This window comes from Thermobia domestica, chromosome 3 (genome assembly GCF_964235325.1).
Source record: "Thermobia domestica chromosome 3, izTheDome1.hap1.1, whole genome shotgun sequence".
NCBI lineage: Eukaryota > Metazoa > Arthropoda > Insecta > Zygentoma > Lepismatidae > Thermobia > Thermobia domestica.
This window is the reverse complement of record NC_137456.1, coordinates 163,293,654-163,437,832: the sequence shown is the minus strand read 5'-3', so window position 1 is coordinate 163,437,832 and position 144,179 is coordinate 163,293,654. Positions and strand designations below refer to the sequence as shown.

At 34.8% G+C, this 144,179-nt stretch overlaps 2 protein-coding genes across 3 annotated transcripts in view; one reads left to right on the top strand and one right to left on the bottom strand.

Moving 5' to 3' along the window:
* The window catches only part of mRpL21 (mitochondrial ribosomal protein L21), a 36,440-nt gene extending 32,509 nt beyond the window's left edge, over window positions 1-3,931 (top strand). The window contains exon 5 of the mRNA XM_081751989.1: window positions 1,256-3,931. Within this exon, the coding sequence (XP_081608115.1) occupies window positions 1,256-1,359 (104 nt within the window). The 3' untranslated portion in view covers window positions 1,360-3,931. The remainder of the gene's footprint in view (window positions 1-1,255) is intronic.
* A 31,855-nt stretch (window positions 3,932-35,786) lies between these two features.
* LOC145680856 (uncharacterized) lies at window positions 35,787-119,224 on the bottom strand. 2 transcript variants are annotated; one of them, XM_081751987.1, is made up of 9 exons: window positions 119,067-119,224; window positions 100,806-101,244; window positions 93,531-93,675; window positions 89,182-89,280; window positions 82,950-83,288; window positions 74,194-74,461; window positions 56,457-56,648; window positions 51,727-53,007; window positions 35,787-37,064 (listed from the first exon to the last, which is right to left on the bottom strand). In XM_081751987.1, exons 1-8 carry the CDS (start codon window positions 119,098-119,100, stop codon window positions 51,764-51,766), a joined length of 2,760 nt encoding a protein of 919 aa, XP_081608113.1. In that variant the 5' UTR covers window positions 119,101-119,224; the 3' UTR covers window positions 35,787-37,064; window positions 51,727-51,763. The 2 variants fall into 2 exon arrangements, with proteins under 2 accessions (XP_081608113.1, XP_081608114.1); XM_081751988.1 differs by lacking the exon at window positions 119,067-119,224 and adding an exon at window positions 117,749-118,117.
* Between the last annotated feature and the right edge of the window lie 24,955 nt (window positions 119,225-144,179).

The window sequence follows — 144,179 nt, the reverse complement described above, 5'->3', positions numbered from 1 at the left end:
AAGTCGGAAATCCTCTGTCACACACATGATGCGCCTACTTGTGTGAAGTACTAAAGAATTAGTTTCTAGTATGAACATCTTTCCATATTGCTTTCTCTGTAAGAGTAAATATTAGACTCAGTGTTCAATACCAACTTTATGTGAGACGTGGACCTATTGTTTAACGTGGAATCTGAATCACATGAGCTCCCACCTGGAATCGAACATGGATCTCCCGCGTCGGAGTAAATGTAAGAGACAAGAGAGAAGGAGCTGATTTTGTTTATTAAATATATTCTAATGTATATATTAGTAGCTGTGATATATTTATAATTTCTTATATTCAAAGATGAATGTCCTTTGTCAGTGATTGCAATTTTTATTATTTAAAAAAAAAAAAAAAAAAAAAAAACTATATAGACAGAATTCGAACCCACGTTAAAATGAACATTGGTACACGAATCAATTGTTATCCACTAGACCAGAAACATATCAGTTAAATATTTACTTGGAGACAATGTCCAGATGGTCTATTTCTATTAGAGAATACGCATATTTTTCTGTAACAGAATGGAAGGAAAATAGATTTCCCTTGTTAAGTAAATCTGAAATGCATAAGGATCTAGGTTCAACTTTTTGGATTTAGACTTTGGAAGGCAGTCTCAGTTTTTGTGGCCCAAAGTGTACAATAGAAGTTACATAGAACATACGATGAAAAATTACGATCAACATATGAGTTACTACATGTAGAAATATTTGCAACCTTTAAATTAAACAATGTGGTGTTTCATATATTTTTTCAGTGTGTACGTATTTAAATTTTCATCTTTTTCAAATCGTTCTATGTGTAATAAAGTTATAAATCTGATCCTTGTGTTATTTAAAATAATAGTATTAATTTCCGAATCTCTACCCTTCTTTTCTCCTGTTTTTCTTTTTGGTTTTCTGTAATCTTCAGATGTGGACACACATAAATCACTATATTCAGTTTGTCTGTTGTAATTTAAATTTCTGTTGCCACTTTTACTGCTCTATCTTTGAACTTCAACATTTAATAAAAAAATTATGTTAATGTCCTGTCATTTTTAAATGAAGTAAACACGACATAAATTCTCCGAGTTGTTTAATAGCAATCACTGAAAGTTTATTTTTCCTTAGGCTGGAAACTTTTTAAAAGTTAATTTTATAAGGAATATATGATTTCGTCTGTTACATTTTTTAAAAAAAAATATTTTTATTGAACTTAATGCTCTTTTTTATTCTTTCTTTCATCCAGTTTTTCGAATACCATACACAATGGTGAGAATCAACAGCATACAAGTAATTGGAAAAGTCAATGAGAAGAAAGAAGTTGAAGGTGTAGAGGACAGAGTGTTTTGAAACAGAATTATTTGACAGAACTAGTCTCTGGGTGTATACTAGTGTTCAAGATCTCTTGTTAAAAATTGTATATAGATCGTAGTCAGGTACGATACAGAAAGCTCAAGGCATTGTCTTTCCTCAGGAGGTGAGAAACAATCGCCTTCTTATTTTTGCGTTTCTCTGTCCATTGTAAAAACTATTTTTAAAAGTGCACCCATTGTTTTTGTTTTGAGAAATAGTGATTAATACGAAAGTAATTAGTCTGTAAATATATTTTGTAAACTATTAAATATATAATTAAAACAATACAATGTTTTGTTTATAAGTGACTCACCAATGCTCCCTTGAGTGCGATAATTATTTTCAAAGAAATGAAAAGTAGTGTAATATGTGAAACATTTTTGAATAGATCAGCTTATTTGTGCTTGAAATTACGGTATCTACAGGTTTGGCCTATACGATTCAAATTATTACATTTGTGAAAGTTTTGTTTTACAAATACTTAAATTTAAAAAGAAAAAGAAAAACTGATTTTCGGTTATTGGACCTTAAAAAGTAAAAAAGGAAACAATGTAATATCAGCTGTTGAGATTGCACATATACGAGGTGTTTTTTGTAGGGGGAACACGGTTGGTGTACATTTGGCATTTGTCGATGGGACAAAAATGATAAGGTCTTGGTTATGGTGTTCTGATGGATTATATATAGATGTTTGGGGCGAATAGTGTTGTTCAATGATAGATGTGAAAATAAAGTATAAACGCAATAGCGCACTGAACATTGTTCATGTGTCAAGAACAGCGAATGTTCATCAAATTTGAGGTTGATGTGGAAGATATGTACTCAAATTCACAAAAGCTTATGTGAGTCCTAGCTTTACCATATCGCACCGTAGTCAGATAGACCAAAGCATTTAACAATGGTCGTGAATCAACCGCGAAAGAATAGTGGCGAGAATCCTCGCATGGAGACTCTCTGGATACACAATGTATATTACTTGAGAATAATCACCGATAGATATGTAATTGAATTAGTAGGTACCTTAACATTTCATCATCCATCTGTATACCAGATGGTAACTCAAGATTTCTGAGAAATAGGTACTGCATATACAGGGTGTTTCAAAACAACACTGACAACGGGGCCGCGGTGGCTCAGTGGTAGAGCGTTCACCTCTCGTGCTAGGGGTCTCGGGTTCAAACCCTGCTTCCGCCAAGTGAACTTTGTGGTGGACAAACCGTGTGCGTGGGTTTTCTCGGGGTTCTCCCGTTTCCTCCCACTTGCTTCATCTCATCATCACCGTCTCCTTTAACCTAACCGGCATAATCGTAGGACGTAAAACTCAAATTTCATTTCAACACTGACAACGTTTGGGAGGTGATTCCTGACACCAAGATAAGACAAAAAGTATAGACCAACCTGGGTGAACAAGTGCTTCCTTTCGGAGTTATAGGCTGCCGAAAACATGAAAAATGAACTTTAGAGATCCATAGCTCCAAAACTATGGCCTATCGTAGTCGGGTGAAAGCTTCATTTAGGAACTAGTATGTGTCCTATCTAAATATCACAATCATAGGGTACTCACGCAACAATTTTTATAGCGGGAATTTAGCTACGAGTATATAATTTGAAGTACTCACCAACTACCTCTATAAAAATTGTTGCGGAAGTACCACAGGATTCTGAAACATGGATATTTGGATAGGGCACATACTAGTTCCTAAGTGAAGTCTTGATCCGACTACGATAGGTTGCATAGTTTTGGAGCTATGGACCTTGCAAGTTTATTTTTTCATGTTTTCGGCAGCCTATAACTCCGAAATGAAGCACTTGTGCACCCAGGTTGGTCTATACTTTTTGTCTTATCTTGGTGTCATGGATCACCTCCCAAATGTTGTTGTTGGTGTTTTGAAACACCGTGTATATCCTAATGGATTCAGAAATGGTACAGATTGGAATGTTCATGCATTCACCATCAACATTGATAACTGCCAGGTAACGCATTTCTTTCTCGAATTATCGCAACTGAAGAGACGTGGGCCAAATTTTGTGAACAGAATTTCAAGCGGGTCAAATGAGTGGCATCGTGTCAATCCATTTGAAATCACTTAATTTCAGATTAAAAAAAACAGTTACTGACAAAATTTATATTTTGATTTCTGTACACAAAGTTGTTCTATGTTTAGAGTTATAATGCTGAGTTTTGTGTAGACGCGTAAACGTATTTTGTAATGTAAAAAAAAGTTTGAGATAACGTTGTAGCTCCTATTATTTTTAAAGATAGTGTTTTCAAACAAAACAAAAAATCGAAAAATAATTGAATGTACAACATTTTGGGCCTTATGCGAAGTCGTTCTGATGTATGATTAGTACTATACTAAAGAGTTCGACTAATATATGTTTCTTGCAGTACTCAGGCATTTAGTATAACGCTAATTATACGTCCGAACTACCCTGCATAAGTCCGTTTATGTCTAGTGCATATTAAATCCTGCTAGATCATAAATATATCTTAAAAATTATCGAAAGTTAAAGTTTGAAAAATGCAAATTGTCATTTTTGAAATTAAAAATTTTAAAGAACAAAATAAGTCTCATCATTATTATTTTTTCTAGATGGTAAGTTTCGTGGTATAGGGTAACTGTCCCAATAATTGACAGTATAAGAACAGTGTTTGACAAATTGCAAGTTTCTTCACCCTTTAAATGAGCCTGGCTTACTGATCTCTCGTAGAGGTACGAAGGTATCCTTCCTTCATCTATATAGACCATCATAAAAATAATATACTAATAACTATTATTTTTTACAATATGTATACGAAAAGTTGATCATTGTACCAGTAATTGACACCACGATTTGTGAGATTCACCAGTAATTGACACCTTGTGACCCAGTAATTGACATCTCCTAATATCTTATTCTAATGAACCATATAATTTTCTACCAACTTATCAAGCTGATTTATAAGTTTCCACCTGGATAAACATGTTTATTTCTTTCGCTAATTAGCTATTATAGTACTATTTTGCACTGTCCATCGATTTTCTGTTTTCTTTGGAGAACTACTACTTAGAGGCAAATATTAACAGTGGTGTGGGATTAACAACACTGCAAAGGAAGAAAAGGTGGCAGCATTTGCTTGTACCTAGTCCCGCAGTCTTGTAGCGTCGGAAAAAAGACGACAGTGTCAATTACTGGTACACTGTCAATTATTGGGACAGTTACCCTACTACTTCCTAAAGAAATTTTAACCTGCGAGTCGTATCCTTTTTTGTTATTGGTTCTCAAACATTACGATTCTTCGAAAATCGACGATGTTTAACTTGAAATATTTCAAATGAATCAAGTGAGACTCATTTGACTTAATAGATCTCAAATTTTCATAAAATAGTGGGTATTTGTGTAAGTGATTAAAATTTGATTACTGAGATTTGACAAGTTTTTGAGTTACGGTTTGTTTTTGATGTGGCGAAATCACGAAAAGTGGTGCGCTGTGCAATATGATAAAACTGTGTTGAAAATCGAAGTAATACATTAGTAACACTATCTTAGTATTTTTAAAAATATAGTTTATACTTTAAGCCAAAACACAAACATCGTTAATTATTTTTTACCTTCCTAAAATGTCATTACTGAAAAACGTTGACTGGTTTCTATACATAGCTTTCCGCGTATATTAAAGCTTGAATCTGCAGCAGTTGTGAACTCTTAAGTGCGATATTTTCCTTAGGACCTTACTAATTAGCACCCAGACTTTATCATATCTAAAGAGCTCTGAGGGCATGTGAATGAAAAAAATGAATGAAAAGATCGTTGGTGTTCTCAGTTTCCTCGAACTACCAGATTATTCCTCGGATACAGACATAAGTATCTTTCAACGATCAGGCTAGTTAACTGTGGTATTAGAGAGTCTTATATTGGATGTATGGAAATTGAACTTTCCAAGTAAGTTTCTGCTTAATGAAGCCAAAAGCATAATCACTGATTTCTTGTATATATGGCATCCTTACTTTTAAGTCTCAATTTATTCACTCTACTTGCACATTCATAGAGTGTGCCAGTAGTGTATTTGTCTGCGAATATATATAATCGGTAAAATATCCAAATTTTAAAAAAACTAATTGCAACAACGCGTCACCAAAACACAATGCACGTTTCGTTTATGGCTTGCCGGGAAACGTGCGGTCAACGGAGGGTGTCATAGCTTCAATACAAGGGCAGGCAGCTGGGGACCGTTTGGCCGCACCGACTTTAAAGAAGGCATTTTTATTGGTATTATTTCGTATTTTGCTTAAACAGTAAGCTTAATAAGAACTCATATTTGTAAAGTGGTCTCCACTTTTGATGTATTGCGTAAGCTCAAAAATTACATGAGAAAACAGCATAATTCACTTTTTAATAATTATTTCCTTCAAAACATGGTTAACAATTAGTTTATCCTAGTAAAATATTACAATAAACAACATGTACAATTAAATTGAACTATATGCTTAATACCTAACATGTGTAGTTTAGTTGTAGAATGAACTATCAGCTAATTGTACTTTAGTTGCTAATCTAATTTCGCTACCTAAAACAAAACCGCAACTCAAAAACTAGTCAAGTTTCAGTGATTAAATGTTTACTTATTACAACGCTCAAGATTGTTTGTCAAAGTTTTAGATTTTTCAAGTGTGTGTCCCTTTTAGGATATTTTAGATTGAACATAGCCAATTAAAGAAAGAAAAAAAAAATCATGGTGGTTGAAAATCCATAACGAAAAAAGACGAGATCCTCAGGAATCGAACTTTCCTGAAGAAAGTAGTATACCACGACATTATTATATTTAATAAAAATAACAGCTAGTAAATTGAATATCTGACAACAATGATCCAAAAATATTTGAATATCTTCTCTTCTTTTATTGACAATTTCTGAATCAGAAATACAAGAAAAATATTTTCAGTGTATTACGAAAAGAAATTTGTATAGCCATTGACTACATTGATTATGGCTGTTTTGAGCTGAAAGTTCTCTAAGTCCAACTTCGGGTAACTTCGGAAACAGCAAACCAAAAATGCCAGGTTCGAGTTTCAAGCCAACCTTCTCAACTGTGAAAACATTTGTGCAGATTTGTTTTTCTTCTTTTAAGTGCAATAAGACATGCTGAAATGTGATTAAAGGTAGAGAAAAAAAGTAACATTGATTGAAATACATAATGATACAGTATTTCGAAACTATGTATTCATGTGGGCACATGCTGGTTTTGTCATTTACACTTCCATACGTAAGAGAACATTCCCAATGAAAGGAAAGCCAACGAACATAGTTCTTATATCCATAGTAGAATGGAAAAGACAAAGGAGAAAAAATATAGAGCGAAGATGATTGTCATTGTCATGGAAATTCAATTGTATTTCTTCGGAAGGAATGTGGAACAGGTGTTCATTTTAGCTCAGTGGTAAAGCATAAGACTTCTAATCGTAAGGTCATGAGTTCGATTTCCATTTGGGACAAACTTTTTGGTATGTAATGATATGCACACACATGATTTCAATACATGAATAATTACATTAAAATAAACCAGTTATATATATATATGCATACAATCATTTCAGGACTTAATTTTTAGGTTCAAAATATAACATCTCAGAGTGGTGGTGTTGACAGAACATCGGTATATTATTATAATATGCGAATGTTAAATGCAATTAGATAAATCGTGTAATAGCAACAAATAAGTGTGAGTAGTGTATTTGTCTGCAACTATTTGTTATACGGAGGTTACTTTTCAATATTCTTATTATGGCTGGGTTAGTGTTCTTGAAATATAGTGTAAAAAATAATCCTATAATTCATAACATTGCACCATTACACCTAAACTAGTTCTATACTGTAACCGTTTTTTGGATTTCTTTCCTTACAGTTTTACCAGTGAGTACTTTTAGCAGTTTTGAACTTACCTGGTTAAGACATTAAAAAACATTTCCAAACAGGGATTACAGAATTTTTTTCGGATTACCTTCCGGTCTCAATAATGAGATGAGCATCAAGCACCGAGAGGTTTAGATGTTTTGTTTTAAAATTTTTGCGGTTGTTTAGATTTTCGCTCAGACCACAACGCACACAAAAATTATTCATAGATGTAACAAAAACACATTGAGTAAAATGACATTATGCTTATTTATTAACACTAGAAGGACGGAGCGGTCAATTTGACCGTTTTTTCTAACTTTTCTAGTGCTCTTCTCAAACCATTTCACTTAGATGTCTGAGAGTACCTGACTTTTTATCATTAGTAGGATAGACTGTGTGTAAACATTTTGGAGACTGTCGCATCGTTTGGGGGGGGGGGGCGCTATGCCGCAATACCCCCAGAAGGACGAAGCGGTCATCTTGACCGCTTGGTTATATTGACACTGAAAACAGATTTTATTTGCAATTAATGGTCCTTAATTTCGTAGCGATTGTGATGTGTGAATCATTGTTATTGAAATATTGGATAACTTTGCAGGCGCTGGGGCATACACACACACACATTATATATATATATATATAAGGTGTGTTTTGTACTTAGGGGAAAATACTATGTTTCCAGATATATTGAAAAAAATGCTCACTACAGGGAGTAGCTAAAATGTAAGTAGGAGAGTCAATTCAAAAAAAAAAAAAAATTAATTATAATACTGATTTAGTTAGTACTCTCAAGCCCAATCTAAAGGAAATCCCAAAAGATTTATCTCCTATAAGAATAAGGAATTATATAACACTGACATTTACAAAGACAGTTGCGATAACACAATTAGCAGTATATAAATGCAAGAGGAACAAGAATGTAGCTATTTTCAGTACTATGTATAAGACAGTTCGCCTGTTCCAAGATAAGAAGAAACCTGAGATTGTACTTGTATTACCAAAAAAAAAAAAAAGTGTCGATGGCGTTGGCCAGATGCTTCGAAAATGCTCTGTAAAATCAGCCAGCAGTAGGTGGCCAGTTCGTGTGTTTTATAATGTGATGGATGCCTCAATTCCTGGATCGTTTATAAGGAAGTAACGAAAATATATATAAGCAGAAGACAATTCCTCAGACAGATCTCGCAGATTATTTGGCTGAAGCTGAGCAGGTCTAGAGTGACAGTTTCTCGAATTATGATGAGCAACGAAGTGCAAGAAAAGAGAACAATGCCAAATTCTGCTATGAAATGGTAATAAACCACGGGTATGTGCAAGATATGTAAGAAGTGTGTCGGTAATATCAGGAAGCAAGTGTTTTGTAAGAAGTGTGTTTCTCATTGAGTGTTCAAATTGGAATAGAGACAGCAACAAACACTGACTGATTTACGTGTAAACTGTTTCCGTACAAAACATGAAAACTGATTTTCATCACTGCGCAACATATTCTGTGGATAATGAAAGTATTTGAAAATTATTTCAAATATATATATTTGCACTCTTTTAGTTATTTTTTTACATGTGACTATTATAATTTTGATGAAAATACAGAACATTGCAGCGGTAATCTAAAATATTTATCTCCAAATTTTTCTTTGCAAAATACCATTTTCATACGATATTTTAAAATTTAGTCTAAAAAAATACACAGCATTAACTTTAATTTAAACTTATGCTCCTCATTCTAAAAAATATAACATATCTGTAGGCCTATATAATACATGCTTATAACACTGTAGTAAAAGTAAATTCGACTATACTATGTAGGAAAATTGTATTTCTAGTTAGTTACTATGAAGTAACTAAACGACTAAAATGATTGGCGAATTGAAAATCGGATGCCATAAAATAATGCAACGAAAGATATCCAATAAATCGCCAATAAACCGCATCCACCTTAAAAAATAATGTAGCGGTCAAATTGACCGCTTTGTCCTTAGTAGGGGTAATATTTTCCAGTCCTTCTAGTGTTAAAACACTAATTAAAATATAGGAGAAGAAAGGATCATAGCACTCAACAGTAAACACATAACTATTTTACCAATAAAATTACCCTTAACTGTATTATAGCCCTTTTATTATGTATATATATAAGATTATGATTGGGGTTTTACTATAAACACTTTTCTCACACCATTAGTACACATGGGGGATTAGGTGGTCGTGTAACACTGGGGTAATCCCACGAAGTAGTTTTGTAGCTGCTGCAGAAATCCGCAGAAGTTGACTATGGTTTCCAGTAAATGAATGCAGACGTACTAAATAAAATTTGAATATTGGAGGGCTCGTTTTACAACATGCGCACTGGGTTTGCGAACCCGGGATTCACTAAATGGGGCTAGCCCTAATGTAAGTCCTTCCTTGGCTAATTAACGTATGCCCCTTTACATAATGTGCCAAATCCAACGAACGTGGTGGTTGCCTAAAGATGTGGAGTAAACTCCCCAAGCTGAGAGGTTCGAGGTCCGAGGCGGATTGACCAACTGGTCAATGTTGGCAGTTTATTTTAAAATTCAATCAGGTTAAATCACCTGTATGTATATGCAAATTGGATGTAAGAAGAATTGACGTTAATTTACAGTTCACTGGCCACGATGCACAAAACATTGCGATAACTTTGTGGGAATGTTTAGATAGAAACTGGCAAAACGATACAGTTGTCGCCGCTATGGCGGGGCTGCAGCTTGTCAGCTAATATTTCCATAAGTGATTGAAGAATGCACTTAATTTAGTTCTAAATAACTATAGAATTTAGTTTTTGCATATTAATGAGTAAGGAAGAAACACTGTGAACTTAAGAAAATACGTCTATCATATATGTAGTTCAGAAAATGAACGTGGTTTTTGTTACACACTAAATTATTTTAATCACAAAACAACGTTTCAGTGAACGATAAAAGACTCCTTTATTCTATTACATGGAAAAGAAGCAATTTCCACCGAAGAAAGAAATTATTGCGTTGCAGAAATAAAGTATAATTCGAAGAATAATTGCTGTCTTTTCGAAATATACAGAGCGTTCACAAAAATTATTTCTGTAACCTGGTGACGGTTATAGAATTGGCCTTCAAACAGGACCAACCTGTCAAGTGTACACGAAGCTCCTGGCCGTTTAGAGAGATTGGAATAAAGTTCGGTTTTTTAACCAAAAATTATGAGTAGTTAGTTGGCAACACTGGGTCATGGTGTGAGATTTACGTGCATAAATGTTTAATGGTTTTTCACCTAAGGGATATTTAAAAAACTTGTTGGTCACTCACTGCAACAAAACACTGAAGTTTTTGCGTGAACAGTATCTAATCCTGGTGTTCCAGAAAGTGATAAGATCCTTTTGAATGACTGGTGCAGTTGGATTTCTTTATTTTTGTTTTTTACTATTTTTGCAATTTTCCCTGAATTGTAATGTTATTTCGTTTATTACTGGGCACTAATTTATCTCCAGATCGTTGAAAAAATGAATTTTGGCGTGCACTTTGGTGTAAATAACCTTACAGGAAGACGAGATTCGTTCCAAAAAGCAGAACTGAACTTAGTAATATTTAGGTTTTAGTTTCAGCTGGCAGGGTACTGTAAGGGTAACGAACTGGACTTACGAGTAGTATAGGTTCAAAACATAGCTTCAAATTCTGTTCAAGCTATAGCTTATATTTTTCACGTGATGAATGTGAAAGCAAACACCTGTAGCAGGATGGAGACGATTTACGAATGTTGGTTGGGAGAGGGCAAATCATAACTGTGGGCTACTAGGACAATTCGAAACACTTAATTCATCTGTATTATCCACTTTTCATGTTATTTTTCTTGGAAAGGACCACTATACCATTTTTTAAATGTTTCGGGTAGAGTAAGTATTGGTGTATTGGTATTGTGCCAGAGTTCTAAACGGAAAATCTCGGTCAGAATCCCCATCAGGTAGTATATTTTTTCCCCATAAAATATTCGCTACCAACAGATTAATCCGCGATTGGAGAAGTTACAAGGCTAATCCAATTAAAGTGTGCGTGTTCGTCATACATTGTAATGATAATTTTCATATTTTTATTTGTCTCTTCAAGTTGACCATCAAGTTTGGTATTCATTTCGAAAGTGACTTAATGAATTTTTCAAGCATAATCTATGTATTCGAATAGTTCTGAAAAATATATATATATATAAAAAACAAACGTTATTTTTATATTACTGTTAGATTTATGGAATGTTAAGTTCTTTTCTTACTGTTTAAATCCAATATTCTTGTGCTCCCTTTTCTTTTTCTTTCTTCTGTCCCCTTTGTTCTCTCTCTGTCTCACTTCCGTACATCTAACAGATCTCTCTTGGTTTCAATTTTTCATTGAGATGTGTTTAAGTTTCCCCTACATCAACTTATGAATCTTCTCTCATTTTTGTTCTTTCGCTGTATTGATACTAATACATGTATATTTTGAAATTAGAGAGGGTGTTTTATTTTAGCAGCTGCACGACTTACCTGTCGCAGTTTTTTTAATGCAATGTGCGTAAGTTCAGTAATTCAACATGATTAGAACCAACCAGAAGGGATTTCGTAACGAAGAGATAACGACATGAAAATGTGAAATCTCTTTTAACAAACTGTCGAAATTTGAGAGTAGAATAATTTACACTTTCGGGTACCGATTACCTCGAAACCCCGGTAGCCAGAATTAGCCCGCAATATATTTTTTTTAAAAAAAGTGACAATTACAGCAAAATGCAGAAGTCTTTTAACCTGACTTTCTCATTTCTAAGTCTATTAGTCTTGAAGCTCTCAGGCTGTGTCAAAAGAATAGATAGAAATAAGGACAATGGATTATGATTATTTTGTAGAACATTCCACTTTATTATGACACAAATTTCATTTTCCAGTTTGCTTAGTTGTGAAAAATTATAGAGTATATTGCTCTACTATGTAAAATATGTGTATTGTTGTTAATTTGTGATGACGGTCAGAAAGAGAAATATAAGGTAAAGTACATTAATAGTTTTCTATTAAGAAGAAAGTATAACTATTTTTATTTTTCGAGTTCACCTCTTTACCCCTCAACATTGGGTACAGAAATGGAAGAGCATATTTAGATTTTAATTGTCGATTCCAGTATATTTCGAGCATTATTTCTCGGATTTAGACCTGTGCGATATGTCGATCTGCTAATATCGTCGATATCGATATTGACATATATTAACATTCTATATCGCAAATATATTGACATCGATACAACAACATTCTAAATTTTCGATATCGATATTCTTGGAGGGGCTAGGACTTGCTATGAATGAGGAAATAAAACTTAACTTTTACAATAATGTCTTTTTATGATATTTTCTTTATTACTAGAAGTTGCAACCTAAATAAATCCACTTGCAAATTCGCAATATTATATACTAATTTCTTAGCCGTAAATACTTTTGTTCTTGAAAAAAAAGAAACCAAAACCACCTGTAAAAAGCAAGTGCTTCGAACTTTAACGTAGAATTTATCATAAGAAAGTTTTCTGTTCCTCTCTCTCGGAGATTTTTTTTCTCTCTTTTAGCCTTTGGAACCGCTCATTGACAAAAACTGCACATATGACCGCTATATGCAGACATGCTCTTAGGCAGAGTCAAAGATTTTGAAAGGAAAACGAGTTCTTACTACTACTACTACTACTACTACTAACAATTATTGTTATAACAATTGAGTTTACAACTACGGTCCCATCTCTTCATCTTGCATAGGAGGCCGCAAGTCTTTCTTTCCGTTTCTTTTGAATGTTTTTTTATGCTGTTAGGCTTTTATATTAAAACTCTAGATTACGTAACTTTTTCTCTTTTTTTTACGAGATTTTCTTTGAAGGTGAGATACTACTTTCCTCTGACCCATTTATCTTGATTAAACTGCTCACGATAAGAAAACCGTCAGTTTTAACAAATTATTTTATTCTCTTCTTTGCAGTTTGCCGCATTGATATATTTGTAACGAAATTCAGGTTTGATTTAACGCCTTTCTAATTTTAACCACCCCAAGGACCCTGATTTTTGGTGTTGCCTGCTATTGCAGGAAAGGGAATATGGCTGGTGGTAATGCACTTTTGTAGTTGTTCATACGTGGAATGCGAAAAGCTAACAAAGGGGACGAGGGCTCGAGCCCGACAGGCCCCTAAAATACTCCACTGTTAGTAATAATAATAACAGCAAACAATAATAATTTAGCATTTTGTGCAGGTACATTATATAAATATTAGTATTTTAAAATGTGAAGGTAACTAGTTTGAGGAACAGGGTTCATAGTTAAACTTCGTACTTTTATTAACTATCCAGGCATCTTTCGGGAATTTGCCGAACCTGAGAAGATGCCAATTAATTGTATAAAGGCCCTAGGCGCCCATGGCCTGCAAATTACAAAGGAAAAGGAACCTGAGGAAGATACCATTAAGGTAAACAACCGTCGAAGCTTCTTTTTCATAGAGGGGTTTATTCCATGGCGCTGTTCCCCTTCCTTCTGTTGCCCCTAAGTAATCTTAACAGCCAAGTTACAAACTAGCATATTTACAGGAAATTCATGCTATACCCTGGCCGGTGAATGATGATTTCTGACAGGTCGTCCGTTCAGTCAAGTCCCTTTGGTTATCTTTTGTTTAGAACTTCGCTTTGGCGTGTTGTGTGAATATTGTGTGGGTGAGTTAATTTTTCTTTTTGATTCGTATAAACGTGGACCTTGAGAGAAAAAAATGGCAAGTGCAAACAGAAAGGAGAAACGTGTTGTTTTAAATAGTCAATCTCGGGGACTAGTGTATAATTTGCGGGAATATTTTGAGGCAGAAAGTGAAAATGGAGGACCATTACTTCCACTTTCTAAGGAGTGTCTGCAGCTTTGCATATTGGAACAGCCACAGTGACAAGGATTACTAAAGAAAAGTGCCCAGAAAATTGGAATGAGCCTTCAGGGGTGGGAACTCCAGTAAAAAAAATTTAAAAAGACCTTCAAGAGTGACAAATCTGGATGCATTTCAAAAAGATGCGATCCGGCGGCATCTTTATGATTACTATCAGCGAAAAGAATTTCCCACCCGGAGAAAACTACTTGTTTCATTTAAGGATAGTGGTTTGTTCGATGGGGGTAAAACTAGTTTATCGTTGGTATTGAAAGGTCTTGGGTTCAAGTGGAAGAAGTATTCAGGGCGAAAAGTTTTGTTGGAAAGAACAGATGTTGTTGCCAAAAGATGTCAGTTTTTGCGGGACATTTTACAAGAGCATCGAGAAAACATCGTGTGGATAGATGAAACATGGGTTAATGCAAATCATAGTAGGTCGCAGGGGTGGACGAATGATACCAATGCAGGCACAACAAAAACACCTCTTGGAAAGGGCAGTCGTCTCATTCTGTTACATGCAGGTTCAAATGAGGGTTTCATACCGAATGCCTTACTGCTGTTTCAGAAAAAAAAAGAAAAAAAATCCCTAATGACTATCATGAAGAGATGACAGGGGAAAAATTTTATGATTGGTTTGTCAATTCACTCCTTCCAAACATAAAACCCATGGGCACAAAGTAATTAGGATTCCTCCGTATCATTGTCATTTTAATGCTATTGAAATGATTTGGGACTAAGTGAAGGACTTTGTAGCAGAAAACAACAAGTTGTTCACGTTAACACCTGTGTGAAACCTCGTAGAAGAAGCTATAGAAAAAGTTTCACCCGAACAGTAATTGATCATACATGGGGTGATATAAAAAGAGCGTGGGAATCGGAAGGTATTCTGCAAGAAAGAGTAGGCAGACTTATAATAAACGTTGGAGATAGTGACAGCGATAGTGATTCTGAGGCTGAAACATCTGAAGAGGAAAGTGTTCCCTCGGGCGAGAATGAATTATTCGAAGATTGTGGTGTTTTCCCTAGAGGAGCAGTGACACTAAAAGGTATGTAGGAACATTTTTCATTATGTATAAAAAAAAGTGCTACATTGGTGTATATTATATTCAATGTTCGATGTAGGGTTTTTCACATTAAAATTTATTTTCTTTCTTACATACAGTGTAACTCTATCGTATTGCTGTTATCGTATATAAGCGACTAATACATAATTAATATTATACAATATATTGTGTTTTTCATTCGTTTTTCATTAACAATTAGTACGGAATGTTAAAAATCTCGCCGCCCGCATAGTTCGGTCGCCCTCAACGAGGAAGCAGACGATTCTTCCCTTGCGCGAGAAGCACATGGCAACACCGTACTCCTCAGTTGTACTCGCGAGCTGAGTTGTCAGACATTATCATTCACCGGCCAGGGTATAGTTCTCAAGTACTGTTCAGAGTATTCATTCCTAGTAAAGTTTCTAACCTCACCGACACTAGCAATAAAAATGGGGATAAGACTTACCTGATAAGTACAATATGTTTAACCACACGAATATGATAAACTAATTCTTAGCAACTGTTCACTTGTTGATTGTTTAACTATGAAGTAACAATGATATTAATGAGTAAATAAATATTTAAATAATAAAAAAAATCATTTTAATGTTCCTAATTTCAAATTTAAATAAAATTTGATTGTTAATGCAAACATAGTTTTAGTATGAAATCCAGGTTAAAGCTACCATACTTTCACAGCATGAAATCGTCTCTTTTTAAATTGCTTGGTGAGTCCAAAGTCTAAATTTTGTATACACGACTCCAAAAGTGCATTACCACCTGCAATTTTCCCTTTTCTGCGATAGTACGCAACCCAAAAAACAGGGACGTTGGGGTGCTTGGGAATTAGAAATGCGTTGGACCTAAATCAATTCTGCTACAAATATATCAGTGTGGCAAATTGCAAATAAGAGAATAAAATAAATTGTTAAGAATAACGATTTTATTATTGTAAGGGCAATGGATGACATAAAAGTTACAAAATGATCAGTTCAAACAAGAAGAATGGAAAGAAATAAATATCAAGGAAAGCATTTTTTTCTCTCCCCTCCAAAAAAGCTCGCAAAAATGAAAAGAGTTAAATAGTGTAAAGGTTTAATATAAAAGCCTAACAGCACAAAAACAAACATCCACACGAAACAGAAAGAACTACAAATACAGAATAAGGGATACCAGTGGCGTCCCATGCAAGATAGAAATGGGATCCTAGTTGTAAAATCAATTGTAATAATAATAATAATAATAATAATAATAATAATAATAATAATAATAATAATAATAATAATAATAATAATAATAATAATAATAAGTAGTAGTAGTAGTAGTAATAAGTCGTTTCCCTTTCAAAATATCTGACTCTGCCTAAAAGCATGTCGGCATATAGCGGTCATGCGTGCAGTTTTTGTCAATGAGCGGTTCCAAAGGCCAAAAGGTATGGAAATCTTCAAGAGAGATTAACAAAAAACTTTCTTATGATAAATTTTACGCCATGGTACTTTGCTTTGCTCTTTTCCCAGGTGCTTTTTTGATTCATTTTCGGAAACAAAAGGTTTTGCGACTAAGAAATTAGTATACTGGGTGTTAATGAACTAAACCGACAAATTGGAACAGGGGATTCATCACATCAAAATAAGAGAAAAAAGTTCATATGGACCTATGGCGGAAAGTGCGTAGTTTCAGAGCTATGGCTGTCCAAATTCGCGAAAAAGCCAAATTTCAACAGGCCCTTTTCGAATTCGAGAAACTATGGATGGTGATCCTTATCAGCGTAAAGGAAGCCACACATACACAATCCAAAAGTGCATATTTCGTCAATTTTCAATAGGTATACATAGTATTCCCTACAGGGTGTAATTCTCAGATATGCTCTCAATAGAGTTTTCAGATATACCCTGATTTCAAGGAGGGTAAAAAGTAGGCAGGAGGTAAGCCTTGACAACAATGGACATTGAATACTTCGGAGGGAAGTCGGAAGTGTTAGGAACCGGCAGCTCCATATTTTTCTGTGTATGGAATAATGTGTGATGCGATGTATTTCGTCAAGGTATACTCCAGTTTTCGTCACTTAAACGTGAAAGAAAACATTCCAGCATGTGTTTTCCCGAGTATGGGAAACCGTGCTGCTGACGATCCTTAACACCTCCGACATCACGCCAAAGGATTCTGTGTTCATTGCTTATCAAGACTTATAGTTTGCCTACTTTGGACCAATCATAAAGTCAGAACATATCTCAAAATTTGGTTGATGGCATGTCTGAGAATTTCACCCTGTATGGAATACTCTGTTTACCCACTGAAAATTAATGAAATATGCATTTTTGGATTGCGTATGCGTGGGTTCCTTTACGATGATAAGGATCACAATCCACAGTTTCTGGAATTCGAAATAGGACCTGTTGAAATTTGGCTTTTTCGAGCTTTCACAGCCCTAGCTCTGAAACTATGCACTTTTCCCCATAGGTCCATATAAAGTTTTTCTCTTACTTTGATGTGATGAATCACCTCATACAGTTTGTCGGTATAGTTCATTAACACCCTGTATAATATGCAAATTTGCAAGTGGATTTATTTACATTGCTACTTGTGCTAATAAAGAAATTGTCATTACAAGACATTATTGTACAAATTAAGTTTTATTTCTTCATCCATCGCAAGTCTTAGAGGACCCCTATACCTCGCCCCCAAAAATATCGATATCGAAAATTTAGAATGTAGATATATCGACGCCGATATATTTGCGATATCGAGTGTTGATATATGGCAATATCGATATATCGACATATCGCACAGGCCTAGATCCGAGAAATAATGCTTGGAATAAACTGGAATCAACAATCAAAATCTAAATATGTTCTTCCAAATCTAAATATGTACCGAAGTTTGAGGGGTAAGGAGGTGAACCCGAACAAAAATTTTAAGCAGAAAAAAAGTTATACTTTCCCCTTAAGAGTCTTCATCCCGGCGAAATTAAAATACAGCTAATTTTACAGTAATTACGTGATATCTTCAAATAGATAAAAGATAACTGAAATATGGAAGAGCGCCCTAGACAATATTATTTTGAGTGAGGTACCGTTATCACAAGTAACCTAGCGGCTTTCCGTTTTCAGCTATTTAGAAACGCGAAAATAAATGCCGATTTTCAAAATGGCTCGAAATCGAAAGCAGATAAGTGAGTCGTGATAACTGTTTCTCATGTAAAATAATATTGTCTAGGGTACTCTTGTTCCACATTTCGATTATCTTTTATCTATTTGAAGATATCACATAATTACTGTAAAATTAGCGGTATTTTAATTTCGCCGGGATGAAGACTCTTAATAGAAAACTATTACTGTAGGGAGAAGTGGGAGAGAATTCGCATGCCTATCCTGCGTCGGGGCTTGCTGCAATGGAAACTGCGATGCCGTGTGATAGTCCACAATGCTGTTTATCCAATAGAACATGATTGGTGATGGCGGCGTTGTATCTCTTACTGTGAATACCCGTCAAAAATAGTTGGATATAAACCTTCTGTATACTGACCACCATGACTACCTACTTAATCTTCATCTCACGCGACAGCAGCAATGCGGTTTGGCACGAAAGCAATGAGGCCTTGGTAGGTGGCTGCAGACATGGTGCACATACAACTCACTTAATTCCTGTAAATTTCGCGGGGAGGGTGGAAGATGAGCTCGGATCTTCATCCCAAATGTATTCAATTGGGTTAAGAATGAGTGAGTTTCGGGGTTATTGCAAGAATTAAAATTCATCACTGTGCTCCTCGAACCACTCAGCACAACGTCCGCCTTGTGACAAGGAGATCTATCCTGCTGAAAGATGCCATTCTCAGCTGGAAATATGAACATGAATAGGTGTATATGATCAGGAATGACCTGCCGATAGTTAGGAGCCGACATGGTATCCTCCACACGCACTACTGTCTCCATGGATGACCACGTAAAGGTTCTCGAAATCACAATGGCGCCACCACCAGCCTCTCGTCAACGTCGTCCTACTGTGCACGTCTCGAGTACCTATTCTCCTGGAAATCGATGATTCTGACCCAGCCATCGAGTCGATGAAGTTGGTATCGTGATTTATCGGACCATGCAACGTTGTGACATTGTTGACGATGGGTACGCCCCTATTCTAGTCTTAATCGACGATACCGTGCTCTTAACATTGGTACAACGTGTGGAACGTCGGCGACGGAGACCCATATGTAACAGTGTGTGGTGAATTGTGTGCTCAGAGACACTCGTGCCTTGTCCGCTGTTAAAAGTCTTTCAAGATCTGCTATTAATTGTGTCAGTTTGCGCCCTATTCTGTTGTCTTAAACTCGACAGTCAGCAACGTTCGATATTTTTAATGACGTATAGCCATCCCATATCTTATTGTGTGGTACTGGTTTCACCATAATTTTCCCACCTTTGCAAACACTAGCAACCGCACCTTGCGAACATTTGAAAAGTCACGTTGTTTCCGAGATTCTCATTTTCAAACGTATGATCATTTACTGCAATCTGGCCCCAATCAAACTCTGATACATATATCCGGCTTTCCCATTCTACCATCATATTGATCGAGTGAAACTCTGTCACCGTCTGGCGAGCGATTTGTTGAGCCCCGTGCATGCATGTATAGCGACAAAGTCCAAGGGGACACGAAAAAAATTCGAATTATCCAAAACTATCGTAGAAGAAAAAGTAATTAATTAGTATGCAATCAACTTTACCTTTAAGGCAGCGTATTGTAATATGACTAAAGCATTTTGGTGAAGGGCGATTAATATTTTATTGGTTTTTACTTCAATATTTTGTAAACCTTGTTATATTAACTGCAAATAAAAATCCAATTCCCAGTCTGGTGCTGTAGGTCATTCACACATGCAAAGAAATTAAGGAAGTCTCATAATAATTTAAACTATGTCTAGTTAAAACATTCTTCTAAATAGGAAATATAAAAATATGTTATGCAGCAATGTATCAAGGAAATAATAAGACTTCCTACTTCATGTTATGAAGTAACTCTAAAAATGTAATGGTAAGCGGAAGAAATGTCGCTACCAAAACGAGGAAGAAAAGGTAGGTGGACGAAAAGAGTAGGGAATTAGAGAGAGTTCTGAAGTGACCGTCTGACTGGAAGGATCAAAATCTAAAAATTTTACTCGTCAAAGTCTGGGTGAGTACAATGCTGGTTATTAATTGATATCACACTTTATTTATTCGACCTTGTCTCAAAATTCGTTTAATTCTTATCCTATCTTCAAAATTCATTATGACAGCTATTATAAATTTTAACGTAAGGCCTCAGCACCAGATTTGGGTAATATTCTGATCTGATATCTCTACTTTTATTTCTACAATCTAATTCATCCATCTTAACTAATATTTGCTCTACCTAAAATTTAATGGTTAAGTTTATTATAAGAAAACTCTTCAAATTGCCCCCATGCTAATATGGTTATTAATACATTGAGTTATGTGTGGATAAAATTGTATGTGTCAACGTCCGGATTTCGGTCCAATATGTTGGCATATGTTATGGTGGAATAAGCGCCGAATTTTGTGGCTAGCGCCCGTGTTAGAAACACGTTATAGAACAATTTTCCGTTTAAAATATAGATATCGATCCCGAAGCCACTCATATATGAGTAAGGAATTAAATCATGCAGAGAAAAATTACATGGGATATCAGATTTGTTATTATCCAGGATGGTGCTGATATATATGTTTGAATATGTGCATACCATTTCCTATAGAGAATTCTGTGGTAACTTACAACAAAGAAATATTACATATACATATAGATAAGTGTTACGTTTATGTTTGAGTTGTTTTTTTTTTTTTTTTTTCATATGTCAGGCATTCTTAGGATATCGTATTGCAGTGCATTGAAACAGGAAATGCTTATGTAGACATTAGCGTGTGCGAAGGTTATCTTGAAAAACGAAGTTAGTTTCAGTACAGAAATCACGTTCAAGAATAAATATTATTCTTATAAAAACTTATGAGCAGACGTAGGGTGAAATTAAGATCAGACATAGCGACCCCTCTATCTCCCTCCCATAATGTTTCTCAATCTAGTTCTCAGTCAGGAACACCCAACCAAAATTCACGACCTATTGTAAATGTGTATAGCAATGCTTTTCCTTTTCCTAAATATGATCCGAAAGAAATGACTATTCAGCAATTCTTTTCTGCATTTGACGATACTATAAAGCTAAACAAATTATCCCTGGATGAGGCTAAAGATTTAGTAATTACGTGTTTTTCAGGAAAAGATAAAGAAAGATTACGTGTTTTTATAAATAGAAAGCAGTTAAATTCTAAGTCATATGACACATTTAAGGAAGAAGTAAAAAAGTGTTTTAAAACACCGAAAGAGAATGTAGATATATTTGCCAAAATTCAAAACAGAGTTCAAAAGAAACATGAAAATGAAATCTTTAAGTTTTACGTCCCACGGTTATGCCGTTAGGCTAAAGGAGACGGTGATTATGAGAGATGAGTGAAATGGTGGAATGAAGAAAGTGGGAGGAAACGGAAGAACCCCGAGAAAACCCACGAGCACGGCGTTTGTCCACCACAAAGTTCACTTGGCGGGGGCTGGGATTGAACCCGGGACCCCAAGCACCAGAGGTGAACGCTCTACCATTGAGCCACCGCGCCCCCTCAAAAGAAACATGAGTCGGTACAGAGTTACATATACGATGCGTTAGGACTAATAGATAAAGGAGCACCTACATTAACGGAAGCTCAGATTATTTCTATTTTGACAAATGGTTTGAGGCCATACTTTTTAGAAAGAGTAGGTGTGCAGCAATTTAATTCGTTGGATGAGTTTATTCAAGCCTTGAATAATCTCGAAACGAATAGGTATAGGGTAAAAAATAGGAAGAAACACGAGCTTCATGCTAGACTAAATTCATCAATGAAAAAGGAGTTGCGTAAATTGGGAAAATTGCGTAAATATATGTCGTCGGATTCTGAAACATCATCAGAATCAAGTGAGGCCGAATTATCCGAGTCAGATGAAGATGAAGATAATATAGTTTTGCGTCAAAATAGGAGATCGCGTACTAATATAAGATCTAGTTCGCAGGTTGCGAAAGTGACTAAACAGGACGATAATAAATTTGAAACTAGTGGATCGGAACGGAATAACAAAGAGCATGACAAAATATCGCAGGCAATGGAGAATGTTCAGAAACAACTAGAACAATTAACGTTGAAAATGGAAAATTTTGAGGATACACAAAAACAATGTGAGGAAACTAATGTCCAGATAACACAGGGAAATAATTCTGCTAAACAAAATTTTAATCAGAACAACAGAGGTTTCCATAGAGGAAATTTTCGTGGAAATTTCAGAGGAAATTCGAGAAATTATAGACAAAATAATTATCAGTCACAAAATAGTGTTGGAACAGGTTCATATAGAGGCAAAGTTTTTAGGGGTAAAAATAATTTTAAAAGTAGAGATCGAAATAATTATTACCCACAACAGTCATTTGTACCCCAGATGTATCAAACTTGGCAATTACCAGTAGTTAATGACCCAAATTGTATGTCACAGGGAAATCTGTGCATTCCACAAATGGTACCAGTACAACAAAGCTTTCCCCAATATGTAGTTCCTACTTATCAAAATATGCAGGGTTCAAACGCAAATGCATCTCAAACGCAAGGTTTAAACTGAGTTCATCCGTGCATGACGGCGGTGCATGTTCGGAGAATAACAAAGTACAGCCTAATAATCAAAACCGTCAACAGAAAGATAATCTAGTCACATATAACGAATGGCGTAAAAATGCTAGGAAATCGAAAAAGGAATTCATTCAAGTCCCTTTAAATATAGAAAACGAAATAGCTAAGTTTCCTATAGACGTAAATTCTAAGACAGTTAATGCTATTGCTGATTCTGCTTCTACTATCAGCATCATAGAAAAATCATTGTTGCCCAGAAATGTAACACTTATTGAAACACAGACTAAAGTGTCGGGTGTATCTCAGAACCCCGTAATTATAAAATATATGGCAATTGTTAGATTTTGCATTAATGGAAGGACTTTTCACCACAAGTTTCGTGTCTTGGAACATTTTAAACCGAAAGTGTTAATAGGAAACGATTTCTTAATATTTCACCAAGCTAACTTGTGTCTAGGAAAGAATCTTTTAACGTTAACTAGGTATGGATTACCACCCAAGAATACAAAAATTGATGTAAATAAGGAGCATAATGTGTCGAATTTCGTATTCTTTTTGGTTGAGGAAGCTCTTGCACCTAAATTTGTTGTAAAGAAGAGATCTATGCTACCAGCGAGATCTAAGGTTATCGTTCCACTTACATTAAAACAATCTAGGTCACATAAAGAAATTATTCTTGAACCGAATCAAGAATTACCGGAAAGGTTAGGAATTTTAATTCCGAGAGCTCTTGTGTCAGATAAGTCTCCAGTTATTGAAATAATAAATCCATTAGCACATAAGGTAGTATTGAATACTAATCTTGTAGTTGGTAAGGCAGAAGATATATATATATTCAACCGACAGATGTTATTACCGCATTAGAAGATGACGATTACATAAACCATGAATTTTTGGAAGAAGGTCAAAGGTTATTTGATGCTTCAAAATTGAAAATAGGAGAAAAAGCTAGTCCGGAATATAAACGAAAAGTAATAGATCTATGTTGGGAATTTGCCGATATTCTTACCTGGAATCCAAATAAATTAGGCCGTGCGAGAGGATATCAATACAGGGTGCAACTAAAGTCAGAGTTACCTACCTCTCGTAAACAATATCAAATTCCGAAACCCTTGCAATCAGAAGTACGTGAATACATGAATACTTTAATTCAGCAACGTGTTGTGGAAAGGTCTAATTCTCCTTTTAATTCGCCAGTGTTATTTTTGAGAAAACCATCGGGAAAGTTGAGAAAAATAGCTGATATGCGAATGTTGAATTCAAAAGTGGTTCATCATTCCTTGGCTTTACCACCTATACATGATATAATTTCTTCCATGGCTGGACATGTTTGGTATGTAAATTTGGACGTATCTTCGGCATACTTTTATATAGAATTAACACCAGATTCTCGTCCATATTTTGCCTTTTCTCTACCGTCACTTGGGACATTTCAGTATTGTGTTACTCCCCAAGGATTTGTAAATAGTGGTGCTGTGTACAATAGATTCATGTCTATGGTGTTGGCCAACCTCCATCCAGAAAACATAGCCTGTTATGTAGACGATTTATACATTTTTGCCAACTCACAGGAGCAAATTATTGAGATTTTAAGAGATCTCTTTAAACGTCTTAGAAAATCAGGACTTAGAATTTCAGTAGAAAAATCTCAATTTTTATTTCAAGAAATTTTAGCGCTCGGACACAAAGTGTCGCGTTATGGCTACCAAATCTCAGATCGGCTGTTACAAGCAATTGAAACTTATCCTGTCCCAAAATCGACGAAGAACGTTAGATCGTTTCTCGGTTTGTGCAATTTTGTAAGGAAATTTTTACCTAATTACGCGGAAGTAGTACAAAATTTACAAAAGTTATTAAAGAAGGGCGTGAAATTTAGTTGGGACTCTACTCACCAACAGGCATTTGAGACGTTAAAGAAGAAACTTTTGGAAGCACCAATACTAGCTCCTTACCGGCCAGACAAACCTTTGTGTTTATGGACAGATGCATCCAAAATCGGAATTTCTGCAATGTGTACGCAGTGTACGGACGAAAAATTACAAGATTGGACTCCCATTGGTTATTATTCGAGGCTTTTGACACCAGCAGAGCAGAAACTTTCAACAATAGAACAGGAATTGCTAGCCGTATTAGCCGCAGTAAAGGCATTTAAATATTATTTAATAGGAAGGCATTTTTATTTGAAAATAGACAACCGAGCATTAGTCTACCTCAAGACAGCAGCTAATCTACCGCCCAAACTACTTCGTTGGAGTTTAATTTTGTCGGAGTATGATTTTACCCCTGTTCATGTTCGCAGTGAGAATAACCCTGTAGACTCGATGAGTCGCATTTCGGTTGTTCCTCCACAACCGGGAGACCTGTTATTAGAAGATTTGGACCAAGAGAGATGTTTAGTAAATTTCCAAGCACCCGAAAACATTGGAAAAATGCAGAAGACGGACCCTTATTTTGGACCCATATACAGATGCTTACAGGAAAATAAGCAAGGAGAAGACTACAGGCTCGAACGGCAAGCTAGAGCATTTCAATTAATTGATGGAAAGTTATACCGTGCACATAGATTTGGAAATATCACGAAGCATTTATTGTGTATTCCATTCAAAATGAGACATGAAATTTTTAACTTATTGCACGCTCATCCGTCAGCCGCAGCGCATGCAGGCCAGAATCGTACATATCAATTAGCGCTACAAAAGGTGTATTTTCCACACATGCGCAATTACTTTCGTCAGAAAATTAGACAATGTGTTTCTTATCAAGTGAATAAAAGAGGAAGCCAAGTAGCTACTATTAAACCTCAAATATTTCCAAAAGCGGCCCCTTTCCAACATCTTCTACATATCGTCACAAGTATATTTTAATTATGTGTGATGCGTGTACAAGATATGTCATAGCTGAAAGCATACCGGATTTAACGGAAGACACTATTGCGACTGCTATTTATAATAAACTCATCTTAAAGTACGGGGCACCATCATCTTTAATACTAGACCGTCTTCCATCTCACAAATCGAAGATCATGTCAGAGTTAGCGAAATTATTGGGAATAGAATTGAAATTCATTCCAGTTAATTCACATTATTCTCTCAATTTGGCTGAGAAAACAAGTGACACAATTCAAAGAGCGTTACGTCACTACATCAAATCAACTGGAAATAATTGGGACATTATCTTACCGCAAATTGTGTTTGGATTAAATAATTTGAAGAATCAAACTACTAAATATTCGAGTTTCTATTTGGTCTAGGAATTAATTCGTGCGGTTGGTACGCACACATTGAAGCTGTAGTACAAACACAAAATACATAAATACCTTAAGAAAAATATTGTCCATCGCTAGCCACCACTTTCGCCCATCTGTCAGGCAATGTACGGTTTCCGTGGCGAAAGAAGTCCTCATCCTTGGAAGCGATCCAGTCAGAGACCCATGTTTCGATATCTTCTGAAGAAGTAAACCGCTGTCCAATCAAATCGTTGTTCATGCAATCGAACAAGTAGTAGTCCGAAGGAGCAACGTCTGGTGAATACGGCGGGTGGGGTAAAACTTCCCATCCGACATTTTCTAAATAGGTTTTGACCGGTTTTGCGACATGTGGGCGAGCGTTATCATGTTGAACAATAAGTTTATCATGTCTGTTCTCCCATTCTGGTCGTGTTCTGGCCAGAGCTTGCTTCAAACGCATTAATTGTCGTCGATAACGTTCTCCATTCATAGTTTCACCCGGTTGCAGCAGCTCATAGTACACCACACCTTTCATATCCTACCATATGCACAGTGAATATCTCGTTTTGGTTGTGATGGACCTGGTTCACCTGGTTTCACCCAGGCCTTTTTTCGTGTAGGGTTCTCGTAATGGATCCACTTCTCATCACCCGTAATAATTCGATGCAGAAACCCCTTTCTGCTCTGTCGTTGAAGCAGCAATTCGCAAATGGTTTTTCGTCTTTCAACGTCTCTGTCTTTCAATTCATGTGGAACCCAATGTGACATCTTTTGAATCATTCCCATGGCTTTCAAGCATTTGGAGACTGTTGTTTGATCAACGCCTAATGCTGCTGCAAGTTGTTCTTGCGTTTGACACGAATCCTGCTCGAACAATGCTGTCAATTCTTCGTCTTGAAATTTTTTTGGCTGTCCAGCTCGCTCTTGGTCTGCCAAGCCGAAATCACCACTTCTAAACCGTGCAAACCACTTCTGACACGTTCGCTCAGCTAGAGCATGGTCACCATACACTTCCACCAAAATACGATGACTTTCAGTCGCACTTTTCTGTATGTTAAAGTAATGCAGCAGGACACCCCGCAAAAACACTTTATCAGGCACAAATTGCGCCATGTTCACTTAACTACAAACTGGTGTTGTTGACGCTTTAATCCACTGCCCTATACTACGAACGATACGCGATGACAGGGGTTTGCAACACATGTGTGGATACACGGAACTGTGGGACGCTCCGTTCGTTGCGCCATCTCTTGTCCACCCGCACGAATTAATTCCTAGACCAAATACTTGCTCCATGGATTTGAAGCAAAGATTGTTTTTTATCTCCAGTTTAATACTCCAATTCAAGAGGAAGAAAATATCGAACGGATGGAAACGATGCGTCTCGCGAGAGATGATGCCTATCAGAATATGTATAAAAGTTATCTCAAGCAATTGGAGAAATACGAAAACCTTCATGCGCAAACACAATTTCACCCAGGACAAAAGGTGCTCATTCAAAACGTGACAAGACATAAAGGAATACCAGCAGCATTTGATTTCCGTTATGACAAGCAAGGTGTGATACTATCACGTTTGCCTAGCTCAAACAAATATCTTGTTTCTTTTAAAAATGCAAAAGGAGCTGATGTCCAAGATGAGATAGAAGTACGTCGATTAAAGCCGCTGCAATCTTCAACAGCAAATGAAAATGCTAACAAAGGACAAGAAGAGACAAACGTCATCCTTGGAAATATGCAACCAGTGAAACACAGCATAATTGTGCAAGAAGAAGTCTATATCTAAATTATCAAAATAACTTAAATAACATAATTAGTGAAATTCATGAAAGAAAAGAGTAAGTTAAAATATTTTTATTTCATCCCCTTTTTCCCCTCTGTAAATACGGTTTAAGTTAGGTTATATGTTGGTGTGGTCTATTTGTACTAAATAGTATTCTTTGTGGGTGAGCGAGTATAAGGCGCTCTCCTAAAACTCAACCAAACCTTAAGCTAAAAGCTGCAAAATCGAGCTGCAGAAATGTAGTTCAAACCTTCATTTTTCAAACATTGAATACGATTTAGTACTTTTGTAACATTGTGTTGTCTCTTTCATCTATCTTTGGGGTAGAATAGGACGTCATTTCGATTTCGGAATCCCCTCCCATTCCCCCCCCCCAGAATAAAAATTTTCGTTAGAGACATTAGCTGAAACTAACATACATATATATATATATATATATATATATATATATATATATATATATTGCATTTTAGATTAATTAATGTTTTTTTTTTTTTTTTTTTTTGTATTAGTAAAGTACACAACCTATTATTTCGTTTTTCTCCTCATATGGATACTCTTTCGAATAAGTTGGAATCTTTAGCGCAGCAAATAGAAAATATAACTGTAAATGCCTACACTCCATCTTTACAAATTTCTAATGACCCAATGTCATTGCTATTAATAATATCTATTACAAGTGCTGTACTGTCACCTCTCATTATCATATTTTTATCTATAAAATTATTTAAAATTAATAGGGAGTTATCGAATATAAACACGAAATTACATTTACATAATGAAGAAACTTTAAATGATTTTAAGCACGTGCAAACGAATAGTGTATGAAAGGTTTCCTTATACGAAAAATATTATTGCAACATGATGATAGAAACCTAAGTTATATATTACTGAAGTAATCAAATAATAGTCATAACATGATTTGCAAAGCAAATCCAAAGACAGATTATTATTTTGAAAGAAAAATTCCAGTTTTGAATATCAATTTCTTGCAAAGCGAGACGAAGACATCAAACTGGACAAGAAAATAAATAAATAAATAAATAAAAAAGGTACACAAAAAGGTATTCGCAAAGCGAATTTTTGGAAGTGTGTATGCGCATATGAAACAAATATATATTGTGTCTTATGTAATTATAAATCTATTCATTAAACTCCCATACTAAAATTATATAGTATTTTCTTCTGTTTTCCTTTATAGGCAAATAATCAACATGAACTTCGCCATATTCTATATAATTATATTCACTGTCATTTCTATCTTAATTCTCCTTATGTTAGCCATTTTTATTTACTTTCAATGCAGAAAATCTTCAGAAAATGTAATTCAACAGCCACAGCAGAAAATTTGTTCTATTCAAATCCCATCTTTACCTCAACTAGACCCTATATATGATGATATCTACTACGTAAATGAACAAAATCAAAACATTCCTAATTTCTCTTCAGATGATATCTCTCTGCGCGTTCATGGTTTAAATTACATAGTTACTTATTCCAACTATACTTCAAATATTTCTTCTTAAGTCGAATTTGTGTCGTGTCAATCAAACCAGCATGCATGTACTCTAAGACATCACCACAGTTTTAAAATTACAAATCGCCAACCATTGACTTTAAAGAATATATTCAAGACGGCTATGTCGACATACCATATGCTAATAAATAATCATTCTTTACATTAAGACGATATTAAATACTAAATTCCATCAATATATTTTCCATGGACACTAAAAATTTCAACAAATACAACGGAAGAGGACACATTTGGATTCCTGCCATATCCACTGGAAATAGGATGAACCAGGAAATACTCGTCTGAACCCCCCTAGTGTGATTTCCCCTCCCCTCAAGTCTATATGTGTAAGTGAACAGTGCTAAGTGATTATGTGTGAAATAATGTGGTATCAATAGTGAAAATGTTATATATATATATAATTATGTAAATAGTGTGGTGATTTTAGTGCATATTTAATCTTTAGTAAAAAAAAAAGTGAGAGTGAATTCACGAATAATTTTGGTGATGGATATAATTATGATTATCTTCATGTTACTTATACACATATATACATATATTCACAATTATTTAGTGTAGTGCAGTTGCGAACATCAGTGAAAAATTCACATAATACACAATCAGTGTATATAAAAAAACGAGTGACTTTTGTTTTTATATAATGATAGAAATAATTACTTACCAATATATCAGCGAACAAATCTTAAAAACAAATACATTTCACTCCATCACAGAACACAAACAATGTAAAACTGACCTATATTCTGTTTTGCTGTGTGGAGATTTTTTTTTTCTACATGTGACATTGCAAGGACGCATGCATATTCTTGTGACTGTATTACTGACCTTGTAATATGCAAACGTAATCATAACATCTTCCTTTCTATGTTTGATATGATTATCTTGGACTAAGCAGTGCTTTAAAATTCATTCATTTCAGCTTGTCACAAACTGATTTTTATTTTAACAAAATGTTTGATACATATATTAAATTTATTTATGGTTTGGTGTTACCTTGATTTTAAATATTTATATCGACATCGGAGATGCCGAATATCCAAGCGGGGAGGAATGTAATATGACTAAAGCATTTTGGTGAAGGGCGATTAATATTTTATTGGTTTTTACTTCAATATTTTGTAAACCTTGTTATATTAACTGCAAATAAAAATCCAATTCCCAGTCTGGTGCTGTAGGTCATTCACACATGCAAAGAAATTAAGGAAGTCTCATAATAATTTAAACTATGTCTAGTTAAAACATTCTTCTAAATAGGAAATATAAAAATATGTTATGCAGCAATGTATCAAGGAAATAATAAGACTTCCTACTTCATGTTATGAAGTAACTCTAAAAATGTAATGGTAAGCGGAAGAAATGTCGCTACCAAAACGAGGAAGAAAAGGTAGGTGGACGAAAAGAGTAGGGAATTAGAGAGAGTTCTGAAGTGACCGTCTGACTGGAAGGATCAAAATCTAAAAATTTTACTCGTCAAAGTCTGGGTGAGTACAATGCTGGTTATTAATTGATATCACACTTTATTTATTCGACCTTGTCTCAAAATTCGTTTAATTCTTATCCTATCTTCAAAATTCATTATGACAGCTATTATAAATTTTAACGTAAGGCCTCAGCACCAGATTTGGGTAATATTCTGATCTGATATCTCTACTTTTATTTCTACAATCTAATTCATCCATCTTAACTAATATTTGCTCTACCTAAAATTTAATGGTTAAGTTTATTATAAGAAAACTCTTCAAATTGCCCCCATGCTAATATGGTTATTAATACATTGAGTTATGTGTGGATAAAATTGTATGTGTCAACGTCCGGATTTCGGTCCAATATGTTGGCATATGTTAGTATTATTTACAGGATCCAAGACCGCGAATAAACTCGACATTTACTTGTACATACATTAAGCTTCGGGTCCCGCTCAAGTATAGTATCAAATATCTTAAACTAACCCACACAAGTAAAAATCAGTAAGTTGTCACTTAAAGAAGCTCGTAATTTTCGTTTGCTTTGGTTTTGATTATTTTTACACGGTCAACAAAATCTTTAATTATATTTACACTGCGTGAAATATGTCATGAATAACATTAAATTGACACTTAATAAATCATCTTAAATTTTCAACCATTTCGAAAATTTTAAAGGAATCTGGCACTTGCTGTTTCTTCACTTAGTTGCCTACCTAATCTTCATCATCAAGAGATGGATTGTATTTTTGTGCCACTCTTCCCTATTGCTGCCTCTGTATAACTGAAAACTACTTGAAACTGCATTCTATTTACAATCTGACCAACACTAAAGATTAGTATACTTTATTACTTCGAATTATTCAAACAGAAAGTTTTACAACGGTATGTTGTATATTTCATTATTATGTTGTACTATTATCTATCTGTACTGATCTTAGGAATAAGATCAGAGGTGCAATAACGGAGCAGATTTTGTAAAGGAAGAAAAGGAAATTGTAATTTATTAATTATTATTCTTTTTTCTTAGTTATGGTATTGAATAAAATAAATAGAATGACGATAGGTAGAAGATTAGGAAGTCCTCAGAACAATTGATGTTAAAGGACTTAAAAGTTTGTATCCTGAACACTAACCGAAGGTAAAAATAAATAATATTTACGTTCTAATGTTCTTTTATATATATTGTGGCTCAAGTAATATTTATTAAGAACCACGGGAAAGGAACGAAATAATAGATTTTTGTTCCATATTTAAATGGTGCCTTCACACCGGGAATTAGTGTATCGTTCCGAAGTAGAGTAGCAACGAACACAATTGAGCCCAATATTTATGTTACCGTTCTAAGAAGAGGTAAACAAATAAACAGAGGTATGTCGGAAACTGAAGGTGTCCAAGATAGACTTTTGCAAAGGGATATTTCTGCTCCTGAAAGTATGACAGATCTCTTAAAGCAGATATCTTGTCAAATGAATCAACTTCAGCAGAAAATGGTAACACATCAGCAATTTGAGGAATTCCAACAGGTAACTCATCAGCAGTTTGAGGAATTCCAGCAGGTAACTCATCAGCAATTTGAGGAATTCCAGCAGAAAACGGTAACTCATCAGCAGTTTGAGGCATTCCAGCAGAAAATAGTAACTCATCAGCAGTTTGAGGAATTCCAACAAGCAACTCACCAACAATTTGAGGACGCAATAAAACAACTGCAACTTAAAATTGAGGAACGACTTGAAGATAAAATGGATCAGTTACAAGGCAAAATAGAAGGTCAATTGGAGGAGCAAATTTCTACGAAATTTACGCATTATGATCAAAAGATGGAACGAGTATCCCAAAATTATACTGAAATTATACTGAGAGGATGTGGTTAAAGTAATGGAATCTGTAATTAATGAACACACCTTTCACATCCGAGAACTTCGAGAGGATATGAATTGTTTTCAAGAGTGGTACAATTCTATTAAGGAAGAACACGACGGTGGACATAGACATCAGGCTTCAGAAACAGTAATTCACGATGGTGGATATAGAAATCAGTCTCTTTTTAAGGAACCAGAACCAGTAACACCTCATCGAGTTTTTGAGGATAGTGAGTCGTCGGGATATAGCGAAGGAAGTACCGAAGATGGAAGAGGAGAGAAACATTCATCTTGTAGAAATCCAAAATACTATGGTAAATATAAATATTTGAAATCCCATAATAATGACAGACCTTTGCGATTTAGCGAGGTAAAATCATTGACAAAATTTAGTGGTGGGCCCGATGATATTCCTGCACGCGTATTTATCGAAAAGTTTGAGGACGAATGTGAATTAATAGGAATAAAGGAGTCAAAATTCTTGAAGATCCTTCCGCACGTCTTACAGCCACCATGTTTAACGTGGTTCAAAGCAATCAGAGAAAATCTTCATGCTTATTCGGATTTTAAAGCTGCTTTATTATCCAATTATGAAAATGACTTTATGCTTGCCAATAGAGATGCTTTATTACGTACCAAGGTCTTTGATCCCCGAAGCCACAAGAATGTCACGGAATTTGTAGTATCGACGTATAATGAATTAAAAGCTCTAAATCCTAATCATCCTGAATCGCGTATAATTGCTTCTATTCGCATCTATTGCCGTTCCGATTGCAACAAATGTTAATGTCTGCACAATGCGTCAATTTTAGTCATATGGTCATGCTAGTGCAGAACTTTGAAAGTCAATATTTAATGCAGAAGAACAATAAAAATCCCAATAGAGGTCAGGGTAATGTTAGCCGCAATCCTATTAATTATGCCCATATCCGCAATCTAAGTGTACAGAATGGAAGTAGCTCCCACACACAAGGAAATGGCAATCGTCGTTTTAATGAACAAGCGAGTAATCTAAATAGTACCGGTAATTCAACTCAACCTAATGGTAGAAATAGTAATAGGAATTTCAGAAATAATCACCGAAATTATAATCGAAATAACAATTATCGTAATTTTGCACAAAATCGATTCATAGGTGGTAGTAATTATAATAACAGAAATCCAAATTCTGTGTCTACATACAATCGATCCGATTCTACTCAAGAATGCGGAGTACAATGTGATTTAATAGAACCATTTAATCATCAAGAAATTGGATGGACTTAGTCAAAATTTGTAGTTCCTCCTGAGATTATAAGTAAAGTTAATATAAATAATGTCTAAAAGAAGGAACTTAATCTTAAATGAGATAAACGCCGTATTTTATAGTAATACAACTTATTTATTGTATTTTACTTTATGTTATTTTATCTTTAACTATTTATCTAGTAAAGCAATTATTTCTTTCAATGTTAATGTATACTATATTGTTTCATTGCGTTCACAACACTATAATAACTCCATAATCACTTTATGTGTTCTATATGTATATTCGTGTAGTATGTTTATTCCGTGTTTACATCCTAATGATGTTAAAGGAATTAAAAAAAAAATGGACCAATTTTAATAGAGAATATGTTTATATTTAACTCTTTGTAATTATGCTCAATTTCATGAATTAAACTATATGCATTATATTATATATATCCTAATGAATGTGAAAATTAATTGTGAACCGTATTATTATTATTATTTTTCTGTTGATGCACCTTATCAATATTTTAACGTGAGGCTGAAGAATATGCTTAATTATGAGATTATTATATGTGATATTGATGTAAAATGTAATCTTAGATATATACAAGGGTCGTTCAAAATGTGTATTGTCTTACGGTCCAGGATTCTTTTCATTTATTGTTAATCAATAAATGAAGTCCATGTTCGTGACGCCATATACAACGGTATGTTGTATATTTCATTATTATGTTGTACTATTATCTATCTGTACTGATCTTAGGAATAAGATCAGAGGTGCAATAACGGAGCAGATTTTGTAAAGGAAGAAAAGGAAATTGTAATTTATTAATTATTATTCTTTTTCCTTAGTTACGGTATTGAATAAAATAAATAGAATGATGATAGGTAGAAGATTAATTGGTGTTAAAGGACTTAAAAGTTTGTATCTTGAACACCAACCGAAGGTAAAAATAAATAATATTTACGTTCCAATGTTCTTTTATATATATTGTGGCTCAAGTAATATTTATTAAGAACCACGGGGAAGGAACGAAATAATAGATTTTTGTTCCAGTTTGAAACTTCGATTTACCCACTTTTTTTTTTTTTTTTTTTTTTTTTTTTTTTTTTTAATACTATAGTCTTCAATACAATTTTCAAGAATACACTTTTGTTCGATTTAACGAAAATCCAATGTATCAATATTTTATATATATATAAACGGAGCATTGAACTCAGGGACAAGCAGGTCGGGGTGGTTCATATGTTCGCCTCAAACAGAGGAAGACGTCCACTGAACATCCTTAAACAAATCTTCAACTAATCACTCGCGAGTCCTGCACGAGTATTCACAAAACTCAGCGAGAGTAGGCATGGAACTATCCTCTCAACAAATAACTAATTTCATAGTAAGACTATTCATGGCTTTGGATTGATTATTTTAACAAAAGAGACACTGACCAAAGCTTAAAACCCACTTCATTTTAAATTATAATTTGTAACTGTTTCGGATATCTAGCATATCCTTCTTCAGACACTATCGAAAATCTGAAGTGTCTGAAGAAAGATATGCTAGATATCCGAAACAGTTACAAATTATAATTTAAAATAAAGTGGGTTTTAAGCTTTGGTCAATGTCTCTTTTGTTAAAATTAAACTAATTTCAATAAACAGCTGTACCAAATCGGCACTGTTAGCATTACTACGCTTCACCATGACGAGGCAGTGCCTTAAAGCCCAGTGCTTCAAAAGAATATACAAGATCTTAATAGGTGTTTTCTTTTAAAAAATAACTAATGCTGGTATTTTACAGATTATGTATATAAATCAATAGAAATGACATTCAATATGGTTTTAAAAACATTTATTTGTTATAGGATCCCTTTTAAGAACTCACCACCTTATATGTACAGGATTAATCTCTTATACAATATAGGGACTTAACAAGTCTTTTTCAGTCGGTCTGCAAATCAAAACTAGACGAACGCAGCTTTTACGCCAAATGGCTTCAGATTGCTTTTGATACATTAAAATTTCAATTAGGAGTTATTGTTGCTATATATCTATATAAAAACGCACTTCATAAAATTAGATGAAAGTAGTCGTACTTTTAATTAAGTGGAACTGAAAATATTAGCACAACCTTAAATATGATAGTTTTACTTCAGTTTCAACTATAGTAAAAGTGTTAGTTAAAACAAGTAGTTCATATTTAATATTATATACCATCTCCGCTACACACATACACCCATCTCATTTCTATAGCATACAGGTTGATATACTAAATAAAGCAAACATTAACTGATATGAGATCTTATGTAAGTATCTGAACAATAAATCACTAACAAAATTATTACCAAACACTGTTAATCAGTATCTTAACATTACATATATATATATATATTCCCTTACAAAAATACATTAACAATGTATCATCCATTCACTACGTTGCCATTTTCAATGAGCTAGCATTAGACAAGTCTTAGACTACACAAATTTTTTTGAGAATGCATTCAAAGTACATACCCGAAACATTAATATATATATAAATTACAAATATATTGTTTATATACATAGTTAATTTCTATGTAGAAACGGTCTAAAATCATGTAAGATGTTCATGTTTTCTATGTAAATTTTAAATTTTCGTACAAATATTTATAAAATATTTACGCAGAAAAACGCATAGTAATTACGCTTGAATAATCATTACTTTAGGGCCAAATGTGACCTTTTGAGATTAAGCAATTCAACAAGAACTCCTATATTCCTCCATAAAATTCTCTTATAAAATTCTGTTTTCATTTACTTACTTTCTGATACTATATAATCTTTATAATAGTTCTCTCATATTTATTTGTTCAATAAAGATTTTCTTTAAAATAAATATCTCGTCTGCATAAACAAATTTATATAATTATATCTTTTAGAAAAATATAGATATATAATATTATGGTCTTGTATTAGTGTAAAAATACTATTCCCTTTTCTCACATAATGACTAGCTTTGTAAATAAGGTGCAGTGCATAAGTTAGGATTCTTTTATTTTTCAGGAGTGCATTTCTATTATTAGTTTTCTGGAGGAGCACTTCAAGACTCACTGGTGAATACTACTGGATAGTTCCTGGTGGAAAAGAAGGAAAAATATCAATATAACGAACACGTAAAATGCCTTTTAACCTTATAATAAAGCTAAGCTATTTCTGACTCTGTTAGCTATGTAGCTCTACATATGAAAGGCAAATATAGTCAATTGGCCACGACTGTGGTCTCACATGCATATGCAAATTAGAGATAAAATCTAAGAAGTTAACCTTCCGACACCAAATACATGTCCAATCCACGAAACGCGACCCTGTATATTTCATTTCTCTTAACAAAGCCGATTGTCTTCCAGAATGATACAACACATGCCATTATTAAATATTTATTTGAACAAATCTATTTTGACTGACTCGTTATACGCCATCTTATACAAAAAGTAGCATTTATGAATAAAGTATAGGACACTTTCCATTTGGGACAAGCTATAGGAGGCTCAAGGACTGGATAAGACTTCACACTTTCTAGACTTCGGCACATACAGGAGATGATGTAATTACCCAACACATTCTAGTCTCTTTTACCACCATTTCACAGAGGCTGGGTGATCTACATTGGAACAAGAAATAATCTCGCCTTCCACCGGAGATCAAAAGCGGACTGCCCCGTTGGTAGGTAGACGTCTTTACTACGTTTCCGCAGCTCTAATATTTCTGAGTGTTCGGGACATTTTGCCCCAATTTTGACGTTCCGGGGGCTAGAACGTCAAAATTACAAAAGCATCTAATTTAACGTCCAAGAACTAACTGCGTGAATATCACTGGGCCGAATATACGTATCAGGTTTAAAGAAAGCTTCCTAAGAATAGCGAAGGAAGATAAATCAGATGCAGCATGCACCTATCTTCTATCTAGTCACAGTTGGAACCTACGACTCTAGTTTGCTGATTGACAAATGGGAAGATTCCCGCAGCTACAAGTATGACGTGAAGAAAGAAAGTGTAAAGACAGCTTTTCACTTTATTTTCATTAGTTGTTCCTCCAAGCCTTTGACTCACTGAATACTTTAGGTTAAAAGTGTCGTTTGGCTATTTTGAAATAATTAAATTGAAACAATGCAGTTTTTAAGTTGCAATTAAATCTGAAAATTGCCTGCACATTAGCATCAGCACATTGCCTGCACATTAGCAGGTAGAGACACCTACTAGAAGCGTTCCAACAGACGTTCTTGTATTATAATAAGTAGTTTTCCCAATAAAAGAAGTAGATAGAGACCGGAGGGGAGAGAATCCGATGTAGTAAAGTTCGGACAATAAAGCAGATAACTTAATTAGGGATTTTCTAATTTACTCCTCAAAGTTTTACTGCATAAATTCTTACAATGATATGAAAATGGGTGTTATCTTGGACAAAAACAACTTCATGTTAATTAATCAATGTTGGACACGTTCCTTGCGGTACAGAACAGGGGTGCCCATTATACAATAGGAACTCACTCGGGCTCATAGTCACTGGATCACGCTCCCTAATCTACGACTCGCTATCCTCAACAGTGCTCTCGCTCAGGCTATGATTCACTATCGACTTGTCTGCGCTTAGTTATTCAGCTCAAGATCGATAAGCCCGAGAGAGGAAGTTGGAGTGAATCATGGGCTATTTCTCTGATTTCTAAAGAAGGCAAATTAGTGACGTTATGTGGTGCGAGCGCGACGAAAGTAGCATGTGTGTTAAGTGTTACGAGGATCAATGTCCAAGGTAATGACGGCCTACAAAACCACATCGACAAAGAGGAACAGTAGTCGGAAGAAAACTCAGTAACAGGCTCCGACGAGCATTAAAACGTATTGTTACTAAGAATCGTCGTCCAAGTGACGAAGAAACTTAAGCAGTACCAACAGCCTGTCCACTACCGCCGTTCACCGCGAGTTACATGACATGGACATACGGGGTCAGGTGCAAATATTCGGGATTCGTGTCTCAAAACGGATTACAAATGTTCAATTACGTTCAGATCCGGGGATTAGGTGGGCAAGGGGGAATGTTAACATCATCTCGGAATTTGGTGTTATTGAACTGAAACATCTGATCCATATGATTCACATGGTCTCTAAAATGGCGCTATAATTACGAGCAGTGAAACAACTGGTAACCGTCAGGACAGAGTCCACTGAAAACCAGTATTCTGAGGCCCACAGCATCATAAAGCCGCCTCCATGTTTTACGATTGGGCGGAGATACTGTGAATCATGCACTTCTTTGAGTGTCCGCCACACACAAACACGGCCTGGTTTCCAGACATCAGCGGTCCATGTTGCATGTTCGTGACACCACTAGCGTTGCTAAAAGCGTTACAGACTTTTATCGTCGGTTTCACTCGTGCAACCTTACCACGAATGTCAGTGACATGTAACTCACAACCAACTATGATAGTCGATACAGGCTGTGGGATATCCTGCTTGAGTTCCTCTGCTATCTGCACGACGATTCTGAGTGACAATCCACTTTAATACTCGGCGGGACCTATCACTAAGGTGTTCTTCCAATTTCTCTCTCTCTCTCCGCCAATACGCTTTAGTCATGAGTTTTATAGGCTGCCACCACATCAAGACACTGTCCCTCGCGACATCAACATATTTACTACTTTCGCCACGCTCTGAATAACTATTGATGAAGTCGCAACCCATATGCAGATTAATGATGGTTCTGCATATATCATATCATACATAACAGACTCAACTTTCACAAAATCTGTGCGAGATGGGTTCCGAAAAAACTCGATGAAGAGCATAAGCGACGCCGTATGAGAAGCTGTTACCATCTACTGGACTGTTATGCTAACGAAGGTGAATCGTCACTAGAGATGAAACGTGGATTCATTACTTTGAATTCATGAGTCAAACTTCTGAAGGAAAAGAGATGCTCACAGTATTTTGGGGCTCACAGGGACCTATCCTGGAACATTACCTGGAAAAGGGGTCAACAATAAATAGTAAATGGTAAGTGATATACTGGTAAGCAAGTTGAAGCCTGCAATTTGTAATAAACGCAGAGGTTCCTGTCGAAAGGCGTTCTTGTGTTGCATGCTGCTGCCCACATGCTTCAACTCTTCAGATACTGCGTTTGGTGTTGGTGTATACACTTCCCGATCTCACGCTGTCGGATTACCATCTTTTTGGTCCACTTAAAGATGCTCTCAGAGGTCGCCGATTTTAGCTCCGATCAACACGTGAAGGAAGCATTGCATTCATAGCTTGCTGCGCAACCAAAAACCTTTTTTCGCAGATGGTACCGGAAAGCTTGTGCAACGGTGGACCAGGTGCATATAAAAGCAGGATGACTATGTTGAAAAAATGATATGAATAAAAAGATTGTACACTTGTGGTAATAAATAAAAATTGATTGCAGATACTTATTGACTTACCCTCGTATTATTTCCCTTACTCTTGGCATATTTTGAACCATTTTTCTGGCTCACTTTAAGTTTTCTGATTTCCCATGACCTTTGACTTTCTAGGTCAGTGTGAACCCAGTTCAGCAATTTCTTCATCTGAACTACATTTATTACATTAGTCAAGTTTCTGTCCGTTTAAGTTCATTGATTCGAGATCCGTTAAATCATGAGTTTACTGTATATATATATATATATATATATATATATATATATATATATATATATATATCCTATTAGAAGGACTTGCAAATAATTTAAAATATTGTATCGAGTAGAAACTTGAAAACTTTTGACGATGGTGGGTTTCCGACTCACTCTCCACACACATGTTACTCGATGTACTCGTTATTTAGCTCAGTTCTTTATTTTCAAGTGTGAAGCTGGGCACTTTCGTTAGTGTTATACACTGGTGGAAAATGCATACAAGAACACCCAGTATACATCGTCCAATTCAAACGAAATCCGCACTTTAGAATGTCTCTCTCTTGATCAATGGTTCCCAACCTTTTTACCCGATGACCCCTTGGTAAACTGTGCATACTTCAAAGCCCCACCCCACCCCTCCTTGCTGCGAATTCAGATGCAGCATTGGATTCTCAAATCGCCAATAAAATAATAATAATTCTGATCAATTTACATGTATTTCCAGCAAAACTTTCATATCATTGCTGTGCAGTACTATTTTTATTAGCTTTGATCTTAATGAAATACCAGTTCTTAACAGTTATCTGGTGTTTATACGGTATTTAAGGTCTCTCTGTTACAACATTCGTAATTTGTAATTACAAATTTAGTTTATTTCTGTCAGTAGTTTGTGCTCCCCAGGTTAGGAACCACTGCTATAGATGGTATCTTGTTAGTATTTTGAAGGTCGTGAGACAACACGACAAATGTAATTGTATATACGAATCTGATGTGTGTCTTCGTGAAACAATACGACACACGTAATTGTATATGCGAATCCGATGTGTGTCTGCAATGCCAGGACAATGTTACGAATGCCTTTTCTGCAGTTCAAGCATAACTGTGAGATGCCAGGTGTTTGTGACGTGTCAGTGGCCCATCAATATTGTGGGACGGGAGGTTACCAGAGCAACGTATCGGAGAGCGACTGGTGAGAAGCATCGTTCGAGATCCTCTAACAGCATGACGACCACCTGTGCACTTAGTCACAGTGGACCCCCATCGCGTCATCTTAGCACTGGGGATTTACGTGGAAGGTTCAGTATGCTCTGCTCCTGAAAGGAACCCCAGCAGGAAAACAAAATCACTGTTACTTTTCCCATAGTCCCCTGCAACATTAACACATTTTTCCAAGCGACCATTCAGTACTTCAACCTCAGCAGAAATTATATATATGTATGTATTTTGATTGGTCCTATCGCCGAGCATCCAGTGACCATAATCTCAAAAAGCACTGTGAAAATGTTGTCACGAGTGACCTTGAGAATACGAACAAATGGAAGTCACTGGTGGTAAGATCTGGGGAATGGGGGTAGGGATTCGAATCCTGATTCATGAATTGCAACCACCGCAACTTGGAAGGTGTGCGCAGATACATTATCGCAATAGAACAGAACATCACAGGTCAATATTCTACGGTGTTTATCTCTGAAGGGAGTACGTAATTTGGCAATTAGGATTGTATAATAAACATCTGTGATTGTCTTTCCTTGTTCGAGATAATCAATCAAAATTCTCTTTGCATGCCAAAAAGATGCCATGACTCTGCCTTTTGATGGCTGGATCTTGAATTTCTTGAGTGATGGAGAGTAGAACTGTTTCTATTGCATGATCCAAATGGTGAAGGTGAACGCACTTTTCATCTATGGTGATAAATCCGCATAAAAATTCATTTGTCAGTTTTGATTATCCATAACAGGTTCCGACAACGTGTAATCTTTTGATCGACCGTCAGCATTCTTGGGACCTGACTTCTTTTCATTAATAAATTTATTTCATTTCATTTTCCGCTTTAAGAATTCTGGGTTCATGGCTTCGTCAAGATATACATTATCAAATTATCATAAATGTTTATGAATAATTGAATGCACACTGCCAGTTAGATCCACATGTTTCTGCTATGTGATATACAGCCACTCGCCGGTTTACTAAAATGACGTTATGCAAATTTGTCATTATTTCTGGCGTGATGACAGTTGCCATGTCAGTTGACCACATTTAAATGGACGGCCCATCTATCCACTAGGTCATATGAGACGCTAGTCTCCAAAAGTTCCCATCATATCACCGCAGATTTATTTGGATATTACATGTTTCTTCATTAAGTATTTTGACAGTTTTTTTTTTAACTAGGCTACACATACTAATCAACAACTGTAAAAAAAAAAAGAAAAAAAAAGAACAATTCTAAATTTGTAGAACTTTGTGGACATCAGTCTAAAGACTGTATGATATTATGCCTAAAATTACAATTGTCTGCCGTAACTAGAAGGGCAAAGTATGCTCAACCACCTTCGTACACACAATGAATTCACATATGCAGCTACACATATTAGCAGCAATAATGTTAAAGTTTTCATATATATATCTTGTACGCATTTGTATGTTGGGGTGAACCGAAAAAACTTTTCGATTATGGGTAGTGAGGAAAAAGTGCCATTGGTGATCCTAAGTTAAGACAAAAAAAAATAATTTTTAGCACAACTCCTTGATTTGCTGAAAATGCCTTGAAGTTTTGCTAACACTATTTTTTTATCTTTTTTTTTCACTTATCTATCTATTAAAATGCTACAATAGCAGGAAAAGCGCCTGAGCTCCAACCTCTAATTTTTAATTTCAAGCCTTTGATTTACCGTTATTTTTGATTTCACGTTTAATAAGGTCAAATGTTTAATAAGGTATGCGTACTTTCAACAAATTATTTAAGTAGATCTTTTTTTATAAGGTTTATCTTCAGGGGTGTAGCCAAGGGGGGGGGCCCATCGGGGCCGGCCCCCCCCAAATGGTTTCCTGCCCCCCCCCCCAAATGACCAGCTTTTAAAACATCATAGTAAAATTATCTTGCTTCATTCATGTAAAAGTAATAAAGTTTATTGACAATTAATAATTTCAAGGAAAAATATTGTTTTTTTTTCCCATACCGATCGAAAAATAGTATAGTATCTATTCTTTATACCGATTGAAAAATAGGATACTTTTTTTGTGACACAATTTACTGCGATTTATATTTGACAGTTTGAAGACAAACGTTTTAACAAGGTACTACAAATACAGCCATAAAACAAAGGTATTAAACTTATTTGTAAGTACAGTATATTTTTATATGCTTTAACAAGTGTTTTAAAAGACATAGAGGATGGAAAATTTGGCGTGAAACAATGCTTTTATTCAATTTGGATTTCATTCCCTCTCTCTTTTATTTCTACTCAGTGTAATAAAATAATTATGTTTTTTAGTACGAATAATAAATATTTTTGTCAGGAAACCGTAAAGAAATTAAGTGAAATTTCAAAGAAAATCAATCTTGTGTAGATAGGTTCTGTATACAAGGTCTTAAATTTAAATATAAAGGCAACCAAGAAAAGTTTTGCTGCTTTTTCACACACTACCTTCGAACACTGATATGTCACCTAACCTGGAAGATCAAAAATAGTCCCCATCAACATCGAAGACCTTCTGAAAACGTTCTGGAAGGCCATGGAATCCATCGCAGTAGAACTTGGTGCGCCGTGAAACGAAGAAAGAAAGACATATTGGACTTTTACTAGGGATTTGAACTGGCATCCTCTAAGGTGACTGTTCAAAGAATGGAGCAGGTGCTAATCGGACGGTGCAAAACCCGGAGAATATAGTGGTTGCAATATTGTTTCCCATCCAAGGCGGAAAATGGTGTCCTGAGTCATCTTAGCCACGTGAGACTTAGCGTTGTCCCGTAAACGAGGACCCATTTGCAATTCAGAAGCGATGGCTCCAGAGTTTTGAGTTTTTGTTGAGCACAGCTCAACTGCTGACACTACACAGTTGCATTGATACTCTGACCAGCTGGTAGTAGTTCCCGATGCAAGATGCACCAAACACACAGAAGGACCTTATTCTGGCACAATGCTGGTTTCGGCTGTTATGAAATCGGTTCATGGGATGCTAACCAATGATGACGGCGCCGTGGAGCTTCGTATAGGACACACTTTTTATCACATATCAACGCCCTGTCCAGAAATGGCTCCGAAACAGTAAATAAACACAGACGACTGCCGCGTTGCCTTCTGGTTCGGAGTCAAAATATGTGAGACCCATTGACCCAACCTGTAGTGCTTCACAAGTTGATGGATGTGCTGCCGAATGGTTTCTCCACACACTGAATTGTAGTCCCAGTTCCTCTTTGTACATGTGTTGGTCTTCTGGCACGTGGTGTTTTCGGGTGTTTCGTCATCGTCCTTAAACTTGTTAAACCATCGCTACAATGTCCGCGTCGTCACGACACCCTCACCAAAGGCCTGGCATATCGTCTGTCCCGCTACAGCGGCGTTTGACCTCCATTTGAACTCGTCCAGCATACATGCTCTTATGACGCTCTGTGGATGTCCCATGTTCCCTCTGTCTTTACGCAAGTTCACGGTGTATCTGAATTGCCACAACCAGGTAGTTTGTTGGATATACCCACATCAACAACTGACGTTCGCCTTATATCAACTCACGGTGTGAGGTCCAATTGAACACAGACTTCCACGAAAAGGGACAGAACTTTCTTGGACACCTTTATAGTTGTGCACAAAAGTATAGCGTTTGGTCCCGGGCAGTAGTTCTTGTTTAAGCATAATAAAAACTATCTTGAATATAATTTATGGATAATAATAATAATAATAATAATAATAAGAAGAAGAAGAAGAAGAAGAAGAAGCTAAAATAGTGTTTTTAGTTTTCCAGAAGAAAACCAAAATTTTCCTTTCTTTCAGACCTCAAAAACACTAGCAGCAACACTTTTTTTTTGACTTTGTACATTGTAGCTGCCCCCCCCCCTCAAAAACGACGGGCCCCCCCTACACAAACCTGCTGGCTACACCCCTGTTTATCTTTTTAAATTATTGTTCAAAGCCTATGTATTTTAATAAGTCTTCTCCAAAATCAATACAAGTGAATTGTGCTGCCATCTTTGGAGTTCTTTTAAACTATACGTTTGTGGATGTTTATATGTTTGTGGTCAATCCTTTCGACAATGAGATCTCGGAAACTACGGGCTCTAGAAAGATGACGATTTCACTGATCAATTGCAAATTTTGCGTAGATTGTCCGGAAGAAACATGGCCATTATTTCTTTATTACATTTTTACTAGTACACTGGAAGTGTTGAAATAATAATAATAATAATAAAAAAAGCATCATATCCTACGAATTATACATTCCAACACCACATTGTTGCATACAGGGGTTGCATATCTCTCAGACGTTTATTTCATGCTCAAATTATAATGAAAAACAATGGATAACCATTTCTCCAATCTAAGTTGAATCTTTATTCTTTGGATTGTTTTGCCCAATTAACACCATGTATCACTGACATTATAATTAATTGTGTATGTAATGTAATTGCTTATTACATACTGCATGCAAGAAGAAAGAAAACACTTATCATACATTAATTTAAAACTCCAACCGGAAGTAGGTTCAAATCTTTAAATGGTGAAAGATATTAAAAAATAATCGAAAAAATCTCCCCCTTTACGTTATATCTTGCTGATTTTTATCAAGATGTCTTTCACTTGTGTCTGTAAAGCGACAAGAACTGGTGGAACTGGTTAAGAACTGGTGTCACTGGATCAACAAAGTGCCGATTCATATATTACCAGAAACACTCGGAAACATTCATATATTACATGTGCTCTATGCTGTCTCCATTTCATGCTCTCTCAGGAGCAGATTATACTGATAAGTTTGACATAAACAAAGCTGCTATGAATTGCAACCTAGTAAGTTTTTGAAAAGTTTTAGTACATCATCGTAGAAGGTACAATTGGACACTATCATGAAATCAGCTGAAAAATAATTTGTGCAGTTACTGAAGAAATGAACATCTTGTAAGATATTAGACGAGTTCAGACTCTGAAAATACATTCATGGTAAAAATGTTTGTGTTGAAGACCTGTACCTCCGACAAGTACCTGTGCTAAGAGACATATTCTTCGAGCTTTCTTTCATACATACTTGCAAATTCACTGTACAGGACATGAAAACCTTGACCCGGAAAAATATGGTTTTGAAGTTATTGATGGTTTCTTACGCCATCCAAATACATGGTTCAATTTTCAAATGATTTTGCTGGTGCATGTATATATTTAAAGTGCGCCACGTCGCTCTGTGTGTGTGAAATCTGAAATTTCGTGCTGTATGTACTGAAAAGGTCGAAGTGTAGATGTAGAAAAAGACTGCAGAAATCCCTACGATGAGTGATTAATAGAAATGTATTTTCTTTTTAAAAAATGTGATTGCTAAAAAAAAAAAAAAAAAAAAAAAAAAAAAAAAAAAAAAAAAAACCTAGTTATTTACGTTCACTTATACTAATTGCCAAGTAACACTTCAGTATGGAAGTCATGGCAGGGAACAGTGCCGTGCCGTGGGAGAAAGCAAGCGGGGCGACGGCCCCGGAGGCCTAAGTAAGGGGACGCAAAATTCAGGAGAAAAAAGAAAAATGTATAAAGTGGAAGGAAAAAGTAATAAAAATTGCTCAAAATCAAGGAAAAGCAGGGTATATTTTTGAATTTTTTTTACGCTTTGCGCCAACCATGGTGGCGCTTTGCGGCCTGTCTCTCGACTCACTCATATGGGTGCCGTAGTATACTCTCGCCCCTAGCGCTGATTTTCCACGGCACTGGCAGGGAACCAATCCTATTCTTATGCTATGTTTATTGAATTTATCAACATGAAAAACATACTCTTTGGACATCAATGTTGTTACTGTAGTCTTCTCATACTCGAGACGCAAGATGTATCATTCTGCATGCCATTTTCCAAAATGGCGGTGATTTTCGATTCTAATGTACCTTCAAAAAAATAACCTTGGTTCACGTGGCTAGGATACATAGAATTTTGGTAGATTTACTTCATTTTTAGGTCTCTAGGACGTTCCATTTGGATGCTTTAAGCCATATCAGGATTACCAGGTAGCCATTTTGAATGACGTCCTTCCTGAAAAAGTGGAGGGATGAGAAGTGTCCACCCAAGATTTTTATCCTTCTTATGCATCCAATTAACCAATCCAAAAATAATTTCCTCCCTGCAATGACTTGCATACAGTAGTGTTACTGGCTCCAGGACTATCAAGTATTCGCAGTAAACCATATCTGTGTTGATCACAGTAATCAGGGCTTGTTTACTGTATGAGTTCAAGTTGGGCACAAAAGGTGCGGAAGCAGCAAGAAAAATATGTGCAGCGTTTGGAGAAGGTACAATTAGTGAACGGGCAGTTCAAAAGTTGTTTCAGGCCTTTTCGACCGGCGACGAGACACTTGAAGACAAACCTCGATCGGGCAGACCAAAATCTCTCGTTTTGGGCCAACTCGAGGCAGCAATTGAAGAGGATTCAAACCAAACGTGTCAAGAACTCGCTCAATGATTTGGGGTAAGCGATGAAACCATTCGTGTGCACTTGTATGAGCTTGGAAAATCGTGGAAACTGAGTAAGTGGGTCCCTCACGTGCTGATTATTGCGAACCGTCTCCAACGACTGAACATTTGTTCTTTCTTGCTGACTAGAAACAACAACTCTGCAATTTTGGACTACAATTTGACGTGTGATGAAAAGTAAGTAATGTACGATAACAAAAAACGCTCGTACTATTGGCTATGGTCAAATGACTCCATGCCTTTAAGTGCAAAACTTGCTCTTCAACAGCGGAAGGTGATGTTGTGTGTATGGTGAACTACTACTGGGATTGTGCATTGTGAGTCTTGGAAAGTGGTAAAACCATAACCAAAGAGGTGTACTCAGCATAATTGCAAAGAGTAGTTGAACAGCTTGCAAAATAATAATAATAATAATAATAATAATAATAATAATAATAATAATAATAATAATAATAATAATAATAATAAAAACTGCACTAGTGAATAGGAAGGATGTTCTTGTCCCCTAAGATAACGCTAGACCTCATACAGCAAAGATGGTCCTGGAGGTGATTTCTTCTCTAGGCTAACTTCTGCCACATCCAGTGTATTCACCAGACATTACTCCATCAGACTACCATCTTTTTTTTTTCTATGGACAACCATATGCGCAATCGACAGTTCACAACTCGAGAAGTTGAAAACGCGGGGCGCAGTTTTTTGAGTCCCAACAAAGATTTCTTCAAAAATGGCATCTACATGCTTGTAAAACGATGGGAGAAGGTTGTAGAAGCGGATGGTGGATATTTTGCTTAATAAACATAAGGTAAACGCATTTATTTTTAAACTTTTCTTTTTTGTACTGAAACCACACGAACTTTCTTGGTTACCTGGTGTATATATATTTGTATGTGCGTGTATACTCATGTTGAATGTTCTAAATGCCTAAGTAAGCTCTGATTAAATATTGTATAGATGCCTTCTAAATTAGCTGATTTTTTTAGTCTCACTTAGTATAAATAGGCAAAATTTGTATGTTCTGATTCGATCTCCCGCCGGTTTCTTTCTTTGTCTTTATATTTCTTGCAATTACTTACTTCTTTTATTCTGTTGGATGCGTGAGTGTGCCGTATTTTTTGGGGACATCGTGTCGCACTCCTTGATTACAAGTTCGTAATTGGAGGAGTGTGTGGATGGGGTGGAGCTGCATTTCTGGATAAAATCTGTCAAGTTGGCTGCTTTTTCTGTGTTTAGTTAGACTGCAACATGTGCTCAGTGTGCACCGGAAAACTTTCTTCTCGTGCGATATAGTGCTTTTATGTATTGTTAAATGATAAACGTTCCATTACTTTGTTGTGACTTTGTTATTAAAACGATTTTGCGAATAGCTAGTACACAGATTCATTGCCGTGTGAAGACAGGCGGCAGTGTGAAAAGTAGCCTCTTTGATCAAGTCTCTACACTTTCAAGCTTTAATGTCGAAGAGAGAGGTTTTCGCATTTCGTACCAATTCTTTACGAGTTGTCTTCTGTTTTATGTCCGTATGCTTCAGTGATTTCTCCACTGGTCGAAACTTCTTGTAGTAATCCTTAATTCTTCCGTTAATAGTACGTTTGGAAACTATAAGTACGGATATCTTTATTCAGATTTCAACAACCTTTTTACCATCTTAACAAGATCATCCACTGCTTGAAGATAGATATGACGATTTTATCCATGTCATGTCGCAACTAGTAATAATAGTGCATGATGCCAGCATAAAGTTGACAATTGCAAGTCTTTCAGTTCACATGGTGCCCCAAACAGGCTACTTTTCGTACTACCGCATGTCTTTACTTGGCAATGTGTTTGCACTAACCATTCGTAAAATCATCTTAATAACGACACACAAAATACAGTAATGGTCCTTTAGTGTTTATCAATACATGACAGCACTGCACCGTACGAGAAAAGGTTTTCGCATACACACTAAACGAATGTCTGAGTGAAGGTTGGTTCCACACACACTTTTCCACTGTCGGACCTGCAATCAAGGCGTGCTGCGCAACGCCACCCAACACTATGGCACACTTACGCATCGGACAGAACAAACGAAATAAGTTATAGCAAGGAATAAAAAGAGAATAAACAAAGAAACCAGCGGGAGGTCGAAACAATTTATAACTTTTGCCTATTTATATGTGATGAGGCGATAAAAAATCAGCTAATGTAGAAGGCACATTGCACATAAATAACACTTAATCACAGCTTTATGTAGACATTTGGAACACTAAACACGGATATACACGTACATACAGCTAGAAATAAATGAATACAATAAAAATAATATATTGTGAAAAATAATTCAGAACTCAGCGTATTAGCGAAACTTCAAGCTATTATAGGCAACAAGGAGTTGTTCCAAAAATCTCATTCTTTTGCACGAACTTAGTGGCACAAATGACACCTTTTCCGCACTACTCATTATAGAAGAAAGAAAGAAAAAAAATCGACTATTGTATATTAATATATAATCAAGTGTAAATTATATTGATTTATCAATGTGTTGTGATTGACGCCTCTTCTTATTTTGGTATTCAATTCAGCTAATACCATCATCAAAGAAGTAAATCCGAAGAAAATTCCGAGCTGCTACGGTGATCACATGTCTATATTTTCCCCAAAATACGTTTCAATCCTGTGTTTGTGCTTCCGCAAGTACACTAGCAGGTTCTTTACCCTTTGTTATAATTTATGTCTGTAACATTCAGCAAACATAATAATGAAGAGAATAAATATTACGAAATTTAATTAAAAACACCACAATTTCCAAATTTCAATACTGTTATTGTGTTGTTAATCCCCGCCTATTTTTCCTACTTCCATTTTGTGATGTGTGAAAAATTCTCTACGTCGACTTAGAAATTGGCAACATTGAACCAGTATCGCTAATACTGGAACACACACTGAAGTTTGGAAATGACACTGTGTGTAATTAAATTTTATAATATTTATTATTTTTTCAACATTATGTTTGCTGAACTTTACAGCATAGGGTATAATAAAGAATAATTCTGTTAAAGTATCTATAGACGATTCGAACAAAGAACTGGAATGTAGTGTTGAGAAAATATAGGCATGTGATCATCGTAACAGCTCGGAATTTTCTTTAGATTTAAGGGTCAATCACAACGCATTAAAAAGTCAATATAATATTCATTTTGCTATACTAGCAGCATGCTTTCTACAGGTACACATTTTCTAATGCGAATTTAACCAAAGTTCACTAACCGTTATTCTCGCGCAAAGAACTTATATTATTCCGAGTCATATACAGAGCCTTAACTTTGCCACGTAAAATAAGTCATCAATAAATACATTATTCATAACGAAAGTCAACTAACGGTATTGAATTCAAAGTGAATTGAATAGGCTGCAGCCTATTATTTCGAAACCCATCCATATTACCAGCTGTGTAGAAGACAACCGCGGAGATGTCGAAACGATAAGCTGCAACTGTGATTTTGAAGAAATAAATAAAAAGTTAGGTGGCTTTCATTATGAAAGTTCTTTGTCTCTCTCTCTCTCGCTTTCCACTATAACGTACTACATTACATTTCTCGTAGATTTACACAGCAGTACATTATTATCACCTCAAATGTTCGAAATTTGGATTTTTTAAATGTACGAATGACCAAAAACAACATAAACATACGAATACACTGATGTAAGATATTGAAATAAACTACACTTACCTACAATGCAAAAGTAAATTGAAAAGCAACATCTTTCTTATAATTGAGTCGAAGACAATGTATTCACCAATTTCAGTGATGATGATGTACTTGTAATTGGTGTAGTAACCGATATTTCCTTCGGAGTAATGATGAGTTTCGGACTCATTATTGAAGGTTTGTGCCAAGAGTTATTATGGGGACTATCCTGTTTCCTCCGTTGATTAGCCTCTGCTACTACGTTATTTGATTCATTACTTGATGTCGATTCTTGAAGCTGTGGAGTGGCAACTGCACATGATCTTGGGAGAACATGGAAGACTGGAATATTCGTATGTTGAGGGAATAAATGCATCACATTATCTATTTTCACAGCTTTATATAGACTAGATGACAATAAATCAGATTGAGGAAGTACACCTGTTTTGGGTGCCTCATATTGCACATTGATTGGTGATTTTGGCAAAATTAAAGGTGAATTTGAATTTAATTCTTTGTGAGAAACAGCATTCTCCTCAGATATCAAATGTCCGATATTTACAACCTGTTGGGCATTTATGATCTTCCTTCCACTTAATATATCAATATTGGAAGAGGAAGCTATGGATGATTTTAAATCCAAATCTTTCAGACTACGAGTAACAATAATATTACCAGATGGTATTACTTTCACATTTGGAGGAATGGGTACTTGAAGTAAATTTCCATTGGATTTCACATGCGATAAGGGCGTGCTGGTAGTAGCTTTTTCATTCTCGTAACTCTGACTATGAGTTTGGATAACTGGTGCAACTGCTACAAATTGACATGTAGGGTTAATGCTGCTAGGAATTATTTTCTGATTTGATTTGTACGAACGCTGAATAATCTCGTTATTTTTTCGTTTCATTGACAAATCGTATGGCATATTTATATCTTCTTCGGAATTCTGCAATTGCTGATATCTGTCACTACTTGTATTACGATACAACGGATGCGTAATACAAGAATCTGAATGGCATCGCTGGAAATATTTCTTTTCAGAAGCACTAATGTTGTGCTCTTTTGTTGTATCTTCCGTTGGCGTTTGGTTTTGTATTGAATTTTGAGTGTTACTTTGGGATGAATTTTGAGTAGCTACAACCGATTCTACACAAAAGCCATCGAGTTTTTCTTCAGAGGATATTCTTTGCAGCTCCAACTCAGCGACATGGAGAATTTCGTGTAATGATCCATGACGCGACAGCACATTCTTACTTTTTGAACTTTGAGCTTCCAGAAGATTATCACTTCTTGTGCGGATCATTTTCCTGGACTGTGAACCTGTAAAGAGAAGAAAAAAATATATTTTCTGCTGTTTTGGGGGAAACTACAATAATTCAAACATATATCTATTTTCAAGTAAAATACTTTAAGGCTTGATTTAAAACATTCCAAGGATTTACAGTACGGCAAATAAACGGTACTTGTTGCCTATTTATTCTCTAAACAAAATTTTCTTCATCAAATCATCTGAGATTGATTTCATTTAAGAAAGAAAAGATTCAAGATTACACATTGAAATACTAAATTTCTCTCTTAAAAAAAATGAGATTTTCTATGCATGTGAAGCAGATTATAAATCCTAAAATATCTTGAAATGAAATGAAATCTTTAAATTTTACGTCCCACGGGTATACCGGTTAGGCTAAAGGAGACTGTGATGATGAGAGATGAGTGAAATGATGGAATGAAGAAAGTAGGAGAAAACAGGAGAACCCCGAGAAAACCCACGAGCACGGTGTTTGTCCACCACAAAGTCCACACGGCGCGAGCTGGGATCGAACCAGGGACCCCAAGCACCGGAGGTGAACGCTCTACCACTGAGCCACGGCAAGAATCTTCTCGCGAAAATTAACGTTTACAGAACGACATTATTTTGAAGCTATCTATCTCACTAACCACATATGGGTATTTTTAAAGCTCTATTCTTTCTCTAGAATTTCTTTTCTTAATCACTGCTCAAGGACCGGAACAATTACAGAAGTTCTCATTTAATAATAATAATTAGGGTCCGGAAGTTCAGGAAAAATCCTTTTACGAGTGCCCGAAGACGAGGCTTAACATAATATATATTACTTTTGGGTCATTGTATGCCAGAAAATAGTGGATTTTATTTTCCTCTTTTTTTCTTCTTCGTTTTTTTATTATTGTTTTATTTTTATTATTCTATCGTTTTTACCTTTTTCATAGGTCTTAACGTCTTTTTTTGCCCTTCATTTTTTGACAATAAATTTACTGGTCATTAACTCGAATCATCACCACCTATTAAACATCTTTTCTTTAGTAAAGAAAGTTCAAAAGATAAGACATTCTTCAACGATTGGACTCATAAGACCAGATCTGCAACAATCACAAGTCAGATAAGGAGACGTAACAGTGTCCTCCAGTAAGGGGGAGTGAGGGTGGGGAAGTTTTCTTATTTTAGTTTGTACTTCAGTTTGTGGAAGAAACGATAGACCGTTAACCTGCCAGAAGCTTGTATTTCTTGAGCATTATATCCATTAAATATGTAGTTATAATTAAATTGGGTCTTATTTTTACGTCCTTTTTTCCAGTTTTTAGGTCCTTTTTAGGCAATTTTTAGGTCTTCAACTTCCGAGCCCTAATAATGATAATAATAGCAATCCGGGATGAACCCAACTCAAGGACTTCCGATGTACAAAGTTCTGAAGCACAGCTACTGGTGCCGAGCCAAGCCTGTCTCTGGTCGAACTCGATCACCAAATGTAGCAACATTTATTCCCTAGACGATGGGCTACTATTTTTCCACCAAATTTCGCTCAGATCCGGCCAAAAGTTACCGAGAAATCAAGTTCCACATACAAGCCGAACCAAACCTGTTCCTGGATTAGCCCGGTCGCCAAATATTGCGATCGTTACTTCTTAGACGATAGCCTACTTGCCCATCAAATTTGGTTTAGCTCCGGCAAGTAGTTTTCGAGAAATAAAGTAACACACATGCTTAGAGTAGGCACCTGGAGTGAAACTCTAAGTTTCCGAATGCTTACGCCGGGAGCTATAACATCCGTACACACAAATCATTACACTTACAAGTAATGGAGAGAAGACAAGTTGCCGCAATAAATCAACTCTACGTAACTGATTTTAATATGTCTATACAGTCCTTTCTTTAAAAAAAGTGATGATCATTGAAGTTAAAATTTTCAAAATCCTGAGCGCGAATAACATGATAAAATAAAGCAAGAAAAAAGCACAACTGTATCACAAAATCACAATATACTGTATAACAATTTTATATACAATATGAACCATAGGACTTTGAGAAGTTGGGAAATTCCCTTCGAGTGAATTTTTCCTTAATTACAATAAATTAGGCAAATTATCTAAAAACAAAACATTATTTTGGTGTGAACGCATTTAGGCCATCACATATTTCTATCTTCGAATGCTAATATTTTCTGTGCTGATTTTTGAAATAATGGATTCTAAACCGAAAAAGTTGGATTCTACAGAACTTTCACACCTTTTTATTCACAAATATTATTACACCGCCATTACTTCTTAAGTGTGTGTGTGTGTAAATGTTTCAAGTTTAAACATTTCTACTGACGTGTATCACAATATCACCAATTTTGATGAGTGCTTCGCAGTTAAAAATTGTTATATGAATGCTAGTTCAAGATCGTAAAGTGAGTGCTTGTTATTTGTGATTTGAAGTACAAATACATAGCAAGGACTTTTCATTGCTCACGAATTAGGAAAAGAAGAAAATCTTACAATCGAACTACAAATTTATCAAACTACTTTTATTCAACATGATAGACAAGCAAAGAAATCCATACATCATGTGTTTTGAGTGAGATTCATCTTAATATTGTACTTCCATCTGCGCTCAGGCCTTCCTAATGGTCTTTTTCCGATTGACTTACAGTTTGAAAGTGTGCCTACTTTTTTCCATTCTGGTTACCTGACCTACTTACCTGAGCCTCCTAGACTTAATGATCCTAACAATGTTAAATAAACAGAATAAATTATACAACTCCTCGTTATGAAGTTTCAGCCACTTCTCATTTCCGTCCCTCTTAGGTTCGAATATCCGCCTCAGAATTTTATTTTCAAATTCTTTCGGTCTGTGTTCTTCCCTCAAAGTAAGCGACCATGTTTCGTAAGCGAACAGTACAACAGGTATTTATTGTTTAATATATTTTAAGCTTTAAATTCTTTGACAAAATTGGTGAACACAAAAGAGTTTGGATTATCGATATTTAGTTGCTTTGAGGATATACATGTTGGTACGTTAATGCTGATCCTAGATATTTGAAAGTGTCTACTTATTCGAAAATATTACTTGATATTTTAACATTATTTATGATTTGCGTATTACGGTTACAGTGAATTTCCATGTATTTAGTTTTCTCTGCATTTCTTTCTTTGTCCTCATATCATATCCTATCAGATTGACATCATCAGCATAAGCCATAGCCTGATGAGTGCCACTCAGCTCTAGGCCCTGCCTGCTATCTTTAAATCTTCTATTTTTTCCTGTTTCTTTACCTCTTCATGCTTGATGCTAACATGCTTCCCTCGTATTGCGACTTATAGAATCTTAAATATTGAGAATAACTACATTTCTACATTACTTTTTTCTGACTTTTCTGCATCTCGATGAAGATCCTCAGAGCGGGGTTGATTTTTTTTTAAAGTATTATGAACAGAGATAAAATCTTTAATCAGTGTAATTTTCATCGTATAAAAACAAATGAACTTACCGCATTCGTTTTCTTTTGATGCAAACTTTCTTTTATTTTTATTTAATTTGCTGAATACTTCTGGGGAGACATTTTCTTTTCTACTTATGACATGTAATCCTTCACTCTTGATTGCATTATTACTTCTTGGTGACTTATTAATTATCTTTCCAGTTAACAGCGAATGTCTAGTTGCGGGTAAGGTACTCACACCTATCAGAAAAAAAAAAAAAAAAATGAAATACACATATAAAACTTAAAAAGCTGCAAACAACAAACCACATTTCTTAAAACAAACTATCAGAGAGTATGATTATTCGACAATACAATAAGTATTCACAGAAAATAGCAAGAGCAAGTAGGTGGAAGATAGTAATTATACATAATGTTAAATTTTTAAGGGAAGTTCAATAAATTTGTCCTCCATTTCTCGATAGATTCAGAAACAGATTTCGAATCTGTTGCAAAAAAGTTAATATGAAAGGATGTAAGGTATTGGTACGTATAGTATTGGTTGCCTGAATAATTCAGAATGCAAATAAATTATCATTCGTTCAGGATAAATTAATTTTGATACGACAGTGTGTGATGGTTGAAGCAGTGAAGTCACATTCTAAGTATGTATCAACTCTAGAAGCCAACACTACTGAAAGTTGCCTTGAATAAATGTATATAATGCTTAATTCATAATTGCTTATAGAAACTAACTGACACACAATTGATCATGAATATTGGACTTATCTCGGAATTCGTCGTAATATTAAATTACGAACGATTTCGACAAGATCTATTTTCTTCAGCGGTTAAATCGAAACCTGACCTGTTAATTCACGTCACATTTCATAACACAGACTTTTAACTTCCTAAAATTCTACCGTTACCATTCAGATTTATCTTAAAGTACGAGGGCAGATCGAAAGTAACGTACAATATTTTTTTTCTCCCCAGGTGTTGCAGCTGCAATGGTGAAACTGCACGACGAGAGAGTTTGGAGTTCGCGCTACAGAGGGTATTTTGTTCTCCTGTGCAGCTCTAGCGAGAGAAGCCTCAACTACGAAACAAACATGGCGTGCATGTTACTGTCGTACACGTGTGAAGAGCAGCGGGGGCCAAAGGGCATACACCGAGTGAAATTCACAGGGACATGCGTGGAGTGTTTGAGGACGATTGTATGGACCGTAGCAATGTTCTCCAGGTGGTGTGCATTCTTTGAAGAGGGCCGTGAGAACCTTAGTGATGCGCCACGCTCCGGGCGGCCCGTAACAGCTTCAATATCGCAGAATATCCGCACAATCGAGGCAGCAATTTTGAACGACCGGTGTGCACACCTGCAAACCTTATCGCAGAAGTTCAACATTTCCTATGGTATAGTGTACGACATTGTTCATGACACGTTGCAATTCCGTAAAGTTAGTGCTCGCTGGGTGCCTAAGAACCTGACAGACAACCACAAAGACCAGCGAATGGACAAGCTTGGATCACATAACGCGTTACGCCACAGAAGGACATTACTTTCTGAAAGGAATCGTCACTGGTGATCATAGGCGCAAATCTGTCTTCAACATTGGGGGGGACGGTAAGACGTTACCATATATCAGGGTTGGCAAAAACCATGTTTTTTATTGAAAAAACCAAAAAACCCGTTTTTTTTGTTTAAACCAGGTTTTTTCTAAAACCAGGTTTATTTGGTTTAAATAATTTGCTCTATATATTCATATTATATATGGACAGAAATAAGTTTGTTTCGCCTTGATGTTATTAAGCAACAGCCGGGTTATGTTGGAAGGGGTCACATAAGCTTAAAGCGGATTAAAAACTGCTTCTCGAGTTACATCCAAAGGAAATTGTCCTTCATTTGAACTCGGAACCAGGACTAATTGGCCACAAATGCGATACGTCTGCCGACTCACTTACGAAGGAATCCTGATAAAAATACGTTTTACTGATCTTTACATGCTTCTTAGTATAGCTGTCAAGTCATTTCAGAAGGACAAAAAGATAAATAGTTGCACAAGTGAAACCATTATACTGAATTACATATGGACAATTTCAAAGTACTACGGAGTACAGAAGAACTAATTTAATTCAAGTTAGTTAACAGCGACTTTTATTGGTCCAAATTAAAGAAATACGACGATTTAATTTGCATATCACAAAGATACGAATTATTTGAATCCACTTTGGCTCAGACTCATTTATACATAAACAGATACCGAAGATACTTCTCATTTCACTAAATGCCTCTCGTGGGGTCTGTATGACCCTCCCTATCCCCCACACACAAAGTACGGCATTTCGATGTATTTTATCAATAGTAAACATTGAAACAAAACAATATTTATAATTTTTGTTTGATTGCAATTTCATAACAATAATAACTACAAAAAAATCACAAAACAAACATTTATAAACTTATATAAAAAAAAGTTGCTTTTGTAGTATAATCTTTTTGAGTACTGAATGGGGAATTTAGGTCTGAATATAATACGAATAATATACGGGAGTGAAACGTGATAACCCACAAATGTGTGTTCATCAAGATTTTACAAACACTTACACTTTTACGGAAATTTTTCTTTTTTGGTTTAAACCAGTTGGTTTTTTTGAAAAAAAAAAAACAGCTGGTTTAAACCACCTTGGTTTAAATCAGCCAACCCTGATATATATATATATATATATATATATATATATAAGCGATGTTCAAAATATTTATGAAGTTGAAAAACAATGCTGTGAAGGATCAGGGGAGCAGAATTGTCTTCAGTGACGTATTTAGGAGGCTATCGGGCTCATTCTCCCCTCGAAAGAATTTGTTAGTTTTACGCATTTCACGTACAACAATAATCCTTCTTACCATTTCTAAGAATGTCATTGACTTTCCATTTTCTTATGCTTTTTGTTCAGAAATAATACTGTATTTGTCAAATTTCATTCCATATAAGAACTGCGTCCTTGATTGTTCTTTCTGTCATCCTTTCTATTTTTTTGTTTCTTTTCTTGACGTTATACTTTCATTTCGCCTATCATTCTTTATCGACCGTTGTCAGTTGTGATTCAAGTTGGCCGTCATCAGTAACACCAAAACTAAGAGGAATTGATAAGCGAAACTAGTGTTCCACACCAACATGCGCGGATATCAACATGACAGGACTTTAGTTATTATAACAAAGGAACAATTATATCGTTTAGTTATTTTCAAAAGAAGGAAATGTTTGAATTAAAGAAAATCTAAAAGGGGAATAATTAGCCCGGGAAATTAGGACGGCTAAGAGGATGCTTTCTTTTTCTTGTATGAATAGAATAAAGGGTTAGATTCACTTCTAAATTTTTGTATCATATCATATAGGATTTATCGATCTGTAATTCTTGCCATTATAACTTCAATTTATGCATAAATTAAAATATATATAATTCTCAAACTCAGGTGGGCAATTGCCCACTTCCTTCCTTGTGTTGGGCACAGCCCTCGAAAGAAAATCCTAAATACGCCATTGGTTGTCTTCAACATTGGAAGTTGGGCAGATTTGAGGCTTATTCTAGATAAGGGAGATGAAACTCATATTACGGTAGATGAATCTGATCAACTGTTGTAGAGTATATTATATATTAGGTGATGTAGATGAAGTAGTAGTACATATCAATATTACAAATCACTGCCGTGAAAACATTCTGAAATCTGAATACATGCATATTTATAATTGGTATGTTTCTAATTAGGCATCCACAAAGATCCACGTTAAAATTGTTTTATAGTAATATAATAACATAAATGACGACTTCCCCAAAACTGTGAAGAAAGAATATCAATTATGTATGACGCAACAATACTCTTTGAGCAAAATGATTATAATCTGAATAACATTACAGGAATCGTTTCAGAAATCTGACGCATGTCATACTCTTTACTTAACAGATGTAACCTTAAGATTATAGAGAAAAATATTCCAGCAATTGAATTCTTTTCTTTGCTTACGAAACATCCTCTCTCAAAAGAAAAATTGGGACACGCGGAAATACGTAGGAACAAACCATGGTTCGAACTAGCAGAGAAGAGAAAACAGGCAAAATTACGTTGGCTACAAAATCCAAATGAAATAACTACACAAAATTTCGTAGACATCAGGCGAGGAACTTCCAAAACTTTTAGAACAAAGAAACGCGATATTTTGAAAGCTAAAATTTAGGAACTTAATAAATTTAGGAAGATAATAGTAAAAATAAAAACATTCGGAACATGTATAAAGGGATCAACGAATTTAAGAAAGGCTATCAACCTCGTTCTTATATATGAAAGAAAGCTGATGGAACAGTTCTCACTGATACAGATAGCATTTTAAATAGATGGAAAGATTTCTTTGACGATTTGCTTAACACGCAGCCAAAAACTAGTGTGCGTGGAGAAAGGAAGATACACACTGCAGAACCATATATTCCAGAATCCAATCGAATAGAAGTAAAAAGAGCTATAAAGAAATTAAAGAAACACAAATCTCGGGTGTAAACGAAATTCCGGCTGAGTTAATTTTAGCTGGAGGCAAAAAATTGTGGAACAAGATACACAAACTCATTCTCCTTATCTACAACAAGAAAGAATTGCCACAAGAGTGGGAAGAATCAATCATTGTTCCAATCCACAAGAAAGACGACAAAACTGACTGTAATAATTATCGAGGCATATCTCTTCTGTTAACATCCTATAAAATCCTTTCAAACATTCTATTAGCAAGATTGACCCCATACGCAGATGAAATTTTTGGAGATTATCAGTGTGGATTTAGACGAAATCGATCAACTATCGACCAAATATTTACCATTCGCCAAATACTCGAAAACAAGCGGGAATACAGTAGTCCGGTACATCAACTATTTATTGATTTTAGATAGGCTTATAACTGGGTTAGGAGAGAAACATTGTACAACGTTCTTACAGAATTTGGAATACCGAAAAAGCTAATTAGATCAATTAAGGCATGTTTAAATGAATCCCAAAATAAGTCCGGGTAGGAAAATTTTTGGCCACGAGCTTTCACGTCGAAAATGGCCTGAAACAAGAAGATGCGTTGTCGCCATTATTATTCAACTTTGTCCTGGAATACGCTATAAGGAAAATCAAAGATAGCAACCAGGGCCTAGAGCTGAACGGTGTTCACCAGGTTATGCGTACGCTGATTATGTAAATTTAGTAGGGGATGATAGGAGAAAAATAGAAAGAAATGCAGAGGTCTTATTAGACGCGCTTGCATGGACATGGGTTTAGAAGTAAACGCAGAGAAAACTAAATGCATGGAAGTGCGTCGGGACCGTAATACGGCAAATTATGTATGTGTTAAAATATTAAATAATACTTTTGATAAAGTGGATACTGTCAAATATCTAGGATCAATATTAACAGACGAAAATCATATTCACACAGAAATTAAATGTCGACTAAAAACAGAGAATTCGTGTTATTATTCAGTTCAAAACCTCTTGTCGTCGCGAATTCTGTCGAGGGATTTGAAGCTTAAAATGTATAAAACGATAATCATACCTGTTGTTCTGTATGGTTTCGAAACGTGGTCGCTTACTGAGTTCAGAGCATAGACTGAAAGTATTTGAGAACAAGATCCCGAGAGAAATATTCGGACCAAGAGGAACGGGAGTGGGGAATGGTGGAAACTTCATAACGACGAACTACGTAAATTACACGGCTTACCAAACATTGTTAAGGTCATCAAGTCTAGGTGGCTTAGGTGGGCAGGACATGTAGCCAGGATGGAAGAAAGTAGGAACGCTTTCAAAGTGTTAGCGGTAAGACCAATCGCAAAACGACTATTAAGAAGACCTAGGCGCAGATGGGAAGGCAATATTAAGATGGATCTCGCAGAGATAGGAATACAAAGTAGAAACTGGATCCAGTTGGCTAAGAATAGAAGTCAGTGGAGAGCTTTTGTGAACGCGGCATTGAACCTCCGGGTTCCACAGGCTATAGAGTTAGTTAGCTTACGAAGCATGAGTAGATGCCTAGGCTGATACTACAAATAGATTAAATGCGCATTTACTGAAAAGATGGGTTTTACTGACATTGGATAGTCTATATACTCTTCGTGTGCTAGGGCCTAGGGGAGAGGAGGAGATAAGATTTCATATCAGGTTACGTCACGCACAGTCGCACGCCTTCATTTTCATTAAAAATGGAAAAGCCAAGAGAAACAAATTTCATCTCACTTTCCTTTGTGGCAGTCGGACACAACACATCACAGTTATCTGCAAAAAGCACTTTTCAAATCGGATTATTGGGAGAGCCTCTATTTCCAATGTTGGGGAGGACATGTCTCCCCCATTTCACCGGAATTTGTACCCGTACCTACAGCTGAGACAACTTTCCAGCATGAGGAGAGGGGCATATCCTCCTCTGGCATTTATTGCAGTTTGTGCCCAAATAGCGGAAGTGGAATTAATACATATTGATGAAACTACTAAACGCACTACAGCACGAACTTCAGTTTGAAATACTACAGAATACGATTCTTTTTTTAAAAAAAATGGAAAAGCCAAGAGAAATCAATTTCATCTTACATTCCTTTGGAGCACACAAATCATGACACTTATCCGAAAAAGCACTTTTTAAATCAGATTATTGGGGGGGACAGTCCCCCCCAGGTCCAAGATTGGGGGGACATGTCCCCCTCGTCCCCCCGGGATTTGCGCCAGTGCTGGTGATGAGTCATGGGCGTACCACTAGCCCGAAATCAGGCAGAACCACTGCAAACTTACAGTCTACATTAAAACTTTGGTTAAGTTGCGTCGTACCCTTCGTGACAAACGCCGCAACATTAATGCTGACGGTGTCAAACTTCATGACAATGCCCGTCCACACGTTGCTGCTCCTGTCCATGAGAAACTCAATAAAACTGGGTGGGATGTGCTCGAGCATCCTCCGTATTGTTACGAGATATGAAGTAAGGACAAGCTAGGACATCTTTAATTCATGTGGAAATTCAGTCATCAATGGAAGCCAAGCAGCCTTCAAGAGTTCACTGCCTGATGTTATTAACACCAATATTCTGTTGTACGTCGCTAGCTGACTTTACATTGAAAGATAAATTAACTATTGCTTTGTTGTTATTGAGGAAGTCTTTGTACTTGTAATTTGTAATAAACAGTAGTAGGGACCTTTAGAACCTTCACCCTTTAACAGTCTCACACGCGACGCTTTTAATTTGCTTTGTTAGATCAATTGCTTCTCTCAATTGGTTCGACCTCATTGGCCCCTCATAGTCAGGCTACTACAAGACATTGTCCGTTTCGTTCGTTTACCCACGACACGATGTTACAACAAGGAAGTAATGAATACAGAAGTAAGTACTTTGACTCAGGTGAGTCTCCTTTTGGTTCGTTTACCTGACAACGTTAGCAAGCTCAGGAGGAAGTTTGAGAACTTTGTGTTTAGTCGACGACATGTAGAAACATGGACTTGGTCAATGTCAGTTTTGGGTAATCGATCACGCTCAGGAAATCTTGAGGTGTCACCGTCATCTCATTCTGACGTAAGAGGGACAGCCAGGTCAAAAGCAATTGAGCGAGCACTATCGGAGGTTTTTGGATCTCAACCACGACGCGAGACACATCGGAGTCTCCCTGCCTTTGAGTCCGGCATTCAATGCCATGGTTGTTTGTCGGACAAGTTTTCAGCATGGAGATCAAGACATCCCGACTTGCACGTCACTGGAACTTCGAGGACAGCGCCTAAAGATCACCTACGAGTAAAAAGGAGAAGAATGGAACGACTTCGAATTAGGGTGAGACTGTTCAAAATTAGTTGCTATTCCTTTGCTCTACCATCTATTCCTTAACGCCCTTATTGCTACCAATTCTCAATGAAAATGCATTGGTTATTTTCAAACTATTTTAACACTAAATTCATATTCGTTACTTTGTCTAATTTTGCTCATGGTTCTAGTCGCCCTCATTTCGCATGTGCTTTACTGCTATAAATTTGGTATTGTTATCCCGCACCTCTTAGGTGCCTCTCGTTTCTATCCCAACAGTTAGGCGGTATCGAAACAGTACAGTAAGGACATGACATGTCGGACTTTCATCTCTTCGGTCCCATAAAGAAATTCCTGGCCAGCCAACACTTTGCGACAGATGCGGAAGCGAAGTCAGCAGTCCGCAGATGGCTATACTCCAACCAAACGGAATTCTACAAACAGGGTATCTTGAAACTGGTACCACGTTGGGAAAAATGTGTTGAGAAACTTGCCGACTATGTAGAAAAATAAGTCAAAGATGCTTTCTTTGGTTTGGGTATATATTAACCTTTCTGAAAAAAAAAATGCCTGTTACTTTCCGATCTGCCCTCGTAATGCAAAGTGATTAACTATCACAAAGAATGTCATTTTAAAATCAACAATTGAAATTTCAATTTAACCGCTGAAGAAGATAGATCGTATCAAAACCCTTTGGTAATTTAATATCACGACCCATTTCAAGCTAAATCCAATATAATTTATAAACTGGTCTTGTAATAGATTTGCCGTCAAGCGATTGTCGATTGTAACTGCACCATATTCTTACAGAGAAATAATGTTGGAAATATCTGTCCACACTGACGATTAGATTTTGCTGAGAACAGTACATTTTCTTTTTAATTTACCATCCTTTATAAAATTACACGTGTGAGGCGTTTGAATTATTATTATGAATCATTAAAAAAAAATCCAGCTTGTCATAATCATCACAATTACCATGATCCCTCCTAAGCCTTTCTTCTTCTTTCAACATACTTTCGTTATTTCCTACAGTCTGTTCCTAGTACCTGCCGTAAGTGTTCTTACATCATTTTCAGGTACATGTACTTGTTTGATAAGCATTCTTCTCATCCTTTCTACGTGTTCATATCAGTATAGCCTTGAATTTTCTATTCATTCTCTAACGTTCTTTTAATTTAGTGTATTCTGATCTCATTTCATGCGTAAAACTGATTCTTATTCCTTGCTTGGATTATTATTATTATCTATATTCCCACAGCGTAAGTACATATTGTGTTGTAATATCATATCCAATCCTTCATACTTCGGTAAAATATTGCTCCTTGCTGTAGTTTCCTTGGTATTTCCTTTCTCACTCTGCCATCTACAGTCACTTTGAATCTAGGTACTTGAATTTTCTCGCCATCTTCTCTCCTCATTTGTTTCACTAGTATTTTATTTGTCTTGTTAGTGTTTCTTGCAATGATCGAAGCTTCCTCGGTTTCTAACCAAATCAGTAATCAGTACGTCAGATACGAATACAGGAAACCTCTCAATAACAAACACCGATGGAACATTTATTCGTAATGGATACCCATATAAAAATGTTTCTCCTGCACATGCACTGTACAGGCTCTGAAACACCTGTATAATGCATGTTTGTGATTTTCGTGAAGTCTGTTTATTACATGTTCCATGTAATGTATCTGTTTACTGAAAAAAAGCAAGCACATCACCACCTCAAAATGCTTGTGCGTGTACCTGTAATAAACTAGACGTACAGTTGCTGTACAGATTACTGATTATAGTATATTTACAGCGCATGTACATGCTATGTTTTTCACTGTTAAATGTGAAGAACCTACATGTAGTGTACAGGTTACTAAAACAAGTACGGTACAGTGCATGTCAGAGAGCATAGAACATGTACGTAATTTGTTTAATGTTACAAGAAGGAAAACATATGCTGTAAGATAAATATATCCGAGTACTGCACGGTACATGTTGGATGTACAGTGCATGTATCGGTGATGACAACAGTACATTTCTATAGTTGAAACACACACAGATTACATGTAGCATGTGTGCTGTAACATAACAAAACGTATGTAGTAATATAAATGTATGCAAGTACTGTACATGCACGGTACATGAGGTAAACTTTTAGAAACGTCTTAAAAACCTTGGGGGAAGGTATGGAAAATTGACCTATTAACCTTCTCCTCCTACTACATAGTAGTAAAACAGACATATTCTCCGAAATCCGGTGTTACCAAGAAATTCAAGCTAGCTGACAATTTTCGACCAGAGGAGTGAGTGAGTATTCTTCTCTGTCACTTGAGAAAGGTTTTGGCGAAAAAGAAAAAAAAAATAGCATAGAAACTCCGAATGGTTTATGTTTTGTTATTTAACACTTTGAGTGGAAAAATCTTCCTTCTTCCTTTGGAGTGGAATGAACCATACGCAGGAATATTGGTTAATGTGTTTATTTTTCCCTTCCCTACTTTGGAGCGTGCATTCTTTTAAAGTTATAAACATGAATGCATCTATTGAGAAAGAAGGATGGGATTTTAATCTATACAAAATACTCTTGAATTCTAATCAAATAATATCTGAAATGTATGATGTAGAAGTATCTAACTTTCTCATTCACATAATAGATAAGGCAACATGAGATCAGAAATTTATGAATAATGTATTTTAATTATATTTTGCATTTTATTACATTATATTTAATTACTTTATTACATAATTACATTATATTACATCGATTGTTTTTATAAAATTCTACACCAGAGCATAGGTCGTCCTAATTAATTTTCTTTAACTGATTTTCCTTTAATATGCTTTGTTTCGGATCGATTTCCGATCAAGCGCACATAGTTTTCACAGTTTTAAACCTACATCTTTAGACAATTGAAAATTTACTTGAGTTAAGAAACAACAATCCTAGGCTTAAAGCAAAGTGCTGACCACCCATCACACAACTTGTCCTTGTTAGTCCTTGGTGATCTGTAACATTTGTAAATTATTATTTTTATTACCGCTAATCATAAAATTATTTATTAAGTGGCTGAAGAACCGGCGTTAACGGGAAGAGTAGATTTATGTAGAATATTTGAAAATGAAATCTTTAAGTTTAACGTCCCACGGTTATGCCGGTTAGGCTAAAGGAGACGGTGATAATGAGAAATGAGTGAAAATGGTGGAATGAATAAAGTGGGAGGAAACGGGAGAACCCCGAGAAAACTCACGGTGTTTGTCCACCACAGAGTCCACACGGGGCGAGCTGGGATCGAACCAGGGACCTTAAGCACCGGAGGTGAACGCTCTACCACTGAGCCACCGCGAACCCTTGTAGAATATTTGAAATGTTTATCATATTTGAACCACCTTTTCGCACTTAGAACAGGTATTTGAATCTAAATTAAATGATAAAAGCTTAGGTGACCCAGTGCTATTTTCAAAACTTGATTTTGAATGGTTTAGCAGCTATCAATATATATATATATATATATATATATATATATATATATATATATATATATATATTGATTCTTTCCCCCTAAGATATGCCTTTAATGAAAGTGACATGAAAGAAACCCGACTCGAGTCAACCTACATTGCAAAATCCATTTGAAAGAGTCTATCAGTTTTTCTCATGATGATGGGATAAATAACAGATGAGTTTGAGTGTGGAGAAAAATACCTCTTTGGATACTCATTATAATGAAAGAGAGATGAAAAATCCAGCTCCAGCCAAGTGCTATTTCAAAATTCTTTTCAAATGGTTCAGCAGTTTTCTAGTGATGATGAGACAAGAGTCTCGATTGTCTTCTTTCCAAAAGTTTTATTTTTACTTTCGAGGAGATAAGAAAGTATAGCAATATAATGGGAAAACCGAGGTTTAAAAGAATTTGTGAGTTGGATCGCCTCTACATTCCTCAAAACGGAGTTCTGGACGTCTGTTCGTCCTAATGAAAATATGTTTGGTCGCCTAGAAGGCATAACTACAGTTCAACGTATCGAGACGTAATTTTAAATTTAAGGTTTTTATAAGATTCTCTAGCGGCTTTTTTCGATTTTTTTACTACTGCCAAAACTACGAGTAGTTTACTGAACATGAAAATCAAAATTTGTAATTTTCTCGGAAACGCCTCTAACAATTTTTTCATGTTTCATAAATACATGATTCATAACAATATGATAATGTGGGATAACTCATTTATCCTGAAAAATCGGCAAGGGGTAGTTCAGTTTTGGAGTGAATTTTTTTTCGGACGATTTTTTCAAATACGAAATAGGCGATATATAATAATTTGATTAATAACCCTATAATAGGGCTAAGTAATTTCTCCCGAACAAATCCGCAAGGGGTAGTTTCTTAATAGGAGTGAGTTTTGGTATTCTCAAAAGCAACTCAATCGATTTTGTTTATATATCATTAATAATTCTGTAATGTTGCGTAAATCATTTTGTTGACACCTCATAAATAAATGTTCAATTAATAACCCTGATATACGAGGGTTCCATTTGTCACTTCTTATAAAAAAAAATCATGTAGGTAATTTTCCTCGAATGAACTTTCCTCAAAACATAATGTCGCTCGTATTTCATGTTTAAGCAAAAACTGGAGCATAATATGATATACTTTAAGAAATTGGAGTGAGAAAATTTAATGGAGTGGCCTGTATCTTTTATTACATATTGAGAAAATAATTATAGAATTTTTCCTCTTAAAGCGGAATTTCACAAAATACTGGAGCAAGTGTTCACTTACTTTTAATAATGAGTTTATATACTGTTTCATCTCCCTAACATGTCGCGAAATATCCTATTCTTGACATACATTTTAAACCCTATTCCTCCACTTTAACATATACATTTTGATGACATAACAAGTGAGTACTGTTTTACTGTAATTAAAACTTTCAAACTGCAAATTCAAGAAGGAGATTAAAACGTATTCTTGGGACACTAAATCGATTGGAAAAAGCCGTTTCTTGTTTTACTCATTTAAAAGCAAATGTTTTATTCTTTGTTGGTGTTTTAAAAATAAAAGTCGTGCACGAGTAAATGCTTATTTCTGTTAAGGATTCTGTAAAACCGGAGTTTCGGTTAAACAGAACGATAGTACAGTTTATTTAATTAATAATCTTTATTTTATCGATACAAAGCTGAAATAAGCAAAATAAATAAATAACAAACTCATTCTCCTTAATAGTTTAAAGTGGTGTATATTTTGTATTTTAATACATACTTTTAAGAATAAATTATCGCATTTGCATTAAATAGTGAATATTACACATGATTTCTTGCTATAGATAGATCAGACAATAAAAATATGGTGTACTCTGAAATATTAAAATATTGACGTGGTTGTGTACTTAAAAATCTTTTATTTTTTTATTTTATTTATTTATTTATTTATTTATTTATTTATTTTACAAGCATTAACAGAAAATAGAGCATGTACCTTTCGTTGGCGAGGGGGAGAAAAGAGCAAAGTGGAATCCCAAACTCACGGCAAGGAGGAAAAAGAAAGAGAGGAAACCCACATGTGTACGTCATAAATCAGAGTATAACAGACCAAAACGATGGCAACGTTGGTGGATACACATTTACTTACAATGTCACTAGTAAGAAAATGAAATGAAATCTTCGAGTTTTACGTCCCACGATTATGCCGGTTAGGCTAAAGGAGACGCTGATGATGAGAGATGAGTGAAATGGTGGAATGAAGAAAGTGGGAGGAAACGGGAGAACCCCGAGAAAACCCACGAGCACGGTGTTTGTCCACCTCACTAGTAAGAGGATACGAGTGTTCGGACATTGCCGAAACCACCCACGGAGAGCTTTCTTGTTCCTGCGAGCGCTCTATGCACAGTGCATGTATCGGTGATGGCTACAGTCATTGGCGTAAAGCTACCTTCAACATTGGAAGGGAGTAATTTGCGGCTTATATTCTGGGGGAGATAAGACTCATCCTCAGAAACCACACTTCTCCTAAGTATTGAATCCATAGGTGCCCCGGTGGTATTTATTTTTTCCTGGAGATAAAAATCCCCCCTCCCAAGATACATAAGAAAATCACAAGTTAATACTGGTACGACCTTCTTCGACATACTCCCAACATGTAACTATTACCCCCGAGAAAGTTCCTGAATTCAACATTGCTTCAAGCCATATGATACTTTTGAAACGGGATTATTGGGAGAAAGGTTTTTTAAGTTCTAACTTTGGGGGTATGACATGCCTCCCTCATCCTCGCAGGATTTGCGCCTGCGGTTACAGTACAGTATGTAATTTATACACATACAGAATATCTGGCACGTAAGCACACATTTGATTTTGGGCACCTGGTTTTGAAAGCCATAAATGAGGCGCTTAAAAAAAATGTGTTGTATTCTTCAAGAAATTAAATACTTGTGTAGAATACCTGTTCATTGCATGTACATTAAGACTGTTATTGCAATGTGCATCGAACATGTACTTTCATGTTCTGATATCCTGTACTTTCTCTGTTAACGCTGTGCACATTTCATGTACAGATGTCAGTGACAGTTCATGTTGATGCGGTTTGAACATGCACTATACAGTTCATGTACATCGATTATCATGTGCTGTACAGAGTGTTTCCATTACAAGATCGATTTCTTTTTTCTCTGTTTTACACCTGTTACAGACCTGTGAAGCACATGTTTTGCAACTCTGTACATAGAATGTACATGTGGAAAACAGTGTTCCAATTCCAAAGCATTACAGGCGCCTGTAATACATAGCATATACAGGTGCCTGATTTTTTCACCTGGGTAGTATTACACAAATTTACATTATTTACAACTAGAGATGCAAAGACTCGAAAAAAACGTCTTTTTGAAGAAAAAAAACTTTTTTCTGCTTTGCTTTTTTGCTTGGGAAATTTTGAGCTTTTTTGAATATTCTGCTTTAAATTGATAAAGCAGACTTTGTTTCACTTCTCTATAACACAAAAAGTCATTTAATTAGTGGTTGATGCCAATAATATAAAACCTTGAAAATAAACAATGAATTTTGAAAAGATATTTCAAACAATTTTTCTTCAACATATTTACATTATGAATTCCAAAGGATTAACCAATGTATATAATAAGAATTTTTTAACCTCCTCCTATATACAATAGTAAGCAGGATTGGCAAGAACTATGGTTGTTTCTGAAAATGTCAAAAACCCGTTTTTTGGGAGAACTTTAAACCAGGTTTTTTGATTTAGATATTTTGCTTTATGTATTTATATTACATATTCACAGAAATAAGTTTGTTTTGCCTTGGTGTTATTATGCAACAACGGGGTTATGCTGGAAGAAGTCCCATAAGCTTAAAGAAGTCCGATCAGTAAATTTCTTAAATTGAGAAACTCCCGCCCTAGCCATCGGGAAAATCTCGTCATTACTTTAAATGTAAAACAATAACGGGAAAATAATGTTATTGCTTTGCATGTAAAATTTAAAGGTCAACGTATCATAATCACTACGCTAAAACTGAGGTATTAAATTACAAATTTAGTGTGTAGAATCATTGAAAGTCCAATCCAAGCTAATGTTGGAAGCTACGTAGGCAATCGATAAATTTTGCCAATTTCATCAATATATTTAAGCAACCTTGGCTTCTTTATAAAACAGCAGGCATTCAGGCATGCAGAAATATATAATTTGGTTTCGTTTCGTATGTTTAGGCTTAACATCCTTACGTAATACCGAGGTTATCAAGAAGACTTTCGCTTAGTTACATCCGAACCGCTACTTGGTTTACGCATAAAAGAAGGGTTGTGGTTCGACCGAGAATTGAACATGGGACACCTTGATTAAAAGGTGAAAAGGAAATAACCATGAAGTTCACACGATTCGCATTTTTCGTTTTTTATTTTTTTGGTTTAAACCAGTTATATATATATATATATATATATATATATAGAAAAGCTGGTGTAAACCAGCCAACCCTAAAAGTAAATACTTCTTTTAAAAAATACACAAATAACTAGCAAAATTGTATGTAGTATTTTTACTTCAAAATATTCCATACCCTCTTTTTGAAACAAAATAAAATTAAAACATAAGAGAAATAGATTTATATGATACACTTACAGCTGCACATCTGGAGCTTTTGGTTCTGTATATTCTTTAAATTCTACAGTTAGGTTTTATATAACCACTATCACGGTTTACCCAATCCTCAAATTTTCTGAATTCTTAACGAGGGATTCAACGTATCATTACGGAAGTATCCCCTGCCCCCCCCCCCAAAAAAAAAAACAAACAAACAAACAAAAAAAAGACTACGGAATATATTTAAGCTAAATACACCTGCACAATAAACATGACTGAGTGGTTAGCTTTTCCGCTTCTATCGGCAAGTCCGGGATTCAACCCAGCATTCGACCATTCTGACAAAGCTTTTCTTCATTCCATTTGTGAATGTAGAAATAGTGCGTGCACTGTAAGTTGGCCGACTTCCTTTCTTATTGTTTTTAAATCGTTATTATTACTAATTACCAGCAGTAACGGTTTTGCGAAGGTTAGGGGGGCGGTCTTTCAGACTGAAGCCTGTTCCCCAAAATTACGGAATGTCTAAAACAAACGAAATATCTATTAGTTATGCCTTTACTCATAAACTTTAAGCTCTCGTCAAATAAAAATTACGAATGTCTACAAAAACTAAACATTAGTACGAAAAACCCCTCCCAAAATACTTTTCTAAATCCGCTACTGATTCTCATTATAAAATTATCTTCCAGGTTGTATCCGGAAGATTATTGCTAAATATATAAACAAAACGAAATATTAGTTATGCCTGTACTCATAAACTTCAAGCTTCTCCCAAGTAAAAATTAAGGATTTTTTAAAAACGAAACAATCATAGAAACCCCTCCCAAAGTACTTTTCTAAATCCGCTACTGATTATTTGTATAAATTGGTATTCAAGGTTGTATCCGGAAAATTATTGCTAAATCATTGCAGAACTACAGTATAACAGAAATGTGGAAGTACGGTTTGACGGATATATTGAAAAACGTACGCTTTGACGGATATATATTTAAGTGGAAACCAACAGTGATTTTACAGAACAATAAATATTAATCATAGACATCCGTTAATAAAAGGACAGCCGTTTTCATTTTTCAACATTAAGATATGAGGATGTGGACGAAAACTTCGATAGCGATTTCTTAATAAGGAAAATGAGAAAATTATGAGTAACAATCAATTTCTTGTTTTTCATATGATTCTGCAGTTCTATAATTTTTACAGGACAACAATGTTAGAAATGAAATAAATTCAAGTTTGCAGCCGTAGAAGGTATTGCAAACCAAGCCAAGACTGAAATTACTCACATGAATTAACAAATATCATTTGTGAAATAGAGAAGTGAGCTAATTATAAATCACGCAGCACTCAGATATAAACTAAAAAAAAGTATAAAAAATATGTAGTTATATTAACGTAATATTCGACATACAGTTATATTGTAATTTTAGAGATTTATTAAATAACTGTGAATTGGCGTAAATAGCATATTACGTAAGTTGGGGATTACTTCACTATCACAACGTTGAAACATTTTCTATTGACTTACAAATATGCCATAAGCGTGTTTATCTTAACTGCAATATCTAATGAACCAAAGGAAAATAATATAACGTACTATGAAAATTACATGAGAAGTCAATTTGAAGAAAAAAATATTGTATTTCTAATGGATTACAGTTATTATAGTATCTTCTGAAAGAGTACAAATTGCGCTTCTGTTGGCTTGAGTCCGCACTACATAAAGTCACACATTTAACATGCTCCGACACGGAAAAGGATGAACAACTGTCTTCCAACATTGGAGCAGAAAACGAAAATTAAGTTTGTCGGACGAGGTTTAAAAAAGCAAGAAGGAGAAAGAAGGGTTTGAAAAATAATCTTACTTTATTTGTAGATCACCATACGTTCAGTCTATGTTAAAGAAGTTAAACCTCATTACCGAATCATAAAAGTACTTACTAGCATCGGGCGATTCAGCTTCCTCCACTTCCGGTCCGATGTATTTAAACGCAGGTTTTCTTCCTCCACTCTCCGAAATATGAACTTTCTGTATTAATTTCAGTGACGTAAGAACGTTGGCTATATCGTACAACCGACGTACTTTAGTTTTCAACTTACTATGCTCTTGTGTTTGGAGAACTCCGTTCTTCGTTGCTGCCATCAAAGAGGCAGCAAATGACTCCCCTAAAAGAACTTTAGCCGCCAAGTCCAAATTCACCAATTTTGCCTACAAGAACAGTTTTACTAAAATAATTACTACATAAAATCAAATTAAAACAATTCCATTTTTAAACACAAAATTTAAATAAACGTTATAAATATTCTAGCACATGTATCACTACGAATTTAAATTTCGTTTTCGAAAGATTGCAAAAAGTTAAGCCTCTGCATTCTTTGGTGTAGCATTTTCATATTTTACTTTCTCTAGTGACAGTAGTAAGTGTTAATGAACATAACAGATCTGGTATGATGTACAATGACATTAATAGTGGAAGGAAAATTAAGTTAATTTCTCTAATATATATCGGAAAAAGTAGTAACCCTGAAAATAGAGAGAAACAGAGGAAGTACATAGAATGGAAAACAATTTGGAATCGACATGTTCTACATTCATCTTTCTTTTCTATGATAATGAATAGAAAAGTTTAACAGTTTATTTTCTAAAATTTTTAAACTACAATATTCCATAAACTTTATATGGTATATTCTTCGGTGTTTATTTTTCATAAGCTATCTATCTTGCTTTAAGCAGGTGTTCCCCATATTTACAATTAATAATTTTCAGTTTAATACTTGTAGCACTACACATTTCTAGGAGTTATAGTCCGAGGGAGAAGCTGATGAACCATGATTTTTTGTATATATAAGGTTTTCCAGCTGATCTTACATGATTTTAGGGCGCTGATTTCGAATCCGATGAGTGCCACTCTGTAAACCTTGGGAAAACTTCGCAAATGGGGGTAAGGGGTGGGGGGTGCGGTGTTGTTCTCTTACTTTCCATGTCTTAAATCACTGGATTATCTCAGCATAGTTTTATTTTTCTCATATCCTATTGACAGTAGAATGCCAATTCATACATATATTATAAATAACCATGTTAGTAACCAAATAACGGAATTTGACAATTTTCTCACCGAAGTCAGGGTTGCCAACTATCAATAAAATTTACAAAAAGAATTTTTATACAGAATATTTAATTTTACAAAATTTTCACATAGAAAGTGTTAAGAACAAGAGAAGTGTCGTATATATTCCAAATATACAGTCCTTAAACTCTCATATGAGCTATGAAAAAATCCAAACAAACACTAAAAGGGAAATGGTGAAGTACAAATTTTGACTTTTAAATATGGTTAGTACAAAAATAACACATTCGGAACAATTCGAATATATATTTCTTGTAAACTATTTGCAGTTTGTCTCTTAATCATTTGTGAATAGCCTTAAACGTATTTGCTGGGTAGATATTCTATTTCCTCTCTTGAACGTCATAGTTGCCAATAAAAAAAGAGTCGAATTTTTAGTGATGAAAACGTAAAAGTAAACGAGATCTATGCAAAGTGTATGCAATATTTTTATTTACTGCTCATATAATTTCAGACGAGCAAGAGAGAGAAAAATTGGGAGCAAAATTTTGTTTTTATAAACGTAGGTTTACTCATTCTTCTCATGTAATAACAGTACAATAGTAACTTTTCACACATTAAACCAAACGAAAAGTTTTCAAATTACTAACATGCAAATTTATTGGTGTAGGTGAGACCGTAAACAAATCTAAGAAGAATCAGATTGGTGCAAAATTTAAAGCTGGCGAACACGTAGTAAGAACTCTTGAGTGTCTAAAATGGGGTATGGAATCAGTTTTTCGAAAATACATACATGAGATATGGTCGTGGATCTGCTGATGTAATTGGATTTACCCCGCAACCGAAAACGTTAGCCGTATGGGCTCTTTCCTTAAACGTGTTTAGTCAAATTCTTCAGAAAAATGTGGACGATATGAAGAAACTGGAAAATGAGGACTTAGTTTTCCATCACAGGGAGGAGACAGGTCCACGTATCAAAGCTGACTGTGCAGATCGCGAGAAGATTCATGATTTTTGTCAACATGTATCGAACCCCTCCCCCCCCTTGATAACTAAAGCCGTGAACCTACGGGCTTAATTAATATTGTTAGTGGCTAAAATTTGCATTAGAGTGCGCTAAACGTACAAGAGGCTGTTTATGTGGGAACACAGCAGCTGATTGACTTTGTGTGTAAATGCTCTGGAAGTTTTCACTAAAGTATTTCCAAGAGAACTGAAACAATATTAAACATTACAAAATCAGTGAAGTTAGGCTCAAGTTATAATTAAGCACAGTGTTATTTATGCTTGTACAATGGGCATGCTCATATCGTCTCGTGATATTGATGTGGATGATATGCTTGACCATTAATTAGCTCCAGTTTCAACTACTCTGTTTACTGCGAAGGGCTAAATACGAGAAACTCCAAAAACTGGTGCTTCAACACGAACTTGCCATCAGCAAAATCGCTAGTAAGCACCCATCAAACTGTAATTCTTGACGGTTGCGCAATGCTTTGGCACGTATCATGACCAGCACATCCGGTTACTGTAGAAGTATATGTAAAGACATTCATAGCAATGGTGGAAAGTGAGCTCAAACAAGCCCATATTCTGCATGTAGTATTCGATAGATGCTATGAGAACAGCACCAAAGCAGCAACACGAAGGGAGCGACAAGGAAATTCAAGACAATATAAACTTATATTATCAATTCCTTTACCCAAAAGAGCATTCGTATTGACGTCAATGCATCTTACTTTATTAGTCACAGAATCGCTAATGGGCATTAGTATAGATGAATCTTATATTGGTTATCATTGGACCACAACCACCCCCTATTGAAGTGGGAGCAGGAGTACGGGGTGAACCAACAACACACAAGGAAGCTGATATAAATATGATGCACATAGTTCTTAGGGAGGCTAAACATGCTCCTGACAAATCTATACGGGTGAAGTGTGACGATAAGGATGTACTAGTGCTATTTGCATATCATGTATATGTTCAAAAGCAAACTACACCAGTCGTAATGGAAAAATGCGCTGGATCCAGAGAAGTAATTGACATAAATGAAGTTGTAAGAGTGCACAGTCCGTATATGGTGAACATTCTGGCAGCCCATGCTCTAACTGGGTGCGATACTACTTCATCTCTTGCTGGGATTGATAAAGGCTAAATGCTGAACACTCCATTGAAGTTTCGAGGCACATTTGAAGCAGTTGGCAATCCCAAAGCTGAAGAAAATGTAGCAGCAGAGCAGTGTAATAATTTGTTGCTCAGTTATACAGGCCTGGAGAAACCGTTTTAACGGATTACGAGCTCCTCTGGAAGAAAAGGATGGCTAGCAAAGCAATCACAAGTCTGCCATCTCTTTCTAAGCTTCCTCCAACTGTTGGTGCACTGCAGGAACATTATAAGCGCGCTCATCTTCAGACAGCTATATGGAAATCAGCTGAACAAAATACTACTCCCGGTCTAGATCCTGTTGCGATTTTCGAAATACATGTTATGGCAACAGTGTTGTAAGAAGAAGAATTCTGCGATCGTTATTACACTTGCACAAAATTATGGTTATCAATAAAGGTTCTGTGGTTTAATTCTTGCGTATCATTACACAAATCATAACAGATCCAAGAGATTTCGGATGGAAATTTTTGCCATATGCTGCAAAAGAATATATACCTCGTATGTCGCGTCTGATGCAGTAATGCACAACGGGATGACACGTGGTTTTGGTTGCCCTAGGTCATCGAAGTGCACATCATTCTATACCTGTCAAAGTGAGTGTATGAATGGACCAAGACAAACGGAAGAGAATGCTGAAGAGGAGTCCTTTGCTTTCCTTGTGCGTTGATATTGATAGTTTTGTACTGTGTTTTTCTTTCCTCCAAACAACACATGTTAAAGCTTTCAACATGTAAGTATGCAGATACTGTTGGAAAAACATAGTGTTTTTTTTTGTTTTGTTTGATGTACTGCGTGCAGGGTTTGCCCATGTGGGGCCCAGCCCGAAAAAATCCAGCGGGTTTTTTCGGGTTGGACCCACCTGAAAAAAACCGCCTTAAAACCCACCTGGGTTTTTGAGCGTTTTGTTAGTATATTATTGGTACAACTAAGGTGATCACATTGAAAGTTATTTTTATCAGATTTTGAACTTTCTTTGGGCGAATTAGATGCTTTCACTTTAAGGTAGACAACAACATTCAACATAAGACCTTTATAAAGTTCTGAATAAACTGAATGAATGAATAAAAAAAACTTCCCTTAGCTTGAGATAATTATAGAACAAATTAATGTGTGGATTATGCTTATAACCTATTTGAAGTAAAATAAGCAATTCCATATTTTAGAAAAATACTTTCCGTGAATAGTGTACTTGCTGACTCGGCGCCGCCGAGAGACGTTATCCCTCATACGTTGACGGGTTTAAGGTCACAGGTGCCGGTACTAACAGTAAATATGTAAATACATTAGTAAAACTATTAGTGTTATTTCTTACCTTTGGTGGTAACAAAGGTATTCAGTAAAATTTGGTTTTCCAACAACAGTCATTTGTTGCTACCCTTCAAATAAGCATTCTGTAGAATCAACACCAGCAATAACATAAAAATTCTTGTCAAAATTAAGAAGCTTAATGCTCGGAGCTCCCAAGACTACGTAACGCTTACTATTTCAAGTGCTGAATTCAAACTTCAGTATTAATTGAAGTTTCGATGTACAGTAAAGCAAGCTGCATTATCAGGGAAAACCTGTCGTGAAAGAAGTGTTCGGGAAATTCCCGCAATTAAATGCGCAAAGCATCGGAAGTGAATACTTCAACAATAAAACTATTTATTTTACGCTGGAAGATATTTAATTTCATTTATTACATTTTGAAACATTTACTTTATAAAATATGAATTATAGGCCTATCTTTGTTAATTGTTTTAAATTAATTTTCGGAAAAGAATAGGGTTGGTTTTTCACCGACCTGGCCGGAAATATTGCTGTTATTTTGATTAAAACTGGTGACCGGTGCAATCTTCTTACCAGCCCATTTATGACCGTTTTTTTCAAACTTGTATCTAGTTCAAAGTATAGACTTAAAAAGTAACTTTCATTCTGTAAATGCAAAACTCACCTTTCACATCTATCAACGATTAATATATTTTATTCATCTGCTTACATAATTTTGAAGAGATGACAGGGACTGTATCACGGAAAATTTGAAATTTATTTGTAAGGAACTTTATACATTTATTGAGAGTAAAAACAAGGACTTCTTAAAGCAATTTCCTGTAGATGAAGTGTAAGTTTAAAGAATAAATTTCATTTTCCAAATCTAAAATTGTCAAGTAAAGATTAATTTATTCATTTGTTTAGATAATTTTAAAGAAATGGTGATAAATACAAAAAAAAATTATCAATGCCGATTTCAGTTTCTCATTTATAGTAAGGATGGCCAATTCTGGAATTCGGAAAAATTTCTGAATTCTGGAATTTTCCTAAATCCGGAAAGTGAAATTTCCGGAATCCGGAAAATTTTGGCCATTCCTAATTTATAGCATTAAGCTTATTATTGAATGTACTAAGGATATGCAGAATACAGGTGCTAATGCACTTTTCTTGTTCACGATAGTGTTTTCCTTCCCATGAGGGAGGGGGTCCGAACAGAGATACGTTACACAGACCTATATCATACGGAATTTTGCAGGGGTGCGGTTTTTCTACTTTCCATAGTTAGCAAAAACACTAGAAAAGAACCGTCTTGCAACAAGTGCTCGGGAAATTCCCGTAATTGAACGCACAAAGCATCGAGAGTGAACTTCAACAATAAAACCATTTATTTTACGTTGAAAAATATTAATTTCATATAAGACATTTTGATGAATTATGTCTTTGTTTCAAATTAATATAGCTATTTGGTATTCATATTTGCCGAACGTCACTCAGGCTCATGGGATGATCTACATTTGTTCGTTTGTCTGCCTGTACTACACAGTGTTCAACTTTCGGTCTTTTAAATTTCAGGATACAAACTGGAGACACTCTGCATAGATTTTCGCGGCATACAAACGTAAAATTACAAAATGGCTCTTAAAAAACACGGATATCCACGCTACAAAGGACAATTTTCGGTCTTTCAAGTTGAAATTTTCAGAGTAACAGCACGAGAGACTAATTTAGCTGTATATATTTTGGCGGCATAAAATTTCAAAATGGCAGCCATTATTTAAAATAGCGTGTATCCATGCTACACGGTACAATTTTCGGACTTTTTATGTTCAAATTTTGAGGGTAGAAACGCGAGACATTCTAAGTTTTCTGTATAGATTTTTTCGGCTATCCGATAAAAAATTTCAAAATGGCGGCCATTTTTACAAAACAGCAGAGAATAGAAAAATGTTGCAAGTTGTGACAATGACAATCTTGAAATGTAAATCATATTTTAACATTTTTACCTCAAAGACATTAAAATATTTCGAAAAAAAAAAAAAACAATTAAACCCGATAAAACCCAATTAAACCCGAAAATACCCGAAAAACCCACATGGACCCAGGTGGGTTGGGTTTTTTCAAAAATATCCGGGTTTTTTCAAATCCTGACTGCGTGAAAAATTAAAATTAGACAGTAAGAAAAATATTACTCCATTTTACGAAAGAAACATTTCTCATATCGCTGTCGCAATTGACCGCTTTATGAATAACCAGTTTTCATACGTTTATAACGTATTCGAAGTGACATGAAGAGTAAAATAAAAATATTGCATATACTTTGCATAGATCTCGTTTACTTTTACGTTTTCATCACTAAAAATTCGACTCAAAATAAAATAAAATAAAATAATCCGTGATAGTTGACAACTATGACGTTCAAGAGAGGAAGTAGAGTATCTGCCCAGCAAATACGTTTAAGGCTATTCACAAATGATTAAGAGACAAACTGCAAATAGTTTACAAGAAATATATATTTGAATCGTTCCGAATGTGTTATTTTTGTACTAACCATATTTAACCCTTATCCGGGCAACCGGGGCCTCCCAGGCCCAGTAGCTTCATTCTTCTAAAATTTCTCAATAACCATACATATTTCGAAGACATACTGAAATCTTCTATCTTTCGTCGAAGTTAAAATCATGAACATATCGAGTTGGTAAAGCTTTTTTTTTTTTTTTTTTTTTTTAAATTTGAAAATCTTTTCCTGACGTAACCGGGCAACCGGGGCCTAGGAGGCCCCGTATAACTTTAGTGAAATTCCTGTCAAATATTAGATCAAATTGTCACATAATTATATATTGAACACGTGACTATTGTAACCTTTAGTCGGAACAGTATGCGGCAACAGACATTGAATTTTGAGTGTTCTGCACTTAAAATATATACTGGGCCTGACAGGCCCCGGTTGCCCGTTTACGTTACAAAAATGTCTGGACCGGATTTGCTATTCTGTTTGGCTTGCAAAAGCGTGACACGAAGTTTCGCTACTTGACAAAAATATATACCGGTACATTCTAGACTGGTCTGAACAGTAAGTGACAATAGGCATTGATTTTGTGTATTCTGCACTTAAAATATATACTGGGCCTCACAGGCCCCGGTTGCCCGTTTACGTTACAAAAATGTCTTGCCCGGATAAGGGTTAAAAGTCAAAATTTGTATTTCACCATTTCCCTTCTAGTGTTTGTTTGGATTTTTTCATAGCTCATGTGAGAGTTTAAGGATTATATATTTGGAATATATACGACACTTCTCTTGTTCTTAACACTTTCTATGTGAAAATTTTGTAAAATTAAATATTCTGTATAAAAATTCTTTTTGTAAATTTTATTGATAGTTGGCAACCCTGACTGCGGTGAGAAAATTGTCAAATTTGGTTATTTGATTACTAACATGGTTATTTATAATATATGTATGAATTGGCATTCTACTATCAATAGGATATGAGAAAAATGAAACTATGCTGAGATAATCCAGTGATTTAAGACATGGAAAGTAAGAGAACATCACCGCCCCCCCCCCTTCTTTACCCCCATTTGCAAAGTTTCCCCAAGGTTTACAGAGTGGCACTCATCGGATTCGAAATCAGCGCCCTAAAATCATGTAAGATCAGCTGAAAAACCTTATATATGTATAAAAAATCATGGTATGGCTAAAAATTGCAGCTTCTCCCCCGAACTATTATTTAACTATCCTGCTAAAAATAAACGATTATCATTTAGTTACTTGAAAAATATAATAAAGTTATTCCTTATCTTAAAGCAAAATTTTCGTGCATAAGAAAGGTGTTCTTAAAAAATAAATAAAAATAGAAGAAATATTAGCTCATTCCACGGTGTTCTGTATAGACTAATTAGAGTTAAATATCCACCAGAATTGTAGACAAGACCACACATATCAAGGTTTAGAGTGCTAACCTTGTAACTTATCTATTTGCCAACTTTGTTGTAATGTCTTAGAGTCAACTAAAAACAAGTTAATCATCTTCCTGTAGTTTACAGACACATTAAATAATCAAGAACGAAATAAACGAACGTATGCTTCATAAATCTAATTTACGAGAAAATACAATTATCTTGTTTTAAAAAAATAACTCACATTCTATAACAGAAAAAAAAGAAACAATTAGTTGTAAAGTAAAAAAGAGAACGAGAGGAAAGATGTAATTACCCTGTTTCCAATAAGAAAAAGCATGATAAACTTTTGGCACATAATTCCTAAGGATTTTTCTCGCTTTGATTCACCTTCACCGTCTCCACACTGACTGCCACTTTCACTCTCACTATACCCAACAGAACTGTCCTCTTCAGTCATCTCTGAATTCTCATCTCGATGACACGATCCTTCACTCGTTTTCAGTTCAGGTTGAAGAATATTCTGTGTTTGCGTATTTATTTCTATGGGTTCCAAAGCACGTAGCTCATAACCAGTTGCTTCGTCGTAGAGGAATTTCTCCTGAGTTGAATCCACCACTCCAACAGACACATTACATTGCTGTATGGTTTCAACCTAAAATGTAATTGAGTACAACAGTTACAAACCTGTTACAAATGGCAATGAGTTATGTCGTTAATTTTGTTTCTTACTGAAAAGAGATTTAAGAGCAATGTGTACATCCATTAGGATAAATCTATACAAAGATATTAAGATATATATGTGATATGTAATTTGCATAGGCAAGCAAATTACGAACTTCTGAATTAAATAAAAAGAAAATATGTTAATTTATTCAATTTAAAGTGTATATATTTTCTAGCAATATTTACTGCAGAACTGTTGCCTTTCAGTACGATCAATTACAGTTAAACCTATACATTAAATAATAATAATAATAATAATAATAATAATAATAATAATAATAATAAAAAGTTGGAACATTGATCACGTCCTTTTGTGAATACCTGGGTAAAGATCCACGGAATTCCATATCATGTTTCACAAATATGTCATCAAAATGGCCGGACACAGAAACTCTGGATTAAATATATAAAGGTGGTAGCGATTATCTTTATGTTTGTGAGAGCAAAGAGGATTGGAGATTTATGATTATATTGGAGATTATAATCTGTTGTGTAAATGATTATTTCCACAGTACAGGTCATTTCAACTATGCTAAATTTGCTCACCTTTATCACCAGAAAATCATAAATGTTGAAGAAAAGACGGATTCCGAAGAATTCAGGAAATTTTCAGAGAAAGGATATTTCACCATCAGGGGAAGCCACAAATTGTAGACTGGTATATGGTCTGTTATGACTATCGAACAAGTGCTTATGCGTTCAATGGAATGTATTGGAGAACTAATGGGAAGCCGGTCTCACAACAGTGTGCAGAGATTCCACGGAAATGCCAACTTTGGAGGCAATGTGTTCCACACTAATTTGGCGATCCTCCAAAACAACTTTCTCCACTCGTTCAATCATGTCGTCAGTCCGGCTTGTGGAGGCCGAGGTTGTCTTGGTTTGTTGTCACACAACGTTCTGTCTTCTTTGAACTGTCGCACCCACGAACGCACATTAGACACATCAATAACACCATCATCACATGTATCACTCAACTGGCAATGCGGTATCACACTACGCAAATGGAGAAAACGACGAGTATTATATCAAAATTGTCATCTTTCTCGCCGCTGCCGGTACAGTTGTGTGTGCCGTACGGTGTTACCATCTCTGTCACGCATTGACAACGAGTGCTCGCGTATTGTACAACAAGCAGCACATTTCTATCTGTTCACAGTACTGAGAAAAAAAGAAATGGAGCTGTTATGACTTGAATGGGCCTCGTATATGAAGATCTCAGCTATGCAGCCTGTAACTGCTAGTTTTAATTTAGCATTCCTCCCACGACGAAAGCAGCTGCACAGCAACATCATTTGCGTGTGCCCGACTAGGTGCAACAGTAGCAAGTTATAGATCTTCCACCGACAGGCTGAGGTTGGAACTTTGTTCAACAATGAATTCAGGCCAGTACTAACACTTCAGGATCCTGCTCCATCTAACTAATGCAACTTGTTGCTTGTAACTACAAGTCGGGGCATGAACGAAATTCCTTTTGTCGAAAATCAGATTTAAAGTTTCCGAGATGTGTAGTACTGGACATGGCTGTAATAATACATCTCCCATATTCGAAGATGAAGAAGAGGACATGGAAATGAGGTTCATTAAAAAAATAAAGTAAAAACTAGTCACTGTAAGCCGAACTGATGGTTGGCGTTAACCAATGAGACCGTAAAATACTGTTGCCAAACCTCTCATCAGAAAGTCAGCTGTCACCGGGCGAATGTTCCAGATAGCAAAGGTACTCGTGTCTCTACTAACACCCAGTGTGTTATAATAACACAAACGTGACACTAATATCATCATCATAGCATGCATCTTATTAATAATGTTAATTTTCGTTTCAAATGTTTCGTTTAGTTCGGACGTCGCATGAGATGCAAACAAATGTAAATACACTTTAGATTGGTTAGCGTAGGTAATCTTTTATAACTACATTCAGATCCTTCCGAGGGCCGAACTTCAAGACCCCACCAACTGAATGCCAATACCTTATTATTTGTTTTTTATCCCGATCTCCTACTTCCTCCCATTGTCTTAATAGAAATAATTCTTTCATCGCAATTAATTTACATTTATTGTTTGCTTTAACCAGCAGAACATAACCGCAGAATGTAAGTTAATAACTAGGAGGGCGGAAGTTCATGACCTAAACAAATATAAATATACCATGACTTATGAAATGTCTTAAAAATCATGGAGATGACCTTAAAAATGTGAGAAATGACGATTAAATTTGTAACTGCAACTTTAAAAGAATCCAACAAACATACCAAATGATAGAATGATAGGCATCACGCCAGATATACAAAAAACAACCAGCTTCTTTAGTTGAAATATGCAAATTCGATTTTAAATGAAAATAGCAAAACAAAATATAAAATTAAATTATTTAATGAATAAGACAAATACAGTGAACTATTGAGCGAAAAAGCCACTTATTTCCCGCATATCAGCCTACTAAGTACGTACCATGGTGTTTCGTGTCTTACACCTCATTGCAAACATAAAGAATTAAATTAATGTCTCTATGTAAATCATGTAATTATTATTTAAAATTAAACAACTTGTAGAGGGTGGTCCAAAAGTAGGTATACAGTCCCGTACTGTTCAACTCATTGCTTTTTTATATCATTACTTATTGTTATCCATCAGGTAGACTTAGTTTGTTCTTATTATTTGTTCTTAATGTCTTTTTACTTACATCGTAAGCTCGGAACAGCCGAAACAAATAAACCTGTAAGCTAGAATGTTATACTTGATCAATGCAGGGGTGTATACCTACTTTTGGGCCACCCGGTATATGGAAAATCGGAAAGTGAAAATAAGGGACACATTTCGGTGGAGGTGGAGGCTTTCTAGGCATGCTGCTTTTTCCAGCCAAAATACAATATTTAATGAAATTGAAAATTACAACTTTTTCCATTTACCTTAGATACGGGTTGCAGTACGCCACTATTGTTTTGACAACATAGAAACAAAGACTAATATCTGTAGTTCAGATTCTGTTTCTTTTGCTTGTAAATTGTCATCCTATAAGAAAATGTGGTTACCTCGGCGCAAAGCCTCGAGAATATTACCGAAATGAAAAGAATGACAAACAAGAATTTTAGGAATGATAAAAAACCAAAAGATTTGCGATCTTGGCCAAGAATTAATTTTTGGATCAAGGGCCACAAAAGTTTGGAACAGCCCCTAAATCGAGTTTTCGTATTTTTTTTACGGAATAAGCACATCATACTGAGTAAATTGTTAGTTTTGGTTTGGCTACACTATATGTAGTTCTCGAGATATAAGGCCTACAAGAAAATTTTTGCCTGAAATATACTGGATCTTTCGATCCAAACATTAAGAAAAATTAACAAAACTTACAAAAAAAAAAAAAAAAAAAAAAAAGAAAAAGAAAAAAAAAGAAAAAAATACGCAAAAGTTGAAAATTGGAAAACAAATTAAAAAGGCATTCTTAAAATTACCATTTTTTTGTTTCAGAACGAAGTGAAAGATTATGTGTATTTTATGGGAATTGCGTACGTGATACCAGAAAAGATGACATTTCATCAACTTCCACTCTAACGATATATTCAATTCTCTCGTCCTGCAAAACCTCTTTCTAAAAGTTTCTTTTCTGGAGTTTCTCGCATGGCTCAGAATCCTGAGAATTCCGATAGTGAAGGAAGTAATAACGAATTAAACTCTCAATTAAATTAAATGCTCGGACTAAATGGTTTTCAGTAATAAAGAGCGAGACTTCAAGTGTGTTTAAAATTTGATTAAACGCATTTCTTAGTATATATATACATATATTCAACGGCGTCGTTTGGGAGGGAAGAGAAGCATAAATAACCTCTCCCCCTTAAGTTCGACAAATATCATACATATTTTTAATGAATTATGTGCTAATATAACATAATAATAATAATAATAATAATAATAATAAAAATTGAAACATTATTATTATAGATCAAACTTAAGAATTTTGCCCATCCGAAGCAAGACTTGAAATGGCGCAGTTGATAGAAATTAAACCATTGTTGCGCATGCAAATCTTGAATTGAATAAAATATTTTCCTTATGTTTGAAGATACAGAAAATGTACTGGTTCGTTGTAAAGGTCTTATAACGCTTTAGAACGTTTTAAAATATTTTATATTTACTGAGTTATTTACACTTACACTGAAAACTAGTTAGTCAAAAACATTTTTACATGTTTCCGTTTCTGTTTTTAAGATACATGAAATACGTTGCATGCCATATATTTACTAATCGATTCTCTTGAGTTTAGAACAAAGACGGTTCTACGTCTATTCTGCAGGAAGCTAAACCCAATCGCACAAAACACTACACATTCTGACGGTAGCCATATAGATGACGTTAATTTCCCAAGCCCGAAGCAGGATTCTTTGGGATTTTCTGAAAGATATTCAGGAAGATTTTGATTTGATTTGATTTATTGACATATAACACAACAGGCACAGGCCTAATTACAGTGTTACATAGTATATAAGTTATACAGATTATATAGGTTAATAAAGCTATTAGTCATAATTACATTTGTCTTACAGAATTAATACATCCATTGCCAGTACATCCAGGTTGAAATTTTCTTTAACTAACCTGTTGTAGGTTGCACTAACTCTTTATATAGGAGATCGCCTAAGACGTTTGTTTTCGCTGTCATACAAAAAAATGTATTTTTCGAAGCAGTGCGCAATTTAGTGGATGGTACTTGGATACATATTTGTTCGTTAAGATCAGGACAGTCTATTTTGCCATGAAAGAGTTTGTGTAAAAATAATAAATCAATAGTGCGCAATTTAGTGGATGGTACTTGGATACATATTTGTTCGTTAAGATCAGGTCAGTCTATTTTGCCATGAAAGAGTTTGTATAAAAATAATAAATCAATATTTCTTCTCCTGAGTTCTAATGTTTCAAAATTAAAATTTTCAACAAGGTTAATGTAGCTTTCAAATTTTGGATAGAATTTTGTTTTTTTAAGGGTAAGAAGCCTTAAAAACTTATTTTGAGTACGCTCAATCAAGAATGAGTATTTCTGTATATTAGGGTTCCATATATTACTACAATATTGTAATTTCGACCTGATGTATGCATAATACAGCACAATTAAAGTTTGGTCATTTTGAAAATCTTTACTGACTCGATACAATAAATGTTCAGGGAGATTTTGCTTTTTTATTTTGAGTGTCTAGGTTCACCTGTAATTTGTTCGTACTATGTTGTAAATATACAGGTCACACTTCCTGTATTTAGAATAAAATAAAAACTAGTATCAAAACATTAATTAAACAATATCTTAACATCTTTTCGAATCTGCCTTGATTATTTTTCGTTCTCCACTGCCGTATTCTCTGTAGTAATACGCCACAATTCTTAATATGGTTTATTTTATTGTATTTTAATAATAGAATAAAAATTGTCAAGTCTAGAAGACAGACACACATTTTCTAAAAACGTTTTAAGACTCAATTCTAGGATGAAATGTCTCTCATTAAAAAAAATACTGTTGCATATTAATATTTTATAATAAAGACTATTATTGCAAAAACAAGGTTAAAAAATAATCCCTGACTTTCTGTGAAGTACAGAAATTTCCTTGACTTCAACAAGTTAGTGTGAATCCTTTAGTGGCATCGCCAGGAATCTACTTTAGGAGCTTCGTCTAGAGGGGATTTTAGGTTCAGTAGTAAAATAATATTATTTAGGTAATCAGATAATTAAATATCAATGACACAGCGCTCTCTGCTTCAAGTCGCACGTTGAACTGGCTAAATTTACCTGTAAACCTAATAATAAAAAAAAAAAGTTGAAGTAAAAATACAAACCTTTTTGGCAAGTCCTAATTTAAGTGCTAAACTTTTTAAATGTGACAATGTAGTAGGTAAGTGCTGCCGTCCATGCCAGATATAGCGATTCTTTCCACTCTGAAAATAAATAAATAAATAAAAATAAGATTATTCTCTTTGCTGAATAAATAGAAAACTTAATGAAGTTTATTTGATAATTTATCTGCATTATTACTACATCCATATTAAGTTCTAATTGTTGCCTAGGAAGCGGTGGCTCAGTGGTAAAGCGTTCACCTCTGATGCTTGGGGTCCCTGGTTCGATCCCAGTTCGCGCCAAGTGAACTTTATGGTCGACAAACACCGTGTCCGTGCTTTTCCTCGGGGTTCTCCGTTTCCTCCCAATTTTTCATTCCACCATTTCATTCATTTCTCATTATCACCGTCTCCTTTAGCCTAGCCGGTATAATCGTGGGATGTAAGAGTCAAAGATTTCATTTCATTTTAATTTTTGCTTACTCCTTTATTTTCTGTTTATATAAGAAATAATTAACTTGTCCAATTACTATCAATAAAACAGCTGCCATCATGCTGTAATGACGTAAAATTTTATATAAGGTAAGTCTCGAAACTGAAACCTTCTCCGAAGGAAAGAGTTGTCCATTATCAAGTTGTAAAAATCTAAATCATGATTGGAGTTGGATAGCATAATAAATTATGTACACACTGTTAAGTTGTATGTAGACCTTTATATTGTAAAGGTATGTGCGCATTCGGGACAGGTTAAAGAAGGCCCAAGGACTGGTTGGACACTTTCTCGACTTCGTCACGTTCTGGAGATTAAATATTCAGCATCACGCTCTGGTTGCTTTTATCTTCCAGATTTACACAAATTCCATTCCTCAGGGGCTGGGTGAACCCCTGAGCCGCATTGCAACAGGAGATAAATCTGCTCCCGTAAGGATGGAACCTGCGACGTCCAAATGGTAGTTAGATACCGTAAGGACTGTCACCGTGATTTTCTCTCTCTCTCTCTCTCTATATATATATATATATATATATATATATATATATATATATACAGATAGAGACTCATCAATTTAATGAAAAGACCTTTAAAAATACCTACTTACCAGATTAATATCACACTGAAACACCGTTGGCCCTCAGAAAATTTGATGCGCCGTGAATGGATTTACAGACGTCGTGAATGGTAACAAATGGAATATTACACTACCGTACTGAGGGGTGACTTTGAACAAAATTTCAGGAAATCTTAGGGTTCAGTATTTGACAAAGATTAACCGTTCCAAGAAAATAAAAATTACTGGTGCATTTTTTATTTAGTACAATCTTGTAACAGGTTAATCTGTGTCAAATACTGAACCTTGAGATTTCCTCAATTTTTGTTCAAACTCACGCCACTCTACGGTACTCTAAGCGTAGAGCATCACTCAATTCTATGATATAAGATGGAGGCAGAAATATGTGACAGAAAAACACAGATGTTCAAATATATTCACGTCTGGGGATTGGAAAGCCAGAGGACGTGTTAATCTTCATGTTTTTAATCACGTCACAGTAACTCCAGACGTAAATGGGCTTATCATCATCTTGGAATATGGTGTCACTGCCCAGAAACAACATCTGGACCATAGAATGCACATGCCCCCCACACAAACACGGCCCTTGGTTTGAAATAAGGTGAAGGATGACTCATCGATCATAGTACATGTTTCTAGTCATCAGCGGTCCATGTTGCATGTTTGCGGTACAATTGGCGTCGAGCTAAAAAGCCTTACGGCTAGAGACGAAACTTTTTTGCAACCATTTTGATATTTTGTAGCATTAATTATCAAAATTTTCGCATTTATGTGGCATTTACTTTTTAAATGTAGCGTAAGTTTTTTTTTTTTTTAATGATACTTGTAAACAGTATATTTTTAGTAGTAAAGTGTATCTAATACAAAAATGAGAATATACCTTGATTAGGTGCACATTCTAGCTAATGTATTTACTGAAATATAGACGTTAATGCAAAAATTTGAACACTTCCTCTAACTTCATCCTTAGTTAAAGGATAACATGCAGCAAGACATAACCAATTCTTCTTTTAAGTTTGTTCTCCTGTTAGTAACAATCACATTATACTTGGAAAAGAATCTCTCGGCATCAATACTCGAGACTGGTAACCATATTGAACGTAACGGGATGACAGCAAAACACCTGTGGTTAACTTTTAAACTGTTTAACATGATACAATGTCAACTTCCTTATCCTCGCTATTGAGAACTTCAATAACCTTACTTTTAAATTCACGGTAAGTAACCAACAGATCATGAACAGTTTCACCACAAAACACAGTTAACGAGTTAAATAACAGTTCAGTTTTGTTGATGTCTACATCTTTATGAAGTGAAACAGTTTCTGGGTCAAATAACTTGCAGAGCTCTTCGTAAATTCTCCACACAGAATGTCATCACTTGCTCGCGTGAAATTTCGCAGCTTCATCAATACCTTTTAACACGCAGGTTTTCAACTTTACTTAACTTCAGTCTGGTGTGAGAAGTACTACCCTTTCTGATTAACTCTGCAGTAGCAGACCCAAATTTTTCTGCTTGAGCCAACTGTAATTTATTTCGCAAGTTTTTCGTTTTCCCGAAAATAAGGTGAGCATAAAGGTAATTGGACCCTTCGGTAAAATGCATCAATTTTTAACTTAAATAATATTGGAAATGCGCTTTTTAGTTATTATTAGCAATAATTAGCAAGAAGTCCACTTTTTCGTTTTCACTCACATTTATCGCAAGTAATGCCGAATTTCGAAAAAACGCGATAATATAAACGTGTTTTCTGGCTCTGATACGAAAAGTTTGACTTTTCTTAAACATATACGCATTCTTTTAACGTTTAGTACTTATCGCATTAGCGAAAAAGTTTCGTCTCTACTTATGGCTCTTATCAGAGATTTACTCGTGCAACTTGACTCCGTATGTCCATATCATGTAACTCGCAGAGAACTGTAATTGTCGACGTAGGCTGTAGGAAGTGCTACTTGAACACTTCTGTCACTTGCACCGCAGTTGAACAAAGATTCTGAGTGACAATCTGCTTTAATGCCCGGCGGGACTTGTCACTAATGATTTTCTTTCGACTACTTGCTCTTCGCTGATGTGATTTTGCCGTGAGTTTGTAGGCCATCACCTTGGACACTGTACTTTGTGATATATATATATATATATATATATATATATATATATATATATATATACACTATTTTTACTATATATATGTACAGAATGGACCATTTATCATGATACGTTCTTGTAAATTTTAAACTAATACACAAAAAATGCTGAAATTTTGTACTAGACAAATATCGGCAGCGGGACATTATTTGACACGCTTTATGATACTATCAGGTTAATACTGTTGCCAACCCAACATAAAGTTATATTTTATCAAATCTAATCAGGGTATTACCTATTTCAAATCCACATGGTAACGAAAACTTTCGGTATCACAATTGTTATTCAGTGTTGCAAACTAAGGACGCTACAATATTACAAACATCCAAAGTTTGGTCTCGTCTCTAGCAGTAATAACGCGAGTAAGACGGACGGGGCCATACACATGTTAGTTATTGAAACACATATGCCACTACCCACATAAGCACTATTTCTTCATTACTCCAAAACCAGCCCACAGCATATATGAGACCATCAAGATGCAACACTCGCCTTATCTTAAACCCTGACAAATAAAAGTCTGCTGACAGGTTTATAACTAATACACAGTATGATCAATATCACAAACATTGATAATTTAAAGATAAAGAAAATTCTACTTCAGTTCACAACTGCTCGCGGAAAGCACAATCAACAAAAAGCCACAAATGAAACCTGCAACACAATTATTCTACTTTCCTGCCCGAATATAGTTGCAGCCTTCCAATAGCGACAAATATATTAATATATATATATATATATATATATATATATATATATATATATATATATATATATATATATATATATATATATATATATGTGTGTGTGTGTAGATAGTAGATAGTGGTACGCATAACTTGTACTAAAAATTGCAAGAGAATAATGAAAGAAATACATGTACCGAAATTTGCGTTTCGTAATTTAAACTTATAAAACTGAGCATTAAACACCACTTTATTACCACAGAAACTAATATTTGTAGCAAATATATATATTTCTGTGCGATCGCAAAAAGGTTCCTACTCAGTTTGAAAGGCTTCGTAAAAATATTTAAAAACTAGTAGCACGAAATTTACAATTTTCTAGAAATAAAAGAATAAGATAAAACAGGGACCATCAAATGCTGATTTATGATATTTAACCTCGAAATTATCTTACCTTAGATGCCATTTGTAGACTTTCCAGCACATTTATAATATCGTATAACCTCCGTCTTTCTGTTCCAAGAACATTTGCAACTGTATCCAAAGAAATTTCCCTTTTAGCACCGTCTTCAACGTTCAATGGAAATAATGAAAGGAACCTTAAAATGATATGAATAACAAACGTTACTTCTTAATATATAGTAATTATATAACAATAATGGATTAGTTGAACTTCCACTGAAATTAAATTATATTTAAATCATACTTCATCATCATCATTAAATCATACTTGTGTGTAATTATATTTTGCAATGCAACGTATGTAATACACATTAATAAAAACTTAAACTTACATATTCCTGGAATGCTTTCTGAAGCTAATATAGGGAACTTCTAAATAACAGACACCGGTAGAACACTATATTTTGTCCGTAAATCAAGAGGTATCTGTTACAGACAGGTTATACAAATTTAGATTACCCATAGTTCAGGTAGTAATTGTATATAGTATACAATACATACATAGTTATAAATGTAAATTTAGGCTAATATTGAAATAGGTACTCAGCGTTCGAATTACTGGGGAAATGTGGGAAAAATCCTACTCTGTAAAAGAAACAAAAGTAACGCTGGGAGATGTTTGTATGGACGTATATACTGCAAAACATAATACTTGTGTGTAGAGATGCAAGGGCTCGGCAAGGGACTGCTTTTTTTTTGGGGGGGGGGGGGAACCTCGGTTTTATCTGCTTCGGAAATTTTGGGCTTTTTTCAAAATTTTGCTCTAAATTGATAAAGCAGACTTTGTTTCGCTTCTCTACAACACAAAACTCATTTAATTAGTGGTTGATGTAGATAATAATATAAAACCTCTAAACTAAACCATGAATTTCGGAAAGATGTTTCAAACAATTTTAATTCTTAACATATTTACATTATGAATTCCAAGGGATTAACCAATGTACATAAAAAAATTTAACCTCTTATATACGAAAGTAAGTACTTTTCTTCAAAAAATTGTATGTAGTATTTTTACTTCAATATCACATACCCTCTTTTTGAAACAAAATAAAGTAAAACATGAGAGAAATACATTTACATGATACTCTTAAAGATTGCAGTCAAGAGCTTCGTTTCCGGTGGTTCTGTACGTTCTTGAAATTCTACAGTTAAGTTTTAACTTTCATGAACATTGTATAAATATTTCGAGCAAACCTTTTATTCATTGATCACATACGTAATAATCTGATATCACCTATCAGGTGCTTCGAATTTGCAAAATCGGTAAAGTATTTGGTCTAGGAATTAATTCGTGCGGGTGGACAAGAGATGGCGCAACGAACGGAGCGTCCCACAGTTCCGTGTATCCACACATGTGTTGCAAACCCCTGTCATCGCGTATCGTTCGTAGTATAGGGCAGTGGATTAAAGCGTCAACAACACCAGTTTGTAGTTAAGTGAACATGGCGCAATTTGTGCCTGATAAAGTGTTTTTGCGGGGTGTCCTGCTGCATTACTTTAACATACAGAAAAGTGCGACTGAAAGTCATCGTATTTTGGTGGAAGTGTATGGTGACCATGCTCTAGCTGAGCGAACGTGTCAGAAGTGGTTTGCACGGTTTAGAAGTGGTGATTTCGGCTTGGCAGACCAAGAGCGAGCTGGACAGCCAAAAAAATTTCAAGACGAAGAATTGACAGCATTGCTCGAGCAGGATTCGTGTCAAACGCAGGAACAACTTGCAGCAGCATTAGGCGTTGATCAAACAACAGTCTCCAAACGCTTGAAAGCCATGGGAATGATTCAAAAGATGTCACATTGGGTTCCACATGAATTGAAAGACAGAGACGTTAAAAGACGAAAAACCATTTGCGAATTGCTGCTTCAACGACAGAGCAGAAAGGGGTTTCTGCATCGAATTATTACGGGTGATGAGAAGTGGATCCATTACGAGAACCCTAAACGAAAAAAGGCCTGGGTGAAACCAGGTGAACCAGGTCCATCACAACCAAAACGAGATATTCACTGTGCAAAGGTTATGCTGTGCATATGGTGGGATATGAAAGGTGTGGTGTACTATGAGCTGCTGCAACCGGGTGAAACTATGAATGGAGAACGTTATCGACGACAATTAATGCGTTTGAAGCAAGCTCTGGCCAGAACACGACCAGAATGGGAGAACAGACATGATAAACTTATTGTTCAACATGATAACGCTCGCCCACATGTCGCAAAACCGGTCAAAACCTATTTAGAAAATGTCGGATGGGAAGTTTTACCCCACCCGCCGTATTCACCAGACGTTGCTCCTTCGGACTACTACTTGTTCGATTGCATGAACAACGATTTGATTGGACAGCGGTTTACTTCTTCAGAAGATATCGAAACATGGGTCTCTGACTGGATCGCTTCCAAGGATGAGGACTTCTTTCGCCACGGAATCCGTACATTGCCTGACAGATGGGCGAAAGTGGTGGCTAGCGATGGACAATATTTTTCTTAAGGTACTTATGTATTTTGTGTTTGTACTACAGCTTCAATGTGTGCGTACCAACCGCACGAATTAATTCCTAGACCAAATACCAAATTCTGTAATGCACTGACTGTTCCTTAAGTTTATTTAGAATCGAGAAAGTATCGAATTTTCTGTTCATGGATCATATCCGTAATGTGTGGTTTCCTAGGCTCTAAAATATATATCCATCATCACGGTTTACCCAGTCTTGAAGGTTTCTGAATTTTAAATAAAAGGAATTCAACACATCTCTTTACGGAACTTAAACTATGGAATACATTTAAAAAGAGCGGGAAGAATCAATCGTTGTTCCAATTCACAAGAAAGGCGATAAAATTGATTGTAATAATTATCGAGGTATTTCTCTTCTGTCAACATTCTATAAACTCCTTCCAAACATTCCATTAACAAGATTGATCCCATACGCAGATAAAATTATTGGATTATCAGTGTGGATTTAGGCGAAATCGATCAACTACGACCAGATATTTAACATTGGACAAATACTCAAGAAAGAAATGGGAATATATCACCCAGTACATCACCTGTTCATTGATTTTAGAAAGGCTTACGACTCGATTAGGAAGGAAACATTGTACAACATTCTTACAGAATTTGGAATACCGAAAAAGCTTAGATTAATTAAAATGTGCTTACATGAATCCCAGAGTAAAGTCCGAGAAGAAAAAATCTTGTCCACGAGCTTCTACGTCAAGAATGGTCTGAGACAAAGGAATGCGTTATCGCCAGGGTGGAAAAAAATAATTTTATTTCAAATAATAATAATAATAATAATAATAATAAGAATAATTTTTGTTGATTTTTTTTTTATTTAAATCAAATCTTTCTTCTCGTATAATACAAGTCGCGAACTGAAGAAAAAACATTAGGAATTAGTATTAAATGTAAATTATGCCATTTAAGTGAAAGTATTGGGGTTGAATTTTGAATTAATCCCCAATCGCTAACCAAGGGCGCCGATCCTGGAGGAGCCCGGGCCTCCCCAAATCTCATGTGGCTCCTTTATTATATTTATAAATATACAATATTTGGCATAATTTGAATGCACTTTGTCTTAAAATCCTCATATATATATATATTCCTTCTGCATCTGAATGGGCCACCCAAATTTACATAGAAATCGGCGCCCTTGTTAATCTATTTCTTCAGCATTAAGGAGAAAGGACAGCAACGTTTATCAACATGACACTTTTAGATATTATTAGGAAGAGGAAGAGAAACTGGTTGGGACATTGCCTAAGAAGAAATTGTATCATGAGGGACGTCCTAGAGGGTATGGTGGCAGGAAAGAGAGGGAGGGGGCGAAGGAGACTACAACTGATGGATGATATAAAAACAGAAAGATCATACGCGAAGACGAAGAAGTTAGCGGAGGACCGTGGAGCATGGAAGCTTCTCAGCTGCGGCAAGTGACATGCCAATAAAGGCAGAATACCTATGATGATGATGAGACTTGTGTGACAATTTTCCTGTCAAGTAATTACAGGTAATATCTTTATAAAACTCTCTTAATTCGCTTAGGCCTACTTACTACTAAAAGTAAAAGAAACCCAATAAGAACATCTAACATTATTATTAAACACGGTGGGAAAAAATAATTTTAAAAATAAAATCAATTTTATTGATTTTCTTTTTCTAAATCATTTTTTTAAAATTTAAATCAAATATTTCACCTCGTACAATACAAGTCGCGAACTGAAGAAAAAAGCATTAGGAATTAGTATTAAATGTTAATTATGCCATTTAAGTGAAAGTATTAGGGTTGAAGTTTGAATTAATCTCCACTCGTTAACCTATCTCAATCCAAACAATGTTTCTTAAGCATTAAGGAAACAGTACAGCAACGTTTATCAACGTGACACCTTTTTTCACAAAATTTCCTGATATTTGGCAGGTGTGTATTTAAAAAATCAGAACTAGCTCGCGGCACGAAATACATATAAACTAGGCTACGTAAATTTCGCCTGAAGCTATAAAATCTTTTTTTTTTTTTTTTTTTTTAAGTTCAGAGAGGGGATCGGACCCCTCTAAATCCGCCCTATTATGTGGGAACAAACAAACAGACGCGCAAACAAAAGAATTTTCGTCTTAAGTGTCCATAGTGATTTCCCGTTGGAATAAACGATTTAAAAATCCTATGTTATGAAGAGAAGAAAGCAGGATTCCTCGTTACCCGTTCAAAACGGGATTTTCCGTAATCATCCTCTGCACGACACTTGTTTTCATACTGTGCTGTACTTACATTTGAGTATCATTATATTATGATTATCTTCTTCCATAATGGAGATAGCAGAAAAGAAACGGGATTTTATTTATTTTCACTTCAAAAAAAAAAAAAAAAAAAAAAAAAAAAAAATTACAGAATTTGATTTAAATCAGACTGATTTAAATCAATCCACTCTGTTATTAAATACTGAATTTGTAGAGAATCAATCAATTATGGTGGTTAATGAATTTCTTGGGGAAAAAATCACCAAAATAATTGAATGCTATATAATCCTGCGAACACTTGTTTCTGATAGGAGTTTGCTTGAAAATGATGGTTCATTTGAAGGGATCTACCGAAAATTTATTTTCAAATTCCAAGAAGTATTTTCTGTGTACGAGCTGAAAAAAAAAAAAAAAAAAAATCTGTCGATTACGGGGAAGTTTTCCTAAATCGTTGAGTGTAAAAGAATACTGGTTATGTCCATATCTGAAAGTGTATATGAAAGTGAGGGTTCCTTCCGATAATAATACATATATTTTTTCCGGTACAGTCTGTCCATAATATGGAGGTATCCGCAAAGGGAGGTTAAAAGAAATCTAGAGATATAATAGGTAAGTTTTAGTCCCAAGTTTCTGCCCTATACGCTAAAGAAGACGGATGATAAATGAAGATGATGATGATTGAGTTGATGAAATGAAGATAAGAAAACTCACAGAGAAATGTCTACTACAAACCCATGAGTTAACGTTTCGTAGTATGTTATACCATAAAACAGTTCTTGGAAAATTATTACATCTTATAAAGAATAAGAAAACATATCTATTATTAGAACACTATTAATGTTCTACTACAGTTTCTAGATTTCAATTTGCTTAACAACTCTTGGTAGTTACCTATGAATGCTCGTGCAAAGGAACTAATGGATCTCATCATGTACTAAAACTATTGATTTACTACGTCTATTATATAAAAGAGAACGTCCGTTTGTGGATCGGGATACATTTTTAGCACGGTGCTACATGTCATGGGTATAACCAATATTTGAAAATCAACCTCTAAACGGTAAGGAAAGGATTTCCAAGTTCACTATTATAACATGCTCATTTTGATTGTTTACTTGGAATTTAGGAATTTAACGTCTCTTTTCAGCACCGAATTTCGTCACTATCACGAAATTTACTATTTAAAATGGAATCCGTAACCTGCTATAATATGTATCAGACACCCTGCCGGAGATTAATCCCGTAACCATTAGCACAGAAAGAAACGAAGTATTGCACTTGTATAAATTCAATATGGCGAATATATGGGATAAGAAAGTCGCAAGACAAATAACACGAAATTTAGTACATAAGTGCTCTTCTGTTAAGTGACTTGTATGAATTTAACATAAAAGATGCAGAGGGAGGGGTGGCAACATATTACTCGTAGGATCATGTACAAGTATTTTAACGAATAGATGCTTTATATTAAAAAAAAAAAAAAAAAAAAAAAAGTAGAATTCACATTAAATGCAAATATGAACACGAGAAGTTTCAGAAAATATATACTAGGTAATGCACTTAGGTGTCATCGCAATGGTAACACTTTCTGGCTTCTTCTCCTGCACCAATCATATTGGATTCATGCAAGTGAATAAGACCTGTTTGTATTTTCCTAACAAAAGCATCCGATACTTAAATTTCGTGCTTTATGTTGACCAGTTCAAAACGAATTTGTAATAATAAACGGAACCGAACTCACAATGAACGGATATGAACGTGTTATCAGAACATCCGAATCAAACCAAGTACATTCCATAAACATCGCACAAAACACTAGGTGCCATGGACAACGGATTAAATCCCTGGGGCTCATTAACCCTGTTAGTATAAAGAAAATCGTAGACTCGCAGTGAAACAGCTACTTCATTAATACTGTTCATTGGAAAGTTATGGTTTATAGTTCACTCTCTTCAGCATAAAACAAGCTTTCTAGAGATGCTACGTATTGGGGTCCAGACCGTACCTGAACAGGGAAAATTAGAAGAATGCCGGGAAGATTCCCTCCAAAAATCCCTCTCATCAACTTTGGCTCCCTCTTGTGTGGCCCACGGTAAAAGCACACAATTCAAGTGTATCTCGAAAAATACTATAAGAGATAAGATATGAGTGCATCAAGTTTGGTTTTGATAGATGGAATAGTATGAGGGGAAAGGTTGTATACCAATACGCTCTGTACATACAAAACCGAATCTATGACCTGACCTATAAAGAGAATATAATATATAAAAAATATATATATAAACATCGTGGGACACAGAAATTTTGTTTCATTTTATTTTTAATTTGTCAAGTGAATTCGTATCTCTCCGCGCAATGATTGTAAATGTAAGGTAATAATGAAATGTAACAGCCCTTCTTTCTTGATTTCTTTAAGATTGGTTATGCTTGTACCAAACTTGATCTCGATGTACCGAATATGTTTCGCAAGATGATGATGACCTACCAAACGAACGTCCTCTTTATATAATAGATATTTAAATATGACAAAAAACGATACTTACTTATCGCACAATACTCCCAATGACTTGTCTTTTCTAGTTTTCACACCTGAGTCAGGTTTCACTGCAACTTTTAATCTTTTGGTTCCAGGAGGTATTGTATTATATTGCACTTGATACAAAGGTACATCATTCGACGTAGATTTAGTAAACGTCTTCGGTTGAATGGGAACAAGATCATTTGGATAGACTTTGGTTGCAACTTTAGTTAACAACTTCAAGTTAGCGTTGGGTGACAATGGGTCTATTCTATTAAGTTCATTAAACACTTTTCGTGGAGTTATGTTCATCTCAAAACCTAATGAAGTACTTGGCTCTTCTACATTCACTTTTTTACTGAGGACGGCATTAGGTACACCAGTACTGCTTACAATGTTACAATTGCGTTCAGAAAGAATTCTTTTTTCTCTCGCTGCACAATCGTCACTCGTAGTCTCCATTTCTAGAGAAAGAAATTACAAATAATAATTAAAAATTTCATGAAAGCACACACGATTTATTATTTTCAAAGACCATTTGTTTGTATTCAATAACACAAGTACACATCACTTTTAAACAGAAACTCTTTTAACTTAAATATTTGTAAAAGGAAATTCGGTCAATATTTCAAGGTTTAATCTGCTGATTTCGTCGGATCCTAACGAAGATGAGATAGGTAAAAACAAACTAACAAGTTAGGGAAAGAAAGAAAAAAAAAGATACATAACCATTAATCACAATCCACTTTAGACAAATGTTAGAAAAGTTAACAAAGTTTTTGAATCTTCTTGATTAATAGACGATGCTCAAGAAACTCCTCAAGTTCACCCTTGGCTCTGCTCATTATACATGGACTATCGAAAGTGCATAAAACGATGTACTTTTACACCCAATCATTACTCAAAATCACACAGCCTATAAATTATGCTAATGGATAATAATACATCATATTTTGTTAAATAGTTCGGAACTCAAACACCCAATAAATATAATAGTTATGAAGTGGAACATAGATTTGCTAACAAGTAAATGTATTCATCCCAAATATCTTAATGTTCATTTATAAATACTTAGCCAAAAACATCCAAAATTATCTATAGCCTTCTGCAGGCATTTCTTTTAAGAAAACTAACGTTAATTGTGGAACTACATTCCACTGATTATTTTCTTCCAAACAGCATTACTTTCGTATTTCCAGTTGTCTTGCATAAAATTTCCGTTGTACTTGAATATTCATCTTAGTGAGCACTAATCGGTATCTCATATAGTTGACTAATAATAATTTAAAAAGCATTGCTTTCCTGTCTCACTTATTTCACCTACTATATTTTACATCATTAATACCGTAATTGGTCAAAGAGAAGTGTTAACGCTGCACTAATTTGAATCTCTCTGATATTCCTCAAAAAACAAATTTTGAGATATACTATCCTTTTAATCACAGTATTTCTTTATATTTGGAACCTAGTGAATTCTGAAGAGAAAGTACATAAGCTGAAGATTGAAATTTCTTACTTTCTCAATAAGATTTTTGTAATTGTTGTAATTAGAAGCAGACGTGTCTTCGTGTTCTGCGTAATTCTCTTCAATTAGTGTTCGTAAAATGAAGTTGTGTGCTCTTTGGTCCGAGGTGAAGTGTGGATCAAGTTTTGATTGGACTTTTGGTGAAATCCGTTTTCGAATCGCTTCAGTAGTTCAGATGATTGACTGAAAATTCGCTATTTTTAATTGATGGTCGTTAATTTTCAAACAATATTACATTTCCAACAATGTAGTTGGATGTAATTTAAATTTAAATTTAAAATTTTATAATAACTATGAAAGATGATCATGATTCTTCTAACGATATCAGTAATACTTTACCTGTTATTAGTGATGCCATCAATAGAGATTGCAGGTCCATAAACGCTGATATCTCCAATGTAAGCAACGCATCAGGATCAAAATTCAGCCAAAAAAATCGAACCCAAAATGATACCGCTTTAAACAAGAGCATTGAATTTTCAAACAGGCCTAATGAGACTACATGTAAACTTTGTAACAAATTGTGTGTTAGTTTAAAAGGCCTAGCAATTCACAATAGCAGGTGCCATTATGAAATCAATAAAACCAAACCATGCTCGCTTTCACGGAAGTCACAATCATCCATTGATAATGTCGATTACCCAAGAAAGATGATCTCCAAATGCAATAAGCTTCTAGCAAGATTAAAGTCTTTTACCCCAATGTTACGCAGGGTACCTCGAGGGGCTAGAACTACAGTGGCAGACTCTCTGTGCGAGGTATTGCAACAGATAGTACATACAAACGACTCAAAAGCTTGGATGGATCTCTTCTTTTTTTCCTTACGTAACACTGTGCGTTCCTTCAAAAACTGACAAAGTGAATAATTTAACATCATGGGTTAAACAAAGAGTGCAATGTTGGTCTGATTCTCGCTGCGAAACCCTTCCTAACCACAGTAAAAAATCCTTCAAAGCTCGACGACCAGCAAATTAAACTTTTAACATCAAGAGTGTCGAGAACAAATTAGTAGACGGTGATGTCCGCAGTGCAGTACGACTTCTCATCTCAGAAGATACTATAGCTTCTCCGAATGGAACTGTATTAGAAGCATTAAAAGAGAACCATCCGGCTCACAGCCACCCTTTTGAATCTCCCGATCTCATTGAGCCCAGTATTGTAGCGTCTAGAGTATCAGCTGACGAATTTACGAAGGCACTTAAATCCTTTCCCTCCGCGTCATCAGGAGGTATGGACAGTCTCCTTCCTTCAATATTAAAGGACCTCCTACTGTCCCAAGACTGCAAAGCTAAAGACCAACTGACTAACGCCATCTGTGATTTTCTCCACCTGATTATTTCGGGTGATGTGCCCACGGAAATTAGACCTATTTTCTTTGGAGTATCACTAATAGCTTTGAGGAAGAAAAGTGGCGGCATTCATCCCATCGCAGTAGGCAATGTCTGGAGGAGATTGTCAGCCAAAATAATTTGCCATAGAATGAGAGAACCTCTTAACACATTTTCTATCCCCACACCAACTTGGAGTTTGCGTCCCACATGGAGCAGAAACAGCAATCCACGCTGCTCGTATGTACTACTCTTTTCCACACCATCAGGAGAAAGTGTTTCTGAAGATAGACTTTAGAAACGCATTTAACGAGTTGAATCGTGATTCTATGCTCATACAGGTAAAAAACAGTTTTCCGTCAATTTATCGATACATCCATCAGTGTTACTCACAACCGAGCAACTTATACTTAGGAGACGAAATAATCCTCTCTCAGCGTGGCGTACAACAAGGCGACCCTCTTGGCCCTGGTTTGTTCGCACTAACTTTACAATCCATCGTTAACAGTATCAATACGGAACTGAACATATAGTATTTGGATGACGGGACTGTAGCTGGAGAAAAGGATACAGTACTAGAGACATTAGAAATGATCCGTAGACAGGCTAAGGAGATCGGATTGCAAATGAATTTCTCCAAATGTGAGGTCAGCTTTCTCGGAGTCTGCAATGAGCAGGCTAATAACCTCTTCAAGCTGTTTGACGAAGCCGCGTCTGGGATTCAAAGAATTTCGACAGATAACGCCAGCTTACTAGGAGCAGTATTATCTAATGAGCCAAGACGAACGATATTAAAAGACAAAATTTCTAAATTAGAATTCTTCTTTACACGTCTTTCCTTGATTTCAGCACACTCTGAGTTTTACCTACTACGCGCCTCATTGTCCATGCCAAGGCTACTATACTTTCTTCGCTGTGCTCCATCTTGGCGGGATGCTGATCTTCTGGAATGCTATGACAACACCTTGAAAACCGGTCTAGAATCTATCCTGAATTGTTCACTCAACAATAACTCTTGCTTGCAGGTGTCCCTCCCTGTTAACCACAGAGGTCTCGGCATTCTTCGCGCCATGGACCTGGCTATTTCATCCTTTCTGTCTTCATTCTATGGCGCTAAGCCATTGAACGAGACCATTCTCCAACAAGATCTTAGCCTTGTAACGGATTCGGATGTCAACGACACCATTTCTAAGTGGTCATTTATTGTGGGATCAGATCCCCCTGATCTTGATAAGAGAGGATTACAATCCTCTTGAGATGATCCCATTATAAATCATCATTTTTCTTCTCTACCTCAGTCATCCGATAACCCAGAAGACAAGGCCAGACTCCTAGCTACATCATCTCCTGAAGCAGGCGCTTGGCTCCATGCTATCCCATCACCTTCTTTAGGACTGCATCTTCCCAATGACAGTTTTCGAATTGCCAGTGCACTGCGTTTGGGAGCAGATGTTTGCGAGCAAAATAGATGTCTTACCTGTAGAAGTGTCGTAAACAAGAAGGGCCTTCACGGACTCTCCTGTGCTAATAGTGCAGGCAGACATTCACGCCACTCCGGTGTGAACAGCATTATCATGAGGGCACTAATTTCAGCAGGCGTTCCTTCTATACGCGAACCGTATGGATGCAGTCGTGCAGACGGTAAGAGGCCAGATGGTACGACCCTAATACCGTGGAAGAAAGGAAAAGCACTTCTATGGGATTTTACTTGTTCCGATACCTTCGCCCCATCAAATTTACATTCTTCTTCAGCATAAGCTGGCAACGTGGTTGCTCGCCGTGAAAGAGAAAAACGCAAAAAGTACAGCAATTTACTTGACAAATATCATTTTGTCACTATAGCTATCGAATCAAGTGGTTCCTGGGGTCCCGAAGGTCTTAACTTTATAAAAGAAGTCAGACACCGCATTTATTTATCGTAAGGAGACGCTAGAGAACCTCTTTTCTACTGCAACGCATCAGTATGGCAGTACAATGAGGGAACGTTGCATCAGTTTTGGGAACGCTACCATCTGGTAAGGAACTGGAGGAGATCTTTTTTCTGTAATCATCTCGGCGAAAATTTGAAAGTGCTGTTGTTTTAAAGTTTCTCGACAATTGTTAATCATTTTAAATTAACCTATATATGTTTTTCTTATAATTATGTTCATTTGCTTATTTTTTTATATATCGCAATAATTATTCCGCAGGTGTTGTCAATTTCCATTATTGTTCTCATAGTCTATGTTTCTACACATATATTGTTAAATTGTCTTGCATTGTTAAATTTGTCTACATGCTTGTTGAGTTCCTTTTTCTAGTATAAACAATTTTCTAATCTCTTGAATTCTAATCAAACATTGAAAAAATATATATTTGTACTCTTATGAATTTTTAAAAATAATGTTTCAAAGTCAGCTGTCATTAATACAAATAAACGAAGAAATAAAGATTATTTCTTTTCATTTCTAAGTTTGACAAACCATCTTTCCGACATCTTTGAAACACACTGGTGGAAAGTATCGATGTAATTAGTGAACCTTTGCCAAACGTATGTCTGCTGGAAACTCATTATGTTATAGAGTAACAGTATCCATCTAGCATAATATTACACTTTATCGCATCCATAATTGAATATCCTGTAACGAAACCCAATACGTTGCACACCTTTGTGTACACCACTGCGGTGAACGATATGTCTTCTACCCCTCCGTATACAGGAATGAACAGACGAAATCTAGAAAACACTTCCTACCCATGTACAGGGAAATCAGCCGAAACCTTTTATTTTATTTATTTCTTTTTTTTAACAATCAGAAGACTTCACTACTGTTGCCCCACGAAAGAAAAAAAAGTAAATTACTAGATTAATGAAAGGACACAATCGATTTTTCAAAGAAACTCCTCTGTACGTGCGAATTCAATGATACACAAAGAGTGAAAATGTGTATGATTGGACGGGGACTCGAACCCAGGATACCAATGCGTTATCGACTACGCTACCTAGACTTGTTTACAATTGAATTCGCACCTACAGAGGATTTAATGTGTTACAAAAATCAGTTGCTTCGTCCTTTCGTTAATATAATGATAATACAACCGTCACAAGTATTCTGAATATGGACATTGGATTGTTCAAGCACAATAGGAGGTTGTGCTACAAGCCATGTGGTCTGACAGTGAGTGTAAGAACACCGACTAGAAGAGTGAAAGAGTGTATGGCTATTCTGGGAGTGGACTGGGTAGTATAGTGGTTCACATATTGGCAGAGTACGCCGAAGATTCTGGGTTCGAGTTCTGGTCCAGTCATGCACTTTTTCACTTTGTGTCAGAATAAATTACACTCAAGAAAAATGACATGCTACATCTCACAATTGCTAATGGTATAGTTTACTTATTTACTAAATATCATAAGAACCAGGGTTGGCAAAAACCATGGTTTTTATTTAAAAAAACAAAAAAAAAACTTTTTTTTTGGTTTAAACCAGGTTTTCATGGTTTAAATAATTTGCTCTATATATTCATATCATATATGGACAGAAATAAGTTTGTTTCGCCTTGATGTTATTATGCAAAAACCGGGTTATGGTGAAAGGGGTCACATAAGCTTAAAGCGGAACCCAAACCGCTTCTCGAGTTACATCCGAGAGAAATTGTCCTCCATTTGAACTCGGAACCAGGACTAATTGGCCACAAATGCGATACGTCTGCCGACTCACGAAGGAATCCTGATAAAAAGATACGTTGTACTGATCTTTACATGCTTCTTAATATAACTGTCAAGAGTCATTTCAGAAGGAGAAAAAGATAAACAGTTGCACAAGTGAAACCATTACACAGAATTATATATGAACAATTTCAAAGTACTACGGAGTACAGAAGAACTAATTTAGTTCAAGTTAGTTAACAACGACTTTTATTGGTCCAAATTAAAGAAATACACCGACTTAATCTGCATATCAATAAGAAAAATGAAGAAAGATACGAATTATTTGAGTCCACTTTGGCTCAGACTCATTTATACATAAATAGATACTTATTTCACTAAATGCCTCTCGTGGGGTCTGTATGACCCCCCCACACACACACACACAAAAAAGTACGGCATTTTCGATGTATTTTACCAATAGTAAACATTGAAACGAAACAATATTTAGAATTTTTCTTCGATTGCAATTACATGACAATAATAAGTACAAAAAATCACAAAATAAACATTTATAAACTTATAAAAAAAAGTTGTTTTTGTAGTATAATTTTTTTGAGTAATGAATGGAGAATTTAGGTCTGAATATAATACGAATAATATACGGGAGTGAAACGTGATAATCCACAAATGTGTTCATCAAGATTTTACAAACACTTACACTTTTACAAACATTTTTTTGTTTTTTGGTTTAAACTAGTTGGTTTTTTTGAAAAAACCGCCGGTTTAAACCAGCCAACCCTGATAAGAACAAAATTAAAAATTGAAATTATACTAACGGAAGCCCCAAATGTAAATTAACTACGTTTCAGGGAGTCCTTGTCATCTTCATGCATGGATTTTTTAAAAACACTATGCTCCTTGTAAAACAGAATATTCAGATAAGTTTTCTCTAATGTAGAGACAATTTAAAAGTTCCCTGAATAACTGCTATAAAAATTCCTTATCGAAAACCATTCCTTCCCCTCTACGTTTTTCGAAAACATGTCAAGAGGCCACCACAGTCGAGGGTTGCGACGAAAATTACGAGAAATAATTCCGACTTTTTTTGAAATTTTTCCTGACATGTAATTAGCCATACAGACTTCCCCATAATGATGAAAAACAAGACGAAGAAAACATGACAAAAACAATACATAAGTAATAGATTTTTCTAATTAGTTAGAAAAATGAATAATATACAAACAAACACAAAGTATCTCATTATGAAATTACAAAACACAAAGTAGAAATTCCTCCACAAAGTACGAAATTGGACTTCTTCCCTGAAACTTAAATCTGTAACGTTAGTCACAGACACTCACCGAAACAGGATGGACGTATATACATAAAACTAGTTGAGGTATATTAATAACACCTTTAAAAAGATTTAAAATATCTAATTCATTTTACTTCTCTAATCGCTTTATTTCCTCATCAATATTGCGCATTTCTTCCATCATTTTAGCCTTCTTTGCTTCAAGCTTGTTCTGAATGATCTTTATTTTCCTGTCTTAGGCTTTTCTTTTCCCCTTCCTGTCGTCGTTGACTTGTTCTGCAAAATGAGTAATCGGCATTTTATGCATAAGGAATCCTAGATTTCCTTATAGATAGTTTCTCAAGGTCATCCTAAGCAGCTACTGAATCATACACAAGTTTTAGCGCTAATAAAGGTTGTTCTTTTAAAATATTAGTTACACATTGTGTATTGATTGAAAATCCTCTTTCTAGATATAAATTTTCATGAGAGAAAATCAAGACCATCTTAACATGCTTGTTTTGTTTTACTCTGAAGTACCCAAATCCTTTAGCTAAAAGTATTCTAAACACCGACCAGTTCTAGAACACTGACTCATAACTGTTTTACAATTTGGACTCGGAAAAAAAAAAAAAAAAAAAAAAAAAAAAAAAAAAAAAAAGCCTTACAACTCTGCCCTATTGCCATCTAACCAATTATTGTCAACTAATCTATTAAAAACAACTTCATGCAAGTCACTCCATCAGAACCTGTAGAAACAGATCCAAACATGAAAGAACTTAAAAGTGTACATACTAGCCCTTAAAGGTGACTTCTCCAGAAGTTTACGAACAAATTTCTGTAGGTACTTTCTGCAATTTCAGCGAAAATCCAAAACGTCCAAATCCGGTATTGGTTGACATTTCTTCACAGCAGTAGGTATAACAAAATCAGTTTTTCAAAGAAAGAAGATTTTTCTTCATCCTCCACATCAATATGTATATATAACTTGAAGCACTAAAAACTTCTGGTCCTACAAATTTATTTTGCAACACATTTTTTGTACGTCCGATAAATGTTGTAAGGAAATGGACTGAGGGAGAGTTAGTCTGAAATTCAATAAGGAAGGGTTCTGTACTTCTGAAGCAAATGCTTTAAGAAATGTAAGTTTAGTAATTTATCTTCTTCCAACAAACTGACACGATCTGATAGCTTGAAGAACTCAGAATCTTCTTATCCTTCCTGACACGTTGAATATACAATAGAATATATGGAATGGATGAATTTTAATGGCTCGCTAAAGAACACTACTAATTTTAAGCCAACACAGAATAAAATTTCAGTGGAAATTTTCTGAACCTTTACAGGAATATACTCGGCATGGCGTGCTGGAGCATACAAGTTCTTGATATCTGATTTGAAGATATGCAGAAATGTAAAGTTTACATTAGGGCCATCCACTTGCATCTGAATAATCTTTTTTATGTTCAAGGGTGTAAGTGTCTTTTTGGAAGCGACTAAAAGGTAGAAGCTGTAGAATTTCCTAAAAACGCCCATGTTAAATAACGCGTGCACACTTGTCCCTTTTACGGTACTCCAAAATCGCACACTTATGTCTCCTTCAACAACTGAATTAGTTCACTTCTAAAGATAACTAAAGTATATGCTATTTTGCTACATTGAAGTCGCATTTTGCCAGCCAGCATTCTCGCTGCCTGTAAACATAACATCTTGATATCTTAACATTTCCAACAGCAGTCCGCACTGGTCTATGTCATCACAGTTTAAATACATCATAATAACTCTGCTTATATAATGATATCCTGTAAACTACTTTGTTTCGTCCCCGAACTCGTACCCACTTGCATCGTAGAATCCACATTTGAGCACGCAACATCACCAGAAACCTTCAAGTTCTGTACAGATGAGGTACAAAGAGAATGATACTCCACAGTCAGAAGGTACTGGGTTGCTTTGATGACTCACAAAGACATAACTGTTCCTATATTGAAATGGACGTGACTATCTGAATATCCATTTTACATTTCATATGACTTGCTACTGGTTGCCGTGCATGTTATTCAGCAAAAAGCCGCTCCCGCAAATCTTGCAGCGAGCAAAAGATTTATTATCTAGTACTTCCCAAATCCATGATAAATATTATTTAACAACTAGAAAGGATTGAACGTTGTCTTGGAATATTTGGAAACTGACATGTTTGGTAACTGCATAGATATTAGATACCCGAACACTGAACACCACAAGTACAACACCTCTTCACTTTCGATCCTGCCTCTGCAACTTGAACAATCACGTTTGATCCCAGTTCGCGGCAAGTGAGTTTTGTGGTAGACAAACACCGTGTGCACGGGTTCTCCCGTTTCCTCTTCCTTTCTTCATTCTACCATTTCATTCATTTCTCATCATCACCGTTTTCTTTACCCTAGCCGCCATTTCCGTGGGACGTAAAAATAAAAAGATTTTATTTATTGAACAACCATTCTAAACCAGCAGAAAGCTGTTACGTGCCCTCCGTCCCTCCGCGTCTCGCCCGTCTTCTATACAACAACATGATGTCGTACATAAAAGCCAGTTGTTGACTGCACTAAATTGCTATTTATTCATTTGGAATTTCTTGCAATAATGCATTTATTACTTTGCATGAGCTATTAGGTTCGCAGATTCGTTATTTCTGAAAGTATATTTTCAAGCAACAAATAATGTCGCGAAAGTAAAGTATATTTCCACATTAGAAAGTGGGTAAAGAACAGCTTATTCCTAAAAATATAAAATCATGACCCGGAACACCATTTACACGAGTAAAAGAAGTCAATTACTGCAAATCGTTGTTTCATAATTCTCGAAGGAGTCTTACAGTTACTGACAGACGAAAACTAATTGGTTAACGTTTATACTTTGTTCCTGTTAATGATGTATAAAAAAAATAACTAAAAATTTAAAAAGTGAATAGGAGGTGAAACGGATGAGCCCCAAGAAAAACCCGCCCATTCGGTGTCTATTTACTACAAAGCCCATTTATAGCACCTATCGTCTGAACGCAGCAACCGTCTACGCCACCAAATTTATGTTTAAGTTAGTACTAATATGCACAATATTTTAAACCCGCAATCTGAAATACGATAGATCGTACAACTACAGAACATAATTTTTGTTACAGGTCGTTAGTGAACAACAAAGATAAGTTTCTAAGTTTGAAGTTGCCAATTAAGAAACAAGCACTCAACCACATCTAAGATCTTAAAATTTTCATTTCAAATGTTTTTAAAATCTCATTCTTAGCGAATTGAAACTCCCTAACTTTTAGCAAAATTCCCTTACTTTTCCCAGTTTGTTGCCAGCTTGAGTGATAATGAACATTGTTTATCAACATTTCTCAAATTGTGTTGTTTTAACCAAATCGCTTACCAAGCCGTAAATCAATTTCTCCTGACAAGTTAGTTTTACAATGCTAGCATATTCAAGTCGCCATTCACTTTTGATTAGCCTTTTAACTCCGTGCTTTATTTTCCTTTAGTGCAAATTACTTAAATTTTGAAAACCAATCTTCACACACAATGTAATGTGATGTAATAATAAATGCCTGTAAAACGTATTTTACATTTATCTCTGCACACTTCTGCAAAGTTTCTAAACAGATCCCCATGGTCAAATGGTGGCCCGCGAATAAAACGAAAAAGGAGGGATTGTTCCTCTTTTAACTCTATGCGTGAACAGGAAAATTAGAACTAGCCATGATAATATACCTAAAATCGAGACTAACTGTGTAGAAATTTTCTTTAACATCTTTGGTTGCAAGCCCATTCTGCACGGTAAGCCCCGGGCCAATTTTTAGAAAAAATGCAGATTTTATATAGTTACTTAGAAGTACTCAAAAATCAGCCTCTAACTGTTGATTTACGGTGTTATTTTATTTCTTATTATTTTACACTCCTAAATGTTCTACATACATGAAGCAAGCAAAGATACGCAAAATAGAACAAAGATTTTAAAAATATATTCCTTGGTTTTACGTACATTTCGTGAACCATGGCCTGAGACGGTATTTTTGTTTTTAATACTTAGTCTGCAATCGATGTAAATTGACCATCATTAGTCTAAATTATTTTGAAAATTAACTCGAAAAAGTCTGACTTCCAAAAGTAAACTACACGTTGTGTAAGATTGCTAATGCTTTATGCAACATTTCCTGGTAAGGTGGAACTGATCGTGGCTAAGATAAACAACTTTCACTCTACATTCATTCTCCTCGCCCTTCCTGTATTTCAAGTTAGCTACTCAAATTCTCAAATTGAGAAAGTATAGAAAATACTGGAACCGAACCCAAGCCCAGTCATGCTACCTGTTGAATATACGGATGCACTGATTTTAAAAACACGAAGAGAGAGAGAGAGAGAGAGAGAGAGAGAGAGAAAACTTATTTTCGTTTGTGGTTCTAGAATTAAAAGAACTCCAATCAAGGAATAAGGGTAGAGTCTAAGTTACGTTCCTTATATTTCATTCTTAGCCACAAACCGCTTACAAATGCTATCATTTCTGTTTCAGGCTTTTGCTATGCATGCTACACAAGACTTCAAAAAAACTTTTAAACGGCCTCGAAGGCACAGAGGTATGTGCAGTATACATCTTTGATTCCTTATTAATGTCTCTCCTTCCCTTATATTTCCCCTGGATCCCTCCCCTATTCTTGCATTTGAAACCCTAGAACCAGAACTATTTGACAATAATTGGTTCAAGTTGGCCATTTCATACCATACCGTACATCTTGTCTTATTTCGAAAATAACCTACATTAAAATAAATAAATAAATAAATAAATAATTGAAAGACTGCAACATAGTTAAGCCAATTGATTCGAAACAACTGATTTATCTGGAACAGAATGGAATGGGGAAAGATGAGAAGCGCCGTACAATTATTTCATATCATAACAGATAAGTCTAACTTTGCCACACTAAATATTTACTTATTACATTCGTGATGCCTTTTTAAACTGAAATATAAAATATTTGTGCTTTGCATTAAACAGATCTATTTCAATGATTTGACTTATTATTAACAGACAGAAGAACTAAGCGTATATATTAGCAGGGTTGGCTGGTTTAAACCAGCTGTTTAAAAAACTGGTTTAAACCAAAAAAACGAAAAATGTTCGTAAAAGTGTAAGTGTAGGTAAATTTTTTATAAACACACATTTGTGGGTTATCACGTTTCACTCCCGTATATTATTAGTATTATATTTAGACCTAAATTCCCCATTCGTAACTCAGAGATTATACTACAAAAGCAACTAACTTTTTTTTATGTAAGTTTATGAATGTTTCATTTGTGATTTTTTTATAGTATGTTATTATTGATATGCAATTGCAATCAAAGAAAAATTCTAGTGCAACATTATTTCGTTTTAATAATGTTTACTGTTGACAAAATACATCGAAATGCCGTAATTGGGGGGGAGGGTCATACAAACAGAGGCATTTATTGAAATCAAAAGTATCTTTGGTATCTATGTATAAATAGGTCAGAGCTAAAGTGGACCCAAATAATTCATATCTTTATTCATTTTTCTTATTGATATGCAAATTAAGTCGTTGTATTTGTTTAACTTGGGACTAATAAAAGTCGTAGTGAACTAACTTGGACTAAATTAGTTCTTCTGTACTCTGCAGTATTTTAAAATTGTCCATATGTAATTCTGTATAATGGTTTCAGTTGTGCAACTGATTATCTTTTTACCCTTCTGAAATGATTCTTGACAATTATATTAAAAAGTATGTAAACATCAGTACAACGTATTTTTCATCAGGAGTCCTTCGTGAGTCGGCAGACGTATCGCATTTGTGGCCAATCAGTCCCGGTTTCGAGTTCAAATAGAGGACAATTTCTCTCGGATGTAAGCCGAGAAGCGGTTTGGGTTCCGCTTTAAGCTTATGTGACCCCTTCCAGCATAACCTGGTTGTTGTATAATAATACCAAGGGAAAACAAATTTATTTCTGTCCATATGTGATGTAAATACATAGAGCAAATTATTTAAACAAAAAAAAAAAAAAAAAAAAAAAAAAAAAAACTGGTTTAAACAAAAAAAACTGTTTTTTTTTTTTGTTTTTTCAATAAAAACCATGTTTTTTGCCAACCCTGTATATTAGTAGTCTATCAGGAGCTGCAATAGAAAATTTGAAGAACAAACTTAACAAAACTCAGATTAGGGTAGATTTGGTTTGCTTAAAAACGAAAATTAAAAAATAAAAGGGGGGTGGGCGTTAGCCTACGCACACAAGGATAGGGTGTCTTTGTGTAAAATAAATCTTTAGCATTTATTTCGTTAAGCCCCGGTAAGTTTCCAAAAGTTAAGATTAGTTTAGGTTTGGTTTCGTTCCCTTACTCAGTACATAGTTTCAATTAGGCGCGGTGGGGGTTATCGGAAATTAACCCAAATCTTTTATAGTATCCCTATCAATGTAAAGAACTCTGTACTATCCTATTTTAGGTGTCCATAGATTTGTAAAATCAACAGTAAGAAATATGAAATGTTATTTCAAAACAAAAATATAAAAACATATGAGGAAGTTACCTTTGACATCTCTAATAATGTTAGGAAACGTAATCTAAATTGTATGCTTTTAAGCACATGATATTCCATAAGGAATTCATGATGAACTGATTGCGTATGTCAATGCAGTGTGTTAAGGCAAAGCCAAAGCTCTCCAACACGTAAGGCATCTAGTAGCATGAGCAATGCAGTATGTTTCCATTATCTTCGCTTACGCTTATACCCACCGTCACTGATGTGCCTGTTCTCTTGGATGGGGTTAACTGTTGTATCACCGGACAAATTTTACAAAATTTACCAAAAGAACTGACGAATTTATTTTGGTTTGTGAGGAACAGTGAGTAAAAGTCAGATGAGGGGAATAAGTGAAGTTAAGAAAATAGTTGTTTTTGATGTTGCAAGCGGCACTATACGTGAGGGCGGAAAAAACTATTTGGCGGAGAGGTACACTTACTATGATATACGGGAAAGGAAAAGGTATGTAAATGACAAGATTGTCACTTATATTGTGTTTCAGTTTTATCGAGTTGTACAAGAATAACGAGTATCAGTTGTTGAAATTGTGTGGATGGTAGAGTTTACTAAACAGGCGAACAGTTTGTCGTTAGTGTACAAACGAATTGAAAGTACATAAAAGAATAGGAACATCTAACCGAACTTACTATAATGTAACCTAATTTAGTACATTTTGGTACGTTTTTGGATGGCAATTAGTATCTCCCTCAAAGCTGTGCAACACATCCTCGTTTATAAGTATACCCAGCGCCGCTGACGCGCCTGCTCCCTATGGACACCCCTTCCCTTCCAGCCACTAGGGCCCCCTGCTGCGCTTCTCAGGGTTTGAAAAAAACATGGTGTTTTTGAAAAAATCTAACCCATCTGGGCTCATATGGGCTTTTTCGAAATATTTCAATGTCTTTGGGGTAAAAGTGTTAAAATGTGATTTATATTTCAAGATTGTCACTGTCACAACTTACAACAATTTTCTATTCACTGCTGTTTTGAAAAAATAGCCGCCATTTTGAAATTTTACATTGGATCGCCCAGAAAAGCTTTATAGCAAATTCTGAATGTCTCGTTGCTTCTAGCCTCAATATTTCAACTTAAAAATCCGAAAATTGCACCCTGTAAAGTGGACACCCGATATTTAGAAAAATGGCTGCAATTTTGAAATTTTATGTTGGTATACCGCCAAAATCTATACAGGAAATTTAAAGTGCCTCGTATCTGTATCCTGAAAATTTAAACGTAAAAGACCGAAAGTTGTATCCTGTAGAGTAGTACACGCAGACCAACGAACAAATGTAGATTTGACGTTCGCCAAATATGAATACCAAATATATTAATTTAAAACAAACATATAATTCATATTTAAAAAAATAAACATATCAAAATGTCTTACATGAAATAAATATTTTCTAGCGTAAAATAAATGGTTTTTATTGTGAAGTCCACTTCCGATGTTTTGTATGTTTTATTACGGGAATTTCGCGAGCACTTGTTGCAAGACGGTTCTTTCCCAAAAAAATAATTTAAAACAATTAACAAAGATATAATTCATATTTTATAAAGTAAAAGTTTTAAAATGTCTTAAATTAAAATAAATATATTCCAGCGTAAAATAAATAGTCTTATTGTTGAAGAATTCATTTCCGATGCTTTCTGAGTTCATCTGCGGGAATTTCCGGAGCACATGTTTCATGAGGGGGTTTTCCCGAAAATGCAGCTTTCTTTACTGGACACTGATGTCCAAAATGATTGTCGCATATCTATAACTGTCCTCTTGTAAGAATATAATTTAATAATGATTTTGCAGGATACTTTTAATACTGTTAAGTACTATGTGTATAATCGGGAAATGTATATTTATGGTAAATTTCATAGGAAAAGAATTATGAATACGAAAATTAGAATAAGTAAAAAACAAAATGTTGCTAAAGGGACAAGAAAGTTTTATTTTTGTTTTATTGTTCTTTTTACTGCTTTTTCGACATGAAATTTGCCATACATCTCTTTGCCGATTAAACACATACCAACATTGTAAAAACTACCGGGCGAATTAGTTATCAAATTATATTCCTACAACAACATTTTATAGACATGCAACAATAATTTTGAACATGAGTGTACTTCGAAACTTCCACTTGTACGGAAATTTGATTTCAGCACTTTAAATAGGAAGAGTTACGTAGTCTTCGGAATTCTGAGCATTAAGCTTCTTAAATTTGACCAGAATTTTTACCCTATTGCCGGTACTGATTCTACAGAACGCTTATTTGAAGAATAGCAACAAATGATTGAACTAAACTATTGTTGGAAAATCAAATTTTGCAGAAGAATACTTGTGTTATCATCGAAGATAAGAAATAATACTAATAATTTTACTAATGTATTTACATATTTACTGCTAGTAACGGTGCCTATGGTCTTAAATCCTTGAAACGTATGAAGGATAACGTCCCTCGGCGTCGCCGGGTCGGCGAACACACTATTCACGGAAATATTTTCTAAAATACAAAATTGCATGCTTTACTTCAAATAGGCTATAAGCCTAACACAATACATTAATTTGTTGTATAATTATCTCTTTGCTTTTTTTTTGAACATTCAGAACTTTATAAAGGTCTTATGTTGAATGTTATATACCTTAACACAAAATTCGCCCACAGGAGGTCCAAAATCTGATAAAAATCACTTGTAATATGATCACCTTAATTGTACCAATATCCTAACAAAAAAAAAAAACTCAAAAACTCAGGTGGATTTTGAAGTGGGTTTTTTCAGGTGCGTACAACCCTGGCGGTCCTGACTGACTCGCTTAAATAGCATTCATGCTTGTTCGTTTTACGCACTAGTTTTTGTTATACGTTCACACTGTATTTCGAACAATAATTACTAAATAATATTCCTCTTTCTTTTTCGATTTTCGTATGCTCTGGCGATATTTCAATAATGCCCTCGGATGCACCCCTGCGAGGGCGCAAGAGTTTCGTCATGCCCTTACGTGGCTTAGATATGATTCTTGCTTTTCAATGACCATCTAACACAAGGTTGGTTCGTTTGTTTTTCAGTCCTCTTTTTTTACGGCCTTTCTCACCTAATATATGAGTGTAAGGGCACATATAATTACAAAAGAAAATATCATACGCATCGTTGAATGGCATTTTCAGGCAATGTTTTTATAAAACGTAACATTCCGCCACACAATCACTTGTGGAACTAATGCCACAACTATAATATATCTAAGTATATTATGCACGTGAAAATGCCATACACCCCTAAACATATTATGCGGAGTGCTATAAATTTACATTCTTATCAGTTCTCTTGACCAAGCACAATTACTCCTTAGCGCTATTTTTTAGTTCTTGTTATTCACACGAATATATTATACATATACGCACAAGGGACTACAGAAGTTACCAAATAAGTTAATTGTATAAATATGCACTACCACTTTATAAGTCCGTAACGAATCATACGAGTCTTCGGTTTACAATCCAAGGATACTGTCTTCGAAATAATTTATCATATATTTATTCATTATTCTTCTTCATTTCACGACATACTCAATTGGTACAATGTAAAAATATTTAAGAAAAAATATTACACAGATTTGGATAGTACACTGCTAAAATATCAATGATATTAAACCGTATATCAAAAATACAAATCAAAATTGAATCACTGCACTGCAAATCACGGTCACTGAACTATTAGCCTTGAAGTCTTGAGCAATATCAATGAAATATGAGTCTAGAGACCTCAATACATTACCTTTACCCTCGAAAATGATTTTGTAACTAGGATTTATTTCTGTTCTATTATTTAAAAAATAAAGGAAATTATTATCAACACTACTACTGAAATCACTGTCAAGTACAGTACTTAAGTTTTCATGCAAACATATATTTTTTTCACAAAATTAAAGATCTTCATTTTCTATTAGTTATCACAGACTTACCATTTCTGTTCAAGTCGTTGCTCGACATATACATACAAGTTCGTAATTAATACAAAATAATTAACTTTGATGCCCTTCCATTATTTTGAATTCAACCCGCTCACCGAATTCATTTCGTATACGTATACGCCCACGAAATTTGGCGCCAGTCAAAAGCGTATAATCTCTGAACAAGAGAGCATCATATAGCGTAATTTAAAAATAATAACATTTAAAAATAATTTTATTTTAATATTACAGTTTATCATTATTTCAAAACAATTTAATCTAGAATACAAGAAATTTATTCAATTATTTTTATATTTAATTTAACACTACGAACAATAATGTTTAAAGCGTAAATAATATTGAGTAATAAATTTCTCATAGATACTGTAAACATATCTATCAGTTTCATTGGTTGAAGTTGTCTGGGAATCGTAGAGTCCGCTGGGAATGATGGGAGCAAAGTTTTTCTTCCAATTTAAAGATTGATGCATAGCTGTCAGAAATATTGGCATAAACTTGCATACATACAGGCCCGTAGTCACGGGGGGGGGGCTAGGGCGGGCTCAGTCCCCCTCCTAAATTTTTTGCAGGCCCCCTAACTAAAATCATAGTTCGAATTAACGGGAAATGCCGGGGAAATTCCCCTTCGGTAAAAATTTATGTTCGGCTCGTATCGCAGAAGTAACATAAATTTTCGCCTTCTACATTTACAGCAAGAATACATAAGCATCCCCCTCTTGTTCGAAAATTTAATTCGAACACTGACTGAAATGTTGGAAGAAATGTTATTTCCAAATGTACTTTAGAGTGCTAAATTAAAATTTACTTTTATTATCCTCATTTAAAGTATTGGCCTATTTATGCGCTACGCTTCTTTGAGTTGCTATTATTTCTTTGAATGTGAGATTTTTTTTAATGTTTCATGTGTAAACGACCCTCGCTGCAGGAGAAAAATAATTTATGGTTATTCTATAGGCAAACATGTATTTGTTCACAAACAACATACTTTTATCTTAATCTGCGGACGAAGAGTTTACTTCTTCCTTTTTTTTTTTTTTAATAATAATTTGCAACTGAAAACATCCTTTTGCTGTGAGTCATTGGCTTTCGGTGAATATGCGAGAGACTGAAAAGACAGCATCCCTCAACAGGGGGTCGCAACTGCTTCGCTCTAATAATCACACAGGTGTATGGGTTTGTTTTGTGTATATTGGACATGGAGAGAGAGAGGGGTGGGGGATTTTGACTACGTTTTATGTCACGTGATAACGGAGTAAGAAAAGTTTCCTTTTCTGAATTGTATTTACTCTTGTTGTGTTGTGAGTTGAACATGGTTGTAATTGAAAGTTGGTCGATGCTGGTTTCTGAAGATGCACCGAAGTTCACTTGAAGAATGAGAATTGTAGTGTAGCAGCAACTTGAATATTTGTTAAATAACTTAGAATAATATATCTTTAAACTAAAGATAAGTTCGATTCACTTAATCTTTATCGGGGGTGAATAATTAGATACTTATACTAAAATAATTTAATAATTGTTGCCAATTTTTGGTGCCAGAATCAAATGTTCAAGCAGATCATTAGACGTAAGCCTAATCATGCAAAGTTACTATTTTGTAAATGAATACCTTGCAATCTTCTGGTATGTAAACAAAAAATGCAGCGGACTAAACGGAGGTAGTAGTTGCACTTATAGGAAAAACAGAATTTTCAATAAAAATTGAACCTTATTGGATGATAATATGTATAATGCTTTATAAATTTGAAATTTCACCTTTGACTTAAAACAGGGTGCGTTGGGGAGTTTAGCGTCCCTCTTCAGCAGGGAGGCTATAAAGAAACGGGACCTATAGCTTAAAGTAGCATCCAAATCACTATCGGTTTGAATCCGAGGACTCCCAGTACGATTTGTACCCGAAACCAGACGCGCCGAAGGCGAGCGCTGTACCCATGAGGCTACGGGGTAGCCCACAATAGTAACAATTTGTTAATGTAGTTTCATTTTGAAGAAGAGATATCTTCAATAGAAATAAGTAAATAGCTGTTTAAATAATTAGTTCTTAACTTAAACATTTTAGTACCTACGAAAGCAACTGATCTCGAATTCTTATTTGTACAATGTAAAGAAGAATTTCATGTATACTTTGATATGAATTGTACTATACAAAGAAAATTTAATGAACTGTTACTTCTCTTATCAATTTCGTTTCGAGAAAGAAGGTAACTGCGCTAGAACAGGGAACTTTTTTGGAGTTATTTCTTATTTGAATGCTCGAGTACCAGATCATAACAGATTATTTTTACTTAAACATGACTTTAGTAGCAATCATCCTAAATGATTGTTGATAGTATGTTCCAAAGAGTCTAGAGCAGTGGTTCTCAAACTGGAGTCCGCGGACCCTAGGGGTCCGCGTGACCTGGCTACGGGGTCCACGTCTAAATATTGAAATGTGTTGTGATAAAATGGAACTCAAAGCTGTTATGCAAAAAGTATTTTTTCAGTTACTAAAAAAGAAAGCAATTAGAAATTATACGTTTGTAAATTTGAATATTTTCTTTACCTGCCCTGAAGCCGGTCAACCGTTATATAGCACTAATTCAAGTGAGAGGAATTCCTTCTTTGTTAGGGCATTTTTTCAAAAGGAGTTGTACATTAACTGCACCGTGCCGATCTTGTTTTGTGGAGTTACAACAAGGACATCACCAGAAACCTCGATCTGGACACAATTGTTTTAAGATTGGCAGCATCCAAAACAAGGAGACTTATACTGTGATTGTGTTGTTAGTGATTGTTCAAATGTTCAACTTGTTTCTACTATAGTGTTCCAACATGAGGAGTGTATGTATGCGTGTTGTGTTTGTGTTTCTTAATCTTATGAAATTTATAAATTTGTAGATAGCAAAAACCCATAAACATATCATTATTTCTTTCGAATATCACCATAAAAAAAAGATCAAAAAATGTTTAGAAGTACAAGTGTAAAATAAAGCGCGTGATATTTAAAGAAATATAAAGTTTCATATCTAAGGAGATGTAAATAATAATACAGGTAAAATGTTAATTTCATTTTTCCAATATGCATATATTTGTTTAGGCCACATGCATTTCAAAATATTGATTTAAGATTCTGAGACCCTTCTCTGTAGAATCTCTTTGAAGATAGTACTAAATCTCATTACTCTCTATAAGTTTTCAAGTTTCACAAATATTTTTTCAGTCATCAAAAATTAAAAAACGTATTTCCTGTACTAATTCTTTGAAAATTTTAATGATTGGTTCGTTCGGCCAACTATTTTTTTAAACATTTTTTTTTTATTTCCTTGAAGATGAGAAAACGGAAGAAATATTTTGTTGCCATAACAAATAAAATAAAAAGGAGACACATAGTGTTCTAGCTTTCAGGTACAGTTGAACTAACGCTATAGGGGAAAATTTTAATAATAATCCCTTCACGCTGTAATTTTAGTTTTAAGAGCATAAGAAATTATTCATCATCATATATATTGTATAATGTCTGTGTCTCTCTCTGTGTGTGCCCACCCTACTTTACATTTAGCCCCCCATAAATTTGGAGGCTGGCTACGGGCCTGCATACATATAACTACAGAGTGATATAATTTTAGAGTGTGTAAGCCCATTTGAATAATGTTTGCTACAACTTAAAAAAAAACAAAAAAAAAAAAAACATATACACAAATTAAATTATAGAAATAGGTAGAGATAGGGATACAAAATATCGCATTCGCATTCCTCTCCCATTTCCGCATCTTCATCCACATGCGACAATATCTAGCTTAAGTTCTATATCAATTATAATTTCAAAAATAGTTAATAATATAACAATTGTAAATATTTCTCTTATAGTTTTGTAAATACTAAAATTTGACATGAATTAATTAAATTGAAGCTAAACATTACGAGGGAGAAGGAGTGAGCCACAGCGGCCGGAATATTGGTGTTCAATTTAACATGGGATCTCAACCATTTTTTAGGGAAATCATGGTTTCATTTCGTTCTTTCGCAAAAATGGCTCAATAGCTCACTCAACATGATGCATCTCATTTTAAAGGTACAATTTGAACTCTGTGTGCGATACAGATAATTACAGATAATTATAATCCAAATTCCCATAAGAAAATGATCAAAATTAGAGGGAAAAGTCTTCTGTTTTTTTACAGTAAGGAAAAGAGCTAAAAACTTCGGACTTTTTTGAGAATGGAGTACTATCTTCGTATTTGTGCGCTACTGTACTATTTTTTCGCTGTTTCCAAATACATCCATTACACAATCGATGAGAAATTACATCCTTCATCATTGAATCTACAGAAATCAGATTTTTTCGTGTTCACGTACTTGGCTGTCTAACTGCTAGATGGCACTATAGTCTTTCCTCATCCCACTTTGCTTCTCAGCGGGAGTCAGTCCTTTTGAAAACCTACTTTGAACTTCTTAACAGAGGCGGGAGGAAGGAAATCATTGTGAAGAACGGGAACTTCAAGCACGAGGAATGGCAAAATTTATGACCTCTTTAGTTGATGGTTTCTGTTTCAGCAGTACAGTGTATTTCTAGATGGTTTTTATGAGAAGAAGTAATTTAGGAAGTCAACTTTTCGACAAAGATTTGTGAAGGAGAAGCCGAACCAAAGTCTTCGTTTATGTATTCCAAGAAAGAAATGAAAACTTCCTGCAGGACTGAGAATATACATGCAAGAGAAAAGATAAGATGCATTATTATAATCTTTAGGGTAAATTAACCCCCGAAATATTCTTTGTTTACCTGTCAAAAAAAATCAAGAATAATATAGAGCTCTTTCATCAGTTTCCATCGTACAATACTAGACACACACATATTATATACATCAAGGCCGGCCTTAGGTGGTGCGGGGCCCGATTGGGAACATTTTGTGGGGCACCGGGTTTATAACTAATTTGCACTAAGGTCTGTAGAGCCTATATATATATACCACTGAGGGTGATTTATTTGATACCATCTCGGTAGTATCACATGACGTAATCATTAAAAATGCCAGGAACTTTTACTTAGTGGGGTGTTCAAAATAAAAAGGGTGTGCACCCAGAATAATGATATACATTTTTACACAAACTCAAAGATAACAATATTTTCACGCCCAGAGATGTGTGTAAGGAAATTTAGGGGAGTGTTAAGGTGTGCAAGATACTCCCTAGACATAATATATATTTTTACAACAGAAGTTATAAACATAAAAAAACTAAAGAAACTACTGCAGCATGAAATTCAGAAAATATTTGCTTATGCCCGAAAACTTAATATACTATTTATTTACTTGTTAGGGAGTTCAATACCTTCCCTTGTGGAGTCCATCGATATATCTGTATTGTAATATGCTGTTGTGTGTACTTGATAACCGAGAGTAGCAGAACAGATTCACTTGACTGGGGGCCTCGCGAACATAATGGCATGTATTAGGAGCAAAATTTAGTCATAGGGACCACAACACACTTGTTTGCTTTGGGCCTAATATACTGTTAAAGCGGTACTGGAGAGTAGATTAGACTGGACAATAGAGTAGACGACTCTAGCGCGGGGCCCGATTGGGAGCAATCTGTCCAAGGCCGGCCTTGATATATATATATATACAGTGGCGGATCCAGGATATGATCAAGGGAGGATCTAAATCATAGTTTGCCTCTTTATCCAGAGTAAACAGAATTAAAGCCCATTTTATCCAGGAGCCGCGGTGGCTCAGTGGTAGAGCGTTCACCTCTGGTTCTTGGGGTCCCGGGTTCGAACCCAGCCCCTGCCACGTGAACTTTGTGGTGGACGAACACCGTGTGCGTGGGTTTTCTCGGGGTTCTCCCGTTTCCTCCCACTTTCCTCATTCCACCATTTCATTCATTACTCATCATCACCGTCTCCTCTAGCCTAACCGGCATAACTGTGGGACGTAAAACTCTAAGATTTCATTTCATTTTCCATTTTATCCAGTGTGTACCTGAGCGTCAAGGGGGGGGGGCTATAGCCTTTATAGCCACTCTTGGATCCGCGCCTGTATATGTATACTATTTACAGTGCCGGATTTACGTATAAGATAAACAAGCTATAGCTTAGGGCCCCGCTCTCTTGGGGGCTCCAAAATCTAAAGAAAAACTGGATATACATTTCTACACTATAAGAAAATTAAAAAATGAAATTTAAATATACGTAGCAACAGTGCTTCCTACTGTGTAGCCTACATTCATGTAATTAATGGGGCTCCTTCTGCTAGTCTGCTTCCTAAATTATCTCTAGTTTCTTTATTTCTGTATGTAGGGTGCCTATGTTCATCTGGACACATAAATGGCCCCATTACCTTAAACTGCTTGGGGCCCCACTAAACCTAAATCCGACTCTGACTATCTATTTATGCATGTTTGCTCTCTCTCTTTTCGAAGCAGTGTTTCTTTGATATTGCTTCCAATTCTGGCAGGTTTTACCAAGGGGGAAGAGTCCTTACTCATTCCAGGCATTCAAACTAGGGAGTGGACTACTTGCTTCCAACATTCCGTTCCCCATGTATCCCGGTCTAAATCAATTGTCTAAAGCCCATAAGACATTCAAATTCAAATGTAGATGTTGCTCATCAGTGTCGATACCTAAATATTTCTCAATCAACGGTAGGGGTGTTTGGTACCCTCAATCTGTCTCCCTCTTATTAGCGGAGAAACACTCTATATTCGGTAGCAATTCTTAAAAAAAAAAAAAAAAAAAAAAGTGCTGTTTAATGCATGTAGTAACGCATAGGAAACTAAATTTTAATATACCCTTGTAGTATAGAAACGCATCATACCGTACCTTACCAAAATAAACACCCTATGCCGAGGATGGAAACATTAACAATAATAAAAAAGATAGTAATAAACATTTTAAATAAATTCTTTCATTAATCAAGTCGCACTTAAAAGTAAAAAATAATTTTGTTTATGCATGACTAAAAAAAAGTGAGATACACTCTAATAAATTCTTAAAATGACGCGCCCCATTCTTTTTATTTAGTCTTGCATAAACAAAATTATTTTAACTTTTTAGTGCAAATTGATTAACAAAAGAATGTCTCTAAAAGGTGTTTTATCATTTTTTTATTCCTTGGACACATTTTCCAAATCCTAAAGTGATATGCAACCTGGGAAACCAGGGCTGGTTAAAGACTATTATTTATTTTAGGATAAAGAAGTTGAAAATAAAAACATATTAAAATTTGCTTTTACAATAAATAGATATATTGCAAAGTATGAAAGTAACAATAGAATGTTGTATTGTCACCGGACTTACGTCGCTCTGCAACAGTTCTTAGTTCTATGACGTTAGGAAATAAGTTCAGTTTATACGAACACTTATTCAATGTTTGAAACAAACACCTGTTACTTCATTGTACACTCATGTCCAAAATGATTGTCGCATATCTATAACTGTCTTCTTGTAAGAGTATAATGTAATAATGATTTTGCTGGGTATTTTTAATACTGATACTATGTGTACAATTGGGAAATGTATATGTGATAAATTTCATAGGAAAATATTTATAAATACGAAAATTAGAATGAGTAAAACAAAATGTTGCTAAATGGACACGAAATTTTTCTTTTCGTTTTATTGTTCTTATTTACTGCTCGTTTGACATGAAATTTGCCACATACATGTCTCTGCCGATTGTACACATACTAACACTATAAGAATACCGGATGAATTTGTTATCAAATTATATTCCTACAACAACATATTTATAGATATGCGACATTGATTTTGGACATGAGTGTACCTTCCTAAAGAAGGTGACACATCTTTTAATTCTATTGTTAATGAAGTGGTCTATTTCCCCAAATAAAAACCAACACCAAGCAGGGCATATGCTCCCTCCTGTCCTTCTAAGCCGGTCCCCAAGGCTGAATGTAACATTGCGGCCCTTTCCTGTTGTAATAGGGAAAAAAAACTCAGGATGGTCAGCCACTGGTATCGAATCCAGGACCATTCGAATGTGAAGGTGACAGGGAAAATCTGGTGGTCATATTTTGAAAAGAAAATAAGGAAATGGATTCCACTAAAAAAAGAGTCATATTGTCAATACATTTCAGATTTTTGCTTGGGTTTTCTACTTTTCAATTCCAAGTTTTCTTAAACCACGAAGGCTCTAAATAAATTAGAATATCGACTCTCCCGTTTTTTTTTAATATTGGTATGGTTCTTCATTTTATATCAGACTCTTCCCGCACTATTCTATTATTTACCATAGGTAGAATCCTTTGAGAAAGAAACAGGCGACAAGTGCTTTAGTTCTCTATGGTATGATTGTGATCGTTGTAGATATTTGAGTGGCTCTCTAGACTAGTGGTGGGCACAAAAACCGGTTTTTCGGTTTTTAGAAAAACCGAAACCGGTTTTTGAAAATTTTCAAAAAACCGGTTTCGGTTTTTCACCGAAACCGGTTATCGGTTTTCTCCTAAACCGGTTCGGTTTTTTACCTGGTCCGGTTTCGGTTTTCTTCAAAACCGATTCCATTTTTTTCCAAAATTTGTTCTATTTCTGACCAGAATGGTGTTTCGTTGTTCTCCGGAAACCGAATCCATTTCCACAGAAATAGTTTTATGTGTTTTCGAAAAGTTTTCACCGAAACCGGTTTCGGTGAAAAACCAAACCGGTTTTGGAGAAAACCGAACCGGTTTTGAAGAAAACCGAAACCGGTTTCGGTGGAAAACCGAACCGGTTTTGGAGAAAAGCGAAATGTCGGTTTTTCGGGTTTCGGTTTTTATAGAAACCGGTTTTCGGTTTTTATAAAAATCGGTTTTGCCCATCCCTACTCTAGACACGGGGCTGAGGGCTGATATCATGTTGGTCCCTCTTTATTTTTTCTTCAGTTCTGTTCCTCTTTTAGCCAAAACAAGGAATTTCACTCTTCTGTCCCATTTGCAGCCGTAACCACCCCTCTCCTACGCTGTCCAACTTTGACCACACGCAGGGAAAAAGAAGGAAAAGGAGGGGGTGCCATTTGCTTTGACGGCATTTCAGCAACAACCCCATCTGTTGCCAAAATAAGGAAACACTTTGTACAGCAAGGAGAAACTGAGGAAGGCTGATATCTTCGATTTGTCAAGGTCACTTGAGTCCCGCCGACTCTTAAAGAAATCCCTCACGATCGTGAAATGTGCACGTATTACAGTGCAATAAAATTCATACAGACTCAAGCTGCAAAATTAAAGCAAAAAGATACGTAGTTACATAATAATAATCGTCATAGGTATCCTGTCATTATTAGTAGCTCACTTACCACAACTGAGAAGCTTCCATGCTCTACGCTCTTCATCCTTATGTTCGATTTTTGTTTTGATATCGTCCATCAGGGACGTACGCAGGGAGTGGTGAGTCCTGGGAGTCCGGACATCCCGAAACTTCAACTTTCATGTAATTTAGACTAATTTTAGGGGCAATTTAAGGAATTTTAATATGAAATGCCCTCATATTGAGTTTGGACCCCTCCCGATTTAAATTCCTGCGTACGCTACTGTCGTCCATCAATTATTGTCTCCCTCGGCTCCTACCTCTCGTTTCTGCCATTATATCCTCTAGATCGTCGTCTTTTATGATATAATTACTTCCTAGCAAATCTCCCTTGCTCTTATCAATAACACCTAAAATTGTTCTTTTCTCCCCCACCATTTCTACCATCCTCTCTCTCGTTTTCCACTCGACCAAGCTAATTCTCTCCATTCTTCTCCAGCTCGCGCCAAGTGAGCTTTGTGGTGGACAAATACCGTGTTCCTGGGTTTTCTCGGGGTTCTCCCGTTTCTACCCGCCACAACCGTGGGACGTAAAACTTAAAAGATTTGATTTGATTTTTCATGCTTCTCTACATCCACATTTTGAAAGCTTCCAGTCGTGTTTAATCATTTTAGCGTAATGTCCATGTTTCGGCCCCATGTGGTACAATACTCCACACCAGGCTCGGAATGGCCAGGCCGGCCACCTGACGATCGCCCGGGGGCCCCCAGTGCTGAAAAGTGAAAGAAACGAATAACACCGAATGCTGAACATAGAAATAAAGTGGAGTTAAAAAAACATCAATTTTAAGTTCTTGAAAGGATTTGCTTGATTTTAGATGCTTAAAATTTTCTTATAGAGGAGGTGATATGGACACCCTCATTAACGTAAATCAAGTGAAAGAAAGAGTACATGGAGTAGAAACCCGTAGATCAGTTCTAAAGTGGTTGATAGATATTATTGGGTTTATTGGTAGGTAAGGATTAGCATACAGAAGTGAAAACATAAAAGACCTTATTCCCTGGATTCTGACAACAATCATGAAAATTTCCTACAGTTAGTCTAATTAATTAGTGTCAAGATGTGGTACCATTTTAAAATCTCATGTTGACAAATGCACTGCGGAAAGTATAAAAGAAAATGTCTTAATTTAATATACATGAAATGCAAGCAACTCAGGAAAGTGTCGGATGGGAAGAGCATTTCTTCTAATAGTCCTGGATCCACAGTACATGCCCGTAAAAATTTGTGGGTGCACGGAGTTTTATTGTTGCACTGTGTTCTTCGACCTATCGTTGTCTACTTTTTCTTGGGTAGACATCTCAATTATGGTCAGTTACCTCCACAGACGCCATTTTCCAATATGGCCGCCAAATATGCAACCAGCATGCATAACTGAGGAACTAAGTCACCTAGGAAAGTCGTCTTGGGGTCGAATCATAGGCTTTCAAGGTCAAGGAATTCAAATATTACCATGAAATTTCTATATATTGAAGAATTTGACATATTACAGACAAAAATACACTACATATACAGGGTGGGTCATTTTAATTCATCCATAGGAATATCTCGAAAACTACAAACCGAAGTAAGAGAAGTTTTCAATTATATCTGTTCACCACAAAGAGAGAGACACATTTTGGTGTACTATTTAATACCAACAGATTAGCAGTGTTGCCAATCTAACACAAAGATGTATTTTTTGAAATGTTACTATGTCAAGTTATTACAAATTTCAAATCTACATTAGAAAGAAAACAAACAATACCACACTTGTTCAGTTTTGTAAACTAACGACGCTACAGTATCACAAATATTAAAAACAACCAAACTTTGAAGGTTTCTAAAATAATAATAATAATAATAATAACGCAAGTGAAACGAACAGGACAATGTATATCGAATGAACCTTAGTCAAATACTATGATCTGACGAATTTCGAATAGATGGGAACAAAATTATAAGAAATTAAAAATTGGACTTTTTGAAAAGACTTTATGCCAAAAACAAAGTTGATATACAGAATAGTTTAAGGTTTATAATATATGTAAAAGCAGTATATCAAATATTATGCTATTAGTACTATTATGAATTAATATTTGTTGGTGGTCCAAAATATCATTAATATAAACAAATTAAACTATTAGAAAAGGTGCTGATGTGACTAAACAACTTTGTATTCTTACAATATTTCCCACATATAAACAACATTATACTCAACATTTGAGCAACCACAATATCTATAGTCTCTAATATTATTTTGTCATGTTTAATGTATGCTAATTTTTCTGTCAAAATGTAAAATATCAATACTAACACATAAAACCAAGTGGTTCCGTAAAGAACACTGTGTCGCCGTTTTACAATTTGTTTTTCCCCCTAGATATCTTATACCTCACATTTGAGCAACTTTCTGATTTAAACTATTAATACTAAAAGTTTTTCTTTTTTGTGCTAATACAGGTTAAAAATTACTTAATATGTGTCCAAATTTACAAGTCTAAAACAAAATGCATGTGACTTACAACTGAGTTTCACAGCACTTCTGACAAAGACTCAGTCACTTCTGACAGCACTGTAGTAGAATAGTTTCCAATCTTCGCCTTCCCCTTTTTAATCCTTAGGATAGGTATACAGGTATATACGGGCTTACGATAGTTTTTATATGGCTAGAGGGACTTTTTACCTGTTTGTGGACCGATAATGACGTAATTTTACCCATAATTCACCTGATTTTTCATTAAACAAACACAATTCATTTTTTATTTTCCCTGTTCATTTTTTATTAGTCCACAGAAACCCCTATTCATTTTTTATTAGTCCACAGAAAGCCCTGCTCATTTTTTATTAGGCATTAGAAATCCCTATTCATTTTTTTATCAGCCCACAAAAGCCCTGTTCATTTTTTATTAGTCCGCAGAAAGCCCTGTTCATTTTTTAACAGTGCTCTGAAGCACTGTTTGTTTTTTATTTACCTTATGACGCGTGTAAGATGGTTCCGTTGGCGCCCGTACTGTCTGGTTATGTTTTGACTTCCCTTTATACTTTCCCCGCCCGTTCACTTTGTATATTACCGACTGCCGCGTTGTATTGAACGTTAGTTTTTCACTGGCGCCATTATTGTCGCGAGTTTCAACCCCGCCCGCTTTGTATATTTGCCGCCCGCCCGACAGCCGTGGACGCTAATGGTATTTTGGCACATTTTGTATATTTATACAATATTTTAACTTAAGTAGGAAGACAAGTTACCTTTGATATCACCACTGATGTTTTTGACGTAGCACTCCGATGACATATGAACCGCACAGATCGTGGTCTTATGATTCCGGAGTTTTTTTTTTAAATTTTTAATTATTTGTAGAATGAACTTGATTTTTCCGAACAACTTAGAATTATTTATTGTTACAATAACATTTTCATATATTATAGTTATTTAGGAACAAATAGTTGATCCATTTAAGTACGTGGAATTATAAATACTGGAAATTACAGTATAAAAATATTTGATATTTTTTACGGTACAGCGGTAACAACGGTTTACGATACGTTGGTGAAAGAAAATTAAAGACAAACCAGCTATGCATCTTTCTTTGTGTGTTAATACTTTCAAAGATAAATTTCTCTTTGCGTATAAGGAGCTGGCGACATCATGTGGCAGATATTTGTACTACAATGAGTCGGAGAATGAGACAAGATATATGACCTGTTTGGAATGAACCCTTAGCAATAGGTTTTGGTGTGATTGAAGCGGGATATTCGTTGTTATTGGAAAATTGGAACTCAGCCTTGAAAGCATGTGGAACATATTTATTTTTAAAATGTCATTTACCTCTAATTGAAATACAGCTTGTTGAAATATTATTTTTGATGCTTGTGTCTATTTTGATGTACACAAGAACTATAAAATATTTTTGAAATGAGGACTGTTGACGAATTATAAATGTAGACAATATCTGATTAATAGCCACAAATGTTGAAATAAATACATGCTTTGATTTCTAGTGCTATTTTCTGAACCTCTATGGGACTTTCTCCTATAGATGATATTATCTGCAGTGATGGGACAATGACTGATATTATCTAAAGAACCACTTTATGGCGACTCTTTAGATATTTTAAGATTTACTTATGTGAAGATATTTATGTCTGTAAGACGCCTCTAATTGTGTAGCAATAGACGATTTGAAAGGAATGGCCACTAAAGGTTACTTTGATGGAATGCTAGTTAAGGAAAGAAAGTGCGATGTATACTGGCGTCGTTATTTACAGAGGTTATTGCCATGTAATCAGTAAACGGTTTCCACAATTTTCTCTTTTAAGTGCAATCTTATTTTGGAATAACATGCTGGCTAGAAATAAAATAAATAAATTGGTTAACTGTTTGCTTAACCCAAAACTAGGACATGGTAGGAGACTGACCCCTCATTTATTATATCTGATGAAAATGCATGAGGAAATCAGATTTTATCTATTTTTTTAATAAGCATACCGGTAGAAAGCTGAAAGATATTTGTAACTAATCATAGATCGGAAAAGGGAGGGCAGGTAAATGAACTTATGCTTTGACGGAATTGAGGTGGCTTTATAAATACATGACCGACCATAGCCGTTTTATTATACGACGAGTACTGCGCTTGGTATAGAGAAGATTTATTGTGTGGTCGTATTAGAATTTATTGGTGTACTAGTTTGGTGGTTGATTTCTGCAGATAGGTGTATTGACATTGAAGATTGTTTCAGCGCTTATGCAGAATTAAGGTAAGAAAACTTTAGCTAATTTTATACATAGAAAATATAGAATTAAATATTGCAAAGATTGATTGATTCATGAAATTGATATTTCGTTTTAAACTTTGTTTTATTAAAAGAGATTTGTTTCACTATGTTGATTGTACTTAAGTTTGAGTTTATAGACCTGTTTAGCACCGATTTTTTTTTTAAATGAAACGAACAAACTAATAAACAATGGAAAGCAAAGCTGAATATTACTTTGTAGGAATAAAAGAATTAATTGCCGAAGGCACATACGCTAAAAAGTTTAGCAGTAAAGAAGCTCTATTATTATTATTATTATTATTATTATTATTATTATTATTATTGAGCTGGAATTTTGCACATTTTGAGCTTAATTTCAAACTTGTTTTCCGTTTTGGAGATTTTTCTATTTTATTATTGTGCAGTACAGAATTGAATCAAAGTTGTAGGAAACATTATTTGTTGAAGTGATTTATTGGAGTTTACTAGTGTGAATTGCGTATTTATCACGTTGGTGTTTAAGGTTTTCTAACTAGGAATCAATTTGAGATTATATATAAAGAGAGATTCCTTCGTTTTGCGAAAAAAGGATTAATTGCAAGAATATTATCTTATTTGGTTGTTTTTCAGTGCCTTTATCATCATTACGTTTGTTTTCCTTATTTTGTAATATGACCATTAAATTATGATGTCAAGTCTAATGAATTACATTTAGGATGTTTCCTTATAGTCATCGAATACTAAGCTTTTTATTGTTGATTTTACATACCGATAGTATAAAGTATTGACTTTATATGAAATGGGGGCATTGCCAATGTTACAGGAATTGGTGCGTGATAGAATAATTAAGTTTAAAGGGTTTGAATTATAAAATTTTGTGAGTATCCAGCGAGTTGATAGCAGTAAAAATAAAGAATGTCCAGCTAGGGACAAGTCATGAGATGTAATTGTAGAATAATTTCCATTAACATCTAGATGCTTTACACCACATAATGAGAGGAGTCTACGCTTATTGACCGTAATGTTATTTCTTATATTAGCTTTGTAATTGAATTTTATTTTCCCACTTAGATCTTTTGGATTATAACTCATCGAAAATGTACTTTTTCAATTTTACGGTTATTGAGTAAAATTACGTTTAAAGTCCAAGATAATACATAGAGTTCATTTAGAACTGTGGCTATATGAAGTATAGCTTAGCGTTGCTTCCCCATTGGTGGGTTTCCCACAACTAGGACGTGTATGTTAATTGATTAGTAAGAAACAAGCTTTATTATTACTTTTAACAGCTAGGCTATAGGAGACACGGACCTATATTTTATTATTATATTCCTGAACCACAGGAAGTAACATGGGGGATCTCCACCGTGTTAAAGCCGTATATGATACTCCGAGAAAACTTTAATACTTTATAGATGTTATTTTTTTTGGACGCATATAAAATTAAATTTATGGGGAGCAGCTTAAATGAAAGTAGAAATCGCGTAGAGCGAAATAACAGTTTTTAATTTATTGGATGTCATAGAGTGAAGCAAAGCGAATAGATTCATAACTGATGTAATAGCGTAATACAGTTAATATTGACACTTAACGACATTGGATAGAGTGTATGAACTAAGTTATTACTTTTTTAATGGGTGGCGAAACATAAGTTTAAAAGTTATGGCTATTTGAGACATGAACCTCCAACGGTGTAATTATATGAGGCATATATTATTGAATTAGTAGCGCCGCTTTGTTTGGTTTGAGATTCTAAAGACTGTTAGTAATTTTAAAAACGGACGGCACACACGTTTTTTTTTAAGTTTTGGAGAACAAATTTAAAGAATTCTCTCACTTTGTTTACTGCATTATAATGTTTTAAGTTACTTGAGGAAAAACTAACACTTATAATGATTTGAGGAATAATTCCGACTTTTGCAATTATAGTTGCTAAGTTATGAAGGAAATGGTGGTTATTTTGATCCATTAAAATAGATAGAACCTCGAAAAAATCTATGGACATTGTTATAATGCCCTAACTTGCCTTTGAAGTAAGCACTCTATCATTGATTTCCCCACAATTAAAGAAATATAGGAAATATTTTGGTATGAGGACAAATTGATTAATACTAAGACTATATAAAGGAGTAGTTGTACTGATTTGGTATTTAGATTAATTACATTGTATTTTAGTTTGTAGATTACATTTTATTAAGAAATAATGATGATTACAGGGTCCGTAGACACAATTTCAGATACAACGAGTTATAGTACTCTTGAATTTTGTTTGTAGCGTACTATTTGACTTTATTGAAACTAGTATTTCCTGAAACTAAATTTGATCTGTACTCGATTGAGTTTCAATATTATTATTAGAAACATAATTTTATATCAGAATCATCAAATTAGCTATTAGTTCCGTATTTATGTAAAATAAGTTGAACAGTATACATAAATTGTGTGTTTTTTTAGCAGCTTTGTTTCCAGTAATATTTGAATATTACCGTACCCGATTTGTTTTATATTTATTTCCGTTTGATAATACAAATGAGAAAATGTTTAGATGGACAAAAAAAATTTTAAATGAAATTTTTTAATTAACAAATAGAGTCTTTAGCTTCCTTAAAATATTTGATGCCGGCGAGAAATGTTATAGCACTCCTCAATACTTGTAAGGTTGATTAGTGGGATGTTCAGGACAATACTTAGAAATACATATAGAATTGGAATTGAGAATTTTAGATTTCTAGGCTACCTTGGATAATGACTTATTTGAGGACATGCCGAAACTTGTATATTTTGACATTTAAAATGCTTAGCGTACACCGGGTTTAACTATATAGGGAACGATACAAACATTTTTAATAGAAAAGTGCCTGAAATGTTATGTAGACTAGATAAGCACTTATGTACCGCTGGATTGCATACAACCAGGGATACTACCATATCTCAACTTATTCTTTGAAATTTATTATTATACAGAGATGACATATTTTAGTTTAGCGTCCCACAATTATGACTTTCGAAAAATACTCACCAATTTTCTTTCAAATGTAAGCCAAAGGCGGGGTGGGGTCCCACCACAATTTATATAAGATTTAAAATTGTTATGACCGGACATGGACACTAAGACCGGACACTAAGATTGGGGCAGAGGAAATTTTGTATGTACTTGTTAGAGGATCAGTATCTTTCAGTTTATGGTGATTATGAGAAAATGAAAAATGAAATGAAATCTTTAAGTCCCACGGTTATGCCGGTTAGGCTAAAGGAGACGGTAATGATGAGTAATGAATGAAAAAGGTGGAATGAAGAAAGTGGGAGGAAACGGGAAAACACCGAGAAAAAACCCATTTACACGATGCTGTCCACTACAAAGTTTACTTGGAGGGAGCAGGGTTTGAACCCGGGACCCCAAACACCGTAGGTGAATGCTCTACCACTTTTTAAACTTCCTGACTTATTTCCTACTTTAACCACTTTTCAAACTACTAGGCACGACAGGGACACGAACACAGAAACATCGAGGACAGTTAAAATTCCACCCTTGCTACTACAGAGGGACTCGAACCCCCAATTGGCTTTACCTCACAATTATCAGCCTAACGCCTCAGACCGCTCGGCTACACCCACCGGCTCACTGAACCATTGCGGTCCCTTATGAGAAATGATTTTTATATTGATTTGCTTTACAAAGAAAGCTGTTGAAATAGTATATAAAAAAGTGGCAGGAAACCCACGATTACGCTGATTGTTTACTACAATTTATACAAAACACTTGTTTTTGTCATGAGAACGCTACAGGGTTTGTTGAACCAAGAATTCATAGCACTGCCCCCAACAATTTTACTATTGAGTATGGCATACATTCGAGTTAAATGGACGCAATTTTAACTATAAGTAGGATACGCATTTAATTAGAAGATTTCAATATAATCAGAGGCGAAAGAACTGTACGCTGTTAATATTCGTGAAAGTATGAGGAGTAGTCAATATGAATAATAGAAGCAGAAACACTTGTTTCAATTCAATGTGAATACTATTGTTCAAGACACTGACACATGCGAAACTAAGAAAAAAAACCGGTTCATTATTTGTTCAACTTATATTTGCAGATAGGACCAAGTTATTGATATTGTTAGAAAATATAGCTGATACATTGTAAAGACTCATTTTCATGCTAACAATAATAATGATTAAATTTAGGCATCCCTTTTTCTTATAAATAGTCACTAATTTAGTTCAAAGTAGAATGCTTACCCTGGAACCCTACATTAGATAAATGCTTACCCAATGAGAGTCTACGTATATGGAAACTTAATGTATATGTAACAGAAAGTATCTAATTAAAAGTAAATCTGTATTAGTTGAGTCCGCTACATATGTATTTACCTTGGGTTCTTAAGTAACTAAGTTTGAAGTACAGATACTTTATATATGTAAAAACACATGATCGTTGAAACTACATGAACTCCTATTATTACTACAGCTATTGCTACTCCCACTACCACTACTACTACTACTACTACTATCGCTACTACCGACTACTAGTATTACAACTGTTGCCGCCACTAGTGCCATTAGTATTTTACCCGTACTATTATTGCTACTACTACCCCTACTACTAGTACTACTATTGCTACTCCCACTACTACTATTACTACTACTACTACTACTATTAGTACTACTGCAATCGCTACTACTACTACCGACTACTAGTATTACCACTGTCACCGCCACTAGTGCCACTAGTATTCTATCAGTACTATCATTGCTACTACTACTACTACTAGTATTACCATCACTACTGCTATTAGTATTCTACCAGCACTACCACTGCTACTACTACTACCACTACTACCCCTACTAGTAGTACTACCAGATTTTTATCAGTACTACTATTATTAGTATTACTCTTACTACTACTACTATTAGTACTACCGCTACCACTACTACTACTACAACCTTTACTACTATTACAGACTAGTATTACCACTGTTAGCCACTACTGCTATTAGTATTCTACCACTACTACTACTACTACTACTAGTATTGCCACTGCCACAATTACTACTGCTACTAATACTCTATTAGTACTACTACTGCTACTACTACTATTATCGCTACTTCCGCTACTACTACCACTACTATTACTACTACTACTACCGCTACTACTACTCCTATTGGTTGCATGTGAACTATCGAATATCGATTACTACTTGTTGCTTTGTGGTTATTTCTTTGTTCCGCTTGTAATCTAACCTTCTTCTACTACCATGTAAACTTTTCCATGTATGCCTCTTTTTTCTTTCTTTGCCTGTATCCCCTTTTTTTCTAATCAAAGTTTCTTTTCTTTGTGTTTTTCTCTAACTATTTTTACCTATTTGTTCTATGTGGAATGCTATTAGATTTTTCTATTTCACCTTTTTGTACTATTTGTACCTATTTCTATTTTACTCTTTCCTTGATCGGCTTCTAAATTCCCCGTTTCTTTTGTTGGTTTATCTCTATTGAATATTTCTCTTTTTCTCATGTATGTCTATCTCTTTTTTATAGAATAATATGATGAAGTAGATAAAAAACTAAGTAAAATTCCTTTAACAACCCATCTCTTACAGATTAGTATCTTCTCTTGCTTGAGTTTGACTCCTTTTTATGTAACCTAAGCTATTCCAACTTATTGTGTGCTACCCTAATTTTGATGGGCTTCCAATTTTACATAAATTACGTCCTGATTTGCTTTTCTTTGGATTTTCCAACTACGTTTTAGTTAACATATTCTTGATTCTGCCCAGCCACCTTTACTTGTTATGTAATATATCTGTCCTTTGTTTCATGGTATGAATCGCTAAATATTTTCTTTCTGTTGTTGTACTGCATGATTTCCTCTTTTACTTTGCTGCCGCTACTTTTATTCCTGCTGTTATTGTACTGAACTAAATTTAATTTATTGTATTTGTGCTTTGCCTCAGTCGTCCATTGCCAATGACTTATAATACTTAATAAACGCCAATACGGTCATGATCTGAATAATTTGTTTTGAATTATTTTAAACTTTTAAGATTTTGTCCGCAACTAAGCTTTAACTAACTAACTTTATGGGACCCAGAGGTTTACAGAAGCTCTCCACTGACTTCTATTCTTGCATCAATTTTTACTTTGTATTCTAATCTCTGGGAGATCCATCTTAATATTTTCCTTCCAGCTGCGCCTAGGTCTTCCTAATGGATGTTTTGCCGACTGGTCTTCCAGTCAAGAGTTTGAAAGCGTTTTTTCATTTTAGCTACATGATTTGCTCGCCTAGACTTGAATTGACGATCATAATGTTGGGTAAAACCGTATAAATTATGTAGTTCCGCCATTCCCCATTTCCGAGGACTGAATATTCGTCTTAGGATCTTGTTTTCAAATACTTTTTTAGTTTATGTTCTTCCCTCAGAGTAAGTGACAGTGTTTTGCAGTCATACAGAACAACAACTAAGCTTTAAATGTTTCCTAAACTCTAAACTTAAGCTCATGTCCTGCTTTTACTTGCTAACTAATTAGTTCGCTAGTTCTTAATGCTAAACCAGTATGATGCTTTTAACTAATGCATGCTCAAGTTTATGTTCCTATCCTGAACTAAGCTTAAGCTATTTGAAAGTTTTCTGTTTCCCTGTTTGCTATTATATGTCTGTTACCAATTCTATTATTAGATGTCTCTTAGGATTTCCAATTGTGCTCCTCTTTGTAGATGATTTTAAGAGTGGTGTACGGGTTCCTTATTGTGCTAGCATTATATATTTCTTAACTTGCTTGAGTACTATTCTATTGTGTTTAGTATTTTTTTCCTTGGCTTCTACTGCTATTTACTATTATTAGTACTACTACTTGTATTTTTTCAAGATGATGGTCTGTTATTCTATTATATCTTCTTTAACCTAACCTAAACTATTTGACATTAGCTATTATATGTCTTTTATCTTTCTGTATATAGCAGAAGCTTTCTGTTTATGTATAATCCAAATTTGTTGTTTTGTCTTTATGCATGTTTTCTTCTTATGCTTGCCTTTGTTTTTTCTTTGTATTGTTTTTTTTTGTACTCTGTTTCGTAGACGTTTTTCATAAATGTTTCCTTTAGGTTTCTCGTAACTTATCAAAACTCCATTGACATCACCTGTATACCTTTTCCTGCCACCTCTTCCTAGTGTCTTAGTACTGATATTTGAAATTTTAATTCTAACAGAACCAAATGATTTATACATATTTCAGAAATATATATCTTTAGATATACTCAATATCATGTTCTTCTATCTTATATTAGGCATACCATATAGTATACTAACATATAAGATAGATATAGATATAGATATATCTCTAATATAAATATATATCGATAGATAGATATAGTTATAGATATATCGGTATTGTCAATATAGATATATAGTTATAGATAGATATACATAGATATAGTTATAGATATAGATAGATAAATATAAATATAGTTATAGATAGATATACATAGATATAGTTATAGATATAGATAGATAGATATAGTTAGATATATAGTTATAGATAGATATAGATATATATATAGTTATAGATATAATTATAGATATAGTTATAGATATAGATATAGTTGTAGATATAGATATATCTCTAATGTAAATATAGATATATAGTTATAGATAGATATACATAGATATAGTTATAGATATAGATAGATAGATATAGTTAGATATAAATATAGTTATAGATAGATATAGATATATATATAGTTATAGATATAGATAGATATAGTTATAGATATAGATATAGTTGTAGATATAGATATATCTCTAATGTAAATATAGATATATAGTTATAGATAGATATACATAGATATAGTTATAGATATAGATAGATAGATATAGTTAGATATAAATATAGTTATAGATATAGATATATCTCTAATGTAAATATAGATATATAGTTAGGTATAAGGTTTAATACTACAACATATGTTCTAACACATGTTATGTTATATTTTAGGTTACCCTTTTCTGGCAATACCATTATTACTGGTGTAGTACTAAAAAGTATCGAGAAGTACCAGAGGAGCAAGATATTTTCTGCTACCAAAGGTATGTTTTTTATTCCTTTGTACTTAAATAGACCAATTATGTTGCTGCAAGAATATTATTGAAAACAATACGAAATAGTAAAATAAGTTGTTCCAACTAATTTATTAGGAGAGAATGAATATTTTACAGTTTTGCAGTATAGCTGCTCTTACGAGTATGCTCTGGCATACGAACCAATAAAAAGATAAGAAATTTTTCTAAGTTCACACTGCAAGTGTTCTTAGGAGTATGCTTTAGCATACGATCCAATAAAAAATAAGAAAGGAGAATATAAAAATAAGATACGAACCAATAAAAAATAAGAAGTGAATCATAAAAAATGATTACGAAAATAAATTACAAGTGTTACTTAGTAATGTTTCATTGTTTCAGGGCATCTAATTGGAGGCAGTTAATTGGAGTAAAAGTTGCAGTGGAATTCAGAATTCCAAAGTATGGCACTTCACAGAAGTAAAGTAAGTATCATTGGTAACTTACATAATAGTTTGTGCTTAAGAAATTTTTTGTAAGTTCACAGCGTAGCTGCTTTGAGCTTGTGTAGTATGCAGATTACTTTGAAAGAATTATTTTGCATCATTTCATTTGTCATAGCGTGCATTATTTTGTAACATGCAGATTACTTTATGAAAGAATTATTTTGCATTACTTATTTTTTTGAGAACATGCATTTCTTTTGCACAACATAAAGTTTATAACATGTTTCCGTTTACAACATACATTTTTTTTGTTAACAACTGATAAATTTTTCTTGCATACATCTTTTTGAATTTATTTTTTAGTTCACATGTAAGTTTTTTAGCATGCAGTCTTGTTAACACCGCTTAAAACTTTTTTGTAGCACGCAACAGTTAAATTTTTGCAAATTAATTTCTACAGTTTAGTAATACACATTTTTAATTTTTTTAATACTGTTTCATGTAAAGTAATATTGTCTTTCTTTATTATTACAGCATTCAAGTGTTTCATCCTCAAGTGTGAATTTACCACTTCTCATATTTTATTCGACATCTAAGAACATTTAGATAAGGATTTCCAGCGGCGGTAAGTGTTCATATACATTTTTGTTAAACTTTAAAACTTGTTAATAAATAGAAATAAAAATATTTGTTACTTACATAAATGAATTAATAAAAACAATATTTTAATCTAATGAAAAATCAAATATAAAGAGTATATAAGATTAATTACAGAAAAAATAACATAATTATGAAGAATTGAATATTACAATTAACACTTTCATGAACGTGTGCAGAAAAATTTTTTTCAAAACATTTTTTATTTTTCAAAGTTACACTTTTTGTTTACAAGTTACATTTTTTAATTTTAAAATTGCATCTTTGTTTTTTAAACTTGTATTTTTAATTTTGTATAATGTAAATACGTATAACAATTTCAAAGTATCGACACAAGTAAATTAGAAATATGAAAAGTATTACTAATACAAGACATTTTTCATTTTATCAGTTAGAATATAAATGACTATTGAAGTAGAAGATACAAATATTATTAACACTTAGTTAATGACAACTAACATTACAAGTGAATAATATTTTTAGTAATAAATAAATAAATCATGCGTTACAAAATACATTAAAACAGAATTTTAAAAAATTGTATTATAAAAAACTACATTATCAGAAAAATATTTAGTATGTGTTACTTTTGTTTACTTATACATTTTGATACTTTACAATTTTAATTCGTACGCTTCCTATGAAGTGAAACTCTGAACAATCTATGATTCTAATTATTTTATTCGTTCACATGTATAACATGTTCGAACAATATGTGAGTGTACTAAAATAAACTCTGACCAACTTTGTTGGAATCCAATAAATATTTGTGTGAAAAATAGTTGTTAAATGTTTCGAAACTTGTTAAAAGTTGTGAACTGCTAAATAATTTGTTTAAAGTAAATGTGCTTTTTTCTAACCATTCTTCTTTTTCTTATTTGGTTTCAAGTTTGTTTATTCTCTGCTAATTTTTATACTATTGCTATTCTATTAATTTCTTTGTTGTTGTGTTGTTGTTGGTTGGCCTTTAACTTCGATTTGTAATAATTAACTATCCTAATGCTATCTTTTGCTACTCTTTGTTGAATAGAACTGCATTAACTAACTATCTTTAAAATCTGTTATTTCTATGCTATCGTTTGTTTAATAATTGGCTTAATTAAATATGGTTTTCCTAACCTATGTGGATTAATTCAGTATATTCTTTAAATTTCTGCTATATTGTTTGTTTGATAAAGTTCTGATGATTTGGGTCATAAACTATTCTAAACCTTTTTCTAACCTTTTATTTTTTCTTAATTGATTTTTTTTGCTAGATTATTTCTTCTTTGATATGTTTTGTTTACTATGTTATTTTTATTAATTTGTGTTTCTGTTTATTACTACTTGGATTTTTATTGCCAATGTTATTTTGAAATGATTTTTATTCTTTGGAATGTTCATATCAGATATGTTCATTTTTTCAAATATGAAAATATTAATGTCCGTGAAAATTAAATATTCGGAAACATTCGGTTAAGTTCGGAAATCTTCGAAAATGTCACATAACTTTAAATAATACATGTTTGTAAAATAACATTATTACTTTAGAAAATATTTTATGTCGTCTGGGTACGAGATTACAAACTAAATTATCTGGGTACGAGATTACAAACTGAACACGATTGGGTACGAAACTTTAAAGTAAATGTATCTGGGTACGAGATTACAAACTAAATGCGTTTGGGTACGAGATTACATTTCCGAAAGTATAAATACGGCGCAGCAAGCCGCGGCGGTTCACTATAGAAGAAGGACTGCTGCAGTGAAGACATTCCTGTTTGTACGTTGTGTGCTGCAATTGCAAAACAGTTAGATAAATATTACAGGATTTTGTCATTTAGTGTTCTTGGAAACTGTGAGTGGATTTGCCAATTCTGTAAAGTGAAAAACTTACGGAGTTATAGTTATCAGGATTTGTTGATAAACATTTAATTATATTTTCAATAAACAGTATTAATAT

Coding starts and splice junctions, on each gene's coding strand:
- LOC145680856 (XM_081751987.1), bottom strand. CDS start 119,100: ATGTATATGTCGAGCAACGACTTGAACAGAAATG. Junction 101,245..119,066: donor CAACGACTTGAACAGAAATG/GTAAGTCTGTGA, acceptor TTCTTTCTCTAG/AAATGGAGACTACGAGTGAC. Junction 74,462..82,949: donor TTTTTCTTATTGGAAACAGG/GTAATTACATCT, acceptor CTGTTCTTGTAG/GCAAAATTGGTGAATTTGGA.